This window comes from Crinia signifera, chromosome 3 (assembly GCF_055691185.1).
Source record: "Crinia signifera chromosome 3, ASM5569118v1, whole genome shotgun sequence".
NCBI classification, from domain to species: domain Eukaryota; kingdom Metazoa; phylum Chordata; class Amphibia; order Anura; family Myobatrachidae; genus Crinia; species Crinia signifera.
Genome location: NC_139219.1, coordinates 250,207,409 through 250,351,587, shown reverse-complemented (window position 1 = coordinate 250,351,587; position 144,179 = coordinate 250,207,409).

The window sequence follows — 144,179 nt, the reverse complement described above, 5'->3', positions numbered from 1 at the left end:
ATATATATATATATATATATATATATATATCAACATTGGTGACATATGGGTATTATCCAACACACATCCAAGGAAAGGACCAGCACTCCCAGCAATATTTCAACAATGCACTTTGTGCGCAGTTTAATTTCAGGTTCAAATGCATGAGGCTAATACTCATCAATCTTGGAGCACAGCGTGGCTGAAGACAGCAGTGGGCAAATAGAGTCACCACAAGAGCCCTGACGTGCCGTTTCGGGGGCATCCGTACCTTCCTTATAGGGCATCAATAGTCAACTGAACCAAATTAAACTTAAATAGCAGTGTATAATGGGGCTCACCTGTATCCGTGTGGTCCGCCATGTTGCCGTGTTCATGCGCCCCCACCATACCTCCGTCCGGTCACCTCCCGCATGTTGCCACAGCGTCCTTCGCTGATGACGTCAGACGCTGGAACTAACCTGCAAGGGAGAGTTGCGGAGGAGGACATGTGAGATGTAGAATCTAATAAGATGATATGGACAACATACCATCTTCAATAGATTTTTAAAGAACTATCACTTCCATAAACTATAAACTGGGAAGGGTTGTTAATAATTCTGCATCTTAAATGCTATGACCTGCTTGGTAAACAGGCAACAGGCTTTGCCCTGTGCTAATAGTTGCCCTGACTGGCAACCGATGAGCCACTATCCAAAAATAAAATACAAACTCTGCTAGCATTAGTGTATCTAGCTCAGGATTCTAACCCTATATAATTCATGATCTGTTTCCGATACGTACAAGCTCTTCCTTAACTTGTGATGATACATCGTCATCAAAATACGTTCTTTGAGAATCTGAAAGCCCTTTTCATTTTTCTTGTATGATTTGTGCTTCAGCTTGAAAGAGAAACATATTTCTTTTGACAAGATAGTAAATGAGAAAAAAAAAAAAACTTCCGAATTCAAGTGAAACTTTCACAACTCTTTATTACAATGTAAGAATGAAAGTTTGCATTTTGCTGGAGCAAATCACATTATATGGAACCTTTTAGTTTTCAAAAATGCATTTTTATAAAATGTTGGCCTACTCATGGATATATAATTCATCTTCAAATGGTTCCATTTCTTATTCCTAATGAAAATAAATGTGATTGCAGAGATCGTACATTTTCAGTGCTTTCATTGGAACAAATTCTATTTTCAGTAATCTTGCATGTTAAAGGGAATGGCATCAATGAAGCAAAAGAGATTAATTAAAGTTATGTCTTTGATGAATTACAATGCTGGAAAGGAAAGTGAAAATAAGAAACAGCAATGTTTATAATGCATAACAACACATCTAAAACCCTAGCCATTGGCCTAAATGCATTTGAGAAATGTCATTATTACATTTCAATTTCTTTGTCTAAGGTTGGATCATTTGCATTCATTTAGTTTTGTTTGTAAGATTACTTATTTCAATTTGGGAGATGTATGACTGATAAAAAAAAATATTTGAGATGTAATTGTTTATATGATGTGCATGATAATGAAATCAGTCAGGCCTTTGGGAGACGTGGGTGTATTGTTCTCCATTTCTCTGTAGAGCACAGTCAGTTGGTCCCCTTATCCTCCATTATTACATACATGCTGCTATTCTGACCTCCTCCTCTAGTATTGGACAGCTAGTTTGGCACAGTGGAGGTGCGTGGTGCAGCGTAAGGGGGTATAGAGGAGGTGTTGGTGGATGTGATGCCGAATAAGAGCAGAGCCGAGGTATGACAGCATGACCATTTCATTATGGCCTCACCCCTGCTACACAATGCTGAGTTATTGACATTGTGAGGCAGGGGGTCAGGCCACAATGAAAGTGTGTGTGTGGGGGGGATGTGAGGCTGTGGTGGGCTGTGCCACGAGACTTGTCCACTCTTCCGGGAGGCTGACGATTTTCAGGAGCCTCCCCGCCATCCTGAGAGAGTAGGCAAGTATAAAATATCACCAGTAGTAAAGAGAATTGTGGATTGGGATAAGGAACAACACAGATCATCCTTAGCACAACCCAACAATTCACTATTATTATTCACCGATACACTATATTAATATATTTCTTAACAATTTTCAGTTTTTACCCAATAGTCTGATAATTTTACTTATTACCTATTATGCTTCATCTAACTGCTAACTGTAAGGAAACATTAGAACAGCTTTCATTTCATGTGATTTGCTCAGAGGCACTCAGTGCTGACGCACACCATCCCCACCACTTGTCATTACATACAGCAAACACTGGATGATCAGGAGGATGGGCACTGGGTGCATCCTAAGGACACATTTCTATGTGCCTACCCTCACTTATCTACCATGATAGTTTTGGGCAGAAAAAAGATAGCATAGACATTTGACTTGACTCTTCTCTGTTAAAACACCCCTGGTAAGGATGACATAAATATTCTGATAGTTACATCTTTAACCTGATAACCAGACTGTATTTTAGGTTAATTTATCTGCTTTTTTGTGAGGCAGCAAAACTGAACAAACAGAACAATGTCTTCTCTTCTTTCCCTATCAATGATCTAACAATTGACAATGAGTTTGGCCACCTTAGCCCACAGGAACCAGCACAATTTAAAATGCTAAGTTCAACCCCAGCTCTATTCTCATTACTGTGCATTAAACATACAATATTCTTTATTTCCCCTGATGCTAGCAGATTTCTGTTAAAAGATGATTGGCCTAGGTTTGCTTAGTTGCTTTGTTGCAATGATAGCTGTTTCTTCAAAAGCATGTACTGATTTCCTATTGTTGTAATACATTTTTCCATACATTTTGCAATTAAATAAAGTTTTTCGCATCATCTTGGCCAATGTTAGAGCCATATATAGGTTTGGATTCGCAAGCCACACAGAGGCTCTGTGGACGAACTGTCACCTGACCCATTCCTCTGATTCTGGCTTGCAGGATGCAAGGAAAGGCATCCTGCAGCCAGTAGCATGGCAGTAGTGCCCATTAGGTGGCCTGTGGCGGTGACCCTGCCCCCCTGTTCATGTCATCATATGTAAAGTAGACAGGGCCCAGCACAGGGCACCGGGTCCTCATTACAGCATTGATCAAGGTTATGGGCTTGCCCACCATGTCCAGGTAATCTAATCAGTGGTCCCTAATGCCACACCTAAGCCAACCCAACCACCCAGATCTAGTGAGAGATAGCAAGTAAAGTGTAAGAACAGTGAGGACAGATACTACACACGTGAGCAATGATGTTGGCAACCCGGCGATTAGTTGGCTCCTGCCACCAGTGTGAAAGGGGTATCAACTGTGTCACATCTGGTTTGAAGCAATCTCCAAAACTCCAGGTGTGACCCCTCATTTTAATGTTAAATGTGGATTATACTTAACCCACAACACTGAGAAAAACATGTTCTGTTCAGATTTCACCTTCATTTTGCTTAAAATGCTCTGATTTTGACCAATACATCTACAGTATAACTATGTCTATTGAAATATCTGCAACATATGCATACAAATGGAGCCCCTCTCGTCTATCTTCCTTAGGCCATGGCTCAGCATGGCTCACCATGGCTATCCTATTGTTCTCAGCTGCAATATAATACATAGCACCATACAGTAGGGGATTAGATTATGCTCCATTTGCATAGTTGTTTTTGTGAAATCATGTAGGCAGTTGCTGGATATTTATTCCGTGCTGCTTTCCTAAATGACTCTTCCTATTTGTAGTACATTGTGTATCAAGAATGTGAAACTGCTGTTTGTCAGACTATGCTTGTACTGCATTGATTCCATGTAAGTCATAATGACTTAAAATCATGATGAAGGTCATAAATAGTTAGATGTACTGCTAACTAGCTTTTGTTGCAACTTGAGAAATAACTGCCTAGCTAAACATAAAACTAAATATTTTACCTGAATTGACATTTGTTTGATGTAAGGACTCAAAGAAAATGTAGAAAGAAACTCAGCACTACACTGTTTCATTATGTATAATTAAGTGTTCATGTGGAGAGACTTTTTTCAGCCGTTAATCATCAAACAGTGATTCAAATCGATCTTTTGTTCTCAAATGTGGTAAATATAGTGGCACATTTCACTGCTCGCATGTGCAGCTCTTTCTAGACAGTGCGCTCATTTGTAATTAATGCCTATTAAACAAATAGTGCATTTCAGTGCTACGTAAACAGCTCTATGTTATTAATACACAATGTATATATCATTCTTTGTGCAAGAAATTATGCAGCAATACGTATGTACTGCGGTACAGATGAGTGTTGCCACATCTGTATCTTACAGCAGTGTATCCTACACTTGGTCCTCATAGAACCCTAACAGTTCATGTATTTAAGGTATCCTCAGGAATAATTACTAAAACCTGATGATCTACTGTAGTGTATTAGTTTCTTAACTCACCTTTACTCCAGTTAGATGTTCTGGAAAACATGTACTGTTGGGCACCACAAGGACCAGCTTTGAAAAACACATTAATAAGTACACTCTATACAATTATTGGGTGTAATTGCCAATCATTCTGTTTTAGTACTCATGAGCATTTTAGTAAAACACACATAAAACGGCAAAAAAAGGTGCCAGAAATGATGTTTCAATTATCCGATTTGTCGACTTTGGCCAAAAGGTCCCATTATCATGGCACGTGTGCTTTTCAAAATCTGCCAATGATTTGTTCATGCCTCCCAAATGTTCCAGTTTTGTGGAAAAGAGCACTGGCCATGCCCCCCACAGTGGGAAAAACGGTGTATGGTCTCGGTTGGAGTTCTGCAATCATAGGCCATGCCCCCTGACCACGGTATTCACACCCCCTATTGTCAGACAGGCACACGCAAGTGCCCGTCCTCCACTACCACTAATGTTCAGAGGTATGGTTTGTACTGATTACTTTATCCTACTTGTGGGTGGATATGTGGAAATTTACTATGAACTGTTGCTTCTAAAGGGACTGCAGTTATTAAAGATTTTAAGGAGTTGGAGATTTGGTGGATCTGAATTGTGTGCACATCTTCATAAAGTATGCTCAGTTTACACTAGTTTTTTACAAATACAAATTGGGGATGAAGTAACATACAGTACTCTAAGCGGGATAATAAATTATATATGTGATATCTTGTTCATGGCAATCTTTTATATTGCAGATTTTTTACATAATAATTTTACTTTTAAGTATTAAAATGCATTTCTAGTAATAGGTACAACACTATATATTGGCCTATTACTGACTGGTTGCACTAACTACTGTACAGTATGTAGTAGTGCTTTGCATGCTCCTTTATAAATGTTAATGTATCCAATCCTTTATAGCAGTAGTTTTTGAAATGAACTAACTGGCTCAGAATAAAATTGCATAATAGTAAAGTATGTTGTATATGGCAATAAATTTCTTTCCTTCATGAAGTTCTTGTCAAGTGACTACAAATCTACTGAAAATCGCCATGAAAATCTAATTTACTTGATTACCTCATTATACATTTTATGGATTGTATTTTTCATCTCTGACAATAAAAAAAAAAAAAAAAAAAAGGAAATATAGAAACTGGGGAAAAGAAACAGATGTTACACAGAGCCTTTTTTTTTTTAAAGAAACACATACAACGAGTTGGAGGACACTTCTTGGTGATGCCCCTGAACTTCTTCAGATAAACAGTAAATGTCAGCCTGTCAGTAATTCTTCTAATAGTGTCTTCTATACATCTGTCATGTTGGCATGGTCATTTAGATTTACAGGATGTCTTATTGGGATGTGCAGTATGAGTATTCCTAAAAGCTGCTGTCCAAAGAACATCAGTACAGTATATAGCTATTACATAGTCCATATATAGTTTACCAGTATTTCTATTAATCTTTAGTGTTTTTGGATACAAGTAGTATATACTGAATGAAAATGCATTAATAAATTATTTTTTTAGATAGATAGGTATATACTGTGTGTGTGTGTATATATATATATATATATATATATATATATATATATATATATATATATATATATACACAAAAACAATACCACTGTGCAAAACCTCAGGATTGAATATAAATGTCTCCCACGTAGTGTGCAGCTATTCTCCAGGACTCAACCAGGGTCCAGCGTAGAATTGTATGCAAAGAAAGGAGAAGCGCACCATGAGCAAGATAAAACACAGTTCCTTTACTGACAATACTGTATATGCTCACATACATGTGGGTTAGGATATAACAGCTTGCCAAGCTTGCAATGTGATGTAGGAACGGACAAGTTCACAGGACACGGTCAAAGGAGGTACTCGGTCTCAGACAGCCTCTCACGCTGGAATAACGCCGGTCTCCATGTTCCGTCTCGATCTCCGTCTCCAGATAAGCACACAGGGTGACGTTACTGCGTCCACCATATAGGCCACGCCCAACATGTTTCGACAGAGATCTTCGTCAGGGACGGGAGGGTCAGGGACGGGAGGGTCAGGGAGGTCTTCGACGGCACTTCCATCCGCTTCCCCGGGTCCCCGCCGGCTTGCCGGCGGTAACCCGGGGTCTCCGCCGCCTGCCCGCACCCCCCCTAACCCTGTCCATCTCCCTGAGGCGGAGACGGACAGGGTTTCCGTCGCGCTGCGACGGAGACTGAGACGCACGTGCCCGTGAGACGCACGCGCGTCTCAGTATGTTCGTTGGCGAGGCTGCTGGCGGGTTGCCAGCGGGAACATTCTGGCGATCTGCCAGCAAGGATGGCCCGTACTCCATCTGTATGTGAGCATATATTGTCAGTAAAGGAACTGTGTTTTATCTTGCTCATGGTGCGCTTCTCCTTTCTTTGCATATATATATATATATATATATATATATATATATATATATATATATATATATATACACACTGGGTGGCCAAATTATTATGACCACCCCCTCAATACAATGTTGGCCACCTTTTGCCCTTAATTTTGCATGGATTCTTCTTAGCATGGACTTTATGAGATGTTGGTAGGTGGTATGAGGAATTTGAGTCCATAGTCGATGAACTGCACTTTCCAATTGCTTAAGATTTGTTTTTACTGGTTCAATCTCATCCCACAGATTCTCAAATGGATTGAGATCTGGTGATTGTGCAGGCCAAGTAAGCAAGGAAAAGTCTCTGCCATGCTCTTCGAACCATTTGCAGACAATGCCAACTTTATTACAGGGAGCATTGTCCTGCTGGAAGTATCCATCCCCGGCAGGGTACACCATTAACATAACAGGATGTACTTGATCTGCGATAACACTCAAATACACTTGGCCATTCAGACGTTGTTCCACATGAATCAAAGGACCCATACAATGCCAAAAAACATCCCCCCAAGCTTAATATTGCCTCCATCAGCTTGAAGTGTTGTGGCAATGCAGTTGGGGTCCATGCTTTTGTGCTGTTTTCTCCATTTTCGCACCATGCCATCTGCATGGTGCAATTGAAAATGCGATTCATTGGACCACATGACCCTTTTTCAGTCATCTACTGTCCAATCCTTGTGCTCCTTTGTGAACTGGAGACGTCTGCTCTTGTTCAAGGCAGACAGTAGAGGCTTTTGAACAGGTCATCAGCTTCCATAGCCTATAAGATGTAATGCACGGTGAACAGTTCATTCAGAGACCTTCGCAGTTGCTCCTTGTGAGGGTACGAGTTCCTTAATCACTCAGACACCGAGCAGATGAAACCAAAATATGGTTTATTTTTATCACAGCACACGAAAGTAGATGAAGACAGGAAAAAGAGTCAAATGTAGCATATAAACGTTATCGGGTAGCAGTCCAATGGCAGTCCTTGTAGCAGCAGTTCCAAAGCACAAAACTATCACTTAATCCACACAGCAGTGATAGCCGAAACCTGTGTAAATCCACACAACACAGACGCTCCACACCAGAGCTTGGTAGGATGCCCCCTTCCCGGGCAAACGATGTGTTCCACAAGATCCAGTGAAGGGTAGGACCCCTGAGACCGGATTGCGACTAACATACAGAGCTGGCAGGTGTACAAGTCATTTTAAAAACTTCCAATTTCCCACGCTTCTCCATACCATCAGTGGGCTTGCACTCAATCCCTATTGGTGGATTCAAGTCAGGTTTATCCCCCCTCCCAGGTACTGCTGCTGCCCATCTGCTTCTGCCCCCTGCTGGGGTCGGTTCCAGAAAGTCTGGAAGTAGCCAAGATATGCATAGCAGAGTCAACACAAGATATAAAACACAGTCTGATTACATTATGTGGTGGTCACCCCCTGTGGACAACCCTCCTGTTGATAGTAGGGGAATTTGATCACCCCCTGTGGTGATTGTCCTTCAGCTATCCCCCTCATGTAAACAGCAGGAACAATAATCGGCTGATTACATTATGGGCTGATCACCCCCTGTGGTGGCCGGTTCCACAAAGTCTGCTAGAGCCCAGAGGTTTGCAAAGAATTGTAAACCCCCCTGTGGAGATTGCCCCTCAGCTTCCACCCTCCTGTGATAGCAGGAACAAAAGTATGGTAATGGGACATAACCTTTTGGTGACTTATTTCCTGGGTATTTCCTGGCAGACCATATTAGGGCGAGAGCGATCTGATCTGGAACTACACACACATATAGGGAGTATATAGACATATATGGAGAACAAGAGGGTACCGACGGACTAAAATAGTACATTAATTACTACACCTAATAAAATATAGTAATTACAGATTTACAGTGAATCTGATAACCTCACATTCCTTCCCCTACTATTGTAGTCCCGGTACCCAGCTGTTCAGGAACCAATAACAACCTGGAATAGCGGGATGCAGAGCCGAGAATCTGGGGTTTGGATATACCACCTGAGTCCCACAGGGTGACATCATACCAAACCCATCTTGTAAAAGGCGGCTGGTTTGCAGAACCAGCAAGGGCATGATTACAGTCTAAGTCATACATTGGAACTAACAAGGGCTGTAGCAATTCCTCTTCTTCGGATTCTGGGTACCCCCCCTCTGCAACATTGTAACCTACTAATACTTTTGCCTCGGGCACAATGGGGCAGGGACCACTTTCCACCTCCCCCTCTTGCCCAAGGAACAGGGGCCAAACAGCAGGCCAATATAGGGGCTCTGGCCCTGGCACTTCCACCACCCCGTCATGTCCTTCCTCCCCCAAACCCAAACTAGGGGCATGGCACATTTCAGTCCAGCATTTGGTCTCAATGTCCAGGGCTGAGGAGGGACCCTCCATCACAAACAATTCCGCTGGTGGCTGCAGGACAGGCTGTGTCAGCTCTGTCCCCTTAAAAGCCAGATGCTCACCTGCAGCTACTTCTGCGCACACCTCCTTCTCCGCGATAGCCTCCTTCCCCAGCTGAGTATGCTGGGCAGCCCGAAACACGACGTCATCTGTGACTGGTGGGCTGGTGGCCTGGATGTTGTCGGATACTCCTCTAACCACGGCGATCTCTTCTTGGACGCAGTCCTCATAGATCCCCTGGCAGCAGGATAATAGCTCTGCATCTCCCACCTCAGCAAAAGGGAAGCAGTAGTGCAGCTCCTCCCTAGGATGGGGGAGAAGCAATTGCAAACGGTGCCTTTCATCACGCCCCCTGCGACACTGATCTTGCCATGCTGGGGTATCCAGGAGCCCCCGATCAATCGCCTCTTCCTCTGCCACCACGAAGCACTCCTCCAGACACTGCAATTGTTCCCACACACTCAACTGGGCACCGAAATGGAGGATCCAGGCTCGATAATCAGCAAATGCATTTGTAGGATCTCCCTGATCGTGAAGGATCTGCTGAAGGATTTCCCCGCGAGTGCAGGATTGGATGGGTATACCTCGCAGCTGACCTTCTGCTATCAGCTCCTCCATACTCATTTCTTCAAGGGCAGTTAGGGGCCCCCCTGACAACGACCCTTCTCTTGCGGTAACAATTAATTCTGTGGCAGACCCCTCGGTTGTCTGCCCAGATTGCAGTAGCCCCCTTCTAGACCTTTCCTCTGGTTCTATCTGGGGCATCAATTTATTCTGGACTTGTCCTTCAGCCTCAGAATATTGTCCTCTTTGTAGCATCTGGGTAACTGTAGCAATCACTTCCTCTGTAAATTCTACAAACTCTGGCTCTCCTAGCAGATTCCAAGAAGTGGCCTCACCTTTACAGTGCAGGAATGCATCCCCCAGGTAACACACTTTGTCCTGTATGCTGGATACTCTCCACCCGCTGACCATCTGCTGAGCGTCTTCCCAGTACTTCCAGATATACTGCATTTTCCTGACAATAAATAACAGATCCGGCTTCCCAGCCTGCCGATACACTGAAGAACCTCCATCCCTGAGCTCCTCTGCTACAGGGGTCTTGAGGCATCGATTTTCTTTCCTTGGAAACATTTTCCCTTTCACAGGACTGACACCTGCTCACTTGCTGAACATCACCTTATTGCATTTTCCGTTTCCTTACATATGGTCTGATCCTCTGTTCTCTGTGCTTTCTGTGCTCGATGGTTGGTGTCTGAATGATCCCACTGTCGCTGCCGCCAAATGTGAGGGTACGAGTTCCTCAATCACTCAGACACCGAGCAGATGAAACCAAAATATGGTTTATTTTTATCACAGCACACGAAAGTAGATGAAGACAGGAAAAAGAGTCAAATGTAGCATATAAACGTTATCGGGTAGCAGTCCAATGGCAGTCCTTGTAGCAGCAGTTCCAAAGCACAAAACTATCACTTAATCCACACAGCAGTGATAGCCGAAACCTGTGTAAATCCACACAACACAGACGCTCCACACCAGAGCTTGGTAGGATGCCCCCTTCCCGGGCAAACGATGTGTTCCACAAGATCCAGTGAAGGGTAGGACCCCTGAGACCGGATTGCGACTAACATACAGAGCTGGCAGGTGTACAAGTCATTTTAAAAACTTCCAATTTCCCACGCTTCTCCATACCATCAGTGGGCTTGCACTCAATCCCTATTGGTGGATTCAAGTCAGGTTTATCCCCCCTCCCAGGTACTGCTGCTGCCCATCTGCTTCTGCCCCCTGCTGGGGTCGGTTCCAGAAAGTCTGGAAGTAGCCAAGATATGCATAGCAGAGTCAACACAAGATATAAAACACAGTCTGATTACATTATGTGGTGGTCACCCCCTGTGGACAACCCTCCTGTTGATAGTAGGGGAATTTGATCACCCCCTGTGGTGATTGTCCTTCAGCTATCCCCCTCATGTAAACAGCAGGAACAATAATCGGCTGATTACATTATGGGCTGATCACCCCCTGTGGTGGCCGGTTCCACAAAGTCTGCTAGAGCCCAGAGGTTTGCAAAGAATTGTAAACCCCCCTGTGGAGATTGCCCCTCAGCTTCCACCCTCCTGTGATAGCAGGAACAAAAGTATGGTAATGGGACATAACCTTTTGGTGACTTATTTCCTGGGTATTTCCTGGCAGACCATATTAGGGCGAGAGCGATCTGATCTGGAACTACACACACATATAGGGAGTATATAGACATATATGGAGAACAAGAGGGTACCGACGGACTAAAATAGTACATTAATTACTACACCTAATAAAATATAGTAATTACAGATTTACAGTGAATCTGATAACCTCACACTCCTTGATTAAGATTCCTCAAAATTTGATGTACTGTTGCTCTTCAGTTGGACTGGACAACTCTGGCAAGTCTCCTTTCAGATCAAGCATTCAGTAGCCTGTGATGACCACAATCCTTATGTTGAGACTCGGTTTTCTGCTTGATAGTCCACTCTCTGTAAACATTAATAACTGCTGCTCTTGAACACTTCACAAGTGCAGCCATTATGCTGATACTGGTTCTGGCGGTTTGAGCTCCTACAATCAACTCGTGTTCAAACTCAGTTTAATCACATTTTTTGCCCATTTCTTTGCAAGCAACACAGTGCAATTGATGCTTCACTTGTCCCACATTCCCTTTTTATAGCTATCTCGCCCCCTCTAGCGGCAACAACCTGAAGTTATGGCTGATCTGCGTATAAGTGTCAAATGGTCATTATAATTTGGCCACTCAGTGTATATACAATATTGACAATTGTTGTTTTGTTTGGCTTGAGAAAGGGGCACATCCCCGAAATGTTGCCACATGATCTAATAAACCAGTTTTTTGTTTCACCATACCATCGTCTCTGAGTGCCGCCTATCTTGTGTTCGTGTATGTACGCAGTTATTGTGGGGAGGAAGGCACCAGGGCTCATGTATCTTTAAAAGCAAAGGGAGTGCCGGAGCCATTGGATACTATATATATAGCCAGTTTAACATTCCATTCCTGCTTGAATTATTTAAGAAATTCAATGGTGCTAAGGCTAGTTAGTCCAATACTGAAACATTTTCCCAAAACTATTATGTTTTTTATATGCATTAAAAAAAAGCTTTTCCAAGGTCAACCTTTGATAAGATGGTGAAACGCCTCAGTACCTGCCCACCCCGGCACTTTATACTGATCTGGACCAGCCTTAGGACACTTATAAATTGGGCTTACACCCTATTTGGTAAAGGACCTTATCCACCATCCAGACTGACCATTAATATGGTGAACAACCCCCCCTATCTGGACAGCATTCCAGCCTTCTATGTCCAGGCTCTGAACCTTTGGGATGAGATAGACACCGTGAATTCAACATAAGTGGACGGTAATTCAATAACCTTATACCAATTGACTGTGTTTTTGGTCCCCCTAGGCATCCTAGGAACGGACAATTTACACATCCCCATTTGTGAGGCCCCACTTACATCACCCCCTTTTAACAGAATTACATTTTAGTAAATGGTCACATATTGTTAATAAATTTAATTTTATGTGAAATCAGTCCAATCTTTATACTTTATTTTTTATTTTATGAATTTGTTCCAAACTGAGCGCTGCTACTCCCCAACTTTTTCTTGTCTTTTCATACCTTAGGTTTGACTAACCTAAAATTGCAGCAGCTAGTGAAGCATCTCACGTCGCAGAACCACCTTCCCTTTCCCTCCTATAGGGGAATTATACTCCCTTGTGAAGTCCTACATGAGTACCACACAACACGTGCCTCTTGTTTTATTGTTCAATGTTTTTTTAATGTCTTTATGTGGTTTATATTTCCACCTAAACGGTTTTAAGAAATACAATATTAAAAGGTATATATTATGTATCATTCTTTCTCTCTTTAAGTGTGCCAGCAAAAAAGACAATTCTTTTCTGTCTCTCTTTTTCCGAAGTCCTACATGTCCAGGTTCTTACTTATGTCTTAGTCCTACATTGACTTGCCCTCTAATAGCATAAGATAAGTGTTAAATTAAAAAAATTATTTCAGGTGGCTAAAGTCATTGTAATACTGTATGGTTCCATTGGGTTCAAGAAGAAATATGATAGGAATATTGCTTGCTGGTGAATTTCTCTATTATACCCCATTAGGTATTACAATGTAATGTTCAATATATTTGGTAAGCCCCTTAATAAGAGTATGTGAGCTTGTTTCCAGAGATGTCAATTTACTACTATACTATCAGCACCACATGATCTTCTAGTTTTGTTCAATACATCTGATTTAGGACAAACTTTCATTTACATTATGTATTATGGATTGTGTGAGTACAGATATAGCCACTCTCATCTAACCTCTGCCATGTCGCTTGTGTGACATGTGTGGCAAAAACCGTACCCGTGACTCATTGAAAATATATTAGCTGACATCCCAGTGCAGCGCAGAGCTGCGAGTTTCGGGGCCACATCCTGAACCAAAGCGGGGACTAACTGCATCATCGCAGCCATGATGACAGTGGCTAAATCTGTACGACAAATGTCAGTAGGCTGACCACAGAATAATAACTATGTCCTTGTAATATTGTTTAACAACCATTTCTCATATATTATCTCTGACTTGGTAATTAGATATGAATTATAAAAATAAATGAACGCAGCCAAATTATACATGAGAATAAAATCATATAAAAATACAACTATTTGTTTTATATATTTTAAACACTGTCACTTTATATTTCATGTATTGTAAATTCATATACAGTACATGGCAAAAGTGCATTTTATTTATACGATGTGTATCACTGAGTTTATGGTTGAATTAATGGATGAACGTTCGCAGTAAATACTGTAGAAGGGCAGACAAATATCTCCCTGATAAATGCATTATGTAGGTGTCTATGTAAGGGAATGTATTTTCTTATAATGTATTTTATGCAGTACTAATGGGTATCTGATATTCCTCCTCATTAGTATTTTATAATGTATATATATAATGTATTTTATAGTGTGGATCTGATACTATAATCATTTATGTTCATTAAGAGGTTTATTACATGTAAAAAAAGCCCCCCATATATAGCAACATAATAATACCCCTTTCACATAGCACCTAATTACCGGGTACAAGTTTCTTGCCGGTTTGGCCCGGTAATATTTAGTGCCATGTGAAAGGGGTTACCGATTACAGCTAACTGGTAGCAACACAGCAATCCGAACCAGGTAAAAAGAGTTCTTACCAGTTTGTTGCCGTGTTGCTGTGCAGTGTGAATGGGTTAAATAGGTCGAGTGACCTGTTTCCTATTCACACTAAGGAGGAGGCAGTGCCAGCTCTAAGTGCTGCCTCCTCCCCTGCCCCCGATGACATGCCGAAGCTCCGCCACGCCTCCACATGATGTCAGCGAACCGGCAATATTGCCGGTTCGCTGCTGTAATCTGAATAGACTGAACCGTTTAAAAGTCCCGGTGTGACCCTGCTTTTGCGGTCTGAAAGCAGTATACAGTAATAGGCATTGCAACAATTTTATTCCAGGGACACATGGAATAATTTAACCCCTTCCCGACATTTGACGTACATTTACGTCATGGTCGGGATGTACTTCCCGACACATGGCATAAATGTACGTCATGACTTTAAACTGTCACTGCGTCTAGAGACGCAGTGACAGAGGGACGATGTCTGCTGTCCCTGACAGCAGACATGTCCCTGCATGCCCTGCATGCCCCCCCGTCGGCGATCGCTGTGATTGGCTGTTCAGTGTGAACAGCCATTCACAGCGTTTTCTTGTGTTACCAGCGAATCAGACGCTCGGTAACACAGGTGTCAATCACCGCCGGGCATCAGGGGACATGAGGGGGTCATCGGTGACGACGACACCTCACCCCACCTGCCCCCAAGGCTGTGATTGGTCCGTGGGACCCACGGACCAATCACAGCCAAGGCGCGACATTTAAACTAACGGTGACTGTTTTTTTTTATATATATAACTGTCAGTGCTGCTGCTGCAGTGTCATAGAGTGATAGATAGTGATAGATAGTGAGAGATAGAGAGATAGAGAGATAGTGATAGAGAGTGCTATATTTTGTGTCTGCTACCCCCCCTTTTTGGGGCTGCAGGTTTTTTTTTTATATATATAACTGTCAGTGCTGCTGCTGCAGTGTCATAGAGTGATAGATAGTGAGAGATAGAGAGATAGATAGAGAGAGATAGATAGAGAGAGATAGTGACAGAGAGTGATAGAGAGTGCTATATTTTGTGTCTGCTACCCCCCCCTTTTGTGCTGATCAGTATATCTGTGCTGATCAGCAACTTTTTGGGGGTGCAGGGTTTTTTTTTTTATATATACCTGCCAGTTGCACTGTCAGTTGCACCAAAGGTTGTGCACCTGCTGCCCCTCACTGGTAATCAGTGTCGCATCACTGATCACCTTTTTTTTTTTTTTTGAGGGTGCTGTGGGGTCTTTTTTTAATTTTTTTTTATCAAATTTTTTTGATCAAATTCCTGTTGCCTTTGAGCGCTGTTCAGTGACGGGCGTTACTGACCAACATCTGTGCTCAATTTTTGGTGCAGGACCTTTTTTTTTTTTTTTTTTTTCCTGCACTACATACACACTACACACTACATACTACATTGAAATAAATTTTGTACCCCCCCTACACTATACACGTGTTGAAACATTTCACTACCAGAAACACAAAAATAAAAATGGCATCCCAAATGTCATCCCAAATGTCATCCCAAATGTCATCCCAAATGTCATCCCAGTCATCCAGAAGAATGTATTCAGCGGAGGAGGCATATGCCATGCTTGCCTCTGACTCTGACACAGCCAGTGAGGCAAGCGGGGAATTTGAAGGATTCATCTTAAGCTCCTCTTCCTCCTCTAGTGACGAGGGACCCCCTTAAAGACGCCCCCGTAGAGCAGCTGAGACCCCCCCCCAATAATTGATCTCGTATGGACCCCACCACCAGACAATTTTGAGCCCCAGGTTCCTGAGTTTTTGGCCATCCCAGGAATCCAATTTGATTCAACAGGTCTCAGAGAAATTGACTTTTTCTAATTATTTTTCTCTGATGATTTTATAAATTTAATGGTGGACCAAACTAATTTATATGCCCAGCAGTTTATTGCTCAAAACCCCACGTCATCATTTGCTAGGTGGACCCCTGTAGATGCAGTAGAGATGATGACGTTTTGGGGTCTGGTGTTTCATATGGGCATAGTAAAAAAGCCAGAAATTAGGCAATATTGGAGTACAGATGTTCTGTACAGCACCCCACTTTACCGTATGGCCATGACCCGGAATCGTTTTGAGTTAATCCTTAAATTTTTGCATTACAACGATAATGCACAGTGCCCACCCAGAGATGATCCCACCTTTGACCGGCTATTCAAAGTCAGGCCGGTCATTGATCACTTCAGTGCCAAATTTGAAGAGATGTACATCCCAGATAAATTCATTTGCATAGACGAGTCCCTTATACAGTTTAAAGGAAGGGTTAAATTCCGCCAGTACCTTCCCAGTAAGAGGGCAAGGTATGGCATAAAAATGTATAAGCTGTGTGAAAGCACCTCAGGGTACACCCACAGGTTTAGGGTATATGAAGGGAAGGATTCAAGAATTGAACAACCAGAATGCCCCCCCTCCCTCGTAGGTGTTAGTGGAAAAATTGTCTGGGATTTAGTGCACCCCTTCCTGGATAAAGGTTATCACCTCTATGTGGATAACTTTTACACCAGCATCCCCCTGTTTAAGGCCCTTGGTTCAAGAGGTACAGCAGCTTGCGGTACTGTGCGCAAGAACCAAAGAGGCCTCCCAAAAACGCACATTGCCCAAGTAATGAGAAGGGGTGAAAGCAGGGGAATATGCACCGAAAATATGTTGTTGGTCAAATATAAGGACAAGAGGGATGTCCTTATACTGACAACAATTCACGGAGACAGTACCACCTCCGTCCCTGTACGAGGTACCAGTACCCACACCTCAAAACCTAATTGTATCCTGGATTACAATAGGTACATGGGCGGAGTGGATCTTTCAGATCAGGTACTGAAGCCGTACAGTGCCCTGCGGAAAACAAAAATCTGGTACAAGAAGCTGGCCGTGTATATCATCCAGATGGCACTGTATAACGCTTACGTGCTATTCCGTTCTACCGGCCAGAGGGGGACATTTATGCACTTTCAAGAGGAAGTCATAAAGGGCCTAATATTTGGGAACCAGCAGGCAGAGGGCCCCAGTACTTCTAGTACTGGCCCCCGTATTGTACCAGGGCAGCATTTTCCTGATGAAATCCCCTCCACTGGAAAAAAGGGCAGGACACAAAAAAGGTGCAAAGTTTGCTATAAAAAGGGAATAAGAAAGCAAACTATTTTCCAGTGTGACACTTGCCCCGACAAACCCGGCCTATGTATAAAGGAGTGTTTTAAAATATACCACACATCTATGGATTATTAGGTTCATCATTTCACCGTGCTTCGGGGGTCTTGCTAATGCCACATAGCACCCACCATTCATTCCACCAGAATCTGAGCCGCAAAATCCAAAAATCACTCCTTCCCTTCTGAGTCCTGCCATGCACCCAACTGGTATTTTTTGGTCACATGTGAGGCATTGCCGTACTCGGGAGAAATTGGGGCACAGATTTTGGGGTGCTTTTTCTCCTTCATACCTTATGAAAATGACAAATTTTGAGCCAGAACTGCATTTTTGTGTAAAAAAATGTAATTTTTCATTTTCACTGCCCAGTTGTATCAAAATTGGTGAAACCCCTGGGGGTTTGAAATGTACACAATACCCCTAGATGAATTCCCTGAGGGGTGTAGTTTGCAAAATGGGGTCACTTGTGGGGGGGTTCCACTGTATTGGTGCTTCGGGGGTCTTGCTAATGCGACATAGCACCCACCAAAATTCCACCAGAATCTGAGCTGCAAAATCCAAATATCACTCCTTCCCTTCTGAGTCCTGCCATTTTTTGGTCACACATGAAGCATTGCCGTACTCGGGAGAAATTGGGGCACAGATTTTGGGGTGCTTTTTCTCCTTCATACCTTATGAAAATGAAAAATTTTGAGCCAGAACTGCATTTTTGTGTAAAAAAATGTAATTTTTCATTTTCACTGCCCAGTTGTATCAAAATTGGTGAAACCCCTGGGGGTTTGAAATGTACACTATACCCCTAGATGAATTCCCTGAGGGGTGTAGTTTGCAAAATGGGGTCACTTGTTGGGGGGTTCCACTGTATTGGTGCTTCGGGGGTCTTGCTAATGCGACATAGCACCCACCAAAATTCCACCAGAATCTGAGCTGCAAAATCCAAATATCACTCCTTTCCTTCTGAGTCCTGCCATTTTTTGGTCACACATGAAGCATTGCCGTACTCGGGAGAAATTGGGGCACAGATTTTGGGGTGCTTTTTTTCCTTCATTCCTTGTTAAAATGACAAATTTTGAGCCAGAACTGCATTTTTGTGTAAAAAAATGTAATTTTTCATTTTCACTGCCCAGTTGTATCAAAATTGGTGAAACCCCTGGGGGTTTGAAATGTTCACTATACCCCTAGATTATTTCCCTGAGGGGTGTAGTTTACAAAATGGGGTCACTTGTGGGGGGGTTCCACTGTATTGGTGCTTTGGGGGTCTTGCTAATGCGACATAGCACCCACCAACATTCCACCACCAAAAATCACTCCTTCCCTTCTGAGTCCTGCCATGCACCCAACTGGTATTTTTTGGTCACATATGAGGCATTGCCATACTCGGGAGAAATTGGGGCACAGATTTTGGGGTGCTTTTTCTCCTTCATACCTTATGAAAATGAAAAATTTGGAGCCAGAACTGCATTTTTGTGTAAAAAATGTAATTTTTCAGTTGCACAGCCCAGTTGTATCAAAATTGGTGAAACCCCTGGGGGTTTGAAATGTACACTATACCCCTAGATGAATTCCCTGAGGGGTGTAGTTTGCAAAATGGGGTCACTTGTGGGGGGGTTCCGCTGTATTGGTGCTTGGGGGGTCTTGCTAATGCGACATAGCACCCACCAACATTCCACCAGAATCTGAGCTGCAAAATCCAAAAATCACTCCTTCCCTTCTGAGTCCTGCCATGCACCCAACTGGTATTTTTTGGTCACATGTGAGGCATTGCCATACTCGGGAGAAATTGGGGCACAGATTTTGGGGTGCTTTGTATCCTTCATTCCTTGTGAAAATTAAAATTTTTGAGCCAGAACTGCATTTTTGTGTAAAAAATGTAATTTTTCAGTTGCACAGCCCAGTTGTATCAAAATTGGTGAAACCCCTGGGGGTTTGAAATGTACACTATACCCCTAGATGAATTCCCTGAGGGGTGTAGTTTGCAAAATGGGGTCACTTGTGGGGGGGTTCCACTGTATTGGTGCTTGGGGGGTCTTGCTAATGCGACATAGCACCCACCAACATTCCACCAGAATCTGAGCTGCAAAATCCAAAAATCACTCCTTCCCTTCTGAGTCCTGCCATGCACCCAACTGGTATTTTTTGGTCACATGTGAGGCATTGCCGTACTCGGGAGAAATTGGGGCACAGATTTTGGGGTGCTTTTTCTCCTTCATTCCTTGTTAAAATGACAAATTTTGAGCCAGAACTGCATTTTTGTGTAAAAAAATGTAATTTTTCATTTTCACTGCCCAGTTGTATCAAAATTGGTGAAACCCCTGGGGGTTTGAAATGTACACTATACCCCTAGATGAATTCCCTGAGGGGTGTAGTTTGCAAAATGGGGTCACTTGTGGGGGGGTTCCACTGTATTGGTGCTTTGGGGGTCTTGCTAATGCGACATAGCACCCACCAACATTCCACCACCAAAAATCACTCCTTCCCTTCTGAGTCCTGCCATGCACCCAACTGGTATTTTTTGGTCACATATGAGGCATTGCCATACTCGGGAGAAATTGGGGCACAGATTTTGGGGTGCTTTTTCTCCTTCATACCTTATGAAAATGAAAAATTTGGAGCCAGAACTGCATTTTTGTGCAAAAAATGTAATTTTTCAGTTGCACAGCCCAGTTGTATCAAAATTGGTGAAACCCCTGGGGGTTTGAAATGTACACTATACCCCTAGATGAATTCCCTGAGGGGTGTAGTTTGCAAAATGGGGTCACTTGTGGGGAGGTTCCACTGTATTGGTGCTTCGGGGGTCTTGCTAATGCGAAATAGCACCCACCAACATTCCACCAGAATCTGAGCTGCAAAATCCAAAAATCACTCCTTCCCTTCTGAGTCCTGCCATGCACCCAACTGGTATTTTTTGGTCACATGTGAGGCATTGCCATACTCGGGAGAAATTGGGGCACAGATTATGGGGTGCTTTGTCTCCTTCATTCCTTGTGAAAATGAAAAATGTTGAGCCAGAACTGCATTTTTGTGTAAAAAATGTAATTTTTCAGTTGCACAGCCCAGTTGTATCAAAATTGGTGAAACCCCTGGGGGTTTGAAATGTACACTATACCCCTAGATGAATTCCCTGAGGGGTGTAGTTTGCAAAATGGGGTCACTTGTGGGGGGGTTCCACTGTATTGGTGCTTGGGGGGTCTTGCTAATGCGACATAGCACCCACCAACATTCCACCAGAATCTGAGCTGCAAAATCCAAAAATCACTCCTTCCCTTCTGAGTCCTGCCATGCACCCAACTGGTATTTTTTGGTCACATGTGAGGCATTGCCGTACTCGGGAGAAATTTGGGCACAGATTTTGGGGTGCTTTTTCTCCTTCATTCCTTGTTAAAATGACAAATTTTGAGCCAGAACTGCATTTTTGTGTAAAAAAATGTAATTTTTCATTTTCACTGCCCAGTTGTATCAAAATTGGTGAAACCCCTGGGGGTTTGAAATGTACACTATACCCCTAGATGAATTCCCTGAGGGGTGTAGTTTGCAAAATGGGGTCACTTGTGGGGGGGTTCCACTGTATTGGTGCTTTGGGGGTCTTGCTAATGCGACATAGCACCCACCAACATTCCACCACCAAAAATCACTCCTTCCCTTCTGAGTCCTGCCATGCACCCAACTGGTATTTTTTGGTCACATATGAGGCATTGCCATACTCGGGAGAAATTGGGGCACAGATTTTGGGGTGCTTTTTCTCCTTCATACCTTATGAAAATGAAAAATTTGGAGCCAGAACTGCATTTTTGTGTAAAAAAATGTAATTTTTCATTTTCACTGCCCAGTTGTATCAAAATTGGTGAAACCCCTGGGGGTTTGAAATGTACACTATACCCCTAGATGAATTCCCTGAGGGGTGTAGTTTGCAAAATGGGGTCACTTGTGGGGGGGTTCCACTGTATTGGTGCTTTGGGGGTCTTGCTAATGCGACATAGCACCCACCAACATTCCACCAGAATCTGTGCTGCAAAATCCAAATATCACTCCTTCCCTTCTGAGTCCTGCCATGCACCCAACTGGTATTTTTTGGTCACATGTGAGGCATTGCCATACTCGGGAGAAATTGGGGCACAGATTTTGGGGTGCTTTGTCTCCTTCATTCCTTGTGAAAATGACAAATTTGGAGCCAGAACTGCATTTTTGTGTAAAAAAATTAATTTTTCATTTTCACTGCCCAGTTGTACCACAATTGGTGAAACCCCTGGGGGTTTGAAATGTACACTATACCCCTAGATGAATTCCCTGAGGGGTGTAGTTTGCAAAATGGGGTCACTTGTGGGGGAGTTCCTAACTTTTAGCATCTTATGGTGCCTAGAAAGCTACATGGTGCCTAAAAAATAATCTCATAAAAAGGAGGCTCCAAAATCAAGTTGGTGCTCCTTCTATTATGAAGCCTGTGGTTTGGTCAACGTGCACACTAGGGCCACATATAGGATATTTATGAAAACAAAAGAATTGGGGGAATCAATTTTAGTCACATTTCTCTAGTAAAATGTACTGTGTTCCTTAGAAAAATGTATTAAAATTGCAAATCTGCAAAAAAAAAGAAATTTTGAAATTTCACCTACACTTTGTTTTAATTCCTGTGAAACACCTAAAGGGTTAACAAACTTCCAAAATGCTGTTTTGAATACTGTGAGGGGTGCAGTTTTTGAAATGGCATCATTTATGGGGGTGTCTTACATACAAGTCCCTCAAAGTCACATCAGAACTGATCTGGTCCCTAAAAAAATCAGTGTTTGAAATTTTCTTGAAAATTTGAAAATTTGCTATTCATATTGTAAGCCTCCTAGTGTCCAAAAAAATTAAAAGGAAGTTGAAATAATGATGGAAACATAAAGTAGACATATGGTCTATGTTAGTTATTAACTATTTTGAGTGGTATGATTATTTGTCTCACAAGCAGAAAATTTAACATTTTGCAAATTGCTAAATTTTCCATTTTTTTCCGACATTTTGGTATTTTTCACAAAAAAACACAGACTGTATCGACGAAAATTTACCACTAACTTGAAGTACAATGTGTCACGAAAAAACAATCTCAAAATCACTGGGATAAGTAAAAGCAAAAAAAAAGTTATCCCCACTTAAGTGATACATGTCAGATTTGAAAAAAAAGGGCTCTGTCAGGAAGGCAAAAACATGCTGTGTCAGGAAGGGGCTAAATACAATTTCATTGCCAATTCAAACCAATGCATGCTACCATACTTTCCATTTGTGATAATCCTGGTTCTCCCAAGTTAAGTCGTTTACTGTTTCCAGATATTATATTACTCTTTCATGCAAACACACGCTGGAGGTGTTACATTTTTAATTTACAGTGAACTTTCTGAAAGCATGTCCATTTTCAAGCCAGACTCAGAGCAAATTGCTTGACAAGAACATCAATCAATAGCATAGATGTATATTTCAGAATGACAGAGCAATAGGCAGGTTCACCTCTAAACAGTGGTGGATTTCTGATATGAAAGGTGCTTGGTCACATCATAAATAATTGCCTATAAAACAGTCTTCTAGACATTTCAGTAAACTGGTGCCAAATGTCACCACTTCAGAAAACCCTGAATTTCCCCGCAGCGATAATTTTGTGCGAATAACCAGGAACAATGTGCTGTCATGTTGTTAACACTTCGGATTGAGATCTAAAGTTTTCATGACTTTTCTAACATATTAAATTGTTTCTAGAGTAGACTTATAGCAATAGGTGTTATTACTGTATCTGCTGTAAATGATATACATGAAGAAAAATTAAAATATTCCTTTTAAAAAGGTAAAATGCTACAGCATATAATTAAACAAAATCTGAACATATTACATTGCATTCTATCTGCAAAATCCATTAATACCAAAATTTCAGGTGACTTACAATATTAGCGTTTATAGCCACATACAAAGTCACCTTCAGTCAGACTCACTAGAATAATATTTTTGACACACACTATATGGTATAAAGTCTCAGATTAAGAATAAGGATATGCAGGGCTATCTCTACCATAGGTCAGCTTTAGGCCGCTGCCTAGGGGCTCCAGAATTTGAGGGCCCCCTTCTCTCTCAAATAATGTTATGGATGACTCTAAGAGTCAGGTTTGGAACTTCTAAGAAGTCATACAGTATCTACACTGTCACCGGAGGTTCTGGAAAGTTGGTATTGGTGTGGCTGTTGGTAGGAGCATTAAGCTGAATTTTTTTCTAGTGTGTCAAAAAAGTTTACACCAGCCCTGAGAATATGTGATATGAAGCATTTGCAGGTTAATTAAATCAGAATTCAGTATTTTGTCCTTTTACACAGATTAGTGTGGAAATCACACACTACAGTATATGATATGTCAACATTAACATTCAGTGTACCCTTGCATTGTACTATTGCACTATTGTAATATTTTAAGAAAACATGTCTGTTGACATGCTTGGCGCAGCTCGTATATAACAAAGTATGTGATGTGCCAAACAGTACCATTTGGTTTACTTTAAGAAAAGATTCATATGGACACATCTGCACTGTCAATTTTAAAATATCCATAGATATGCAGATTTCAGAAGTATATGCAGACAGTATTTATCCTGCATGAAAATTAAAAAAAAACCCTCTTGCATTGCAACATGGTTTGCCGTGATGCAGAGTTAAGGCTGCCATAAATCTACAGATCGATTGTCAGATTCGGCTGGTTGGAACAAAAACCTGGTACTGGACAGAGGCATAGGGAGGGTGGAGCCAGTGGAGCACAAGCTCCGGCCGCCGTAGGGGCCCAGGGCGCTGCCCCCCTCCGCAAATGGCTCCCCTAGCTCTCCCTAGCTCTCTCTCTCTCCCTAACCTTTCAGACACCTCCTCCCCCTTCAGGCTGCCGGTGGCTGTGCCCCCCCCCCCCAGGCTGCCGGCGGCTGTGCTCCCCCCCGCTCAGGCTGCTGGCGGCTGGTCCCCCCCCCTGCTGAAGCACCCAGCGGCTGTGTCCTCACAAGATCACACACAGTGTTCCCACAGGCGCCCCCCTGCACTTTTCTCATCAGCCTGCTGTGTCCCAGGTACCCGGAAGCTATGGCCAACCTGTAGCACAGCTAGTGCATGTGCATAGTGGTGCCCCACAGCCCCATGCATGGGCAGAATCAGGGGGGAGGCACCCGGGCACGTGCCCCCCCTGTAATTTCATAGCAAGTCACAGCTAATTTTGTAGCTGAGGACTGGGGATTTCCTATGAGCCTGGCCCCACTAGCCCCTTGGGAACCGGAGATATTACCTGGCAAACCTGGAACGTTTTCCCCACAGGATAACAAGGGACCCATTAATTCCGACCCCCACCCGGTTCCGACAGCTGCCAATTCCCCCCCTGGCATCACAGAAGCTTGTGGCTGATCTCATTCGAACCCAAATTGCTGGGCCTTCAATGGGTCAATTGGTTCCAGAGATACAGTATTGCAGGTTAACCATTTTTTTTTATTTCTGAAATGTAATTTCATGGCTGTTCATGTTCTCTGAGGGATTACTCTGGGACCAAAACCATTTGAAGCTCACTCAAAAGTTCTTCAATAGTCTCATGTAAATGGGTCAGTTGGTTCCAAAGATATAACTGGTTAAATGAGCCAGTTAAAGGGGTGGGAGGTGGTTTTCTCGGGTGTGGTATGTTTCTCCGACAGTCGGGATCCCGACAGTCATTATCCCGATGTCGGGATCCCGACTGCCCGGACTCAGACAGCGTGGCTAGTGCAACAAAGCCCCTTGCGGGCTCGCTGCGCTCGCCACGCTGCGCTCGCCACGCTGCACTCGCCATGCTGCGGGCAAGGTGGCTCGCTATGCGAGCCACCTATTCTATTCTCCCTCTATGGGGGTCGTGGACCCCCACGAGGAAAAATAGCTGATGGCCGTCGGGAACCCGGCCGTCAGTGTTTTAACAGTCGGGATCCCGACGTCGGGTTAATGACTGTCAGGATCCCGACTGTCGAGACCCCGTCCGGCACCCGGTTTTCTCTCCCCCTCATACTAGAAAATGCAGGGACTAGGCTGGTATAAAAGTGTCCCTGCATGATCCTGGGACCATATTCCCGGGTAAGTCCCTGCATTTTCTGGAGTAAAAGAGGTATTTTTCAAATAGCCGGGACCTGCAGTGTTCTGAATACAGCCGGGCAGCCTCTCGCTCTCTGCCAGGCTGTCAATGTCTGTCACTTAATCTGTGTGGCAATATGTTAATTTTGGCTCAATCCGTGTGGCATTATGTGAATTTTGGCTCAATCTGTGTGGAATTATGTGAATTTTGACACGATCCATGTGGCATCATGTGTAAGGGGCAAGTATAATGGGGTCTAGTATTTTGTTGCATAATGTGTAGAAGTTGTATATGTTTCCGGAGCATGCCTTCGGCGCGCGCACAACTACATCCTTCACTTTTGTCCCCAAGGTGGGCCTGTGTACTTTAAATACCAGGGCCTATTTTTAATCCCATTCCCACCCTCTCTTCTCTCCACTCTCTCACTGTTCTCTTAGCATGTACACTGGCACCACTATCAGTCCCCCCCCCTAACAAGCCCTCTCCTATCACGTGCCCCTGTATGTATGTATGTATGTATGTATGTATGTATGTATTTATGAGGGTGGCAGTGAATGTATGTTTGTACAGTATTTATGAGAGAGGCAATGTATGTATGTATGTATGTATGTATGTATGTATGAGGAAGGCAGTATATGTATGCTAGTGAGACCCCATTCCCACCTATCTGCAGGGATGGATTTAGGGATGAGGGCGCCCCTAGGCCCAACAATAATGTTCGCACCCCCCCCCCCCCAGCGCCTAATTGTATTATTTTTATTGTTTACTTATAAGCCCTCATTTGATGATAGCCATTATAATGGATTTATAAAAAAAGCCACTAACTGTGACATGTTCTTTTATTATGAATACATAGTTACTAAGTGGGTCAGGTTACAGGGGCAGTATCTGCATGTCCTATCCATTTACACTCTATTTAAGATGGAATATAGTACAGTACAGTGGATATTTTGCAGTTATTGGTACATTTTGGGCTGACAGTACTATCGCAGGCATCCAAGTGCCGCCCCAAACATGTGCCGACCCTAGGCACGTGCCTCACATGCCTAATGGGAAATTCGGCTCTGCCCATATGTCTGTCCATCTTTGTCTCCATATCGTGGTCTATTGGACCATCTATGCCTCCCCCCTGACTGATTCTCTCTCTCTCCATGATTTTCTGTGTCTCCCGACTCTCCCTCCCTGATGCTGTCTCTCTCATTCTGCCCATCTCTCTCTCCCTCCTCGACACTGTCTCCCACTCCTTCTTGACTCTGTCTCTCTTTTGCACTGTCTCTGTTCCTGACATCCTCTCTCTGCCTGATGCTCTGTCCTGCTCCTTTCTATTTCTCTCTCCCTCCCTTATGCACTCTCTCGCTCTCCTCACATCCCCCTCTCTCTCTTTTACACCCTCTCTCCTTGATGTCCTCTCTCTCCCATCGCTTTCTCACACCACCCCACCTTTCTATTACTCTCTCTATTACTATTTTTTCATGAAATCCTCTCTCTCTTTCTGACTCCCCAAGGGCATTGTAATGGGTGGGGGCTTTAAAGATTTTGTTATGGGGCTCTGAATGTTCTAGTTACACCCCTGGCTGAAATGATATCAGTGCAGTCTCTGGTAGCGTCTAACTATAATACAGGCAGATAGCAATATAGGACCGGACTGCGTGAGAGCTCATGCTGATCCTGCTGTCAGCACAGCACATGCTGTAGGTGTGTTCTTGCTGCTGCTAATAGGGTGGGGGGATAGTAACACTCCCCCCTCGACTTTAAAGGTTTTTTCACTCTTCCCATAATAATTTTGGGGGCATGGCCTAATGGTGGGAGGTGGCCACGCCTCCTGTGATTAGGCCATGTCCCCAATTTTACCAGGGCTCGGCTTACCTCTTGGCAGCACTGTTTCCAGGCTAGAATATGTGGGAGAAGTATACAGGAATCTGCAGTATTACAGAAGTACACAGGAAAGGCTCTTGCAGAGCAACAGCAAGCTCAGAGTATCTCAGGGTAACACAGGCTAGTCAGGAATAAATTAGGGTTTGTCAGGAAAGACGGAGTATAACCAGCACAGAGCTTAGGGCAGGCTGGGTAACATAGGGAGCAACGCCCAATGAGAACAACCAATAAGGACAAGCCTCCTGATCACCACAGATTTACAGCCAAATACACAGGCAAAGTGCTAATGGCCTGATGGACAGGTGAGACTGCACACACAGAAGTCAGGCTGCAGGAAAACAGACCTGCTCGTAACAGTTAAATTAAATTAGCTACATATTAACATACCCTCCAACATTTGATGGGCGAAAATCGGTACACATTAGAAAGGGGCGTGGCCACTAGAAAATGGGAGTGGCCAATGGTAAAATGGGCGTGTCAACAGTGACATGAATAATAATACAACTAAAATAATAGTTCACCCCTCATGGACCACCATTATAACAATAATTAACACAACACATATATAAAATGACCTGCGAGTGCTGCCAGTAAGGGAGAACATGTATGTAAGACACAGGGTACTTACATACACTGCCAGAGCCTGATCTAGAGCCGCTGCCTGCCTCCCGCCGGGCTGTTGCCGCTGCCTTCCTCAGCTGAGTGTCTCCTGGGGCTACTGCTGTTCCCTGACTCCCGGGCTGCTGATGGTGCCTCACTCCTGAACAGGTCTCTGTGATTGGCGGGTCATTTGAAAGGCGCAGCTGGGAGCTCAGCTGTGGCTGCCTGGGGAGGTGGGCTCTCCCGGGAGCCGCGGGATCTCGATACGAGCGCAGCCTCCACAGGACCAACGCCATGTGCGTGTGCCACTGCAGCCTGTCACCCACTCGCTCCAGCTGCCATCGCTGGTTCCTTCAGTCTTGGAACGGAGTCTTGGTCCGCAGCTGAGAGGCAGGGGACTGACGATTGGCCATAGGAGCTGTCACTCAGGAGCAGGGGCTAGGGTGCAGTTACTGCTAAATACCCGTGAGAGCAGTGGACTGAAGCGCTGCCTGCCGCCCCCCTGTGCTGTGATTGGATGCTCTGCAGCCAACACTTATGATTGGCTGCTTCTGTATACAGTACCTCCGATGCCTAAAAAAACGGTACATTCGGTACACTTTGATTTAGCCGGTACAGACCGTAAAAAAACGGTACTGTACCGGCTAAATCGGTACAGTTGGAGGGTATGTATTAAGCTTTAACAAACATGTTTTTTTAATAAATTTATAACATAAGATATCTTGAAGAAACTGTTTGGTATAACAACCCTGTAATATTTGGTATTTGTAACAAAAACCGAGTGCCTAGTAACAGAATTTGCTTACTATCATATTTACTCCAAATCTTCAAAGATGTAAAAGCAATGCCTATTCTCTCCTTCTGCTGGTACTGTATATTATGTTCTCTGAGGTGAAGTACCGCCAGTTACCACTTGATGAACCAAATTATTCCTTAGTTGCTTACCTGACCCTCTCTATGCGGGAGAAAATGCTCTGTTCCTCGACTTCCCTGGTAATGTATGATTGCCATCACCTGTGGGGAGCTAGGTAAAGGTGTTTCACCACAGGTGATGGCAATCATACATTGCCAGGGAAGTCCAGAAGCAGAGCATTTTCTCCCACATGGAGAGGGTCAGGTAGGCAAGTAAGAATTATTATTTGCTGAATATGGAAGACAGAGATTGGAGGCAGGAGCACTTAAGTACTGTGGTTGGGGTGGAGAGTTTGTGGGCTAAAAACTGTCACAGCTCAAAGTGAAAGTACATTGCAGAAGCTGTCATTGTCCTATAGATTATAAGCTTGCAGCAGGGCTCTCCTACCTCCAAGTCTGTCTGTTGTTACCCAGTTTGTTTTATCACTGTCTACTATTGTGAAGCGCAACAGAATCTGCTGAGCTATATAAGAAACTGTAAATAAATAATAACTAAACAATGGGCTTTTAACTAGTCAGTGATAAGTTGCTGTCACTTTCTATATAGTGAGGATTTGGGAATATTAGAAGCCATCTTGAAAGAAAAAAACTCTTGCTGCCTTACTTATTGGGTTTGTTATAAACATATCCTATTTCATTCTGTATGTGCATCTTTTTATTAGTTTTATACAGTATGCTGCAATCTCTGAAAAGGGTGCCTTCATGAAGAGTTGCCAATGCACTGGAAGTGGTATAATATAGTTCTGCAAGGACTATACTACTAAAATCTTGGAAAAATCTTCAGCTATTTTTTTTTCTTACAAATTCCCTTTTGAGGGGAAGTGAAAAAATTCAGCTGTAACATGCAAAATAGTAAATGATTAAATTAGCACATGCATTTTTCAGTTTGATGAGGTGTTGCCATTCAATATACAGTATGTCAACATGAGAATGTTGACATGGTTATAAATGTGACAATGTCTTGTTAGCATTATTATAAACCTATCCCTAATGCCAACCATCAGTTGTGCTGCGGAACGGGGGGGGGGGGGGGGGGGGTATAATTTTTCTTCAGGTCCGAGCCTATTGGAGGGGCCTGAGTCCGGGGTTCCGCTGCCCCCTTCCTTTTCAATTACAGACATCAGACAATTTGAGCATGGTGAGAGGCACTGCTGTGTGCTGGGCTGGGGAGATAGGCACCTGCAGAAAAATTCACTCAGTCCTCTTCTCTTCCCTGAATGCAGTGGGAGGTGGGGAGTTTGACTGGGGCGGTACACCTGTCAAACTGTAACGCAGGTGTCCTAAGGCGAGCTCGGGGAGGCCAGCAGCAGAGCCGACCCTAGTCAATTTTATGCACTAGGCAAAGTTTTGGCTGGTGCCCCCTAGCACAGTTGCTACAGATGTAGCCAGCCCTATCAATGACCCAATGCGCACACACATACCCCTGTTATATTTTTATTTGATGTTTGTGCCCCTCCTATATTTTTATTTGATGTTTGTGCTCCCTCTCATATTGTTGTTTGATGTTTGTGCTATCTCATATTTTTATTTTAGTGCCACTCATATTATTTTTTTGCTCACTCAGCCTCGGAGCAGGCAGCAATCACTTCCTGTCTGACTCCGAGTCTCAGAGCAGCAACAGGCAGCCTTGTGATTGCCTGCCTGTTGCTATGGCTATTGGAGGAGACCAGTCCTCGGTTGGAAGGGATGCAGAGATGCAGGGCGCTGCTGCGGCTGCATCCATCCATTCCATGTCCGACATACACTGCCTGGCCCAGCCACCCACATAACCCCGCCCCCTGCCGCACACATGTAACAAAAGAAAAAAAACGGAATTTGTCATGCCAGGCAACGGGTCCCTGTAACCACTTGAACACTAGACTGTCTGCACTGGCGGCAGTTACGCCTCTGCGTAGGACCAGGGCAGTGACAGATGAGTCCCTGCAGAACTGCCTCTGCCCCTGTTAAGCTGAGCCGGCCCTAGGCTAGACATGGATGCCCCTAGGCATGCCAAATGCCCTAGGCTTTTGCCTAGTCTGCCTATGCCTAGGGCCGGCTCTGCAGAAACCTCCCATGGAGCAGAAGGGCTTGCAGCCTCCGCCCACCAGATTCTTCTCCTACATTCCCCTGTGCAGCTACAGGTAACTTGTCCTTTTTGCACATTTTCTGAGGAAGGGGTATGGCAACACCTCCTCCTATTGTCCATGACCCATTCCATTAACTGGGCCCAACAAAGCTGTTTTTGCCGCTACTTACTATAACGCTAGAGTAAACTCTAACCACAAATCTGGTGCTAACCCTCACACTAATGCTAAGCCTAACAGAAATGACGGCATAATAAGAATGCCAACATTTTAAAGATGTTGACATTTTAAGCATCCTGACATCATCAATAACGACCTTCTGTTATCAGCAGTCTTAATGTTGATATTTTGATTAGACAAAGTTTTTGAAATTTGGCGAGTCCCGCAGTATGTTCTTTCTTGGCAGATCATGGTAGAAATGTAAGAAACCAATCATGGAGTCAATGCTGCCAAGTTATCTTAACAAGAGGTTGATCTTTTTAGGAATAAATACAAATATACTTCTGTTTGGGTTGTCAATGATAAAATATTCCTAAAGGCTCCATATGTTCTTCTTGACTAGATACCAATTGCTGCAGATATTTTACTGGCATTCTGAATAGATACAGCTGACAAAGTGCATCATTCAGAATGACAGTTTACTACATATACATATATTGTGATAAAGTGTCCTAGAGTTATGTTTCTATAGTAGGCAATATATATTTATTTGTTTAGAGTTTACAAAAAGACACAACGAAGTTCTGCACATAGGTAAAATTATTGTGAATATTCCAAAAATAATGTAAAAATAAAACTCCCCTTTGTTCAAAGAATGGGAAGGAAAACAGAAAAACAAAAAATATAGGTATTAACTCATTGAGTGGTGGGTTATGCTGGGGCAGGACAAACCTACCAGGGCAGGTTTGTCCTGCCTCAGCAAAACCCACCACAGAACGTAGCAACCCCCCCCCCACACCGCTCCGGATTTTGTACACCCAGCTGCAAGACACCAGTTGTGCAGTGACCACAGGCAGCAGGCTCGATGATGTTTGCGGCGGCTCAGGAGGACTCGGGTGCCTGAACTCCTGTGCGCTCCTGAGCCCCCCCCCGAGCCACCGCGTGCAACCCAGAGCCTGCCGCCTTCATCACTGCTGTGAATGGCTGCTGGGGACACGGCAGGGGTGCTCCGACTTACAATATGAGGTGATGGGGGGGCAACAGGAGGGGGGAGCAATGGGGGGGCCCTAGAGGTGGTGCGCCAGTGATGTGCAGCTGGATGCACCACTGGTGCACACCTACTGTATAGTGGTATGCCCAGAAATTTTCTGGAACAGCCCGAGGCAGCAGCGCAGCTGAGCCCAGAAAATTTCCGGGCATACCACCCAAGAGGTTACATTTTCTTTTTATTGACATTTCGCAAAATGATTCCACAAATCATTTTGGTCTATAATAGGCTTTTCCCAAAACTTATGCATAACAACATTAATTAACACAACCTTCTGTGAATAAGTGTCATTACTATGTACTGTTCAGTGGCATCATACTGTATGTAAATAAACCAAACTGATGCCTTGGGATAAAACATAACATTAACGTGTAGCACAATACAATAACATCTTACATACTGTACAGTACTGGCATCAAGTCAGGTTGTCTGGAGTCCTGAACCTGGATTGAAGTCTGGTGCTGTGACATGTATAAAGCATACTGTTGCATTCTACCCATGCATGATAATAAAGTGGGTAAAACAACAAAGACAAGATAACATTAAAGTTTACATATTGGGGGAAATTTACTGAGAAGGGAGTTCTCTTTCACATTGGATGTTGCAATGGGCAATCATTCAGATACAGTAGTATCTATTATCTTCTAGAAGGTGATAAATAAAGAAGTAGATTCTGATTGGTTGCCCATAGCAACATCCCATATAGGGTGGCCAATCCCGGGATCGGGATTGGCGGGATCCCGGGATTTGGACGCCAAATCGCCGGGATTTCAATCCCGGGATTGGAATTTCCAATCCCGGGTTTTCGGGATTAAACTGCGCATGCGCAGTTTAATGCCGGGCAGCGTCTGAGCACTCAGACGCTGCCCGGCTTCTCCCATTCCTCGCAGTGCACAGCGTGACGAGGTCACGCTGCAAGGTCACGCTGTGCAGGGCACAGCCGCACATCTGCCTCGGCCACCGAATCGCCCGCCCACCCAGCTCTCCCGGCCACCCGCCCACCCAGCGCTCTCGGCCACCCGCCCAGCGCTCCCTGCCACCAAGCCCTCCCACCCAGCACTCCCTGCCACCCCACCTTATGAGACTTCCTACCCGCCCATTCAGCAACCCAGATCCCGGCTGCACCAGGGACCAGGCTACCGGCCGCCTGCTCAGCAACCTGGCTCCACAAATGTAAGCAAATATGCGGGCGGCCAGGGTGTTTTTTATTATTAGGGAAGCCAATCCCGGGATCCCGGGAATCCCGGGATTGAGCATTTTTCAATCCCGAATCCCGGGATTGAAAAAATGCCCCGGGATTGGCATCCCTAATCCCATATGAAAAAGAACTTCCATCTTGGTAAATTACCCCTATAATGGCCAATATAAGGACTCTTGAAAGCCAGATCACACCTTAAGAGCATATAATAATATAATACCTAATTCCAATTAATAAGGATGTGCAGGTCCAGATTAACCCGTATCTCAAAACGGGATCTTATTGGCTATCCGGCTCCCGCATGGGCCCTTATTCTGATTGAGTCGTATGGCTGCGTGTTCAGTCGGACAGCCAATTTATTGTGTTTGCGCATGTGCAGAGGCGTTTCTCGCATGTCCAAACACGGCATGAATTATGTGCAAAAAATGATCAGTCTGAACCGTCCGAGCAGGGGGTCGAGAGGGGCATGAAGGGCTGTTTGGGCTCATTACCATATGCGTACACCCCGTATTTAATGGGCGTTCCCTTGAAAATGCTGGGCGTACGTATGGTAATCCGGCATGTGTGGGGGCGGACAGCTGACATAGATGGATGTCAGCTGCCCGCCCATATACCTGCTTTCACACAGAAAAATGTCCGAGTGGTCTGGAGCACTCGGGGCTGCCTGACCGCTCGGTCCATCATTCGATGGTCGGTGTTCAACGGAGAATTGGGGAGGTTCCCATGAAACATCCACTCACGGTCCATTCGTTCAGCGTCTTACCGCATTCGGATGGTGTGAGTGATCCGTACAGTAGGCGGGGCTAAGAACACTCGATGGCCGTCCGAAATACTCATCCGTCCGAGTCAACTTGGAGCCAAAACATCTGACAGCTGATAGCCAATAAGATCCTGTTTTGAGATCCAGGTAAATCCAGATCTGCACATCCCTACCAGTTAACAGGAAAGATGTTATGTAGTATAAAATACATATTCTAAAAGATGATGATGAATAATTGTTATGCATAATAGAACATAAAATAAATGTCAATCATGTCGGACATATGGTCAATAATAGCCTAGCACGGCTAGTGTAAGGGCAAAGGAGCAAGATATAGAGAGACTTTGTATAGCATGGTGCCCTGACGTACTGAACTTGGCAAGTTATTCAGTACAAAATGCACAGAATTCACCTACAATATGAGAAACTTGGTAAGACCATGCAAAATGAGTATGTGTAATCAATGCATTTTAGAATCCTTATTCAGGCCATTAGGAGCCTGACTGTTCTGTTTGACTTCCATTTAAAGTAATGTGGGTACTTGTGTAGTATCACGGCTCCCATCGCATGCCATCGCATGCCATATGTAGTGGCATGCGATGCGATTTTACTGTGTTTTTATGCATTTTTGATAAAAATCGCATGTGATCGCATCGCATGAGATCGCATCGCATGCGATCGCATGAGATCGCATGCGATCTGATGCGATGCGATGTCATTTTTCACTGAAATTATGGACATGAGTTGAAATCATGTAAAATGCACCCCAAATGTCATTTTTTCACAGTGTACCACCCCCACTATCAACGCCAACCCGAAGCGTGGCGAGCGGACGCGGATACCTTCACAGGTATCCATGTCCCCTCGCGGGCTTCACAGGTATCCGTATCCCCTTGCGGGGCTTGCTGCGCTCGCCACGCTTCGGGCTCGGTGGCTCGCTGCGCTCGCCACACTTTCTATTCTCAACTCCACGCCAACGTGGATAGTGGGGGTATGAAAAGGTCGTAGGACGCGTACCGCCTCCCCTCGCGGGCTCGCTGCGCTCGCCACGCTTCGAGTTGCCATTGATAGTGGGGGTGGTACAGTGTGAAAAATGACATTTGGGGTGCATTTTACATAATTTCAACTCATGTCCATAATTTCAGTGAAAAATGACATTGCGATTTTTCCCTGTACGATGCCCATCGTGGGAGCCGTGATACTACACAAGTACCGTAATGTGTTATCTCTACACAAGATCTAAAATTTAAGATGTGTATTAGGATACTTCAATTCCATAAAGTGTTTAGCCATTGGCAACCTTGCAAGATCTGTGGATGCATCACAGGCATGTTTTCCTTTTTCATAGATGATTTAGTTGGGTTTTCTTTTATCAGCCTTGAAGCCTTACGTATATGTACTAATTTACGGAATCGGGACATCTGTCAGAATGAACTTAGGTCTACAGTCATTAGGTCGACCCCACTAGGTCGACTGGCAGGAAGGTCGACCTGACTTAAGGTCGACATGGGCCAAGGTTGACATGACTTAAGGTCGAATTTGCATAAAGGTCGACATGAGGAAGGTCGACTGGTCATAAGGTCGACATGAGTTTTTCACTGTTTTTTGATCCGAATGTCAACACAGTCGACATGGACACAGTTGGCAATGGGAATCGGACCCTCGCATCGCTCGCTTTAGCGTCGACCTTTATGCAAATTCGACCTTAAGTCATGTCGACCTTGGCCCATGTCGACCTTAAGTCAGGTCAACCTTCCTGCCAGTCGACCTAGTGGGGTCGACCTAATGACTGTAGACCTAAGTTCATTCTAATAGATGACCGCTTCCCCTAATTTACACAGTTTGAAAGAATGTCAATAGAAATGCACAGTTCACACAGCCAGAGCAGTGAATACTTCAAGTTTACTTGTGAATTAGATGATTTTTATATCAGCAGAAGTATTTAATATTTACTCAGCAAAAGTACTGCAGAAGTAAACAAAAAAACAAACAATTCTGGAGGTTTTGTTCAGAGTTATTCTAGTTTTAGAAAGTTTTTTCATGGTAATGGAAACATTATCCCATTGTACTAATGTCTTCACCTATGATAGTACTTTTTTCTTGGAGGCAATGCCCGCTAACCTATGCAGTTGTCGGAAAGAACATTCTTCTACATTTCTGCCTGTAAGTTTTGATTTAATATTAACAACAATTTATTCACATACAGATGGAGTGCCTCTCGCTATTGCTCCACCAGCGGCAGAATCTGGCTGCTGGCGATCGCCGGCAGAGAGGCGCCCCATCTGACTGAGATGCGCGTGCATCTCACACGCACGCGCGTCTCAGTTTCCCGTTGGCGGGGGGACGGGAACCCTGTCCATCTCCGCTTCAGGGAGACGGACAGGGTTAGGGGGGGGCGCATGGCTGCAAAGACCCGGGGCAACCCTCGGCGAAGCGGCGGGTACCCGGGGGGAGCCCCAGTTTTGTAAGGCGAAATGCGCGTGTGTCCCCTTACGGCAGCTGGCGGGGGATGGCGGCTCGCGAATCTTCCACCATCCCCTGCAAGAGCGAGTGGCACTCCATCTGTACGAATGAATACGACAGCATATGGCTGCATATTTTCAGTGCTGTTTCAGCCTTATGCAAAGTCATGTTCCAGAGGGGAAGTTACAAAGCAGTACAATGGCGTAAACATTCGTATTAGCGGCCATATATACGGCCGCTAATATGAATATGGCTAGGCAGTCTGCACGGATCAGTCAGATCCTTGCAGGTTGCAATGTGTAAAAAAAGAAAGATTTTTTTTAAACGGCGTGTGCCCCCCCCCCCCCCCCCACAGCCATAACCAGTACCAAGCTGAAAGAGCCGGGGCTGGTAATAAAAAAAAAACAGGAAATCCGGCAAATAGGGGTTCCCCGATTTTTTTTTTAAACCAGCCCCAGGCTCCAGGTCACCGGGCTGATGAACTTGTGTAAAAAAAAAGACTAAACTGTTGTTTAATACTGTGGAACTATGAGTCCCAGCAAGCATGCAGGGCATTAAAGGGGCATTAAAGGGCCCGCTGGCACTTGTAGTTCCACAGTATTAAAAATAGTGAAATAAACACACACAGACACATGAAAAATAAAACTTTAATACATCCAAAGCCCACACATACTGATACTTACCTATCTAGGTCCCTGGGTCCGGGGCCGGTGCTCCTGGGTCCGGGCCTCCATGGTCCCGGTCCGGGGTCCGGTGCTCTACTGTCCGGGGTCCGGAGCTCCATTGTCCAGGGCTCCAGGGTCCTGGGCTCCAGTTTCCGGGGCTCCAGGGTCCGGGGCATTGGTTCCTTGGTCTGAGGCTTCAGAGTCCAGGGTCCGGGGCCTTGGTTCCAGGGTCTGGGGCTAGACCGGGGTCCGGGGCTCCAGGTCTGCACAGTCCGGGGTCCAGGATCCGAAGAATTCCATAGGGGTACCTGTGGAAGGAAATCCAACTCACCAAGCTCATCCGTCGAAGATCTGTCCTCTTCTGTCCGACATAGTCCTAGTCTTCAGAAAATAACAAATGCCGGCTATTCCGGCCAGTACCCGAGACCGACTGAGGAGAGACGCTGAGATGTTTCATCTTACGCGCCTCTCCTCTGAATGATTCTATTTAATCAGGAGCCAAGAAAGTCAGCTCCCGATTGGCCGCTAGGTCAATGCCACCAGACCATCCAGTCTCTCGGCGGCTGGGCAGCAGCATCCTGCCCGTCTCTGCTTCAGGGAGATGGGCAGGGTTTGGGGGGGTCAGGGCAGTGAGGGGGACCATCAGGGATGGCAGGGGAGGCAGCAGACGTCAGCGGGGAGCTCTGTTGCAATGGGGCGCACAAGCGTTTTGTGCGCGTGCCCCCCTTGCAAAGATGAAAGCGCCTACGTTTGTACTTTCTGAAGTTTCAGGTCCAAAAGTAATCTTTTTAAGATGACTACACTTTGGCCCTTATTCAGATTGGATCGCAGTACAAATTTGGGTACTTATGTATTATCTGGGCTCCCATGTTAAATGCACCCCATTTTTTTATACCCCTACGATCCAACTACGCATGGAGTTGATTTTATATAGTGTGGCGAGCGCAGCGAGCCACCGTGCCCGAAGCGTGGCGAGCACAGCGAGCCCCGCAAGGGGACGCAGTCTCATAAGAAAAACGGGAGCCCAGACATTACATAAGTACCCAAATTTGTTTTGAAAATGTGCAAAAACATGTGCACTGCAGGTAGGGCAGATGTAACATGTGTAGAGAGAGTTAGATTTGTGTGAGTTATTTTGTTTCTGTGCAGGGTACATACTGGCTGCATTATTTTTACAGTGCAATTTAGATTTCAGTTTCAACACACCCCACACAAATTTAACTCTACACCTGTCTCACCTGCAGTGCACATGGTTTTGACCATTTTCTAAACAAAGTTGTACTGTGATCAGATCTGTGTGAATTTTAGTGATTTTTATGTTTTTTTTCCAAAAAAAAATAAAAATACAGATCCAAAACACGAAATATAAAAATGGCGGTGTTTTTGAACATATCCAGATCCAAAACACTGCCGGACATACAGATCCAAAACACTTTTCAGGAAACACGAAAAGTGGCAAGGGCACTTATGTAGTATCTGGGCTGCCGATTTTTTGATTGTATGCCATACAATCAGATGCGATGCGATATCGCATCGCATCGCATACGACCTTATCGCATGCGATGCGATGTGATGCCCCGATTTTTACATAGGATTCAATGTTAAAATGGACTGAGTCCATTTTAACATGGAATTCAATGGGAAACAGGGGTCCTTTTCATACCCCTACTATCCAAGTGGGCATGGAGTTGGATATAAACCTGTGGCGAGCGCAGCGAGCCACCGAGCCGGAAGTGTGGCGAGCGAACGGTATTCTGTGTCCCCTAGCGGGGCTCGCTACGCTCGCCACGCTTCGGGCTTGGTGGCTCGCTACGCTCGCCACAGGTTTTATATCCAACTCCATGCCCACTTGGATAGTAGGGGTATGAAAAGGACCACTTTTCCCATTGAATTCCATGTTAAAATGGACTCAGTCCATTTTAACATTGAATCCTATGGAAAAATCGGGTCCATCACATCGCATCGCATGCGATATGGTCGGATGCGATGCGATGGACCCGATTTCAAAATCGGCAGCCCAGTTAGTACATAAGCACCGTGGCAAGTGCACATCCCTAATTAACAATATTAAAAATTATAATTACACATATTAACAAAATACATTAAAAAATCTGTGTACGGAGTTGGACGTGTCTGTCAAACGTATACATGTTATATATGTATAATATGGTGACATGCTGAGGCTGCTATAATGTTTATACAGCAATGTTACGATCCTAAGTATGGTATTTCCTTAGATACGCCAATCTTCGAATCCCTGCCACGTGACACCATTACTAGAGACCTAAGTGCATGCGTTAATTTCAACACCGTCAATGCCACCAGCCAAAAATACATACCGTATAGGGTATGTTCCAAGGCAATTTATGGCTTTGACTGCACACAAAATATTAATATATTGGTAACACTTCTTAAGAGAGCTAGGATGGATACACAACAGAAACCAGACAATTAAGATTATTTACTTCAAAGCTTATGTTACAGAAAGAAAATTACAATATATATTGGTAAAAAAAATCCAAAGTCACACAAGTAAAGACAGTTTCAAGAAAAATAAAAATAGTGAGCTAAAACCCACCAATCCTAACACATGCAGAATGGAAGATGGGTGAAGTGGAGTCTATTCCGGTTCTTGAACATTATGGACCGAGCTCTGACACACTCCATGATAATGAACAGCTTTTCTTGGTAGAGCAGTGTAATTATACCTGCCAATATACACTCATCCATCCCTCTGCTGGACACTGTGCTTACCATTTACAACTTCCCTCCCTCTTAGGTACTGTGAAATTTAGGGAATAGGGAGAGGAGGTGGAAGTGGCTCACTGACTTTCCATGATTCCATTATTTCTGAAGCTGGGCAATCCGGTCTTATCTATCGTACTACGGACACTGCAGCTATCTGAGGGACCTGGTTGTCTTTGCTGACCTTTTTAGAAAGACCTCATGCGGTCAGTAAACAATACCTGTTGGGAGATACACAAGCCAGGCCTGATGCCTACTGTATCTCTGATGATTGTCTCATCCTGTATTCTAGGATAATTAATTGTATTTCCTTTGTTTGAGAAGATATTCCCAATACATGGATGCCAACGATCACATACTTAATATAGTTGTTTATGGATACAGACAGGAAAGAGATACACTATGCTTTCCCAAGGCCTTCTCTTGTTGTCTTATCAAAGAGCTTGGCTAACTTGTCACATAGCAGAGTTTCTCACAAGATTTCTACATGAAGTTATTTATCAATACAATATTACAATATTATTTGCTGTTATACCCATTTTGGCATCAGAATGGCATCCAATCATGACAAGTGGCATAACCAGGGGTTTTCGAGCCTCATCCAGTCAACTGCCAAGAAGTGACCCAAAAATGCCATCTCCTGCTCAGATATAGATGCTGGGTGATGCACTGTAACCCTACATGTAACAAAGCCATGCCCTCCAGTGATACTACACCGCATACAGCAAGGCCACACTCTTTTTTCTGGTATGCATCTTTAGGTTGCATTTTAATTTATGCTGCTGCATCAGGTGTCAGAAAGTTTACTGGCGCCACTGTCTATAATGTATATGATGATTAAAGATAAGGGAATCATGCCCACACACCAAAATCATTTGCTAACTACTAATACTTTTAAGTGATGATATTCCACAAACATTTTTTAGTACATTTCTGTGTTGTATTGTTTTCTATTGATTACTTGCGAGTTTATGTGATTGGTTATTGTTAATTCATTACTAAATTGCAAAAAATGTAAAACAGAAAAAACTGCCATATGTTTGTGCCGCTGCTCTGGAGCTTAGTGTAGCCCCAGCCAGCCTATGTTGGTGAACAATATTTTGCACTGTGAGGTGGTCAAACTTTTGTGAAAACGAATGAAAATTACAGATTCATAACCAAAACTCTTAAGGACGGATTTGTTAAAACCAAAACACAAAGTTAATACTAATCCAAAACTAAAACAGAGGGACATCATACATCTCTAATTCGCTCCCACAGCTTATTCTGTAGGTCAGTTTCTGTTTCCACATAGTGTCATGCAATTGTTTCAGAATATAATCTTCAAAACTGAGAAAGACATTACAGTTCCCTGCTTCTGCAGCAAAATCCATTTTCCTTATTTGATGGATACATAACAAGTTTCTGTCAGAGTGCAATGAGCAAATGGACCACCTTTCATCTTGTATAACGTTATGATAAACCATCTTCTGTTATTCAATGAATGCTACTGTATTTCTCCTAAGTACCCTTAAAAAATATGTATTGAAGCGTTTGAGGTTGCTGAATTAAATTTGCTTTATGTTTAAATGGCTCTTTCTATAACAGAATCTGATATACGGTATCTTTATTATCTGCAAAGAAACCTCTAAGTGTTAAGCCCAATCTGTGTATAGTATTTCCCTTTGTGTATTGAAATGATTTTGCTGTACGTTGGAGAACAACAAATAACTCTTTATGAAGTTCGAGATATCAGCTATTTAATAATATAGAACTAATATAGTTTAATCGATTAAATTAGAAACGGGGGACCCTGGTCTGCACACCCTAATTATAAACAGACTGCAAGTCTCAGGGCAGTATTCAATGAGGCTGATTCGCCATGTTCTACGCCGAATGTGTGCTATTTTCATGCTCTAAGGTGAATCTTTTTACTGAAAAAGTGAATCACCCTATTCAACGTGCAATATTAGCCGACGGCGAACAGTGAATGACGGACAATTCACTGTCTAATAGTCACCGCAATTCACTGTGGTTTTTCAATGTGATTCGCTGTGAGTGTAGTAATAGTATTACGTTTATTTATAAGGCGCCGCAAAGTGTCCGCAGCACCGTACATAGCAAACAAAAAACAAATTACAAGGTAAAGTACAGGGTGTGTTGAAAAATACAGTATGAATAGGGGTATAGCTGGTAGAACTAAAATCAGCATCAGTTCAGAAGTAGGTGTCAAAATTGTTGAGGAGACTGAAGATGAAGTAGAGGAAGGGAAGAACAGGACAGGAGCACAGGTGAGGTAAAGAGGTAGGGTGAGTACGTGAGGAAGGAGGACCCTACTCATAAGAGTTAACATACTAAAAATAGGTGGGTGGACCAACGAAAAACAATAGGATAAGTAGGAACGGAGGGGAACGGAGGCAGGATAGGAGGATCAAAAGAGGTTAGGAGGAGGGATAGGCTAGTCGAAAAAAGTGGGTTTTGAGGGAGCGCTTGAAGGAGGTAAGGGAATCAGAAAGCCTGATGGGTGGCGGGAGGTTGTTCCAGTGCAGGGGGGCAGCGCGAGAGAAGTCTTGGACACGGGAGTGGGAGGAGGTGATTAGGTGAGAGCTCAGTCGGCGGTCAGCGATGGAGCGAAGAGGACGGGAGGGAGTGTATTCAATGATTCAAGGACAGGAGGGAGTGTATTCAATGATCAGATGGCAAATTGCTTTCTAAGTGATGTTCGCTGTGTGTCACCATGTAGCTATCGCCATCTTTTTATGGTAAACTGGAATGTGAACTTTTAAAATAAAGTTGTTGTTTTTTAAATTTGGTGTAAAAAAATCAGGAATTTTATTATGTGAAGGGGCATGCTATTTTTAATCATGTGCTTACAGCACATGAATATATATGTAATTTAAACCTTTTTTTACACATAACAGAAAGCAGGGGGCCGGGAGCCGCTCATTAGATATTCATATATTCATTGCTCCCGATCATTACATATGCATGATCGGGAGCAGCGCAAGTGACTCCCTACCCGCGTCGCCTGCTAGCTCTCCCGGGGCGCAGCTTCTGCTGCCTATGTCCCCGGGAGCCCTGCTTCTGTCCCATAGTGTCTGGTGCAGGCAGGGAGGCTTCCATCTCCCTGCGTGCCGCCGTCCCCTGGCAGCATCCGCCGTAGGGGTTAAGAATCACTGTCAGGGGCAGCGAGCCCCTGCAGCGTTGAATACGGTGACAGCGAGGGCTGGCAGCGAAGGCTCCAGCCCTCTGGAACACGGCGTCTGTGCAGCAAATCCTAAACAGGATTCACTGCACATGCCAAGTATTGTCATTGAATACTGCCCTCAGAATAATAGTGCCTCTCATTAGGATTGTTATTAGGGTGTGCAGTACAAGGACTCCCTCCTCCATAAACTGTATATTGCGCACACTGTGCACTTGAAGAGCTCAGCTTTTATTGGCACCCCTTCCACCTACCATGGGTGTTTTTGTTTAGATTACCTCTCTAGCATTCACTGACTGGATATTGGGAAAGACCCTATGACATACAGTACTTACCTACATTTACTTTCTCCTCCCCTGGAGCAGCCTGTGGAGGAGATGCACACTTGATTTGATATGATTAGTCCTAATAAATGTATAACATTTGTCAGAATTAGGGATGAGTTATGTGGTTTAGGGCCCCAGGAGTTGCTGTGGCCTGGCTGCTTTTGGACACCATGTTGTAACACTTAATTCAGCATTTTTTAGTACCTTATTTTTTTTTACTAATATAACATTATTTAGCATTCTAATTTATACGTCTCACCTATGTACCATTCCTAAACCCCTTATTGGCCTTCATACTTTGAAAGAAAATATTTTTCCACATGACTCCAGTTTCACCAACAAATGGCAAGTGCGCATATGACTTCCTATATGCAGGAGCGGCAACTGAATTTGATCTGAATAAATGATATGCCCATGGCGCACTCACTTAGGGGTGTATTTAATGCTGCAGCGAGCGGCCAGCGAGGGGGATAAACAGCGAGGATTGCAGAAAACCAGCGATCCTCACTGTTTAATCCCTGCGCCGGCCACTCTCTCTATTCAACGCTCCGGGGAAATCCTCGCCGTCTGAGGACGGCGAGAATTCCCCAAAACAGCGAGACCCGCGGATCATGTATTTAGCCGCGAGTCTCGCTGGTTCAGGAGCCGCATACGCTGATTTCCCCTCGCTCAAAAAATGGAGCGAGGGGGAATTTGGCTTATGAGGGGTGTTGCGTTGAATACTGTCAGGGTGAGTGGTGACAGCGAGCAGGAAGCTCTGATCGCTGTCACCACTCGCCCACAGCATTGAATACCTGCCTAAATGTTTCTTTCGACAAATTGTGTTAAGATATGGTTTCTTTTTTCTTTGTCCGTATCACCCAAACCTCTGATGGAATAGAATTTTGTATTGAAATTTTAATAATTTTGTACAGTACATTCTGGATACCGAACTCCCTTGTACGTGGAATTCAATGGTGTAGACCTGCACATAAGCGAATAGGCACAGGTGCAAGTCTTCACTGCCGGTGCCCTCTGAGTTTTGCATAGTCACCTAGGTGCTCTTATAGGTTGGGAGGGGGGGGGGGTGCAGGAGGCAGAGAGGGGGCATTCACATGCAAACACCCTGCATTTCCTGGGTGTACCCACAAGAACTCTGTGTGCGCCCAGGAAAACGCTGGGAAATGCGCACGGGGACGGCCACCTGCCTCATCGGATGTCAGCTGCACACTCTGTTCTCGGAGCAGGGCGCAGCTAATCTAAGTCACCAGAGAGTGACTTAGGTTAGCAAAATCTATACAAATCATTTGATGGTCGGCAACCATCAAATTATTTCGGGCCCGCATGCAAGCATGCAAAAATGGATGTTTATGCAAAACATACATTTGCAGTGCTGCGGGGAAATACAGCGAGCAGTGGGCAGTGGGCAGCGTTACATGTCTTGCAAAGCAGTGGTTGTTCGCCAACCAGAATCAGTTGTTAATGATCTGCTCACCATTTCTGAAATGTTTTCCTTCTAATTCACCGAAAAGCCAAATGTTGACTCTTTAGAAATCTTCTTTACACGCATATATTTTCTATCTTTAATTTTAGTATGTGTATCTGGAATTTTTAAAACCTCTTTATTCAGCCTGCTAAGCAGGTCATTGGTAGGGTCCTAGTTCAATTGCCTTAATTCTCTCAGAAACTGTATTATTTCCTTTTTTATTTCTTTGAGGTCTTTTCTAACTTGCTCAATAGCCAGTTACAGGAAATAATGTGAATACTTGTTAAGTTGTTGCACATCTAAGCATAGGCGAATCTAGAAATATGATAATGGGTGGTCCCAGGTTTAACCAATACGAAAACCGCGAAAAAAAAATGGGGGTGTGGCCTCACAAAAGGGGCATGGCATCAGGGCCAGTGCGAAGTTTCTCATTATCCTAGGCAAAACTTCAGCCTATTACTCCCTTCTTCCTGTTTCACGCAGTAATGCCCCTTATTTATGTTACATGACTGTAGCACCCCATACACATGTTAAATCACACAGTATTGCTTCTTACTGTTGTTACATTACAACACCCCTTGTTCATATTACATCACAGGAGTGCACCATTTTCACATTACGTCATAATACATTATGCCATGCTGTAGTACCTTTTATACACATTATGTGCCACTTAAACACATTATGCAAACAAAGTAATTCCAACAAAAAAACAACCCACAAAACCATAGCTGGATGAACTAAGTTTCTTAAATATTTATGGGATGAGGTGTCCCAAGGAGAATCTCATAGTAAATGGGCTGCACTGTAGTGTAAAAGTAGCTAGGAAAGTCTGTGTACTGTATGTCTCAAAGTTCTGTATGCGTGTCACTAAAGTTGGCCTATGGATAGTACTCACACTTATGCAGTTCTCCTCATCTTGTGCTAGCATGACAGCACCGCCTCAGCTTCCCTGTAGGGATTGGTGCTCCCTCAACGCAACTCTTCTCATTGCAGAGGTGAGAGGGAGCAACAAAGCTGTCCCTGCTATTTCGGGGACTTTTTGCCATGCGGTTGTTTCTTCAGCAGAAGGGGCACAGTAAACACATTTCCCCTCTGCGGTCGCTGCTGGCTACATCCGTACCACAGCCCCAGGCAAGCAGGGTCGGCTTCTCCTCAGAGAAAGCACTGACAGCAGGGCATAATGCGGTGCGCTGTCAGATTCAGAGGAAAGGTCCGTGCCGTAGCTATTTTGAAATGCCAAGCTGCCTCGTGAGCCAATAAGAGCTTGTGGTCTGGTAGCAGTGGTGATGATTGCTGATTCGCAAGGCAAAATCACGATTTCTCTAAGGACAACCCGACCCTTCCTCCACTCCTCCAGCAGCCGGCAATAAGATAGGCGATATATCTAATGGGTGGTCCGGTGCACCCCCGGACCACCCCTTAGATTCACCTATGCATCTAAGTGAAAAATGAATTGTTGGGCCTTGCAAGAGTTGACCGATTCCTAAGGCAAAAGCATCTTGCTTTTTACAACAAAAGATGGTGGGTACTTATGTATTATCTGTTAAATGCACCCCATTTTTTCATACCCCTACTATCCAACTACGCATGGAGTTGATTTTATATAGTGTGGCGAGCGCAGCGAGCCACCGTGCCCGAAGCGTGGCGAGCGGACGTGGTCTCATAAGAAAAACGGGAGCCCAGATATTACATAAGTACCAGATGGTGTATTGTTAGGTCAATTTGTGTAGAAGAAGATGTGCTGTACTTTTCATTTTATCAGTCCCAGTTTGTAATGCTAATCAGGCATATCTGTTAGAAAAAGTGGAGGATTAAATGTCAGAAAGGAGAATTATATCTGCATATTTGCTTGCAAAATTAAAATATAGTATGGAGCAATGGTCGAAGTGGAAATTTTGAAGTGGGGGTATGGAAAGACAGTAACGTTCCACTGCACGCGCCTAAGGTGCGTGCACTCCAGAAAATGGTCGTGGCCACATTAAAAAGGGGGTGTGTCCATTACACATAAGTGGAGAGCACAAAAGGTGGGAACCAGCGAGGAAAAAAATCTCTTACATACATACTCGCACTGCTGTTCTTATACATATATGCATACACAGCCACTCTCATCCATCCATACATCCATACATACGTACGTACATACGTACATACATACATACTCTGTCGCACTCATACACATATACATAGCCTTTCTTATGTACATACATAGCCCCTCTTTTATATACTGCCTCCTTAATACTATACATGCATAGTTGCATACATACATTTATACACTGCCTGTAATATACATCCACCTGCCACATAATATAAACATCTTACCCACTCCGCACTAGGGCACATGGAGACCACCTTCCCCAGGTAGGGACTCCAAGCAGCCACTACTACTAGGACAATAAGGACACTGCCGGCTTCATGCTGCTACCAGAGGATATCAGCTGCTCATTGTGTTGCGTACCAGGTTGGAGATGCTACATCTACAGAGGGGACACTGCTCCACAATGCTGCCGCTGTCTCTGTAATCCCGCTGGCCGGCTTGGCAGTCTTGCCGCTGGCCAGATTGAAGCTGCTACTAGTGGATAGCAGCAGCTTATTGTGCTGCTTCCCGGGCTGGTGCTGCAGCTGCTGCTTCTAACAGTGGGACACCGCTGTACCTTGCTGTCGCTGTCTTTATAGTGCCAATGCTCGGCTCAGCAGCCCTGTTGCTGACAGGAGTTGCGCGGCTGCTGTCTCTCATTTTCTGCCTGCTGCCCCTGCCCGCACAATCACTGCCGGCTGTGCTCTGTAGCAGCCGGGTGGGGACCCCTGCAGGAGAACTGCTGTCCAAAAAAAGAAAAAAAAAGTGCTTGAAGTGAAGTGCGAAGTGTGGTATGGAGGATAAATGAACACTAACCTAAACAGAATAAAAAAAGTAATGCAAATATATGATGAAAAAAAAATAGTTCAGATATCTCTTGACATGTTTTCTTCAGTGCATTTCTGATGTTTTTGCTGATGTTTCCCCATAGCCGTGCTCTTTTGCAAACATTTACCAGTGATCCATCAATGGTTCTACAATAAAATGGTTTCTGAGGGATGGTTATATGCCAGCGCAAGGTTTGTAAGAATGGTAACAAACGTTATAATTTTAATGCTGTACTTCCAACTGCCATTCCTAGCATATAGCGCCTTATTCTGGTTGACTCGAAAAGGCAAATTCTCTCTTTAATGGACAAAACCATGTGCACTGCAGGTGGGGCAGATGCAACATGTGCAGAGAGAGTTAGAGTTGGTTGTTATTTTGTTTCTGTGCAGGGTAAATACTGGCTGCTTTATTGTTACACTCTGAGGCGGATTGGCCCAGTAACGAGTGAAGAGCCCATCATCTAATCCCCGGCCCATCCGGCGAGAGTGAGAGATGTGGCATACGGGAGACCGGATCTACCCCGGCAATGGTCGGGGGCCCAAGTCCTTCTGATCGAAGCCCTCTGCCCATATATCCCAATGGGCCTCAGAAAATAAGAGGCCTAGCAGATTCCACAGTGCAGTTGAGAACACACAGAAACCTTTATTTTGCAGCACAGACGCTGCAGCCCGGGGGGGGGGGTGGTTTGCTGATGATACAGCAAACCCCACCCCCCCACCCCGGGCTGCAGCGTCTGTGCTGCAAAATGACCTCTTCACTCATTACCGGGGGAATTCTGTTAGTTTATTTTCCTCCGCTTAGTAATATGCTTAAATTCAGCGAGTCACCATGTCTGATCTCAGGTCTCAGTTGGTGGAGTGGCACAGGGCGAGAGGAAGAGGTAGGAGACCCCGAGGTGCTCTCTATCCCCCTGTCACCTTGCTGCATCCACCTCCGTAACTTCGACCAATGCGCACGGCACCGCCTCTGACGGCGTTAGCCCTGCAGTGACCGGAGGAGCGGCCTGATGCAACCCAAGAAGGGTGGAGGAGGCGGGGTCATACCTTTGGGGGACAAAGGCTGCCAGGCCCCCTGCCCCTGGTAGAGAAGGGAAATGGCAACCGACTGCAATGGACCCAGCCACACCACGTGTATGCCGGAGCAAGCACGGATGATCGATAGGGGAGCAAACCCGAAGCCGCAAGGTGCGTTCGAAGTGTAGATGATCAATGTATCCTGCTATTCACACTAATTCTCACAGTTAACTACCCCGCGGCCACCTCCCCCCTCCATGTCCTTCATCCCCCAGGTAGCAGGGAGGGGCAAAGAGGCTCCCGGCCATCAGGAGCATCTGAGGAGCTCAGGGGCCAGACTTACTTCAGGGCAGGTGTCCCGGGTCCGGCTCCGTCCCTTCAGTCCAGTTCCTGTCTCTTCCATGCCGCCTCGTCTTTTCTGCATTCTTTCTGAGCCCGGAACGTTCTGGGCTTCCTGCTCAGGTTCTCATACATGGCAGACCCCGCGGTTGTGCTGCAAGCCGTTATTGGTCCTTTCGCAGGTTCACCTTGTTGCTACATTTACTTCCTCTAGAGCAGGCATTCCCAACATTAGTCCTCAAAGCACACCAACAGTGCAGGTTTTAGTGATATCCAGGCTTCAGCACAGATGTTTAATCAGAATCCCTCAGATACTAATTAAGTCACCTGTGCTCAAGCCTGGATATCTACAAAACCAGCACTGTTGGTGTTCCTTGAGGACCGTGGTTGGGAATGCCTGCTCTAGAGAGTCAACTTTGATCTTCTTCTCTTCGCTCCATCAGGGCCATGTCTGACCCCGGCAGTGTCGATCCGAGAACCTCACTAAACCATCCAAACTGTAGTAGCGACCGGTGGTGTGTACAAAGGGCAGGGACTTAACAATGCAAGCTTATGACCCACACTTACTGGGAATTCCTTGTTCATGGGGAATAATTGCAGGGCCGGCGCCACCACTAGGCAGCCTTAGGCATTTGCCTAGGGCGCCGGCCACTGGAGGGCGGAAGTTGGAGCAGCTGTCCCCCCCTCCACCGCTGTCACCGCCGCATCGCCCATCGCCGCCCCCCGTGGAGTGACACGCCAGGCTGGGGTGAGTCCGCAAAAGAGCATTCCCAACCCCCCCTCCCCCGGCACCCCCCCTCCTCCCCCTCCGTGTAGCGGCCGCCTGACACCCCCCCTCTCCCGGCTACTGTGCCGGGTTTGACGCACGCCCGGCACCCGTTCCCCCCCCCTCCGTGTAGCAGCCGCCCGACACCTCTCCTCCCCCGGCTACTGTGTAACACAGTAGCCGGACCACCGCACACTCTCACCCCCCTCCTCCACCTCCTCCGTGGACCGGGTGAGCACCGGGGCGCCCACCCCCACCCCCGCCTGGGGCGCTCCGGTGCCTTGCACCGGCCCTGAATAATTGCAATCCCTGATCCATGCGTGCAGCTCTGGACATCTAAGAGCATCACAGACTTGTTATTGCTTGATCTCGTGTGGCTGAATGCCACTTGTCCCTCTAAGAAGCTGGACGCCGACGGCCGGGGGCCGCATAGCTAGTTAGCATGCAGGAGTCTCGTTCGTTATCGGTTATCATTTCATTTGTTTAATTTGTTTGATGTGTTTTTGTACAGTACATTGAGTTTCCCCTAGCAGGGATCACCAAAAGGACCATCCTGCCATATAACACACACATCACCATTACAACATAATGATATCTAAGTTTGTAAATTCTTCCTTAATATATTTATAGTATTCAGTGACAGGGGACCAGATGCACTAAACTTAAAAAGTGATAAAATAGAGAGTGATAAACAATTAACCATTTAGATCCTGCCTGACATTTTTCAAACAAGTCTGTGACATGGCAGGTATGAACTTATTGGGTGTCTGTTTATCACTCTCCATTTTGTCACTTTTGAAGCTTAATGCATCTGGCCCAATGACTTGAGTGCAGTGTGGATGCTGGCCTGTGTTAGTATATATGGGGGAGGGATCTTTAAATGCACACCCTAATAATATACATGTATCATGAGGTGCTATCATGCTGAGTCCTGTAGTTCTACAAAGAAAGACATGCGGTGCCAGATGCACACTCATATTAAACAATAAATTGAGGTTCTTGGAATATTTGTTGGCCAAGAAATACTAGCCCACCAACAGTATCAAGGTAACCTCGGAAATTTTCTGGTGGGTCCCTAATATTAAGTTTGAACCCGGGGCACAGCACCCCCAAAAAAGCCAGTGAACGCCAGTCACCTCAGTGCAGCACACAAGTCAATTACTAAGGTATTAGTGAGTTAATAAGAAAGAAGCATTAGCTAGGTATTAATTAGTGTTACATAAGTGAAAATAATAGAAAGTATAATTAGTGGAAAAAAAAATAGTGCGAAATAAATGTTATTGTGTATCTCCCCAAGGCAACACAGCCACGCCAACACAAGGGGAGCCGCTCCCCAAATCCATCCCTAAAACTAGCACAATGTACACATTTTTCAGGATTTCCCTTAATTGTGTCTTTAGTTCCAAGGTGCAGTCTGTGGATACCTGATAATTATTGCTCAATGGGGGCGATTCTCTATCACAGAAATGCGGTAAAAATACATTTTTGTATGCTGTACTGTGCCTCCGCAGTGGCAACGCTGCGGAAGGAATCGCCAGCAAAAGCTTACCACAGCACTGTTTGAGGGATCCGTCACGGATCCCTCCCAGCATACCCTGCGACCGGCGCGTCACTCTACGCATGCGCAGATGGACTCCCAGGTCACAGACCCGGAAGTCCAGTGCCGGCACCGCATCGCAAGGGACAGCTCTTATCGCAAGAGGTGTCCCTTGCGTTATTAACAGCATATGCCGTCATTAATAATGCGATGCCCGGCGAAGGGGGGCTGCGGATGTTACAACATCCCGCCCAATATGAGATAGCAGAGCCTAATATTATGGAGTGTGCATCAGGCACCGCTTGTCTTTCTTTGTAGAACTGTGTTAGTATATACTGTATACTGTACAGTGTGTTGTCCACCTTATCATTTCATTTTTGTTTTTAAAAGTCTTGTAAAAATGGTAAAACGTTCTATAAATAATGTAGTCTATTTGTCCTCTATGACACCAGCAGATGGGGGAGGATGTGATTGATAAAAGTTATTTCTTTCCCTACTGTATCTGTGAAAATACAATATTACTGTTACTGAAACCCTTAAGCTGATGGATCTAAAAGGGTTATACTGTAGTACTATACTATATATTTACATATTCACTGAAAAATAGCTTTACATTTAGCTAAATTGTATTGATTTCACATTTGGATTTTGCAGTTACATTACAATTTGTTTTATCAGAAGATGGCAGCAAAACCTCATAAAAACACAGCTCAGGTACGGTGCCTACTGATTCTTACCCAAATTATAAGAAAAATATACTTCGTCTTCATTTTCTCTGCTTGTCTTTGTATGTGCTGTCAAAAACAAGTCTCATTTGAATCGTCCAAATAAAGCTGAAAACAGATATGTTTTCAGCATGATTGAAGAGCAGTAATGATGATGTTCATAAACCACTGAGTTCTGCATATCTATTTAGAAATGGAAAAGATTGATTAGATTTGCATTCTACAGTCATCAGATTAATATCTGAATATATAAATATATCCTACTGTGTGTTACAAAAGTATGAACTTGAAACCACTAAATGCTGGTTATGGTTTTGTTAATATCATACAGCAGAATGAATGGCATCCGGATGGTTGACAGACAGGGGGGAATTCACTAAGATGCAGTAGGAGTTCTATTTCTATTTAAATAAGAAGTAGACTCTGATTGGTTGCCCATAGCAACATCCCATGTGAAATGGAACTCCTATCTTAGTAAATTTTCTCCACATTGTCTAGGTTGACAGCCAATAGGTCGACACCAAATTGTCGACATACATGGTCCACATGAACAAAATGTTGACACAAGAAACATATCAACGTGGCAATAGTTGAAACATGAATAGTAATGTGTGCAGTGCACAGCAGTAGCAGAACTAAGCACTCAGCATGAAGCATGGCGCGCGGACATCGGTACACTAATTGGGGATCCACATGCTCAGGTGTCAACACCAAAAAACTTGAAAAACTCATGTCAATTTTCCGTGAGCTATATCGCACCCGAATAAATATGGCACACCATATACAATTCACTGGCAGCCATATACTGTATTAACTTTATATTAATATTGATACCTTGGTACATATTGCCTGGGGCTACATGCATATTGCCAGAGACTTCTTGCTCAATGCCAGGTGTTACATGCTCATTGCCAGGGGGTTATATGCTGAATGCCAGGAGTTTCATGCTCATTACCATGGGGAATTACATGCTCAGTGCCACTAGGGATTACATGCTCTTTGCCAGTGGGGATTACATGCTCATTACCTAGGGGAAGTTGCATGCTGGTTGCCCGTGGAAGTTTACATCTCATTGCCCTGGGGGAGTTACATGCTCGTTGCCAGGGGGAGTTCACATGCTCATTGCATACAGAGGTAATGCTTGTTGCCCAGGGTGCACAGATTCAGTACTTCAGTGTACCGCCGGGCCACCATCTGTGCTTTGTCACAGCGGTCCACCTCTACTATATGTGTGGTCCCACACGCAGAACAGGTGGTGGCTGCTCTGCGGCACAGCACAGCCTGTAGAAGGCCAAGCAGATGGCTGTGGCAGCGGAACCACACAAATAGTGCAAGTGGATGGCTGCGGTGGGGTACAGATGGTGTACATCACCACTGACGAAGTCAGCAGCCATGCTCTGCCTCTGGGGCCCCTTACCGCTAATGGGACAGCTTCCATCACCAGGTCTGTTGCCGCTATGCTGCTGGCAAGCCAGGACCAGCAGATCTACCTGTCAGTGGTCCCGGTGCTCAAATTGATACAATGAAAAAATGTCCCTTGCAAAATGGCCTCTGCCTCACAGCAGAGAGTTATTAAGGATGCCTTAAGAGGAGACCACCACCTCCCCTACCATCCTCAATAAATGTCTGCTGTGAGGAAGCAGCCATTTTGTGAGGGGCATTTATAATAGCAACAAAGGAGCTCCAGGACCGTAGACAGGAAGAAATGCTGCTCCCGGCAGTTCAGCCGTGGAGCATTAACAGACCTGGCGATGGCACCAATCCAGTTAGCAAAGCAGCAATAACCCAAGCAAACCCCCGGTACCCAAACTTACCTTCAAGCCACAGCGGTTTTCTGCTGAGCTATTGTTATGCCACTGTATTATAATCATTAGTGACATCCCTTTGTAGCACTTTGTATAGATTTTTACCCTATTCTAAAGAGATATACAAGTAATACAGTGCATTAGCCAATCACTCAACAGTCATTATAAACTTACTTGTTTTTTAAAAGTTTTACAGAAGCATGGGCTCAGGTAATTTGTATTTACTACCTTTCCCTTGCCCCAACTCTCAGCACCACTGGTGGCTCGTTGAGATCAGGAGGAGCATATGCTCCTCCTGATCTCAACAAGCCACCAGTGGTGCTGAAAGTTGGGGGACAGACAATGTCATCATGATTTCCTTTACTTCATTGGATGCAAAGCTCTGGTGGGAAAATACGGGTGCTAATGGAAACATAGCTACTCCTGTGCATGTCATAACATCTAATGCTACTGTATATAAATGCACAGAGCTGAATTATGGGATTTATGGGCCTGAGGCCCTCTGAGATGCAGAGGGCCAGTAACATACAGTATAGTCATTTAGACCCTGTAGACTATAAGCCCCAATGTCTCCCTAAATATGTAAAAGTACAAAAATGTGCATCATTCTGTGTAAATAGAATATGAGTTATAGCCGACTGTGAAGCCAGCTTGTGGCTGTTTGTAATTATGATGTCAAACTGATGGTATTTTTTATGTGCAAGCCTGGAGCTGTAACTTCATCTGTTCCATTGGTAATCTGGCTCTGTAGTTACACCATATGTTATTTCCACTTGGTATGCACATCTTTGGATTCATGTGCTGCTCTTCCTAACCTCTTCCCCCCTGTCCATTGGTGACCTTATCACCTACTAAACTATCCCCCTGCTTCCCCAACATCACTTTTTAGGCAAGATCATCTTCTCTATTTTTTGTGTGTTTCATTTTCTTTACCTATCAATACACCTACATTTTCATTTTGTCCACAACACCCACAAATCCTCTTTGTCCTTCACCACATACTGTACTGTTTATCGTGTCCTGCAACTTCTCCGGATACCCCTCTCTTGTCATTTATCTCTTCTATACACCTTAACTTCCTCCTCTGTTGATGTTGCTGTAATCTTAACGGCTGCTGACAGGGGCAACATTCAGAAACATGGGGATGGTAGCCACGCTTTTGATTTGGCAAAGGTCTGCCCTATAGTATCAGCACATTTTCCTATTGGCACTATGCCTAATGGCAGTGAGTTTCATAAGCTTTTGTCAGGGTAGGCTTCCAAATGGTACTGGACAGGGATTATGGCAATACTTCTACCAACACATTAACTTTTTAATTAAATAACTTATTTTAAATTGCTATATTACTTGAATAAATGGAAAAAAGAGTGAACCCGGATCACACTAGGTGATTCGGGGTCAGGTGCGCCTGACCTGAGTTGGATTCCTGAGCTGCTGCCCTGGGACAGGGTAGTTAGTCCTGTGCAAAATGAATAAACAAAAAGACAAAAAAGGGGGGGTGGGCAGCGCTAATTGGATTGCTAATAGTGTGCAATACTTGGCAAAAAATAATAATATAAAATGGGAGATTGATTAGATCTATCACAGTTTTAATACATTTTCTAAAAACTTCAAGCCAAAGAATACAGGCTAAAAACAAGTGACAATAATAGACTTAAGCGATTAAAATCATCATCTCACCGAACCGAACCACATGGGGGTTAAACCCAGGAAGTCCCAAACATCCAGATGGATGGACACTGGTGGTGCCCACTTGGTGGTGGGGAAAGTCCAGAGTGTCCAATGATGGTGATGGTACAGTCCCCAAACTGCAATATGGAGGGAGGGCACAAAGATGTAGATACCAGGAGTGGCCCAAGATGGCACGAATCACCAACTCCTATCGCCAGATGTTGTGGGCGGGATTGTGTCCTCAACCTCTACTATTGTTGCAGAGATATTTGTAATCCAATGGGTGGGGTAAAAAGGGGGGCAAATAAAGCTGGTGGTGGTCCTTCCGGGTGATAAGTTGGATCTGTTTCCTCAGGGTGGTTCACCTGTAAATGTGGTGAGGTAGGTGAGGCAGAAATCCTGACCGGTTTCGCTGCTCCAGGCCGCTTTATCAAAGGATTACTTGAATAAAGTACTTTTTTTGTATAAGATTTTTTAATATTTTAACTAAGTTTTAATTCCTTTTCTTATATTCTGTTCCAGTCTAGTATTACTGAAAGTAAAAAGCTGGCTAACCAGTTCAAAGATTGTGGGCCATTATTATTACCTTGAAGTGTTGATAAGTGCTGGTTTTTGTTAATCAAAACAAGTGGCGCTGAGATTCTTTATATATCAACACAATGGGGCTATTCATGAAAAATAATCCCCTATATCTTTTTACTGGATCTCATGATTTTATCATAAATAATATTAATTCCATTCCGTGGCCCACTGGATAAATCTAGTTAAGACAAGTATCAAAATGACCTTGCTTTAAAATAAAATTATAATAATAATAATTTAATGTTTTTCTAAAATATAAATATATTTTAAGATAGTTTAAAATATCAGACTTGCAATTATATACTTCATACAGTAGTACAAGCTTCCCATGTGGATGGCATCCACTCAGAGATGCCTTCAAGAGAGGAGGAGGCACGTGTGCAGGCTCTGATTTGGCCCCCTCCTCTCTGACGGTGCGGTAGACCCTATTGCACATGCATGAGTCACAAACAATGTCCTCGGTGGCCATTTTACCAGTGATTTTTTACTTAGGTTGTGTGGGTGACCTTGACCCAGGGGCCATGTGCACCCATTATAAACACATCGGTGACTCCAGCTACTTTTGCTTCTCCAGAGAAACTAAAGCAGATAACTCTGGGTACAATCTGCAAGGAAGTTTGCCTTCAGTTTAAAACACTGTAGTGTTGTTGAGCTACAAAACATAGCATGTCCTGCCAATGGGTAAGCTAGAAGTTATATCTCCAATATAGCTTGGGCGTTACATTGGTATATAAATAGCCCCATAATAAGTTTTGCTTAATAGATGGACCGTTACTTATAGTCTATTGTCAGCAATATGTACATACCTCCAGGGTTTCATCTGAGAACCTTGCATTAATTTGTAGTTACCTTAAAATGTGTCATTTCTGTATGCAGTTATGTAATCTTTGAGATGGCCACTTCCCTAGTGATTGCTGGACATTCACAATCAGCTCTGGCTTATAATTATTATTTGGGGCCCCCTAACATTACCAGTGGGTCCTTCAGGTCCCATTATAACACATTCTCCAGACACTATGGCTCAATTCTACACATCGACATTGTTTACAGTTAATGCAGCAGTCCAATTATAAAATAAGCTGTGCCAGGCTATGGGAAGACATGAACGATTAAACATATATCCTGGATTTTATTTTAATTAAAATACTAATATTGATTGATAGTTTTATGACCATGTCAACCACAGTCGCATGGTACAGGTATATGATGTATTGAGCAGAGAAGCTTTGGAATGTCCCTCTCATTTCTGTGTTTGCTGTTACCTCCTCCCTCTCCTTCTCCCATTGAAAGATACTGGATGAGCCTTTGGCTGGTAAATGTATGTTTCCCCTACATCAATGAATTGAATAGGTGATAATAAATGCAGGATGATATCTAAGAACATTGACTGTCAGATGAATACCTAAAAGATACTTAACATGCTATTTAGAGAATACAACATGTCAATGTGTTATAGCTTCTTTAAGTGAAGTATTATAACCACATGAGACAGCAGAGGGATCTTATCTAAGAGAGTTCAGCATGTCACAGCACTCCAAGTACTTATATTGGAAATAATGACAATTGTGACTCTCACTGGTAATCAGAGCTTTGTACATATGGGAGGATTGGATAAACATACAGTGCCAAAGACAATCTATAATAAAAATGTGATCTCAGTACTTGCTGCTCTGACACTGCATTCTAGTAAGATGTACAAAGTACTGTAGGTTTTTATCTACAAAGATAACTGTATCCAATTTATAAAATAACACTGAATTTTACTTTAAAACAAGTAGAAAGCACTGACAGCCAGACTATATTATAAGTAGAGATGTGCAGACTCCAATTCCAGAGATCCGAGCCCCCACGAACGTCATCATTCCGAGCCCGGTTCCGAGCAGCGCTCTGAGATACCCGCCTGACTCGGGTCCGTCCGCGTGGTCAGAACGTCATCTCCTGGCGCCGGATTTCGCGAGGCTTTAAATAGCGGCTGCTGCACCCGCCATCTTCACTCCAGTCTAGTAGTGGGTTGGGAGAGGGTGTGTTGGTGCTGCTGCTGGGGCTTAAACTTGAGCTTGACCTTGAACGCAATATTTTTTATTCGCTGGGGCTGTCTCTCAGTGCTGCTGTGTAGTCTAACTGTGTACTTGTAGTACTACTGTCTCCTCTGTGCGGTCTACCTCTGGTGTGCTGTGCTGTAATTATTTTATTCGCTGGGGCTGTCTCCCTCAGTGCTGCTGTGTACTCTGTTCTCCTCTCTGCTTAGGGTGGGCTCTCCCTAGCAAGGAGGACAGTATAACTGTGCACCTGTAGTACTACTGTCTCCTCTGTGCTGGGGCCTACCTCTGGTGCTGTGCTGTAATATATATTATATGAATAATTAATTATATTATCATAGGCGTGCGCAGCCCATTTTATTAGGGGGTGCACCATTGGAAGGGCATGTCTATCACCGCCTACTGGGCATGTCTATCACCGCCTACTGGGCATGTCTATCACCACCTACTGGGCATCAATACAAACTAAACAGTTTGGACAGGCGCACATCAAAAATTTACATCATAATGCCCATTACACATTATGCCACACTCCGTAATGCCCATTACACATTATGCCACACTCCGTAATGCCCATTACACATTAGGTCACAATCCATAATGCCTATGAAACTTTATGCTACACTCCGTAATGCCTATTACAAATTATACTAAACACCGTAATGTCCATTACATAGTATGCAAAATTATAATGTAATGCCCATTACATCATATGCCACACACATGTCTTAATGCCTATTACATATTATCCCACATACTGTAAGTGCCGGACGGGGACAGTGGACGGGCAGAGAGGGGGGGAGCGGAGGGGGGGGGGGTGTTGCGGCGGCTTCCTAATATCTGTGGTGGGTTTTGCTGGGGCAGGACAAACCTGCCTTAGTAGGTTTGTCCTGCCCCAGCAAAACCCACCACTCAAGGGGTTAATTGCTAATTTTTCTCCTATGAATAAAAACCTAACCTAGCTTGCTTCCTCCTATGAGGAACACTGTGACTGCAGGCAGCCAGGTCACGACTCACGCTGGCCCCTGCTCAGCGTGGATATCATTCACTTCACTGCCTCCCTCTGCCAGGGCGCGTGCTGCTCCAGTGCTGGGCTTGCTCTCTGACTCAGGCTGGCAGCAGCGAGGACGGGAGCGCGGGCAGGACTCGAGGACGGGTGTGCGCTGTGATGTCATCACGTCACGCTAGCGTGTGATGTTTATAGGCGGGGCTAACTTGAATGGAGCCCACGGTCCAGCCTGTGCTTCCAACTTAGTCACCCCCGCCGTGTTATGTGTGTACTGCGGGCTTGAGATCGGCAGCGGCAGGCAGCAGGCAAGTAAGGCTGTCCTGACCACTGCCGGGTAACGGTGCTGCTGCGCATTTTGCATGCAATCGCGTGGGGGGTGCCGGCGGGCATTAGGAGGTGCCTGTGCACCCCCGGCACCCCCCGTGCGCACGCCTATGTATATTATATATAGTCCACTGGTGCTGCCTGCACTGAATCTGCCAGTATTATTTAGTTACTAAATCCACTTTTGCCACTGGCAGTGCTACTGCCTACCTAGTGTACCTACCTAGTACATACTAGGCTGCTATATCTAATTAAATTAAAAAATAATACTTGTGCTGTATGGGACTGTAAAAAATAGTTCCATGCTGCTGGTGCACTGACGTGTGCCACTGAGTGCCACTGCCAAGCAGTACCTAATAATAAAATTAATGGTACTCTTTACCTAGCACGGCGCCCACGATTTTGATCGTGGGCATCACAGGTAAAAAAATCGCGGGCATCGCGGCCATTGAATGCACTAAAAATCGGGTGTGACGCGACTGACGCGATGCCCGCAATTTGCCATAGGGAACAATGTTAAATATCTCAATTGACCCGATTTTACTGTTCAATGCCTCAATTGACACAATTTTTCCATAGGAAACAATGTTAAATGGCCCACAGAGGCCAAATAGCCACCCTGAAGTGTGAAATGCCCCCCACAATTGTTAATGCCACCCCACGATCAACGTCAACCCGAAGCGTGGCGAGCGCAGCGAGCCCGCGAGGGGCGGCGGTACGCGTCCTACGACCTTTTCATACCCCCACTATCCACGTCGGAGTGGAGTTGAGAATAGAATAGTGTGGTGAGCGCAGCGAGCCACCAAGCCCGAAGCGTGGCAAGCGCAGCGAGCCCCGCGAGGGGACGCGGATACCTTCACAGGTAAACGCGTCCCTTCGCGGCCTTTACAGGTATCCGCGTCCCCTCGCGGGGCTCGCTGCGCTCGCCACACTATTCTATTCTCAACTCCACGCCGACGTGGATAGTGGGGGTATGAAAAGGTCGTAGGACGCGTACCGCCGCCGCTCGCCACGCTTCGGGTTCACGTTGATCGTGGGGTGGCGTTAACAATTGTGGGGGCCATTTTACACTTCAGGGTGGCTATTTGGCCTCTGTGGGCCATTTAACATTGTTTCCTATGGAAAAATCGTGTCAATTGAGGCATTGAACAGTAAAATCGGGTCAATTGAGAAATTTAACATTGTTCCCAATGGGAAATCGCGGGCATCGCGTCGGTCGCGTCGCACCCGATTTTTTAGTGCATTCAATGCCCGCGATGACCGCGATGGGCGCCGTGCTAGGTAAAGAGTACCAAATTAATTATTATAAATTCTGCTGGTGCACTGCATAAAGCTACTGGTGGTGTGTAATATAACTACCTTTTGTGGTGACCACTGGTAGTGCTACTGCCTGCCTGCCTACCTACCTAGTAGTTTATTTTCTCTACCTACTATGCTGCTATGTTATTAATACTTAATTAATTTAATTATATATAGTGCACTGGTGCTGCCTGCACTGAATACTGTGAATAGAGGTTGCCAGTATTATTTACTCAGTCCACTGTTGCCACTGGCAGTGTTACTGCCTAAGTGTACTTACCTAGTAGTACAACTACATACTAGGCTGCTACTGTATATCTAATTTAATTAAAAAATAATACTTGTGCTGTGTGGGACTGTAAAAAAAAATTCCATGCTGCTGGTGCACTGACGTGTGCCACTGAGTGCCACTGCCAAGCAGTACCTAATAATAAAATTAATTATTATAAATTCTGCTGGTGCACATACTAGTATTGCTGACGTATCTACCTGTCTTGTGCCTAGTACTGTCTTATCTACCTATCTGGTGCCTAGTACTGCCATATCTACCGCTGCAGTGCCAGTCTTACATGAGCCACGTGTTTGTGCCGCACACTTGTGTGGCTTAGCATAGTTATCCAGCTACCTCGGTGCAACCTTTTGCCCTAAAAACAATATTGTGAGGTGTTCAGAATAGACTGGAAATGAGTGGAAATTAATGTTATTGAGGTTGATATAGCGAAGGAGCAAAAAAAAAACCAAATTCTGTGATTTTAGCAGTTTTTATGCTTTTTTAACAAAAAAATCAGAACCCAAAACCAAAAAAATCCAAACACAAAACACTTAGGAGGTGTTTTGCCAAAACCCATTAGAACCCAAAACCTCAAGGTAATCAGAACCCAAAACCCAAAACCCGAAAAGTGGCCGGTGCACATCTCTAATTATAAGAATGATTTTGTTATCTCTTAAATAAAAATTGACTGTTTTATACTTAGTATAATGCAGCATGTTCCCCAAACCGCACCATCCCTCCCTCCCTCCCTGCCAGCTGATGTTGGGACATCATCATGGTGGCCGCCAATATCATAGCTTTGTAGCAGTAAATGATGAATGCGGTCACAAACATCCATGGTTTTAAAATAGTTACAGTATGGTAACTTTAATCCATAGTAATTAAAATAGCAACAGTGTATCTGCAGTCAGTTGCAAAGAGTTTGCTAGTTACAATTGTTTTCAGTTGTTAATATAGCCTAATGCAGCAAATTGACGAGGATGGAGTTGGTGGTGTGGATTGTAAGCGTTTGGATACAACAGGAAAAAAAATGTAGGTGACACTGGACTGCTTATGCTTAGCCAAAGTTACTGAACTTGACAATGACTGACAGATTGAGCTGCTGTTGTTAGAGCTGCTCCCATCACGATGATCGCCAGTCGCCAGCCTGCGCCATGCGCCAGAATGAGGCAATCACGCACAAGACGCTTGCGCACCCCATTCTCAGCAATGGGATGCGCGAGTGAGTGAAACATCCGCCGGCCCTCCCTTCGCCAGCTAGCGAGATCTGGCGAGCGCTTGGTAATAACGAGGCTCCATCTGTATGATTAAGGCACTGCAAGTGACGTATAAGGGAGGCTGTTTCTAGGTGGTTAGCATAATTTCCCCTACTTATTATACTTTAAAAAAAAACTACATGTGGGGAGACAGTTGTTGTCTAGATTGGATAGAAATAATTCAGGACCAAAGAGGTGGCTTTTTTGGTTGTTTGCCCAGGCATGACTATACGATTTTTCATCCCACGGCCAACAACTGTCACCACCGGTGTCTAATTCAAACAAACCACATCAGCATCAGAAGCCTCATCGTCAACTTCCTCCTCAGCACCAGTTACACCAATATCCTCCTCATCCTGGTGTACTTCTTCAGTGACATCCTCAATCTCAATGTCACCAACTGGATTGGCGGTACTGCTCCCAGCACTTTCAGACAGCGTGCAAATGGTGGAAGGAAGCAAAAAATTATATAAAGATGTATCTGGGGCACTGGGAGATTTGCTGCTTTGTCAAGCAGCTGTTACTAAAAAAGGGGGTATCACTCCCCAATAGCAAAAAAGGAAGAAAAGCATGTAAGTAACTCCACTAATCACAAGGTGTCAATCATAGCAATGTGTATTTAACAATATAAAATTTAACACATACATAAGAATTATAAAAGACAACATAAAAATTATTGCAGTTTGAAATAATGTTCAATTAGCTTATAGTCACCCAAATGTAAATATGTCCAACTGGAACCTGTTGATGTTGATTCCTATGTTGTCCTGAGGGTATGTTAACCCTATAATTACAGTCCTCAGATAGTACTGGCAAAACTGTCCACTTAGATGTAACTGTGTGGAAAGAAATAGCGACATTTTCCTCCTTTTTTACTTTTTGCTGGTGTTGCAAAAAGTGGTGGGGGCTTAAGTCCTTGTGTGTAGAATTTGGACACTGGGGGGCTAGTATGCCCTCCTTGTTAGTTCGTGCTGAACAGTGTGAGAGCGCTTGAGGGTAACCATTTGCATATACACCATGAAGGTCTCTCAGGCCTAATGTCAGTATACAAAGAGGGATCCAGGACTGGGTCAAACGGTTAATCCAATATAGATGAAGGTTCCAGAGCCAGGTGACAGCACCCAAATGGTGGAAGGAGTCTCCTCTTCCCATACAGTTTTGGGAAGGTCAGACCAAGACATTGCAACCATGGACACACCTGTGTTACCAGTTTTAGTTTTTATTTTTTTTTGGAGAGGGAGGAGGGCTTTCATCTTCAGGAGAAGCTGAGCCACCAGTCATGAACATAGGCCAATGCCTTAGCCTCTCCCTGCCACTTCATTTTGTGAATGGCATATTGATAATTTTAAGTTTCTTGTTAACTGACTTTGCTTATTTTTTTTCACTAGCGTTTTTTCATACCCTCTATGACATTGGATATTGGTCTTAGCTGACTACGTTGATGACCTTCTTCATCAATTTCATGACTAGTGGCAGCAGCTGAGGAAGGCTCTGAGATAGCCAAAACGCGTTGGGGGTACAGGAGTTCGCTTATATGACCGTGTGAGATCCCGGATGTTTGATGTGTTTGCTGACCGATATTTGGATGGTTCTACCTGGGTTTTAACATCCACCACCCAGAAATATGATCACAAATGACGTATAATATAAGGCCCCATACTTTACTAAGAATTGTTTCTATGTTATTGCTATGGTCTTGTTGTTTTAAATAAAGTATTTACATTTTTAAACTATGAGATTTGCACCCTCCCCTTTGTTTTGGAGGTATTCAAGGAATAAGAAAGGAGATCCTGTCTGTTTCTTGTATTAGAAAGAATGTGATAAAGCAAGGCAATGGAGAGGCCCTTGTCCTGGTACGCAGTTATACAAATTTGGGCTGTTTCCATGTATAAAATAATATACATAGATAATATGAGTGTTGTTTAATCTAATATAATTTGGAAAAAATAAAACACTGAATATACATGAATAAGGAGATATTCTGCAGAACACCCATTAAAAGAATACCACTTTTGACTGATTCAGGATTGATCCAGGCCTGGGAGAGGTCCATCTTTGGACACATGAGGCAGTATAAAGACTAAGGACACTATTGTGATTTTACCAATTCCCAATTAGGCACGCTGGTTTCAAAACTTTTATTCTGCTGCTGTATAAGTCTAGCGGTGGTGTCCTGTGCTGTGCTGCAGTATAAGTCCAGCAGTTGTGCCATATAAGTCCAGTGGTGCTGTATAAGTCCAGTGGTTCCTTATAAGTCCAGTTGGATATATACAGGACTTTTATGGCAGCACAGGACACCACTACTGGACTTATACAGCAGCACAGGGCAGCACCCCTGTACTTATACGGCAGCACCACAGGACTTATATGGCAGCACAGCACAGAACATCACCACTGGACTTAAACAGCAGAAACGCTGGACATATACAGCACCACTGCTGGATTTATGTAGCAGCACTGCACAGGACACCACCACTGGACTTATAGGGCAGCACAGCAAATTACACCACCACTGGACTTATACAGCAGCACAGCTGGACTTATACGGCAGCACCGCTGGACTTACTGGATATGGCAGCACAGGACACCACCGCAAGACATCACCGCAAGACATATACAGCAGCACCTCTAGAGTTATACGGCAGCACGATAGAAAAAAACAGAAAAAGAAAACAGCACTCCAATGATAGAAATGAGGGAATCAATTATAATTAATAAAATGTTATTTTAATAAGTGTTAGGAGTCATCAGTTATGACTCCTTTCTGCCTTGCCTGTCATGGGTTAATTTCTGCTTGTTTTGGGAATTGACTCTTTGGTGGCCTCCGGTGATCAGCCTTTGCTATTCCAGCCTAGTCATTTGTGCACAAGTGTTTTCATCAGCCTGCTGGCTTGGATGCTGCACAGCTGCCCTAATCACCTGAGGCCTTTATAAGGCATCCTCACCTGCTTAGCCCTGCCAGTTATAGTCTCACAGTCTGAGCTCATAGTCCTGTGCTGTGTGCATGCCTTGTCCCAGTTCACCTGTTTGTGGAAGCGTTTGGTCTCTTGTTCCTACTGTGCCTGATCTCCAGAATCCTTCCTGGTTCCTGGATATCCTGCCTGTCAGTCCTGTCTGGTCCTGTGCCTTCAGGTTCTCTTAGTATTCTCCAGTCTGCCTGCAGCTAAGTAAGGGGTTACCCTGCTGTATCCTCTGTGGAGTTTATTATATTTCTTTATTTGTCATCCCTGTGCATTGTTGCGCCCACACTGTGTGTTATCCCATCCTAATCAACAGTGTGTCCTATTTCATTTGTGAGTCATCTCTTGAGTATTGTTACTCCCCTGGGGCTTCTGGGATTTCCACGTCTCTGGCGGGGTTTAGTTAGCTTGTCCCCTTGCTATCTTCCGGCCTTGACGGATGCATTGTCCAAACATAAGACCTGCCTGTAACGGATTCTGGGTGGACCTAATTCACCCTTACAGCCGGGACAGGTACAGGTAAAGTCTAGCTCTGCACACGTCCGTCAATCCCAGTCTGAGGCAACGGAATCAGGGGTTGGCGGGGATACTCCCAGAGCCCTAAAAATAAGACATATTATAGTTGCCAATATAAAATAAACCAATACAATTTTGTGAATAAACAACAGCAGCAAAAGTTTCCAGATCACGTGAGTAAGTGAAATTACCCAAATTTGGGTTGGTATATAACCTGCACTGTCCACAATAGCAGCAGTCCTGGTTTTAGTGGAGTCCACATGGCATTATTATCCTGGAAGCTGTCCGAGGGAGTGGCTAATGGTGACTAAAGCCCACCTGCAACCTCACAGCAAGATGTATCTATTAATACCAGGTAGATTGAGCCAAAGACATCCAGTATTGGGGGACATTTGACAAAGCTGGTGTTTGGTCCAGTAAAACACGTTGGTGCTCTTCCAGATCCTTGACCATTATTGTTGGACTTACCTGATGATTCATCTGACCACTTGGTCCCCCAAAACTGGATGTCTTTGGCTTAATCTATATAAATAGATATATATAGATATATATATATATATATATCTATATATATATATATACATACATACATGAAGCAGGTAATCGGCACTCCGGATTAGTCCAATGATATATATATATATATATATATATATATATATATATATATGCAGGACTTCTACGGCAACACTGCTGGACTTATATGGCAGCACAGCAAAGGACATCAACGCTGGACTAATACAGCAGCATCACTGGACTTATGAGACTCCACCACTCGACTTATACGGCACACAGCACAGGACATACAGGTTGGATACATACAGGACTTATACGGCAACACTGCTAGACTTTATGGCAGCACAGCACAAGACACTACCGCTAGACTTATCAGCCCAGGACACCACCACTGGATTTATACAGCAGCACAGGGCAGCACTGCTGGACTTATATGGCAGCACAGCACATGACACCACCAATGGTCTTACACAGCAGCACAGGGAAGCATAGCAACGAATACCACTGCAGATCTCATACATGCCTGATGTCTAACACTTATGTGATGGTTATGTTTATGGTAATTATTTTGAGCAATAGAGTAGGACCTACAGAAAATTGGAGCCCTGTGCTGGAGACTGCAAGCTTAAATGCACTGATCAATATATGAACTATATACAGTGACCATCGAATGTCCATACAGTGACCATCGAATGATTTCCTCCCCACATGCAAGCTGTAAATGTTTATTCAAAACAGCCATTTGCATGTCTTCCGCGGATCGCGGGGTGCGAGGGGGGAGGCAGGTCGCAGTGCGGGAGGCATTTAGTGGACTTTATTCGGCGGGCAGCATTTGGCGGACTTTAGAACCTTGTCCTGGTTTACTCACAATGTGAATTTCTCAGCCTTGCGAGTCAAGCAGAATAAGGCTCTAAATCTTCATTGTTTATTATTGTTAGTTACTCTAGTGAGTGCAGAGCCACTGTGATGTATATTTAAACAATGTAGTCACAAACCATATATATATATATATATATATATATATATATATATATATATATATATATATACACACAGTGGTCGAAGTGGAAATTTTGAAGTGGGGGTATGGAAAAGTAAAGAGTGAATATAGTGCGCACCTTCGGACACCCCCCTGTCCATCAACGTCCCCTGCCAGACTGCCCCGTTGTACAGGGGTAATAAAAAAGCACAATATGCGCTGCTGAGTGATCAGAGAGCATCCTTTTTTATCTTCAGATTAAAGTGGCGGTATGGCATACCCCCGTATACCGCCCCACTTCGACCACTGTATACACACAAACAAACAAACAAACACACACACACACACACAGTGTGTATTTGTATATTTAATTATTGTTAAAGTGTTTTAATGTTATTCCAAGATATTTTGGTATTTTTTGAATTGTATATTTAATATTCTAAGTTCACATTTAAAATAAACAAAGAAACTGAATGGCGTATTACACAAATGTGTCATGTCTAATGTTACACTGCACACATAACATCAGTTTTGCTTTATAGAAAATGTTGATGGATATAGAAGAGTGACAATTGTACAACGGTGGAACACTGCTGTGCCAAGCTTTGTATTATGTTAGCACACATCATTGTTTGCTTCACAGTTGTAAGGCTAACTAAATGTTATTATGACCTTTTTTTATTTTATTTCATCACAGGTATGGATCACTATATACACAATAGATAAAATATTGTAAGTCTGCTATTGTGGTTTAATATCATACAAAAGGAAATTCTAAATTCTCATTGCTGACTATAGAAATGTTTGTTTTGGTGCTCAATACATCACCCAACCTACACCATCATTTTCTGACAATAAATGACTGTTCAATTCTAGATTCATAATAATAGAATAATAGAATAACTTTGCAGTACACAATTAAAGGTAACCTATGTATAAACACCTGTAATTATTAACACGGACCCATTGCAGCCCAGTGTACGTCATTAATAATGTTCGGCTATTGGATCCAGGTTAGACTATATAAAATTTGCGTCAGAGAAGATCCAATATAAGGGAACATTTACTAAGATGGGAGTTCTAGGTCAGTGCTTTGGTTGTCTAATCTCCTGTTGGAGGGCTCTGTTCTCTGTGGTTGTTTGCTTCATTGCTCCAGGTTTCCAGCTCCATTTACTCTCTTGCGGTGCTGCCTGACTCCTGTTGATGTCCCAGCATCATTCTTCCAGGTTCCCCTGTGATGTGCTGTCATCATTCAGCATTCTAATCTTCAACATCGATTGTCCAACTCGCCATTGATTCTTCATTTTCAATATCCATGCTTTATCTTCAACAATGATTTTTCCACTCACCATCGATTATCATCATCGACTCTGCACTCTCCTGTCATTACTCTCTCTGCATTAAAAATCATCTGTTGCTACATCCCTGGGTCATTGTCAGCTGTTGTTCATCTTCCACGATTCCACCATCCCTGCTATACCACCAGTAACCTCATCTGCACTTGGTCGTGGCCACTAGGGAAGTGGGTGTGGCCATGTCCCCTTTCCGAATGTGTACTGGGCATATTTTCCCCTACTTTTTCATGCAGGGAAACAATGCATAAGCCTATACGGCCGGCCGCTAAGTTAACACCGCGTGACCATGTTGCTGTGCAGCTCTATAAACCTATAAACCTCTCCAACACTGCTAAAGGATTTCACACATTAATAGTAATGCCTATGTTCCCTTTCATTTGACTTTATTGAACAGATTGTGAGGGCAATTATATCCAATCTACTTACTGGACATTTAGGCTATCACTGTCATACATGTCTGCTGATGACTGTATACTTAAAGCACTGCTATAATTACTGCAAGCATATGCTTTTCCATCTTGTCTCAGAGTCAGAGGTGAAGCTACCTTTGGTGCAGCATATACATTGCACCAGGACCATGAGGACTAAAGGGTCCACTACTGCCCAGACCAAAAATGCGTTATCACCTATGTTACCACCCTGCTGTCACATCATCACTACTCCCTGGTCATCCCTGCTCTTCAAGTTAATCTCACCCCAATGCTACAGCAACCTTTATAAATCTCATACACCTCTCACGCAAACTCTCAAACCTTTGGAATGAAAGATCTGTCTGCAACAAATTGGTCGATATCCAACTTTTCATCTCCAACTCCATAAATCTAGCTAGTAGTACAGAAACTTGAATTTCCTTGTCTGCCACCACTTCTGCCACTTGTCTCTCTGCTTGGGGCCTCACATTCACACACACAAAACCTGGCACGGGAGTCAACATAGTGGTGGTGTTGGGGTCCTTCTATCCTCCGATTATGCTTCCAACTTATACCACCAGAGCCGGCCCTTACATTCTCTACATTCAAGGTCCATGATACAGTATTTGCCTTTTTAACTAGTGAATACTGTAGCTGTCATTTACCATCTACCTAACATGCCAAACAAATTCTTGCTTCCTTGCTCACTCACTCACTCACTCCTTTATTCAGAGGGTGTCTACTGTACGTTGTCTTAGGTGATTTCACCATCCCTCTGTCTCTAAACTTCTTAACTGTATATCATTACTCTGTATATCCCAGTGGACCTCCACAGCCTCCCATGAAAATGGGCAATCACTTGATCTGGACTTCACTCACCTTTTTGATATTTCTGACTTCTCCAACTCACCATTCCTCTCTCTGACCAACATTCTCTCTTTTAAGTTATCCCTTTTGCTTCACCATCTCTACCTTCCAAGGCTACCATCACTATGCATAACATTGAGGCCATGGACACTGCTTTATTTGCCTCCTTGCTTGACCTGCTCCTTTCTCCTATTGCTTATTTCTCCTGTCCTAACCCAGATACTGTATATCCTTATACAATGCCTCACTAAAATATGTAATGACCATGTTGCCAAATCCAAGGGCCACTACTCTGTGCTAATGTTCCTTAATCTCTCTGCTGCTTTTGATACTATGGACCACCCTCTCCTTCTGCAAATCCTTAACTGCATTGGTCTCAGTGACACTGCCCTCTCCTGACTATCCTCCTAATTTTATGGCAACTCCTTTTATCTCTTAGCTCCATCTACCCTGCACTTTTCCAGGTGTCCCCAAGGTTTTGTTCTTGAACCTCTCATTTTCTTTTTCTATACATACCTTTTTAGATGAACTCGTGGCTTTTTCAATTAATAATATAATCTCTATGCTTTCATCCCCTGATCTCTTTCCATTCTCTCCTCACTCATACCAACTGTCTCTTTGGCATCTCTTCTGGGATGTCCCACCATAACATGTCTATGAACAAGATGATCATCTTACTACCCTCCCGCATAACCTCAATTCACACCATTTCAATATCTGTTGTTGGCAAATCTGCATTGTTTCCACCATTGCAATGATATTCAAGATCAAAACAGTATCATGGGTCTTTCAAAACTCTGGACCAAACCAATCTCATTACAGACACTACACATTATCATTGAGACATACTTTAAATGTTTTGATGGTGGATGTTCACCAGAGTGTGGATGGAGTCTGATCTGGCAGTCTAGAGGTTAAGGGTGGCACAGCTGGTGAGAGACATGGATTCTGGCTCCATGCCATGCACAGCTCTCTGAAGACAGGACTTTAATCCACCATCAAAACCAGCTTTAAATTATGACTCAATAATAATGTTTATTGTCTGTAATGAAAATAGTCTGGTCCAGAGTTTGAAAGACCCATGATACTGGTTTGATCTTAAATATAATTGCAATGGTGGAAACAACAAAGATTTACCAATAATATATACAGGGAAGTAATACAGTATCTGTATGGAGTAGCGCTGGTGAGGGGTACTGACACTTTCAGTTTACAATATCCTCTTGTTGGTCAGGCAGCACGGCCAACCAGAAGATGTTGCATGCAACCTGTGGGAGTGAGCAATAGCAGGTACATCCTGAATGATCTTTATATTTGTGTGGAAATTACATAATGTGCTGAGATCATTCTAGAGTGTACCCAACCTAAAAGTATTCTCGGTCGGGTAGAGTTGGCACCGTAAGCATTTTGCAGCCAATGCACAATCATGTCACAAATCAAAAATATAATAGATAAAGCCTAGAACTTTTTTGGGCTTATGCAATTTAATTAAATTTATGTCTGTAATTGAATATATTATTTCAAATATTTAACCAGTATAAATAGAATCTTTAAAATTTTCAAAACCTCAATATATATCAAGAGAAATAAAAAGCCCATTCACAAAGTGCTTCCTGACTAGTAAAACACAGGTAGAATAATATACGTAAGAGTGATGTGGCAAGTGGCATAAAATGTATTTATTATTCCTATTGTACTGTAAGTGGTTAGCAGAATAGTTCTGAAGTTCTTTAGCGTACAGGAACCCAAGTAATGTTATCAAAGAAAGCTTCAGGCTCCCATGTGTCCAGGATTTATCAGGATCATCCACGGTTTTACAGTGGGAAATTTGTATCTTATTTCTCAGTGTACTGCCATATCTCTTTTTCAAAGAACAGGGTCATTTCAAGCATTTGGAACTTATACAAATTAAAAGGTGCTACAGTAGCTAGAGCATACAAATATGGTACGGTTTATGTCTACTTATTCCTGAATATAGTATAGCTCCCAATCTCTAGGTCAACAGTCAATAACTTGACCCCAAAAGATTGACATGCACAAGACTGACACAAACAAAATGTCAACACAGAAAAGGTTGATCCGGAACAAGGTCGGTATGTTTTTGGTATGTCGGAAACTGGGAAAATCATTTGATAGTGAGTGAATTGCTTATGGATGTGCGACAAGATAGCGGATTGTGACTTTTTCCAAATTCACTTGCAGATTTACAGTGGGCGGGTTTTCTCTCTGGGCGGCGGCTATCTACAAATTGACAGATGGCCAATCAGGTCTGAATTACGCCCCATGTTCTCAAAATAATGCTATAAAGGCCTTTGTAGACAGGGGGCCAAATTCTCTAAGTTTCAAAAGTGATAAAATGGAGAGTGAAAAACAGCCAGCCAATCAGCTCCTGTCTGACATTTTTCAAACACAATCTATGCCATTGAAGGTAAGAGCTGATTGGCTGGCTGTTTATCACTCTCCATTTTATCATTTTTGAAGCTTAGATAATCTGGCCCAAGGAAACAACAACATTTTCAGGGATAACATTAAAGTAAAAAGAAAGTACTACAGTATAATAATTAGCACTTCATCAACAGCAAAATCCTGAAAGATCTCATCCTTTCTGTGTTCAAGGTTCTGAGAAAAAAATATCTCTGTTTGATTCACCGTTTTTTGATGGTAAATGGGCTTCAGTAACTTTGTTGGCTGCACTTCCACCGGCTTCCATGAAGCTGCTGGCAGAAGGAAGGAGATGACCTGTTCTCTTATACTTACAGCAAATACTTACATACTGAAAGGGAAAATAAAATATAAGAGTGAAGAAATGAACTAACAGCGGCTGAAGGATTCATCAGATTAGCTACTTACTGTGTCATAGCATCAAACTATAATCAGTGATAAGCAAAAGGTAATTCTGGTGCCACTGACCTTCGTTATCTCAATCTGTAGCGATGTTCAGTCAGCTGCATTTTATGTATCCTGTGCTGGAGAAGATAATTACGTTCTGTGTGTAAATACCTTGATGCTGGAGTAGTGCAATTACTTCTGGTGCCTAAAGTGAAATGTAAACTGAAATACAGTTCAAACAGAACCAGAATTTTTGCCTAATCAAATTTACATTTAAAAATGAACTCATGTAGTCTAAAATGAAGCTTTGCTTGACTTAAAAATGCAGAAATAGTTTTTCATCTGTGTTTGTAAGGAAGCCGTTAATTCAATGTATTTGTTTTTTTCAGGTGTTATCTCCAAAACTGTTCACCTGCTACATATTGAGCAGAATTGCTTAAGACAGATAGCAGAACAGCATGTTTCGCTGTGTGAGGTACAAGCATAGAAATGAACCCAATCTGGGGTAATGTCACTTTTTTTTAAAATCTATACAGTATTCTTAATTGGTGCAAGCATCGCTAAGCTTTATTATAATTGCTAATTAAATGTCCTTGTTAAGGTGGGTACACACTTTTCGATTACGATATGCACAATAAAAATATTGTTTATGATATCATTGTGCGTATCATTCAGTGTGTACCTGTCAGAACTCGGGTATCAAGTGTTCCCAGCTGTGTCAGCAGTGGATCAGTGGAGGATACAAGAAACTTGAAACTGGGGGGTTTAATGTATTGGTGATGCATGAACTGAGGCACATGGGGATACAGAGGGCACAGCTAGGGAGTGTGTTGGCAGAGGCTCTTAACAGAGGTGTGGAGTCTAACCCTACCTACGGTCTTCTTCTGGGAACTACGTAAGGGATATGGGTTTTGCTGCGACTGTTGGGCAGGTTGCGGCCCTCTGTCAGAGTCACTCAGCACCTAGCTGTACTCTAGGGAAAGCTGTGATAATCTGGAACTGGTAGGCAAGTACTGTATCTATGGCTTTGGAGAATGTAATGAGGACCTGGTACTGGTAGATAAGTATCTATTATGGTTGCAGAAATAATTGATGCTCTCTAACTTTGGTCTGGAAACCGATGGTACAGGTAACGGTCTCGGAACCGATGGCATAGGGATCAGTCTGATAACTGATGGTTCATGGATTGGTCCAGGAACCAGTGGTTCATGTATCCTGTGATGTAGCCTGGAAGCTGATGATAACTCAGGAAACTGGAGGTGGTAATAGCAGAGTATCAGGCAGATGTCAAGTGAACCAGCTAATTCTATAGTCAGGTAACCTGGAGCCTACAAAACAGCCACTGGAATCTCTCTCAGGACAAGACAACTGTTCAAGGCACTGGACTGTTCTGCAATCTCTCCTTCTATCCTCCTCAGTGCAACTGATTGGAGGGCTGTCATATGACTGCAGATTGGTCCTAGATTGGACAGCAGGCTTCACTCTGGGCTGATTGCATCTGAGTCACATGACAAGTACTGAGCACTAGTGATTGGATCTCAAGGATAAGCAGACATTGGTGTCATGGTGGCACCCATGCAGCCTCATGCTGATGTGAGGCGCTAGATGTCACGCAGGACCACAGCGATGAAGTGACACTGCAATATCATGCCAGCCTACAGCACCACCAGCAGTGCTGGACCTGCCACAAAGGATAGACTAATGCACAGGTAAGATGAACGTGTGAGTGCCATGATTCCTGTAAGTACCTGGATAAGAGCGTGGTTGCAGGACAGAAAACAGAGAGTTGTAGTAAACGGAGTACAGTCAAAGGAGGGAAAGGTTACAAGTGGAGTACCCCAGGGATCTGTACTTGGACCGGTGCTTTTTAATATCTTTATTGGTGATATTGCAAATGGAATTGAGGGTAAAATGTGCCTTTTTGCAGATGACACAAAGCTATGCAACAGGGTAGACACACCAGGAGGGGTAAAACAAATGATTGAGGATCTAGGCAGATTAGAGAAATGGTCAAGAGAATGGCAACTACAGTTTAATGCCAAAAAATGCAAAATCATGCACTTGGGTCTCAGAAATCCAAAGACTCAATATAGTATAAATGGCACTATAATGGAAACTACAGAGGAAGAGAGGGATCTAGGTGTCACTATTTCAGGGAACTTAAAAGCAGGTAGGCAATGTAACAAAGCAATGAAGAAGGCAAGTCAGATGCTTGGTTGCATAGGGAGAGGTATCAGCAGTAGAAAGAAAGAAGTAATAATGCCACTGTATAGGTCATTGGTACGACCTCACCTAGAGTATTGTGTTCAGTTCTGGAGGCCATATCTCCAGAAGGATATAAATACATTAGAGACTGTACAAAGAAGAGCAACTAAAATGGTGCATGGCCTACATTACAAAACGTACCAAGAAAGACTAAAAGATCTTAATATGTATACTTTAGAGCAGAGAAGGGAAAGGGGGGACATGATAGAAACTTTCAAATATATCAAGGGCTTTAACAAGGTACAGGTGGGAGACATTCTTCACAGGAAGAGGAGCAACTGAACACGAGGATGTCACGGACCCACCGGTCGCCTGCTCCGATACGTCAATCTGAGCAGCGCCGGCCGTGACTGGGGTTCACTCAGGACACTCGGGTCCTTTCCTTGAGGTACACTGCCACCAGCCAAAACCTGATTTTAGCGCCTGAAACTGCGCAAGGGGCGGCTTGGCTCGCCCCTGACCACACAATACAAGACAACAATGGTAACGTTTTTCAGCCGTTCTCTTCCGAGGCTAATGAGTCTTAGGAACACAGAACCAGAACTGGGAATATGTATGATTTATTCCTAGAAATACTACAGAGCTTTAGAAAATAGTTACAAGATTTTACAATGATTTTAAAAGTACACACAAGTTTTAAATGCAAATTTCAAAAATAAAATAAAAGGAAAAAAAGACAGAACCGTATCCTACAATCCTGAAGTGGGGGGGTCCTCCACAAGAAATCTCTCGTCGCCTACAGCCTGCTTGCTCGACCCCCAGGTAGTGACACTGACTATAGGGAGAAGGGTCTTGTTATACCTTGCAGACTCCCTCATCCCTCCCACCCTTGGGATTTTTAACCATTCCCTTGCTGAGCCTAGTGAAGGTCCCTAGATATAGGATCTCTCCCATAAAGAATTTGTCCCTGCTTTGAAGTAGATTTTCTACATTCCTCAAGTGATAAGAGGTGATTTAGTGCAGGGCCAGAGCACCTTTTGGCCTGTTGGCTGGACACTATTGCTCTCCCCCCCAATCTGGTTTATGAGGGGTCTCAGATCTTATCTTACATCCTAACTCCAGAGGAGTCCACAGATGGCTACACTCCCTGGGTCACCAATAGTCCACACACATAATACATGACATGTTCTGATCTCCCACATAATAATCACAGGCGGCATGATTTTACCCAACATACCAGACATACATTGATTGAACAGATAATCATAACAGGAGGCATACGTTAATTTGATCGATCACCTGATCTGATCGTTACACCTCCCCCTTTTAAAATGGCGCACAGAGGCGGTGACCCACGTCACCGTCTCATCAGTGCGCTATTAACTACATCACCTGGACAGGTAGCAGTGGTCTCTGTGCTGAGACAGACTGCCACTGATTCTGCGGGATCTGTACTAACACGTCACTATACTTGACGTCTGTCATGGCACCACCTGACGCCATAGCCGTGGCTAGGGTGGGCAATGGGCATAGTCCCTGTCCCTCTCGCAGGAGATGGCAAACTAAAAGCACACAGGTGTCCTCGAACCCATAGTCTGTGAGCACACTGATATAGTGGGAGCTGTGTCCATCCCGGCTGGCAATGACACAGCCCACCACAGCTGTGCGTCGGACTCCTGGACACGGATTCTCCCCTGCAGCTGGCAGTTTGGCCTTACTCACTGAGATCAGTACCAGACCATTCCGCCACACCCCAAACGGCCATCCCCCTGGGACTCGTAACTCGGCACGTTTAACTATACCACAGGTGTGGGGCATTCTCCCAGCACCATATACAGACTTAAAAATGTCTTCCCAGCACCTCTCCTGAGCTGACTGACCCCCCCTCCCCTTCACTGGGGGGAAGGTCCACTCACTCAACACCTCACACCTCATCCTTTTGTGAGGAGATTCTCCCTCTTTGTCTGTGTGTGTGAATTGCGAAGGGGGGCACGTTTCTGCAAGGGGGAATACCAGCAGGTCATTGTCCCCTGTCTTGGGAACATCCCAGCTCAGCTTTTCTGAGGTTAATGGAGCTGAGTTTACCTGTGCTTCGCGGGCCCTCCCACCCTTCTGGTTACACACAGCAGCTTCCCTACTAGCCACTGGCTCTATTCCTGAAACAACCCTCTCACTGTACCCAGGGGTATCTTTCCCACTTCCCAGGTATGGGGCAGCCTGTGCAGGGTTGATTCTCAGTTCTGCGTGGAAAGCCAAGCTTTCCATGGCAGTCCAGGACACCTTCCTGAGCCTGACCTTCCCTCCCAGACCCGCAGGTTCTGTGCCTGGGGTGGTGCCACTGAGGTTCTCAGGAGAGGCATCCGTTATCCAGTGATGCTGGAAAAATGCACTCTCTGGAGAGTTCTCAGTGTCTGGAGGGAACCCCTGCTGTGTTCCTGTATATGTGTTTGTGTGTCTACAGTAAGGAGGGGGGTTTGGGGGGAAAGCTGCAGTAAGGGACACTCTCTCCCTATCTGACAGGTCTGCAGTGCACACAGGACCCACCAGGACACTTATTATACCTGGTACCACATTTCCCACATTAGAGCAAGACATCACATTATCAACAGTAACATCAATATCATAACCTGGGGAGGCATCTTGCACTACCTGAAAATTAGCCTGTGCATCTTCCACAACACATGGGACCCATCCTGCTGGCTTACAATTGCACCATGGCAAACCCGCTATATCTGGGTCCCATTGTCTCTGAGCAGGAATGGGGTTATCTGAGCATGTTGTCACCAGTAACTTATTGGCAGGTACATGCTCTGCCTGCAACCAACTCAGATCTGTCCCATTTCTGCAGTTAGCGTCCCCGGGCACCATGTCACAACCAGACATCACTGGAGGAACAGGGTTAACGTCTAGCACAGCAACCTTAATGACATCACCAGCAGCACTCCTACCACTGGTGAGTGAGGGTGTCTCATTCCCAACTAGATTAGGGCATTCATTTAACCCCACAAACTGGCAAGGATTACCCACTATACCTGTCTCTAACTCACCCTCCACCTCCACCGAAGGTACGGTACTATCACAGATCATCCCAGGGGCTTCACACAAAATAACAACATTGCAATGTTCAGCATGGTTACATACTACCTGAGATGCATCATATGGTTCAGAAGGGTTAGCGACAGTGGGGACAACAAAATGAAGTGGAGTGATTAAAAGTCCCACATCAGTAGTCCCACACCCATTTGTGTGCATACAGTCAGAAAGTCCCATTCCTCTTTCCGACATAGTCTCTCCCCTGCATACTTTCACTATGCAGTCAGCCCGTTCCGGCAACAAATCTGGAGCAACGGGTGGGAACATGCTGCTCACATCTTCCAGCAGTTTAAACTGGGGCTTGTGATGTGAGGTCTCCTGAGCAGGCTCCATGACGACTGTAGTAGGCAGAGTTACCTTGTCCTGGTGGGGCATTCCTGGTGAGAGCAAGCTGCTGACATCCTCAGCTTCTGCTTCTCCCAACCGTTTAAACTGGAACTTTGCTTCCAGAGCTGGTAACAGCAGCTGTTCTAGGCGACGCCACTCCACACCTATCCGGCGGCACTGATCTCCCCAAAATGGGGTATCCAGCTTTCTCCAAGCATCGACCTCCTGCTGCGCAAATTTGTAACATTGTCCCAGTTCTCTCAGAAGCACCCAAGGAGACGCGGATGGACCCCAGAAACGAAATGCTGCACGATACTGGCTGAAGGCATTGCACTCATCATAACTGGCCTGGGTGAGCTGCGTGATCATCTCCCCACGAGTATGGTTGTGGCAGGAGATACCTTGCAGCTGGCATTCTTCCGTTAGTTCCTCTGTGCTCAGTAGGGTAAACATATCATCATCCTCCACTGGGTCAATATACCCACTGGGCTCTTCTGGTGCTGTAGGGGATTGGTACTCTGCAGTCTCCCTGACTGCCACACATCCTACAGTCTCCCTGGTGCTAGCAGAGATGTCACCTCTCTGAGCATCGGTTGTAGTGTCCAGGGCCAGCTCATTATTCACAACCAAGCTGACACTCACTTGGCTTCCTCTGTCTGCTTCCAAGACAGGGAACTGTGCATGACGCGGTCCGGTGAAATTCGCGTCAGCGGTCATTTGGGACCTCTGTCCCTTGTTAGGCTCCCCATGATTGATAACAGAGTCCACATCATGATCCAACACATTATTTACTTCCACAGACAGTAAAAGTTCAGTACGAAGCCCATCTCCTGCTAACTCAGTAGCCACGGCAGATAAAGTCTCACGTAAAGGTTCGCCATCATGATGCCCTGTATCATCCTCCACTGGTTCACCAACAGCGATCAGCCCCCTGAGCCTCACCAGTTCCAACTGGTACTCACGCTGGGCCTGACGCTCTGCAGCCTCCCGTACGGCTTTGCGCTCCGCAGCCTCTCTGTCCACAGTGGCTTTGCGCTCCGCAGCCTCTCTGTCGACAATGCCTTGGCAGAACTGCACCAGCTGCAAAGCGAATACGGGGTTCACATTCTTCAATTGCCTGCTAGCAGCTAGAAGGTCGCTCTGCAGTGTAGACTTGCTGGGTCCAGCAGAAGTGTCTGACCCTGGCACGGTATCGTTTGTACTGTCCAGTGCTGACTGAGCCCCTGGGGTAGGATTGTCCATGGACTGGTTTCCTCCAGCAGCTAGAGTCCGATCGGCATCCACTAGTGCCTGAATCATACGTTTTCTACTCTGGCCAGACCAAGGGATATTCCTCTGCACACACACGACCGCCAGGTCATCTCTCCTCATCTGCTGGTAATCAGCCATCCTGAGTCTCACACTTGTCAAATAAAATGATAGGAAAGAAAACAAGAGAAGGGAGGGAACAGAAATTGCACTCACTGTGTGACTTTTAAAACTATAGTAAAGCTCTGAGTTCTGATTCTGGTGATGTGGGTATTTCTCACAAAATTCTACCCACACTCACTTAAGTTCTTAAAGAGAAAAATGAATTCTCCACCCCACCGCTTGCCACCAAATGTCACGGACCCACCGGTCGCCTGCTCCGATACGTCAATCTGAGCAGCGCCGGCCGTGACTGGGGTTCACTCAGGACACTCGGGTCCTTTCCTTGAGGTACACTGCCACCAGCCAAAACCTGATTTTAGCGCCTGAAACTGCGCAAGGGGCGGCTTGGCTCGCCCCTGACCACACAATACAAGACAACAATGGTAACGTTTTTCAGCCGTTCTCTTCCGAGGCTAATGAGTCTTAGGAACACAGAACCAGAACTGGGAATATGTATGATTTATTCCTAGAAATACTACAGAGCTTTAGAAAATAGTTACAAGATTTTACAATGATTTTAAAAGTACACACAAGTTTTAAATGCAAATTTCAAAAATAAAATAAAAGGAAAAAAAGACAGAACCGTATCCTACAATCCTGAAGTGGGGGGGTCCTCCACAAGAAATCTCTCGTCGCCTACAGCCTGCTTGCTCGACCCCCAGGTAGTGACACTGACTATAGGGAGAAGGGTCTTGTTATACCTTGCAGACTCCCTCATCCCTCCCACCCTTGGGATTTTTAACCATTCCCTTGCTGAGCCTAGTGAAGGTCCCTAGATATAGGATCTCTCCCATAAAGAATTTGTCCCTGCTTTGAAGTAGATTTTCTACATTCCTCAAGTGATAAGAGGTGATTTAGTGCAGGGCCAGAGCACCTTTTGGCCTGTTGGCTGGACACTATTGCTCTCCCCCCCAATCTGGTTTATGAGGGGTCTCAGATCTTATCTTACATCCTAACTCCAGAGGAGTCCACAGATGGCTACACTCCCTGGGTCACCAATAGTCCACACACATAATACATGACATGTTCTGATCTCCCACATAATAATCACAGGCGGCATGATTTTACCCAACATACCAGACATACATTGATTGAACAGATAATCATAACAGGAGGCATACGTTAATTTGATCGATCACCTGATCTGATCGTTACAGAGGACATGCACTGAAACTAGAGGGAGGAAGATTCAGGGGAAATGTGAGGAAGAATTTTTTCACAGAAAGAGTAGTAGATAAGTGGAATAGCCTCCCAACAGAGGTGGTAGACTCAAATACAGTAGTACAATTTAAACATGCTTGGGATAAGCATATTGATATCCTTACATAAAAATAAGGATCAAATATGGCTTGAGGTAACATGTTTAAAAAAAGGGGCAGACTAGATGGGCCAAGTGGTTCTTATCTGCCGTCAAATTCTATGTTTCTATGTTACCTACTATGCCGGTAATGATGCGCACTCTCATGGGATCGGTAACGATAACCACTATTATCTGAACATGCAGTCAAATCTGACAGTATTGTCAGTGACTGCACCTTTGGTGGGGGTCCAGGTAACATCACTGCATTATATTGTTAATGATATTGTTCCGTGTTTACCCAGCAGGTCACTCGTTTTGCAATGCCGTATATCGTATACTGTCTAGGACATTAGTTTTAATTATAGTTTAGTATTATTATTTTATGTTTAAAAAACACCTTCCTGTTGAACTATTGAGGGTGTAGTTGTAACCCATAAAGATTGGAATATTCACTCAGCTGCAGTACAATATGTGACTTATAGAGTGACATATTGGGGGAAAATTACTAAGGTGTGTATTCCACTTCACATGTGATGTTGCTATGGGAAATCAATCAGAATCTACTTTTTATTCATTTAGCCCCCTCTAGTCTAGAAGATAGTAGACAGGATGTGATTGGTTGCCCATAGCAACATCACATGTGAAGTAGAATAAACACCTTAGTAAATTTCCCCCATTGCATTTATAGATGAAACAGCAATATTTCTCACATCATATTTAAGTTATTAACCCCTTCATGACAGAGCCAGTTTGTGCCTTCATGACAGAGCCCTTTTTTTCAAATCTGACATGTCTCACTTAAGTGGGGATAACTTTTTTTTGCTTTTACTTATCCCAGTGATTTTGAGATTGTTTTCTCGTGACACATTGTACTTCAAGTTAGTGGTAAATTTTGGTCGATACAGTCTGTGTTTTTTTGTGAAAAATACCAAAATATCGTGAAAAAATGGAAAATTTAGCAATATGCAAAATGTCACATTTTCTGCTTGTGAGACAAATAATCATACCACTCAAAATAGTTAATAACTAACAAAGACCATATGTCTACTTTATGTTGCAATCATTATTTCAACCTCCTTTTCATTTTTTTGGACACTAGGAGGCTTCAAATATGACTAGCAAATTCTCAAATTTTCAAGAAAATTTCAAACACTGATTTTTTTAGGGACCAGTTCAGTTCTGATGTGACTTTGAGGGACTTGTATGTGAGACACCCCCATAAATGATGCCATTTCAAAAACTGCACCCCTCACAGTATTCAAAACAGCATTTTGGAAGTTTGTTAACCCTTTAGGTGTTTCACAGGAATTAAAACAAAGTGTAGGTGAAATTTCAAAATTTCTTTTTTTTTGCAGAGTTTCAATTTTAATACATTTTTCTAACGAATACAGTAGATTTTACTAGAGAAATGTGACTAAAAATTGATTCCCCCAATTCTTTTGTTTTCAAAAATATCCTATATGTGGCCCTAGTGTGCACGTTGACCAAACCACAGGCTTCATAATAGAAGGAGCACCTACTTGATTTTGGAGCCTCCTTTTTATGAGATTATTTTTTAGGCACCATGTAGGTTTCTAGGCACCATAAGTGCTAAAAGTTAGGAACCTCCCCCACAAGTCACCCCATTTTGCAATCTACACCCCTCAGGGAATTCATCTAGGGGTAAAGTGTACATTTCAAACCCCCAGGGGTTTCACCAATTTTGGTACAACTGGGATGTGAAAATGGAAAATTACATTTTTTTACACAAACATGCAGTTCTGGCTCAAAATGTTTCATTTTCACAAGGAATGAAGGAGACAAAGCACCCCAAAGTCTGTGCCCCAATTTCTCCCGAGTACGGCAATGCCTCACATGTGACCAAAAAATACCAGTTGGGCGCATGGCAGGACTCAGAAGGGAAGGAGTGATTTTGGGATTTTGCAGCACAGATTTTGGTAGAATGAATGGTGGGTGCCATGTTGCATTAGCAAGACTCCCAAAGCACCAATACAGTGGAACCCCCCCACAAGTCACCCCATTTTGCAAAGTACACCCCTCAGGGAATTCATCTAGGGGTATAGTGTACATTTCAAACCCCCAGGGGTTTCACCAATTTTGATACAACTGGGCAGTGAAAATGAAAAATTACATTTTTTTACACAAAAATGCAGTTCTGGCTCAAAATTTTTCATTTTCACAAGGAATGAAGGAGACAAAGCACCCCAAAATCTGTGCCCCAATTTCTCCCGAGTACGGCAATGCCTCACATGTGACCAAAAAATACCAGTTGGGCGCATGGCAGGACTCAGAAGGGAAGGAGTGATTTTTGGATTTTGCAGCACAGATTTTGGTGGAATGAATGGTGGGTGCTATGTTGCACCAATACAGTGGAAGCCCCCCACAAGTCACCCCATTTTGCAAAGTACACCCCTCAGGGAATTCATCTAGGGGTATAGTGTACATTTCAAACCCCCAGGGGTTTCACCAATTTTGATACAACTGGGCAGTGAAAATGAAAAATTAAATTTTTTTACACAAAAATGCAGTTCTGGCTCAAAATTTTTCATTTTCACAAGGAATGATGGAGACAAAGCACCCCAAAATCTGTGCCCCAATTTCTCCCGAGTACGGCAATGCCTCACATGTGACCAAAAAATACCAGTTGGGCGCATGGCAGGACTCAGAAGGGAAGGAGTGATTTTTGGATTTGGCAGCACAGATTTTGGTGGAATGAATGGTGGGTGCCATGTTGCATTAGCAAGACTCCCAAAGCACCAATACAGTGGAACCCCCCCACAAGTCACCCCATTTTGCAAAGTACACCCCTCAGGGAATTCATCTAGGGGTATAGTGTACATTTCAAACCCCCAGGGGTTTCACCAATTTTGATACAACTGGGCAGTGAAAATGAAAAATTACATTTTTTTACACAAAAATGCAGTTCTGGCTCAAAATTTTTCATTTTCACAAGGAATGAAGGAGACAAAGCACCCCAAAATCTGTGCCCCAATTTCTCCCGAGTACGGCAATGCCTCACATGTGACCAAAAAATACCAGTTGGGCGCATGGCAGGACTCAGAAGGGAAGGAGTGATTTTTGGATTTGGCAGCACAGATTTTGGTGGAATGAATGGTGGGTGCCATGTTGCATTAGCAAGACTCCCAAAGCACCAATACAGTGGAACCCCCCACAAGTCACCCCATTTTGCAAAGTACACCCCTCAGGGAATTCATCTAGGGGTATAGTGTACATTTCAAACCCCCAGGGGTTTCACCAATTTTGATACAACTGGGCAGTGAAAATGAAAAATTACATTTTTTTACACAAAAATGCAGTTCTGGCTCAAAATTTTTCATTTTCACAAGGAATGAAGGAGACAAAGCACCCCAAAATCTGTGCCCCAATTTCTCCCGAGTACGGCAATGCCTCACATGTGACCAAAAAATACCAGTTGGGCGCATGGCAGGACTCAGAAGGGAAGGAGTGATTTTTGGATTTGGCAGCACAGATTTTGGTGGAATGAATGGTGGGTGCCATGTTGCATTAGCAAGACTCCCAAAGCACCAATACAGTGGAACCCCCCCACAAGTCACCCCATTTTGCAAAGTACACCCCTCAGGGAATTCATCTAGGGGTATAGTGTACATTTCAAACCCCCAGGGGTTTCACCAATTTTGATACAACTGGGCAGTGAAAATGAAAAATTACATTTTTTTACACAAAAATGCAGTTCTGGCTCAAAATTTTTCATTTTCACAAGGAATGAAGGAGACAAAGCACCCCAAAATCTGTGCCCCCATTTCTCCAGAGTACGGCAATGCCTCACATGTGACCAAAAAATACCAGTTGGGTGCATGGCAGGACTCAGAAGGGAAGGAGTGATTTTTGGATTTTGGAGCACAGATTTTGGTGGAATGAATGGTGGGTGCCATGTTGCATTACCAATACAGTGGAACCCCCCCACAAGTGACCCCATTTTGCAAACTACACTCCTCAGGGAATTCATCTAGGGGTATAGTGTACATTTCAAACCCCCAGGGGTTTCACCAATTTTGGTACAACTGGGCTGTGAAAATGAAAAATTACATTTTTTTTACACAAAAATGTACTTCTGGCTCAAAATTTTTCATTTTCACAAGGAATGAAGGAGACAAAGCACCCCAAAATCTGTGCCCCCATTTCTCCAGAGTACGGCAATGCCTCACATGTGACCAAAAAATACCAGTTGGGTGCATGGCAGGACTCAGAAGGGAAGGAGTGATTTTTGGATTTTGGAGCACAGATTTTGGTGGAATGAATGGTGGGTGCTATGTTGCATTACCAATACAGTGGAACCCCCCACAAGTGACCCCATTTTGCAAACTACACCCCTCAGGGAATTCATCTAGGGGTATAGTGTACATTTCAAACCCCCAGGGGTTTCACCAATTTTGGTACAACTGGGCTGTGAAAATGAAAAATTACATTTTTTTACACAAAAATGTACTTCTGGCTCAAAATTTTTCATTTTCACAAGGAATGAAGGAGACAAAGCACCCCAAAATCTGTGCCCCCATTTCTCCAGAGTACGGCAATGCCTCACATGTGACCAAAAAATACCAGTTGGGTGCATGGCAGGACTCAGAAGGGAAGGAGTGATTTTTGGATTTTGCAGCTCAGATTCTGGTGGAATGAATGGTGGGTGCTATGTGGCATTAGCAAGACCCCCGAAGCACGGTGAAATGATGAACCTAATAATCCATAGATGTGTGGTATATTTTGAAACACTCCTTTATACATAGGCCGGGTTTGTCGGGGCAAGTTTCACAGTGGAAAATAGTTTCCTTTCTTATTCCCTTTTTATAGCAAACTTTGCACCTTTTTTGTGTCCTGCCCTTTCTTGCAGTGGAGGGGATTTCGTTGGGAAAATGCTGCCCTGGTACAATACGGGGGCCAGTACTAGAAGTACTGGGGCCCTCTGCCTGCTGGTTCCCAAATATTAGGCCCTTTATGACTTCCTCTTGAAAGTGCATAAATGTCCCCCTCTGGCCGGTAGAACGGAATAGCACGTAAGCATTATACAGTGCCATCTGGATGATATACACGGCCAGCTTCTTGTACCAGATATTTGTTTTCCGCAGGGCACTGTACGGCTTCAGTACCTGATCTGAAAGATCCACTCCGCCCATGTACTTATTGTAATCTAGGATACAATTTGGTTTTGAGGTGTGGGTACTGGTACCTCGTACAGGGATGGAGGTGGTACTGTCTCCATGAATTGTTGTCAGTATAAGGACATCCCTCTTGTCCTTATATTTGACCAACAACATATTTTCGGTGCATATTCCCCTGCTTTCACCCCTTCTCATTACATGGGCAATGTGCGTTTTTGGGAGGCCTCTTTGGTTCTTATGCACAGTACCGCAAGCTGCTGTACCTCTTGAACCAAGGGCCTTAAACAGGGGGATGCTGGTGTAAAAGTTATCCACATAGAGGTGATAACCCTTATCCAGGAAGGGGTGCATTAAATCCCAGACAATTTTTCCACTAACACCTACGAGGGAGGGGGGGCATTCTGGCGGTTCAATTCTTGAATCCTTCCCTTCATATACCCTAAACTTGTGGGTGTACCCTGTGGTGCTTTCACACAGCTTATACATTTTTATGCCATACCTTGCCCTCTTACTGGGAAGGTACTGGCGGAATTTAACCCTTCCTTTAAAATGTATAAGGGACTCGTCGATGCTAATACATTTATCAGGGATGTATAGCTCTGGAAATTTGGCACTGAAGTGATCAATGACCGGCCTGACTTTGAATAGCCTGTCAAAGGTGGGATCATCTCTGGGTGGGCACTGTGCATTATCGGTGTAATGTATAAATTTATGGATTGCCTCAAAACGAGTCCGAGTCATAGCCATACGGTAAAATGGGGTGCTGTACAGAACATCTGTACTCCAATATTGCCTAATTTGTGGCTTTTTTACTATGCCCATATGAAACACCAGACCCCAAAACGTCATCATCTCTACTGCATCTACAGGGGTCCACCTAGCAAATGATGACGTGGGGTTTTGAGCAATAAACTGCTGGGCATATAAATTAGTTTGGTCCACCATTAAATTTATAAAATCATCAGAGAAAAATAATTTGAAAAAGTCAATTTCTCTGAGACCTGTGGAATCAAATTGGATTCCTGGCATGGCCAAAAACTCAGGAACCTGGGGCTCAAAATTGTCTGGTGGTGGGGTCCATACGAGATCAATTATTGGGGGGGGGGTCTCAGCTGCTCTACGGGGGCGTCTTTGAGGGGGTCCCTCATCACCAGAGGAGGAAGAGGAGCTTAAGACGAATCCTTCAAATTCCCCGCTTGCCTCACTGGCTGTGTCAGAGTCAGAAGCAAGCATGGCATATGCCTCCTCCACTGAATACATTCTTCTGGATGACTGGGATGACATTTGGGATGACATTTGGGATGACATTTTTATTTTTGTGTTACTGGTAGTGAAATGTTTCAACATGTGTATAGTGTAGGGGGGGGTACAAACTTTATTTCAACCCGGGGGGTATGTAGTGTGTAGTGTGTATGTAGTGCAGAAAAAAAAAATACTTTATACAAAAAAAAAAAAATTGAAGGGGTTAAAAAAACAGAAAAAAAGGTCCTGCGCCAAAAATTGAGCACAGATGTTGGTCAGTAACGTCCGTCACTGAACAGCGCTCAAAGGCAACAGGAATTTGATCAAAAAAAAAAAAAAATAGATCAACCCTGTGCCGAAAAAGCTGATCAGTGATGTACGTCACTGATCAGCGCACAGTGGCCACAGGACACCCACAAAATCACAATGTGTGTAAAAAAAAAATTAAAAAAAGACCACACAGCACCCACAAAAAAAAAAAGGTGATCAGTGATGCGACACTGATTACCAGTGAGGGGCAGCAGGTGCACAACCTTTGGTGCAACTGGCAGCAACTGACAGGTATATATAAAAAAAAAAAACCTCTGCACCCCCAAAAAGTTGCTGATCACCTCAGATATAGTGATCAGCACAAAAGGCGGGGGTAGCAGACACAAAATATACACTCTCTATCACTCTCTGTCACTATCTCTCTCTATCTCTCACTATCTATCACTATCTATCACTATCTATCACTATCTATCACTATCTATCACTCTAGGACACTGCAGCAGCAGCACTGACAGTTATATGTATAAAAAAAAAACTGCACCCCCAAAAAGGGGGGGTAGCAGACACAAAATATACACTCTCTATCACTCTCTGTCACTATCTCTCTCTATCTCTCTATCTCTCACTATCTATCACTATCTATCACTCTATGACACTGCAGCAGCAGCACTGACAGTTATATATATAAAAAAAAAACTGCACCCCCAAAAAGGGGGGGTAGCAGACACAAATCTCTCTATCTCTCACTATCTATCACTATCTATCACTATCTATCACTATCTATCACTCTATGACACTGCAGCAGCAGCACTGACAGTTATTTATATATAAAAAAAACCTGCACCCCCAAAAAGGGGGGGTAGCAGACACAAAATATAGCTCTCTCTCTCTCTATCTCTCTATCTCTCTATCACACTGCAGCAGCAGCAGGAAGTCTCAGGAAGTCAGATCCAGGAAGCGTCCAGCACGCTACAAGCAGTGATCAAGTGATCAGGTAAGGTATTTGCAAGGATCAGGTAAGTATTAGCAAGGATCAGGTCAGTATCACGGCAGATAGGCACGGTGACCGCTCTGCACGCTATTCCAGACCGGAATGGCGTCTGCAGCGCAGTCACCGTTAGTTTAAATGTCGCGCCTTGGCTGTGATTGGTCCGTGGGTCCCACGGACCAATCACAGCCTTGGGGGCAGGTGGGGTGAGGGTGGGGTGAGGTGTCATCGTCACCGATGACCCCCTCATGCCCCCTCACACCCGGCGGTGATTGACACCTGTGTTACCGAGCGTCTGATTCGCTGGTAACACAGGAAAACGCTGTGAATGGCTGTTCACACTGAACAGCCAATCACAGCGATCGCCGACGGGGGGGCGGCATCGCAGCCCCCCCTGGGCATGCAGGGACATGTCTGCTGTCAGGGACAGCAGACATCGTCCCTCTGTCACTGCGTCTCTAGACGCAGTGACAGTTTAAAGTCATGACGTATATATACGTCATGTGTCGGGAAGTACTTCCCGGCCATGACGTATATATACGTCAAATGTCGTGAAGGGGTTAAGTAGAAGAAGAATATGCGGCACTCAGGAGTCTTTTGTAATTAGGAAGAATTTTATTCCAACATGTTTCGGGAGCATATACTCCCGTCGTCAGGGATGATCCCTGACGACGGGAGTATATGCTCCCGAAACATGTTGGAATAAAATTCTTCCTAATTACAAAAGACTCCTGAGTGCCGCATATTCTTCTTCTACTACATGGACACTGGTTCAATGAAGGCACCTGAGCACTTGATCTAAGCTGATCTTTACTGGGAGTGCCGGATACTGTGACTTTATATATATATATATATATATATATATATATATATATATATATATATATATATATATATAGTGTAGACACAAGAGAAACATTACAGAGGCACAGCTGTAAGCATTAGTAGACTCAAAAGTTACAAAGACAGGTTAAGTTGCAAAAATAACTAAAATACACTCTGGGGCCACAGTGACTGCGCTGTGCAAGCTCTTCACTATGTAATGAAGCACTCTCACTCTAGTGAAGTGCCCGTAAATTTTACTGGGCACAATGCTGGCCATGACACGGCATGCACTGCGGCCTCCTGCAGCCTTCCGCCGTATGTGAGGCCTCACTAAACTACAACCCAATCTGAATTGGGTACTATAAATACAGGGAATGGATGGCAAGAAAGCATGTTGGTTGGTAACAGATTGAAAGAAGATATAAGGCCAAATATAATAGGGTGTGAGAATCAGAAAGTGAGCAATATTGGGAGAGTGTTCCCAATTTTTTTTTTTAAAGCGGCAATCAATTACATTGGTCAACCTGGTTTTCTCAGGGTAAATGATTGTCACTTTAAAAAAATGGGAAAACTCTCCCAAAATCTCTCACTTTGGGGGTTATTCTAGTCCATTCTTTCTGACAAAATCCTTCTTAGATGGACAAAACCATGTGCACTGCGGGTGGGGCAGATGTAACTTGTGCAGAGAGAGTTAGATTTGGGTGGGGTTTTTCTTCAAAGTGAGATCTATATTGAAGTGTAAAATCATGCAGTCAGTATTTTCCCTGCACAGAAACAAAATAACTCACCCAAATCTAATTCTCTCTGCACATGTTACATCTGCCCCCCTGCAGTGCACATGGTTTTGTCCATCTAAGAAGGATTTTGTCAGAAAGAATGAGCTAGAATAAACCCCTTTGTGATTCTCACACCCTATTACATTTGGCCCATAGTGCTTTTGCTGTTGGTGACTTCAGTAAAGGAACCACCCTTTTATAGATGACATTGCAGGGTGGTGATGCCAATATCTCCTAAGGAAAAAACACTGAACCAATGTGAAGTAAGATTGTAGAATTGTTGAAGTTGTCCCCTAATGCCTGTGACTGGGGCCTATGTGTTCATATTTTGGTTATGTAAAGGAAATATATTAGGATTGTTCCCACTCTATATATATACTGTTATTTTATTATACCACTTTATTTTATTATATACCTAATAAAAGTTCATTTTTAATTCTATACAGTAAAGTTTTCCCAAAAATAGATTTATTTCTTAAGATTTTTATGTAACTGTGTACTTCATTATACCTAGGAGAGCACCACAAACCAAACTACAGTAAGAAAAGAGATACACACTTTGGACAAATGACCTGGCTTGCTTTGACCAATGGTGTGGTTTACTGATGAGAGTAGGTGCAGCTGTACTTCCAGGGCTCCAATGGTTATGATATGAAATGGAACGTGACCAGTGTCTGTACATATAAGCAGTAGTTGTGCTGGGTTGCTGAAACAGCAGTGAAAGTAGGATAATCATAGGATTATTACCCTTTCTGCAGCTAAGGGTGAAGAAGTCCATTTTGCACTATGTTACTCTACGCAGTAACAAGACTGTGCCATACATGTGCAGTACTACCTAAGTTTGGTAAGAAAGTTAAGCTTCTCTGGAGGAACTAACAGGAAGAATGTGTAATAGTGCAGTCTTTCAGTGCATTCTATCAGAGCGGGGCTATGTATATCCTCATTCCATCTTGTCTCTAGCAGCCAATGAGAGCTGTAAGGGAGAAAAAGGGCTTCCCTCAGATCTAGTGTTCCTCTACTACTGTACAGTAGATAGACATTGAAGCCAATTGTATTAGACATAATATATAATACAGAACATATCATCATATGATTATTTTCATTTTTATTAGCATGTCTTTCTGTTAAAAAAAAATGTCCTTTAACTTTATAGATAGTTTAGAGCTTTATTTCTACAGAAATAACAGTGTGCCACTTTCTTTACTTCAAATGGATGGTAACACTGAGCTTGTTATGCGGGGATATGCCACTGACATCTCGAACAGCGGGAAAAGGATGCCGAGCCATATATAAGCATTGTGATCAAAACAGAAGCCCAAGATAATCAGCCCGTATGCGGTTAGCCAAAGTGCTAGTTCAAAGGGGTATGTGATCTTTACTTTAGCAAAAAAAATGAATCTAAATTTGATATCTGTGTGCTTATCAGACTAAAAAATCATTAAATTTAAGAAAAACAAAGTCTCCATTGACTATGTTTTTGGATTGCCGCATACTACTCCCAGCGTGGCTTTATCAAATTAGTTTATAATGATTAAATCTAACACAGCTATAATAAATTAGTTTTTGCAAAACACTTATAATCCTTTTTTGATTTTTATATATAATTCCAGTTCATCAGATCATTAGTGTTATTGCTTTTTTATGCTAGGTTAATTTTGTACTGCTGAGACAGCTAAAAGGCTACAGACATAATACAATACACAAGGAACCATGAGTTACAATGTTTACATCTCCTGCATGGCACTGCTTGAGATGTATATCATAAATTACATTTTGGAGCATGTAAATCAAGTCATAAAAATGTTTTCAAAGCAAATAAAATAGTTGACAAGAGTCTTATGCCAGCGTGATCCACTGTAAAGGACATCCACCTAACTAAAGTTTGACATCCACAAGTAACAAATCCATCATCTATAATAAATTATATTAATATTATTACATTACAAATTACTTGTGTTATGGAACTAAACATATGCAACACTTCATACTTTTCAATCTATTCACACACACAAACATTTATATATATATATATATATATATATATATATATATATATATATATATATATAGCTATATACTGTAGCATATATATATATATATATCACAATCGAAAAGGGGTTGTGACCTTATCCTGCGCTGTTTGGGAAGCAGCACTTCTCTATGGCCTCGCTGTTAATAGAGGTCCAATGGATTGATAGAGAGAAAGATATAGAGGTGCACTAAATAGTGTTTCACCAAGAAAAGTTTCTTTACAAAAATAAAAAGTAGGATATATTTATTCCATTAATAAAACATAAAATACATTGTAAAATACATATATTCTGAATGGTGGTTGTAAGCTTTCTAATTGATGATTTCACATAGGAGTTCTGGTACCCGCTTTGACCATAGTTTTATATTGGTCTGTAATAACCCTACGCGTTTCGTCCCTTGGGACTTCTTCAGGGGCAACAATAAATCTGGATGGTGAAACAATACTGTATGTAAGTTATATAATATAACTAGTATTAAGGTGGCATAACAATGTATGCATGTGTGGTCATTAATATCCATTAATATCCACATACATTATAGTGTTCATATATATATATATATATATATATATATATATATATATATATATATATATATATATATAATTCCTCCATATATATTACGATTGCATATATATGATACTCCATGTATAATACAATTAAATATATAAGACCAATAAAGTGCAACCTACCGGTGGATGTGAATGGTGTCCACAGTCAGAATGCAGAGATACTCCCTGTCTGATCTGCTGGGGTTTAAATGCTTCCAAAATTATGACCTCACTTCCTGTATCCATGGAACGAATTAAGTACTATTATTATTAAGTATTATATATATATATATATATATATATATATATATATATATATATATATATATATATATATATATATATATATATATATATATAGACAGGGGGGGTACTGTTGCTGCGCTCACACTCTTTATGAGGTTTTTTCACAAAGGCTATGCTGTCACCTCAGATCAGTTCCTTTATAGGATTTATCCAGGTGTAAATATGTCCGTTATATGGATGGCTGCTTATTTCTCCTGTTGAGACGTTTGTTGTGGCGTCTTGGGTAAATTCACTGGGAAAAAGGGGTGAGAAAATAGCGCTCTATAGTGTAGTAGTTTTCATAGCCATTCTGCATTTAAATAATATTGTGCGTACCGTATGAAAATAAATTTTGTGCTCATCAAACAATTCTTTGTTTGTGTGGGTTCTTTTACCAGGATACTACCCGGATTGTGCCGTTTTCAAAGAATCCTTTTTGTCCACAGGTTCTTTCAAAATCCCGTGCAATTTAGGACCGTGTGTCCCACAGTGGAAAAGAAAGAGAACTCCAATTATAATAAAAAAGGAGTTTTTTAATAAAGTGCTTCAAAGTAAAGTGAACAAAATTGCTTACATAAGTAAAAAAGTTGCTGGAGTAGTGAACGGTTATCCCTCAACGCGTTTCATCACTTATGCCATATGCAAATGGCTGGACTTCATCAGGAGAGTGGTTACAATGTTACCTACAATGCCTATTTATAGGGTGGTCACTTAAGGATGCACGCCGTATAAGGCGCTTCCGGTATGTGTAATTAGCGTAATTAGCGTATTTGTGCGCATGCGCGAGACTCCCACAGTCTCGCGTGCGCTTCTGACTATCAGAGACGTTCTATACCACGTCTCTGTGTGTTCAGCGTGGTTAGCGTAATTTCAGCGTTTCCATGCGCATGCGCGAGACTCTCAGGGTCTCGCGTGCGCTGCTTGTAGTTAGGGACGCTCGCTATCGCGTCTCCGGATAGCTACAGCTGTATCGTCGTGCAGTCACTTCTCAGACCTGCGCGAGACTTCTGTAGTCTCGCGCCTGTTGCTGCGGACGCTTCCTTGTTGCTAAGTAAACGCTGGAATGTGATAGCGTCCACATAGATATTACTGCGGACGCTTTCAATCACTAAGTGAGTATGTTCACATAATTATGGAAACGTAGCCATGGGAACATCCTGTCTCTGGTTGTTTCTTTATGCTTTCCGATTGACTACATGGTGATTAACAGTATTTGTTCCCCTTGAGTTGGTATTAGTTGTTTGTAAAAGTGCCACGCTATAAATAATCATTTACAGAGGATTTGGCCATCAAAGTACAATGCTAAATATAAATACACATATATATATATATATAAAATAAAGATATACATATACACATGGAACATTCATAAAAGCATGAATAAAAATGCATAAAAAATACATAAAAAATACAAATAAGTACACATATATACAAAAATCACAATATTATACACATAAGGTGCAGGTCGTATCCAACAGTTTCAGAATAGTTTTAAAATGCATAGATTACAAATTTAGTATTAAAATCAGCTTTTCTGTTTTTAATTTAAAAGGATGTATTGAAAGAAGTAAGACAATAGGTTTTATCAAGATATTACATGGGGTTATTAGTCATGTTCAGAGAAATGCTGCTATCTCAAATGACTCGTTTAACCCATGTGGTGCCATGGTGTTAAGAGTAAAGATCCAGAACATCTCTCTCTGTGACAATAATTTCTCATGATCACCCCCTCTTGGTCCCAAACACACATGCTCAATAGCTTTAAAATGTAGGTCTCCAGGATTAGAACTGTGAACTTTTAAAAAATGTTTAGGAACAGAGTGATTTTCTAATTTATTTTTAATAGCTCTGACATGCTCCTGTACTCTAATCTTCAAGTTTCTTTTGGTTTTCCCAATATATTTTAGTTTGCAGGAGCACTCTAGTTGATATATCACCCATGTGGTCATACAATTCATGAGATCTTTGATCTTATATGTATTTGTGTTGTTATAATTATTGAACTCATGATTAACAGGGCTTACATATTTGCATATCACACAAGAATTACATTTAAAAAAACCTTTTGTATTGCCTAGCCAATTTTTGGGGACCACAGCAGGTTGTAGTAAACTTGGTGCTATGTGATCCTTCAGATTTTTCGCTTTCCTGAAGGCTATCAAAGGTTTATCGGGCAGTACTGTACTTAAAATTGGGTCTGTTTTTAGTATTTCCCAATGTTTATACATCACATTCCTTATTAGATGTTCTTTCTCATTAAACTGAGTGACAAAAATACATTGATCCTTATTATTTTGTTCTTTATTTTTATACTTCAAAAGATCCTCACGATTGACACTTTCTATTTTGGTTTTAGCTTCGTTCAACAGTTTTTCTGGATATCCTCTTTGAACGAATCTATCCTTGTATATGTTTAACTGTTCATCTAGATCTATTCTTGAACTGCAATTACGTTTTATCCTGGAGAACTGAGAATATGGTATGTTCGTTTTCCATTTCTTAGCGTGTCCACTTTTAAAGTGCACGTAGCTATTGGTATCTACATTTTTAATGTAATTGCTAGTTACCACATTTTTATCTGAACTTTTCAATATTAAATCTAGGTATTCAATTTTTTCATCCTCGATCTTGGATGTAAAAGAAAGGTTGTACTCATTTATTGCTAGATAATCCATAAATTTTAAAAACAGATCTTTGCTGCCATTCCATATTATGATTATATCATCAATATATCTGTAAAATGCTATAATATTTTGTTTAAAATCATGATTCCCATATATATGTTTCCGCTCCCAGCTTCCCATGTGCAAGTTGGCGAATTAAAAACAGAAAAGCTGATTTTAATACTAAATTTGTAATCTATGCATTTTAAAACTATTCTGAAACTGTTGGATACGACCTGCACCTTATGTGTATAATATTGTGATTTTTGTATATATGTGTACTTATTTGTATTTTTTATGTATTTTTTATGCATTTTTATTCATGCTTTTATGAATGTTCCATGTGTATATGTATATCTTTATTTTATATATATATATGTGTATTTATATTTAGCATTGTACTTTGATGGCCAAATCCTCTGTAAATGATTATTTATAGCGTGGCACTTTTACAAACAACTAATACCAACTCAAGGGGAACAAATACTGTTAATCACCATGTAGTCAATCGGAAAGCATAAAGAAACAACCAGAGACAGGATGTTCCCATGGCTACGTTTCCATAATTATGTGAACATACTCACTTAGTGATTGAAAGCGTCCGCAGTAATATCTATGCGGACGCTATCACATTCCAGCGTTTACTTAGCAACAAGGAAGCGTCCGCAGCAACAGGCGCGAGACTACAGAAGTCTCGCGCAGGTCTGAGAAGTGACTGCACGACGATACAGCTGTAGCTATCCGGAGACGCGATAGCGAGCGTCCCTAACTACAAGCAGCGCACGCGAGACCCTGAGAGTCTCGCGCATGCGCATGGAAACGCTGAAATTACGCTAACCACGCTGAACACACAGAGACGTGGTATAGAACGTCTCTGATAGTCAGAAGCGCACGCGAGACTGTGGGAGTCTCGCGCATGCGCACAAATACGCTAATTACGCTAATTACACATACCGGAAGCGCCTTATACGGCGTGCATCCTTAAGTGACCACCCTATAAATAGGCATTGTAGGTAACATTGTAACCACTCTCCTGATGAAGTCCAGCCATTTGCATATGGCATAAGTGATGAAACGCGTTGAGGGATAACCGTTCACTACTCCAGCAACTTTTTTACTTATGTAAGCAATTTTGTTCACTTTACTTTGAAGCACTTTATTAAAAAACTCCTTTTTTATTATAATTGGAGTTCTCTTTCTTTTCCACTGTGGGACACACGGTCCTAAATTGCACGGGATTTTGAAAGAACCTGTGGACAAAGAGGATTCTTTGAAAACGGCACAATCCGGGTAGTATCCTGGTAAAAGAACCCACACAGACAAAGAATTGTTTGATGAGCACAAAATTTATTTTCATACGGTACGCACAATATTATTTAAATGCAGAATGGCTATGAAAACTACTACACTATAGAGCGCTATTTTCTCACCCCTTTTTCCCAATATATATATATATATATATATATATATATATATATATATATATATATATATATATATATATATATAGACCTTGGTGTGGAGGCACTCCAAATAAATGACACACTGCACAGTGTAGACAGTAACGTTTCGAGGTTTATTACCTCTTCATCAGATTTTGCGGTCCCGGTGCAGGAATTGGGATCCCTGGATGGCACCCTTGAAAAATTAAAACAGTATTGGCGGTAGTGCTGCTCCCACTGGGGATTATATATATATATATATATATATATATATATATATATATATATATATATATACACATATACATACATACACTTTATTAATATTAAGTATATATATATATATATATATACATATATATATATATATATATATATATATATATATATCTACTGTATATACTGTAGCTATAGACAGATAGCTAGCTAGATAGATGTGTGTATGTGCTTGTGTTTATATTAATGCATGAAAAAAAATGGTAGGGCGACGTTTCAAGACCAGTAAGGTCTATTCATCAGGTCCATAACAGATAAGGTACACAGACAACAATCAAGGTTCTTACCTAGTGAAGAGACATATATAGTGTCACTAACCAGCATGCAGATACAGGCGGCGTGGGACACCCTGTACTTCCGGGTTTTGCCGTCAAGATGCGGCACACCCCCAAAGAGGTGTGGTAACCTCTTTGTCATCTGCCGGCGCCCGATCTGAGTGAATGAAACAAAGTAAACTAACACAGTGTACAATCATAAAAACATTGCAAAACGAAGTGATAAAGTGAATAACTACGTGCTAGATGTAAAGCTAACATAAACATGGCAACAAACAAAAGTTATAGATGCTGCAAGATATGTGATACAGTACATGGAGTGCTAAAAGTGAAAGGAGTATGTGTAATGCGCGTGGGAAATATGCTGTGATAAGCAAAAGATAAATGGTGTATTATCTAAAAATTATTACATATATGTAAAATTGTGTAAAATATATGTGTAAAACACATGTTTAAAAATCAAATATTGCTGGTACACAATTCATGGGGTTTACTTGCATAATATTATGAGTATACATATGGGTATGCATCTAAATCTCAGGGTATTTCTCTGAGATTAAATTGTTTTTTGTGAGTGTCTGTGTTAATATATAAATATGAATAAGGTGTTACTCTGAGTCACTGTATGTGCAAGAGTACACCTATCCCCATGTCCTCTGCAAATATCTCACATCTCTTGGGCACATATAATTGTGCCAGGTACTCATTTTAATTAATGACAATATTTATACTGTATGAAAAAAGAGCTCTTGTTATAAGTGATTAACATGTCACTGTCATCTACATTTGTCAGTGTAACCCTTGTACCATATTTATGAATGCATGGATATTATAGGTCAATCAGAAATCAGTCAAGTTATAGGAAAATGTCCCATGTGAACTTTTCATTCAATCCATTCGGTGATAGCGTGTTCAAGGTGTGAATCTACTTAGATTCGCACCTCGACAATGACTTCTGCCTCAGTGGATTGAAGACGTGATCTATAATTTTGCACTGCAGACTCGACAATGTGTGTCCTTGTGTTTTAAAATGCCACGGACTGTTCAATGCCTTTTGATTCTTTATTCTCCAATGCAGCTCGAATTGCTGACCTATGCAAGGCCATTCTCTCAAGTCCTGGATCATTTGGCCGAAATACATGGGCATATTATCACATAGATTATGTACATAGTAGTACATGTCAAGGTCTGTTTTATGTGATGCCGATATCCAGTATGTGGATTTTTTATGTATGTCCTGGGTTACATGAAGCTACATGTGGTACAAGCTGGGCACTTGCTGCTTCCACGGTTTCTTGATGTTAAGCAAATATCTGTCGTGAGATTTAAATGAGTTTTGACGAGTATGTCACGTATACTTCGTCCCCTTCGGTAAGCTGGCATGATTTGATTGTGTTTGAAGCAAGGAAGATCAGGATCCGTTAAATCAACTGGCCAAAGTTGCCTTGTGGCCAGAGGTAGTCCTTTACATCTAGGAATAAAAGTTGTTACAAAGGGGAATTTATGTTGTACAGTTCTTTGAGGGACACCCTTCAACAATTCAGATCGAGGAAGCAGCAAGACTACAGAAAATCATCGTCTAGTCTGGAGGCAATCATCGTCTAGTCTGGAGTGACGATTATTTCCTATTTCAATTTATATATATATATATATATATATATATATATATAAATATATATATATATATATATATATATACATACAGATGCACAAGCGGGTGGCACTCCAGAAATAGATACAACAGTCAAGGGTAGTCACCACTACCCTTGACTGTTGTATTTATTTCTGGAGTGCCACCCACTTGTGCATCTGTGTATTGGAGCGAGCCTACACCCCTCTCCTGGGAGGGCACCCGGTCTTTCCAGAGTATGCTATATGGAGTGCCGGCCACCTTCTGGACCCACTATATATATATATATATATCAAACAGTGAGAATTGTACCCTGATTCACTCAGATTCTGTGCAGAATACACCTGTATCTTAATCAAGCATAGGTATGTATACCACCTCATACCCCACTGCATGTTAAAACATGTGAGACCGCAGATGATACTTATCCTATAATTTTTCCTCTTCAATTAGAGACAATATATCCTACTAGGAATATTATCGGGCTTTAAGATAAATCAGTTGTCTGATTTAAACCAAGAAATGGTGATGTCTACAGACTTTTAACCTTTTAAGATACGAATGTATGTGATCAGCTAATATAACTCCCTATGGGGGGAATAGTTCAATTTGTCATCTTTAACTACTCTAATACCGTATTTATGTGTAGGCAAGACCATGGATGAATATTGAGAGGCTCACACACGGACTCAACATCTGTATGCAATTAGCCTGAGTCACTATGTAAGTAATTACTTATTTTGTTATGGTTTAATAGGCAATAAACAACTTGTTGATGAAAATATTGCAATAAGAATAAAATGATCTGGTCCCCACTAAAATAAGGCATCCAGATAGCTGAGTCTATTTTCCATCAGTCTAAAAAAAAATAAAAAATAAAAAAAAATAATTGTATTATTCTACTAGGTATCCCAGAGTTTGTGACATTTAATTATCAAATTGAACCTTCCTATTGCGTCCATCTATGAAATCTGTTGAAAGTAACCTCTGTGAAAGCTGTAGCAAGTAATTTTTTTACACAATCTGGTATGAAATCCGATATATACAAACCATCCTGGACCATGATGTTTTTTGTTCTCTATTCCTTATCACCTGTTCCCTTGTCTATTCCTTTAAATCCTCTCTTTAAATAATATTTCATGAGGATAGCCAAATTAATCATTGCGTATGTATTTTAAAGTAAAGTTCTTTGAATGAAATGTATATGATTTTTTACTTGAACCTGTACAAACTGTCAAAACCAGTATTTTAAAAATATGTTTTTTATATATGTTTGTAGCAAACCCCTGATGAAGTCCCGTGTGGGGACGAAACGCGTTGGGAATATTTGTTTGCCATCTTGAAATATCTGAACTTTTTAATGGTCTGAACCAACCACCAATACCGAGTGGAAAAAAAGAGACTAGAGACTTTTCATAAACGTTTGAAAATTCATAGACTTTACTTTATTTACTTTAAGAAAGTTTAAGGATTACTTGAAGGCTTGTTTGACCTAATCCGTAAGGTCACCTTAAAGGGCGCCGTCTTATAATTGTTTCATATATATATATATATATATATATATATATATATATATATATATATATATATATATATATATATATATATATATATATATATATATATATATATATATATACTTAACTGGATCATTTATGAGCCGAACAAACAACTCCAATAAGGTAGGCGGCACTCCAACGGTAAAAGATTAAATCAGGTGGAATTTATTTCAATATGCCATAATAAATTCCACCAATAAATTTCTTGTTAAACACAAAGAAATTCTGATGTAGTATCAAAGATACAAAGTACCTCGAACCTCTTTGAAACCTGGCGGCTGCTACAGGTATAAAGGCTGCACAAATTGAAGCTCCATGACTCAAGGTGGCTTTATGGTGGTTGATCTTGCTGGGGCACTGAGGAAAATAGAGAGAAGTCCCCTAAGGCTGCTACCCTGCGTAGTGCCCCATATGGTCTCAGTCAGGTTATACCTTGGCTTTCCCTATTTGCCTGTATTCACTTGTGTAATGCGGAGGAGAGCGTTGCTGATATGTGTCACTAAAATGAGTTTCCTTATTGCAAATATGACTGCTATCATTATGTAGACATTTTATAAATCATTTTATTTGACATAACACATTCCACAAGTAGACTAAGGCATTGCTATAAAACGTTTATTATTTACATCAGAAAAATGTACGTGTTGTTTAGAAAATGCCTTTTTGTCTGAAATAATATTCTGCAAGATGAGTAGCAAACTCTTGACAGGAAGTGTGGCAGCATATTAGGTATTTTAGAGATTCCCTTGCTGGTTGTAGTGTCTTAAATGATGAATTGATATGCCATAATCCATATACCCAGGTGTTTGTCAAATGCTAGTGATGATCATGTGACTTGTGTTAGAGCCAGTATCTGTACCATAAATGAGTATATCATATATGAATTTAACACAGTGGGAAGAATATCTAATTATAACAAGTAACTGAAAATGACATTACAGGAAAGTCCCTCGGCTTCCGCTACATAGCAACATGCAATCTTTCCATAATAGCGATAGCAGTAATGTAAGTCTGGCATCATTTAAGCCGCCATCTCCCATGGCAATGAGAAAATCATGGAAATAAACTTTTTATAACTGTTACTGTGCAAAAGGAAACTGTTAATATGCCAAATACCAAGTGCATAGTACATACCTCCCAACTTTATAATAGTATGCAGCAGGACCCTTGCCGCTGTGGGAGCATGGCCAGCAGCTCTGTGAGCTGCTGGATATGCCCCCAACTCCTCTGGCTGCAGGAACATGCGCACTGTGTGATGGGTGACAGGGGGACTCCCAACTGCCCCCCCCCCCCTTGCAGTGGGACAGTTGGCCATGGGCAAAAATCGGGACAGTTGGGAGGTATGCAATATTTAAAATTGTTGCATTCAAAGGTTCAAACAATTAATACAGCTAGTAAATTGAATCCGCAAAATATAGGTTAAAATAAAAGTGGTGATAATAAAGGGTGGTAATTCTGGTACACTCGGAAAGGCACAATCACTCTCTAATGGACAAAACCATGTGCACTACAGGTGGGGCTGATGTAACATGTGCATTGAGAGTTAGATTTGGGTGGGGGATTACTTCAAACTGATATCTATATTGCAGTGTAAAAATAAAGCAGCCAGTATTTACCCTGCACAGAAACAATAAAACACCGAAATCTAAAGTTGTGTACACATGTTGCAATATATTGTTGAGCAATATATTGCTCAATGTCCAGTTTTCATCAGCGACCAGAGATGGTCGCTGATGAACAGGAGACACTGCCAGGGGAGCTGCAGAGGGAAACAGCTGATCGCAGGAGCAAGCTCCTGCAACCAGCGACCATTAGGGGGCTGAACACGGGAGCGTGCACCCAGCAATTTATCGCTGCAGCACAAATAAAATCACTGGCAATATGGTCGCTCAGAGACCATATTGCCAGCGATATTGCACCATGTGTACACAGCTTTACTCTCTCTGCACGTTACATCAGCCTCACTTGCAGTGCATATTGTTTTGTCCATTAGAGAGGGATTGTGCCTTTCCAAATGAATCAGAATAACCCCCTAAATATCAGCTTTGTGTATTTTTTGTGTACGCCTCCTTAATTTATTAGACAAGATACAGTGTGTAATGTCTGAGTAATTGTGTGATACAATGTTCCACTATTATGCCAGACTCCAGGAAGAATAATGCCAGTTGTAGGTACTGCTATCATGCATTTATGATACAACGATTAGGCCATGCTACTTCACCAAGATGATAAACGTCTTTAGCAAGTTAGTTAGTGACCCCTCTACAATTCCTTGCTTCACTTGGATGCCAATTGCAATGCATAAATTAGTGTTACAAGGAAAAACTAATAAATTAATGTTAAAGATTGAAACCATTTATTTGATGCAGATCACTGAGAATATCACCCTCTATTTATGTGTCTGCTAATAATATCACCGAGTGGTAGATGGATGATGCCATTCACTTGGCAGTATATACATTACATTCTTGTTATGTGAATATTTTCATATAATTTTTCATTATATCTCAGTAAGTGGGAGATACTGGATATACAGAGATAACTATCATATATATCTGCTGACATTTAATAGCGTGCAAAATATAGTGAGGTACTGCAATAGGAAATATTGGAAGTTTCACTCAATATCAACTACTGTATCAGGTGTACTCATTGGTATTATTAGTCAACACTAAAGCACAAATTGGAGATATGGAGATTGTGATAGTAGTGTGTCTGGGAGCTGCCTGGAACACACAGGCATATTCAGTATCCAGGCCTCTCCAGGTGAGGCTGCAGTGGCTGCATGATGTCATGTGCAACCGCTTCGACCCAAAATATGGGCAGCCAGCACCAGGCTTCGCATCTAGGCTGTGCAACCAAGGTGCTTCCAGTCATGTGTGATTTAGTGATGTGCCTGAAAATATTTGTGGCCACATCATGGAGAGAGACCCAGTATGTTGAACGTCCTCTCCCTGACCTGGGTACTCACCCACCCCTCCCCCTTGCAGACTACAACTAGAGGTTGCACAAAAAATGAGAGAAACAGCACTCTAAAACATTACATGACATTACATGACATTACAGAGGTTGCAGCTTGGCAAAACTTCGCCAAACTGCAACCAGCTCTGAATCAGGCCCATCATCTGCTCTAATTAGTAAGGTAGGAGTGAATATAAATGTATACTTCTAATGAATAATGACCACTCATAGTATGCTGTCTTGTAGGCACAAGGACAGGTTGGGATGGGGCTTCATCTGCTAAAATCAGGATGAAGTTGTTTAAAACTCTCCTGCTGTCGCAGATCACTCATGTGGTTGTAGAAGATAATAGCTGTCCAGTAGCCTCTGCTGGGTTCGATTATGAGTTGGTATGACTTCATCAGTGTGCAGTGCTGTTTTTATACACCTCTGTGCCTTTTAATAGAATAGTAATGGTGTCTACACACAGAGGGATTTTTACCTATTTTCTAAGCAATATGACTAAATTTGACTATATCGCTTAGAAATAATGCACAAATCACTGAGTGTGTGTGTGTGTGTGTAGGACCCCCAGCGATGGCGATGCACCCCACCCCCCAATATCTCTGTACGCCCACTTTTTCTATGTTGGTCTCTTTTTCCCCTATCATATATGCCTCTCCCCTTTCCCAAAACTCTCCCTCTCTCTTTAACTGTGTTCACCCCTCTATCTTACATCCTCTCACCCCAGCACTTTTCCTCTCTCTCTGCACCATGTCATTATCCTGTTATTTTCTATCTTCCCTGCTGTTTTCTGATTTAGGCCAATTATCAGTGCCATCAGATATATTGGTTCATGATTGCACAATATCAATGTAATCAACATATCAATATTGGACATTACACAAGCATTCCGCATGATCTCCTTTTCCTATCACAGGTCACTTGTAAGGTTAGCTGTGTTCTTATGATTAAAGAGTAGACAATACTGTATGTTGTTACGGCTGTAAGATTTAGTTCCCCTGTTCCAACTTCCAGCTGCTGACCCTGAGCTGGATCCAATAAAAGATGGGAGGGGAGAATAGTTATGTAACCTAGGAAAGTGGGTGCGGGCATATTCAGTTAGGGCCCCTGCAACATAGAAGCCAGTCCGGACCTTCCTGCTGCACAAGGCTTAAAGTTGTCATGCAGAGGTGAGGGTACTCATTTCTTAATGCTACCTAATTACCCCCCCCCCCCCCTCCCCTACAACCATTAGGCAGAGACAGGGTCAGCTTTTTGGTTTTTGGCATCCCCCTGCAAACTAGAATGTATTTCTGTGAGAATCACTGTGCATGGCAGAGCAGTGGGAGGTTAAAATGTTATGTCTCACCATTAGAGGTGGATCTCAGGTCCACCCCGTTTCTCCTCACTTTAACATCTGCTGCTGCAGCATTCCCTATTTGCGCCAGTTGCATTGAGCTATCAGCAAGGAACTACTGCATATGTGTACATGGAGTCTAGTGTGCTTGTGCGAAACACACTCTACCAAATTATATAATAGGTAATATTAATATTCTGTTTTCTATTCTATACCTCAGTTTGTCTAATTGATCACTCTAATTAGCAATCTATTAAACTCACTCACTTCACCAGTCAATCATCAAATTCCCTTATGTTTAATAATTTGGTCATTATTTAAGATCACAGAGTAGGTATATACAGTATTTCAGATCTTGCTATGAATCCTTATACTGAACACGTACAACATTAAGACTAGGCATTTCCTGGTGATGGATTTTTCTAAAATCTCACACAAACAACTGGCTTGTCAGCATTCTTAGCACAGGTCAAAGTGCAGCATTTATATAAAAGTTTGATTTATATTACTTTTCCATTTGTGACATAAACATGACCTTCCTTTCATTTGTGTACAGTATATTTGATGATATATTAGACTTTTGAATCTCCCTGCCATACAAATTTCAGACACAAAGGAAACATAAAACAGCTCTAAAATATAAATTATATAAATATATATATATATATATATATATATATATATATATATATATTATACACATCTAAACCATTTTTGATATTATATTGAATATACTTATTTACTTTTACCCCTTTGTATGTCTTTCCTGTTATAGTCCTGTTAACTATATTGTAAGATATGTAAAATAATAATAATATGTTTGCTTGTATACAATTAGGTGATTTATCTGGCTGTGATATATCAGTGTTTTTAACATGAGCTATAGTATCAGAAGTTGGATTGATGGCTGTGTATACCATCAACAGCTAGTCATTTTTTTTTATACCTATTTAATGCTTGTCCACATTTTTAAATTGCTTCATTCATTTTAAAATAAAAAAAAACAACCTAATTTTAAAAAGTGGGTCCCTACGAATGAGGTCGCGACTGATGGTTTTTTTGATCTAAGCTAGTGATTCAAGGAGTCTGAAAAATCTATTGAATAGTCTGTTATTTTAGACTCCTCCCATCAGTTTGTGCCTTCACAATGCTGCCATGCATGTGCTATCTGCTTACACATGTGATGTGATGACCTTCTGGCTTTAAGTTTTTAAAGGATAAAGGGGTAGTTATTATTCAGCAAAAAAGTGTGTATAGAGAATAGTTAAGACTAAGGTGCATATGTACTGTATTAATATTTGTGGAACTGATGCAATTATTAAGACTATTTTCACTTTTAATGACAATATGCCCAGTATGTATGTATAGATGTAGCTATGTTCATTGTTCCGGCACCAATCGCCACCTGCAACTCCCGTGGCAATTGGAAGGATCCTGGCACCATGCATGGTGGGGTAGTTGCAAATTTGACATGACAAATGGGCATGAGCAGCCGAGATTCGGCAAAGATGAGTACGGCAGATTGGGAGCTAAACTTGGCCCTGAAAAAAATGACTAGAAGTGGCCTTAAATGAGCAGCACCAAATCAAATGTAGGAGGAACCAACACCAAAATAGGTGGGATTAATATATTGTTACTCCTATATGGAAGCTTTTAGTTTCAATATACTTAGCAGTCTAGTGGCCCCCAGACCTGCAAGCTGCAAATCTCCACATTTCAAATAATACCCCACTGTGACTGAGAACCCAAACCCTATATCAAGCAAACAACTCATTAACATAATCTGATAATCAGTGCCACTCATCTGGCCTATCAGGAATGTAAAAATATATGTATCATAGACTACCTTAAGGTAGGTGTTTAAATCATTTAAAAGGAATCACTTGCAAAGGACATATGAAAAAAGATATACATTAATAATGCTTCACAATAATACTCACAATGTACTGTAATCTGTCACACTAGGATTTATGTGTCTAGCCTAATAGCAGAACACAGCAGACCAGCATATGACAATCACAGCATTCCTTTTTAGTGTGTGGGGTTTTACATTAGAAATGGTGCAGGGGTTGAGACTACAAACAATACAAATAACTCTATATTTATAAACCACTGTAAAATAAAGTGTTGAATAAGCTCTTGCACAAACTCCTAATTCAGTCTTTGCTTGGTGACCCCATGACACCCACACTAAGTTTACTACGAATTGCTATTGATTTCCAAAAACATTATCTGAAGCATCTTGGTTGAAAATTAAGAATGGAGGCCACTTGCTGTCCACAGAGAAAGTGTTCATTACAGATGGTAAAGAGCGATTTGTTATTACTTTTTCTCTGTGTTGGTCTTTTGGAAATTAGTTTTTTTGACAGAGATTTTTTTTTATATACCATAGTCGAGTTAATACTTTTTATGCAAATAATTTGGATCACAAATATAATTATGTTGACATACAGTAAATAAACATCTTCTGATTCCCACAATCAAGAAGGTGTATGTTAATGATCTATTGCGGCCATCAATTCAAGCCTGTTCAACGCATGGATGGTGAAAAACAGGGTTTGTATCTTCTCTCGTTATAAATCCTTGTTATTCTATTTGATTCACTGTACATTGGTCTGGCTTAGTCTGAGCCAATTATTCACCTGTGACCTTGTGCTAGGCTTCATTCCACCTTTGTCAATCTGCTCTTTCTTCCCTTACAGTACATTGGTCATCTCTTGTTTACGCCTCACCTGGTATAATCCAAAATTCCCATTAGATTATGTGTCCAGTGCATATTGCTGCAACATAATGGGTCCACAGCTGAGATGTGGACCCATTATAGCAGGGGCTCATCTCTGGATTAGTACTTCAATACAACCAGATAAATATGAGTGTATGTAAACTGTGTCAATAACCTTAATTATTTTTGCTATTGCACCGACCACAGATGTGACAATAACATGATCAGTCGTAGTTTAGGGATCCAAATGAGTTCAACCTTAAAAAGTGAATATGGTCCAGCACTCATTTGGTCCACAAAATGATATTATATATTTACAGTATATGTTATAAGGAACCTTTTGAATTATAGCAATTGACCTTTAACACTAGCTTATCTCTATATTACCCCTAGAAATAAGTAACACGGACACAACATCCTAAAAATAAAGACACTGACAACAACTGCATAAATTAAATGGTCATGGATTACCTGGTATGACCCTATTTGTAAAAGGATGGCTAGGAAAGTGCCTGGAGACCAGCTCCAGTCAATGGTGTTAATAATGGCGGCAACTAAAACACCCCAATTTATAACATTGACGATGAACGCCCCATCTATCTAAAGGTAAAGACTGCACTGTGAAGATCTCACCGCCCCTTCTATGGCATGGTGGGTTTCCAGGACCCACAGAGGACGTAGCATAATCTGTAGGGTTACCACCTAGTCCCTTTAATTCCGGACACATGTTAATTACACAGGTTCTGTGGCAGTTTAAAATCAGGTGAAGTGGAGTCTTGAAGTCAGCCAGCCACAGAACCTGTGTAATTAATATGTGTCCGGAATTAAAGGGACTAGGTGGTAACCCTAATAATCTGACCCCCCCCCCCCCTAATATATTTCTTTTTTTTTTAAATGCAATAATTTTTATTGTCAATTTTGTGAATTGAGATACAAGACAACAAAAAACAACCATAACAAGAAAGTAAAATAAAAAAATATGATATATCAAACAGATGCTCAGACGCATTCAATTACAGATCATAATAATCTTGGAATGACATCGCAAGTCAATTGTGGATGAAGACTATTAACATGTATAAATTCAGATTACTGAGTAAAGGGTATTGAAAGGGTGTAGCTAAAAGAGTAGTAGATCACAACAAATTATTAGTTACAAAGGTGCATAAGAGAATAGGGCAGTGCTAGTAGTGGTCGGCGATGGGCCTCAGGGGGTGACCGGGCCACGGAGGCCTAGGCCTCACAGATGGCGTATTGTGAGTCCAGCCACCTAGACCAAACAGTTTGAAACTTATGTCCGGCTTTCCTGGCTAGATATGTAAATTTCTCGTGGGAAATGGTTTCATTAACTAGCCTAAGCCAAGTTTGTGTAGTAGGGAAATTCTTACCGAGCCAGGTTCTGGCAATGCACACCTTGGCCAGGGTACATAGATTTATCACGTAGCGCCTGGTCGGATAGTCCAAGGACTCCTCTTCCAGAGTGCCCAGTATACATACTGCTGGTGTGAGGACATCTCTCGGGATGCCTGTGATGCGGATAGCCTCGATAATTCCTGACCAGAAAGCCGCTACATGGGGACATGACCAGATCAGATGCCAAAAGGAGCCATCCAGTGCACCACACTTAGGGCACACCGGAGCCGGGATGCTACCAAGATGGCACAGTTTGTCCGGGGTATAGTATATCCTGTGCAAGATAAAAAACTGGATCTGTTGGAACCTAACCGTTAAAGTAGAGATACGGGGACTAGAGAGTGCCAATTCCCAGGTCTCATCATCTAGGGGACCCAAATCAGTTTCCCAGGTAGCTCGGAGCCGTGGTATGGTGTCTGAGTGTATGTGCAGCTGAAGTCTTGCATAAAAGTGAGAAACTAAGTGAGCATTGGTGGTCTTCATAACCATGGCCTTTACAGGGGAATCTAATAGGGTCAGGGGGGAGCTCTGAAACTGAGCAGAGAGGGCGTGGCGTAGTTGAAGATACCTAAAAAAGTAAGAGTTTGGTACAGAGAATTCAGAGTGAAGGGTTTGGAAGGTCTTAAGTACATTGTCCACGTATAGATCACCTAATGTAGAGATACCCCATTTGGCACAGACGGTGTGGACTTGTAGATGTGCTATTTCGCGGAGACGTAGGGGATTGTATAATGAAGTTTGGGGGTCCCATCCCTGCCCACCCAGGAGGAGATGGACCTGCTTCCAGACTGTGGCCCTTATTCTGCTTCCTGCGGTACGGCCCGCGTGCGGCCGTACCGCCGATGTTTTTACTCTGCACATGCGCAGAGGTCAATCTGCGCATGTGCAGCCCCCTTCGCCGCAGACGTATTTCGTCCGCCGCAAAGGGGGCGTATAGGGGCGTGAGAGGCTTCATGCCCTCATTTCCCTATGTGTACGCCCCGCGTTTCATGGGCGTTCCCATGCAAACGCGGGGCGTATGCATGGTAATGAGGGCATGACGCAACTCATGGGGGCGGAAAGCTGACGTCGCCGGATGTCAGCTTTCAGCCCCCATACAAGCTACCACACGGACGATTGTCCGTGTGGTCTCAGCTTGCGGGAGCTGCCGGGGCGTGCGGACCTGCCTTCGATGGTCGACGACCATCGAATGCAGGGGGCAGCTCCCACCATGGTGGAGGCGTACGCCTCCACCATTTTTATGCGGATCGCCAGCCGTCCGTGTACGGACGGCCGTGGCGATCCGTAGGGTGGGCGGGGATTGGTTTGTGCGGCCGGAGCCCCGTGTGCGGCTCTGGCCGCACCAACCAGAATAAGGGCCTAAGATTGCCTGTCTAATTAAAGGGACCGTAGTGAAGCTGGTGTTGGTACTAAGTAGAAGCTGTAGAGGAGAGAGAGGGGGGTGAATCTGCGAGAGAAGTTGGGAGTGGAGGGCAGAGGGATCACAGTCATTCAGCCACTGCCAAATAAACAACAGTTGGGAAGCAAAGTAATACATCCTGAATGCTGGGAGTCCCAAACCACCCCGTTCCCTAGGCCGCGTCAGGACAGTAAGTTTTATACGCGGACGTTTATGAGCCCAGACTAGCGAGGACAGTAGGCCGTTAATTGCATGGAAGAATTTCTGAGGAATATATACAGGGGATTGTTGGAGTACATATAGTAGTTTTGGCTGGTAAACCATTTTAATTAAATTTACCCTGCCTGTTAGGGTAAGAGGTAATTTAGTCCATGAGCTAACCTTAGAGCGGAGTAACGTAATCAGTGGGTCTAGATTCAATGGTATAAATAAACGGTGATCGTTAGAGATGAAGATACCTAGGTATTTGAAGGAGTCAGACCACTGCAAGGGTAATGAAACCTCCGGAATGGACGGACACTTCCCAGTCAGTGGCATTATGCAGGATTTATCCCAGTTGATCAACAGTCCAGAATATTTCCCAAACTGGTTAATAAGTTCGAGGAGCGTAGGCATAGATTCTGCATAATTCTGTAGGAACAGCAGGACGTCATCTGCATACAAAGCAATTTTATCCTCTCTATTTCCTACAGACAGGCCACGTATAACAGGGGATTGTCTGATTAGACAAGCTAGGGGCTCTATTGCAATCGCGAATAATGTAGGGGAGAGGGGACATCCCTGTCTAGTACCTCCAGACAGGGGAAAAGAGGAGGAAACAAAACCATTGACAGAGATCCGTGCCACAGGCCCCGAGTACATAAGCTTAACATATATTATAAAGATTGGACCAATACCCATGGATCTCATCACCTCCCAGAGGAGATCCCACTCCACGGAATCAAATGCCTTGGCAGCATCAAGAGAGACTATGACCGAGGAGTGGGAATCCCCACGAGGAGATTGAAGGTGGGTGTAGAGCCGTCGTAGGTTGATAGAAGTGGATTTATGAGGCATGAACCCAGTCTGGTCCGGGTGTATAATATGTTCAATGACTCGGTTCAATCTTATGGCAAGGATCTTAGCAAGGATCTTAATATCCGTGGGGAGGAGGGAGATAGGGCGGTAGGATTCAGGTAAAGTGGGATCCTTACCCGGTTTAGGTATAAGGACAATCAGGGCCTCCGACATAGAGGGTGGAAGAGCATCTTCCTCTAACAGCTGGCGGAAAAGGGTAAGTAGCCGCGGAGCAAAGAAATCTAAATGTTTTTTATAGAAATCCACTGGGATTCCATCGGTACCCGGAGCTTTTTTAGAAGGGAAGGATTTTACAGCAGTTACTACCTCTTCGAGGGTAAGAGGGGAGTCTAAGAGTCTAGAGGCCTCAACAGAAATAGAAGGGAGAGGGATACTACCCACATAAGATTTTAGTTCATCAGAACCACAAACCAGCCTGGTCTCATATAGCCTACTGTAGAAGGCAACAAAGGCACCTGCTATGTCAGGAGTATGTATAGCTCTGGATCCGTCAGGGTGTCGTATTTCCACCACGGTGCTATTCGCACGATCCCCTTTAGCTAAGTGGGCCAAGAAGCTACCTGGCCTGTCCGCAGTAGCGTAGGCCGAGTGGGACGAGAATAGAAGTTTATATTTGGCCTTATCCTCCAGATACGATATCCATTCCCTTTGGTTCTGTAACCACACTAATTTTAAGGCATCTGAGCGGTCTGCTAGATATGCGAGTTCCGCGGTAGTGCAAGCTAATTCTAAGTCCCCCTCCTGTTGTCTATACGAGGCCTTCAAATTAGAAATAGTACGAATGAGGGTGCCCCTAGCAAATGCCTTGAAAGTATCCCACAGAGTCATAGGGGAGACACCGGAAGAATTGTACAGAAAGAACTCTTCCCATGCAGCCTCAAGCTCCGTCACAGGACCCATGCATTCAAGCCAGAAGGGATTAAGCTTCCAGATCCTCTGTCCAGCCTGGCAGCTGAAATCAAGGGATAATGTAATGGGAGAGTGGTCAGATACACCTCTACTTTCGTATTTAACATGACTAGTGCGTGGCAAGAGATCTCTTGTGAGAAGGGCAAGGTCGATCCTTGAAAAGGAGGAATGGGAGAGGGAGAAGCAGGAGTATTGCTTCAAATTTGGGTGCTTTTTACGCCAGGCATCAACCAAACCCATCTCAAGGAGTAACTTTGCGAATGACGTGGAGTGTATGTGAGATGAGGGGACAGAGGTGGTTAGCCTATCAAGTTGTGGATTAAGGACATTATTAAAGTCACCGAGACATATTATTGGGGTAGAGGGGTATAAAGCCATAAAACTAGCTAATTTTTTGAGAAGGTCATGGGAATAGGGCGGGGGAATATACATTGCTGCTAGAATAACTGGAACGGAGTTAAGTGTACATTTTAGGAACACATAGCGCCCAGTCGGGTCTGTTTGCACCTTTTCCATGGAAAATGGCACAGTCCGACGTATCACAATGGACACCCCTCTGGAGGCGGAGGTATATGTGGAGTGGTAAGCCCATCCCACCCAAGGTTTTTTGAGTGCTAAGACTTTTGTACCCGTTAAGTGTGTTTCACTCAGACAGACTATGTCAGGAGAGTATTTCTTAATTTGGCCAAGCACGAGGGAGCGCTTAAGCTTGTCGTTCAATCCGCGAACGTTCCAACTAAGAAAACTAAGTCTAGCCATAATCCGTGGGGAGTAGGGAATTTGTGAACACAAGGCCCAGCACCGACCATCTCACCCAAACACAATGCCAGGGAGGGATTAGCGATGAAACAAATACATCAAGAGCATCATATATCATAAAAGAAAACAAAAAAGCTTCAAAACCCGTAACCACCCAAACCCACCCCGCATACCCCACCCAACCCGAGGTACGCCTAATTCCCGAACGAAGGCTAAACATCCCAGAATTGGGAAAGAAGATCAGCCAGTATAGGACTAGCTGCTAGTTACTATCTATAGAAAGAGGCAAAAAAAAAAAAAAACACAAAAACCCCATATGGGGGCCAGAAATGTAATGACAACTCAGCATTTGGAGCCCCTCCAAGGTGGTTTAGATTATATCGAACTCCACCCGGGGGGAGGGAACCAGCCCAATGTAAAGCCCCTGCATATTAGTATATATAATCAGCAAATAACAAATATATGTATTTAGGGGCAACGCGGAGGTGTTGCATGAAGCCCGACAAAAGATCGTAAGGATCAATACCATCTATCCCACAGATCACATGCTGGATGACATACAGTAAGCATAATCCACATTAGCTAGAAACAGCATAACATTTGGTGAGTCAATAAGAGTATGAGAAACATGGCGAAGAGGATAGAGGTATACTCAACCTCAGAGGGCCGATGGGGATCAGTCATTGTCCAAAGCATGCCTAGCAGGTCTATGGCGGTCCAGCCAGGCAGCCGCCTCCTTGGGGGTCTGAAAAAACTTTGTCACACCATCCGCCACAACTCTCAGTTTTGAAGGGAATAACATAGCATATGGGATTTGTAGCTCCCGCAGGCGCCGCTTGATTGGGAGAAACTGGGCCCTGTCTTTCTGGACTCCCATTGCGAAATCAGGAAATACAGAGATGTTGGAGCCTTTCCATGTAAGTGGGCCCTTTGTGCGTGCCAGGCGTAGCACTGCATCTCTATCTTGGTAGTGGAGAAACCGTGCTATGAGGGTGCGAGGTGGGACGCCAGGAGGTAGTGGGCGCATGGGGACACGGTGGGCACGCTCCACAGCAAAGTGAGAGGAGAACTCCTCTAAGCCAAATGACTCCACAAGCCATTTTTCGAGAAACCTTTAAGGAGAGGAGGAGGCCAACAAGGCGGACATTATTGCGTCGCAGGCGCCCCTCCATGTCTGTGAGTTTCTTTTGGACATCATCCATCTGCGATTCCAGAGTAGTCGTGCGGCGTTCAATAGGAGTAAGATTGCCCTCAATTGTGGAGACGAGGGTCTCAACTTCTCCAACCCTCTAGCGCACTCGCTGTAGGTCTTGACGGAATGTGGAAAGGTCAAATTGAACTTGAGCAATCTTGTCGGTGAGTCTGGTTTCACTGGCTAATAGAGCATATAGCACCTTTTGCATAGGGTCCAATGGCGGGTCAACTGCATCAGAAGTCGCGGAGGGCGGGGGAGAGGGGTCAGGGTCCGGTGCATTCGACTCGGCCGAGCGAGGGGTAGGAGGGTTCCTGGTATATTTCTCCAGTTTGGCAGCGGCATTGGATTTCCCCATGTTCATTCGATTAGTAAAAAGGAGCGTGAGGGAAGTGGGGGCCCAGGTAGCTCAGCCTGGTGCAGGTGAACGTAGGGTGTAAGCTGCAGCACCAGTAGTCAGATAAGTCTGATTTATAAGGTTATAGAAGGTCCTCTCCACCCCAGCATGGAGTGATGGCAAAGAGATAAGCCAGCAAACCTGGATATGCAGCTCAGGGCAGAATGGACACAGCCCTGTATGATGGGGTATAAGCCTTAACAGTCCTGCTAAGTTGCTGGTGGGGAGGTGAAGCCCACCCCTCACCTTGTACAGTGATTGTGGGCTGAGAGAGAGTGTCTCTTGTGAGGTCTGTGCAGTGGGAGGCTGGCAGCTCAGAGTGGGAAGATGGCGGCTTCAGCAGCAGTGAAGGAGGGGGTGTCCCCCGTCCCGCGCACCAGGGTCACAACAGGGGAGGAGAGAGCAGGCTCAAGGTACCTGGTGTGCGGCAGTACAGAGTGCCCGTCCAGCACCGTCACGGGCAGCAGAGGCACGCGCCGGCAGCGTCTCCGTCTCCCCCGTCTCAGGCAGACAGAACAGCGTGTTGCGCTGTGAGGTCCCGGGGTCACCGCACGCGGTGGGGGATAGCGGCGCCCGGAGAGAATGAAGGCAGCCGGCACCGGAGGAGGCAGCCCAGCAGCTCCAGTGGGTGAACCCCAAACAGAAAGGGTAGGTCCCAACCCCCGGGGGGAGAGCAGGAGGGAGAGATACAGGATTTCTTGGAGGAGCACAACGACTAGCGTGTTACTCCATTGCCGCCGTGGCCACGCCCCCTAATATATTTCTGACAAAACTATCGCCCCTTAGCTGCCTAATTGGATCGACCAAACAACAAATACAGTACCTAAGGCTTTTGGGTAATCTACCTAGTAACAAAACTTTATTAACCAATCACAAAATTCACAGGCTCTTAAATGTACTCATGCCTATGCAGCACTCATTTAATCTTATATAATATATACTTATATAATATATATTAAAAAATTAAAATACTTTTAAGCAGAAATGGTTGAGTTTCCTTTTGAGTTAGGTAGACAAAGGCAATTTAGAAAACAATACGTTTTAACACATTTTTAGCTGAAGTAAACAAAGGCATACTGTACAGTATTTTGTGTTTGAAGCAGGAAAGCTTATTAATGATGATATGATAAAACAAGGACAAGACATATCACATCATCACTGATTAATGATCATTGCCCCAAGAAACACTTTAAAAACCACAGCAACCAAATCACATAATCACATTTAATTAAATACCAGAACCTACTTAGAAATTAAACTGCATGCACATGGTAATTTATTAACTCAAGGACAATGTGTATGATAGAAAAAATGACTAAATGATAATTCTGAAGGTACCATTTTAAATTCTAATAAATCATAATATTTTTTTTTTTTATAAAGTCATTTGACACTGTTTACTAAATGTTCTACATTTTAATCAATGCATTGAAAACAGGACTAATTGTCAGTAGAGATGTGCACCAAATCCTGTTTTTATGTATGATTTCAGATCTGTACAAACATTGGCCATTTTTCTGGTTCACTCACAAAGGCAAATTCCATCTCAAATGGACAAAACCGTGTGCACTGCAGGTGGGGCAGATGTAACATGTGCAGAGGGAATTATATTTGGGTGGGGTTTACCTATATTGCAGTGTCAAAATAAAGCAGTCAGAAAAACAAAATAACACCCAAATCTAACATGTTACATCTGCCCCACCTGCAGTGCACATGGTTTTGTCCATTTGAGAAGGAATTTGCCTTTGCGAGTGAACCAGAATAAGGGCTATTGTGTTTTGGTTCTGCCAAAACCTTCCTCACTGGTTTTGGATTTCGATCTGTATTTTTCAGGGATACTGTCATAAGTTCGACAAGCATAAGGTCAACAAGCATTAGGTGGACATGACTGAAGGTTGACAAGGGGTTAGGTCTACAGGGTCATAAAGTCAACACAGCATTAGGTTGACATGGGCAAGGTCGACAGTCAAAATGTCGACATGGGGTTTTTCACTGTTTTTGTTGCTGACAGCCGGTATTTCATGCCCTAACATCCACTAGGGCGTTGTGGGAGAATAAAATAGTGTGCCTGAAGCATGGCGAGGGGCTGCGGTGCTACGTTTTGGTGTCCATGTCAACTGTTTTGGTGTTCATGTCGACTGTGTCGATATCCCCCAAAAAAAAAAAAACATGTCGACCTTTTGACTGTCGATCCTGCCCATGTCAACCTCATGTTGTGTCGACCTTATGCCCTGTCGAACTTAATGCATGTCGACCTTCAGTCATGTTGACCTTCATGCATGTCGATCTAGTGTGTCAACCTAGTTGCTGTCTATCCAATGAGCCATACCTTTTTTCAAAATTGCTAAAAACTGCAAAAATCACATTTCCTTTTCCATCTGTTCATGATCTGTTCATTTCCATGCTGCATGGTTTCTACTTTACCCCGACATCACTCATCGTGCTCAGAATTGCCCCCGTCAAATCCTGTTGTGCACAACTTTGCTGGATACACATACAGTATAATGTAATGTATACCAAGTGTCTTGCAAACCTGTGTTAACTATCTGTTTATTACTCATCTATCTTATTACCACCAAGAAGCACAGGCAATTAGCAGTTATCAGGAACAAACACAGTAAATATAAGTCTGACAGAATTATATGACTTTGGAGGTGCATACTTTTATTTGGTATGTGTATCCTATTGTGTTATCCAGCATATCATAGGAGCTTTAAAGTCCTTGGTCTAGTTAAAATATTGCCATAGATGCTTATAGTTTTTGGCAGATGAATTGTTTTTAATCCCTCAGTTCCTGTGCTTGCTGAAGAGAAGGAACAGCCCTAGAAGGGTAAGCCCTGTGTTGGTCAACCTAGATGATTATTATGGGGAAAGCAATGACCATGAATCTCAGTTACAGGATACCCAATACTCATCATTACCTTCATTAAAAGTCCTGGACTTGGAGCAGCAAAGGAAAGTCTCCAGGTGTTATATCACCCAGAACAGAAATAGTCTAAAAGACAAATGGAAATTCTGCACGTTATTCCTAAAATGAGTGCCAAAGAATGTTGTGGTCCCTCCAAAAAATAGCCCATATGCACAAAGCTATGCAATATTGGGTTGGTCCTTAACCAGGAATTTGTTCTTCCACAAACCTTACTAATAATAAACACACAGGCACACTGAGAAACTTCTACAAGCCTAAGCATGCTCTGGCAGCTAATGGCAGCCATGGATATTGAACACGTGTGGTTACACTAGCAAGGCTGAGCAGTTTATGTTTGCCAAACTTTACTGAATTATTATATATGGTGCACATTTTCCCAATGTGTACTCTTATTAAAGATCTATAGTGCTATTCAGCATGGGACTAGTTTTTGCTGAGGAGGCATACTTTTCTTGTGGGCCTGATGCCCATACGATAGCTTCCCTTGGTTGGCCATGCTAAGACTGGTTCACTGTACGAAAACTAGAGCCATATTGAGGGCATAATGGGCCAGGAGCAAAAATGTTCAAGGGTCTATTATAAGAAGTGGAGGAGGTGAAGCTAACCCAAACACTATATGCCCCAATGTCTCCCTAAATATATAAGAGAACAAACATTGCATAATTGTGTCAATAGAAATTAAATTTTAATCATTCATGGCCAACCATGTGGTCAGCTGGTGTCCAGTGATCATTATGCAGTCATGATGGGCCTATTTTTATGCGGAGACCATTGCTAATCTGGTCCTTTTGACAAGGATTGCCCAACTGCCAGGGGCGGATTTAGGGATGAGGGCGCCCCTAGGCACAACAATAATGTTTACTAAGTAGGACAGTTTATAGGGGCAGTATCTGCATGTCCTATCCATTTACACTCTATTTAAGATGGAATATAGTACAGTACAGTGGATATTTTGCAGTTATTGGTACTTTTGGGCTGACAGTACTATCACAGGCATCCAAGTGCCGCCCCCAAACATGTGCCGCCCCTAGGCATGTGCCTCACGTGCCTAACGGGAAATTCGGCTCTGCCAACTGCAGGTCTCCCATTTTGTAGTGTCTCCACATGAGGTTAGTATAGTCCAGTGCTAAAGGCAATAGAGCATGGTTATCCCTGATAAACAGCCCTGGGAGACCATGTTTTGTGGCCATAACACATAGGTCTAGAAACATACTGTATCCTGGATCCCATGGGTTATTGGCTGAAAGCAGGAAGACTACCGCATGACAAACATGGGCTACAACAGGATAGCTTGATAATACATTGAGGCTACAATTGCAATAGTAGCCTGCTTTTGCCTTGTGGTGAGGTACTCCCCATCATGTTTCAACTGTTTCCATAAATGTTCTTTGGGAATCAGGTCAGGGCTTATAGAAGGTCACTTTAAAATAGTGCGATGTGACTACTGTGACAGAGTTTTCAGGCAGTGGGCAGTATTGTTCTCTCCACAAAGCCTTTACAGTATTGTTATTTCATTGTATTCTGCACAGTGTGTAATGTGAAATTATGTTACACTGTATTGTGCTTTATTGTGTTTTGTAAACAAGGACTAGTGGGCAGTGGCATCAATGGGAGCTATGGATGATGCAATAGAGGGGGAACCACAGTATCAACTTCTGCTCTGTACCGGGAGCCAGGTGCTGCACTGTAACATTCCATGCATAAGCTGGTTACTGTCTCTGTGTATAGCTGTGTAGGATCCAGCACAGCAGCCAAAGGTTCACTTCAGGGGCAGCCCCCAGGACCCCGCAATGACAAAAAACAATGGGTTTGGTCCACTCTGACCCACAGGGCCATGCCTCTGACTTGCAAGGCCATGACCCCTTTTCCTGGTACACAACTCAGCTGCACGGACTACACATGCCATGGCCGTGGGTGTCAAACCAGGTATGGAAGCTGCTGCTATGGGTTAATTCAATTTAATGCAAGTATGCTTGTGTGAGCTTTTTTTCCATGGCAAATTTGTTCTGCAAATCCAAATACGTGCATTGCTTTTTCAGAAGAAATTTTCATGATCCTTGTGCTGGTACTGTGCATGTGCTGGGCCTGGTGCCTGTCAGTTGCATTGTACAGGTGCCAGTACCCTAGATGGTGACAGGGACAGGTGTATTTACAGTACACCTTGATAAAGTCCCCAGATGGGGAAGAAACGCGTCGCGGAGCCCACACTCATTTGATCAGTGGACGGACGGAATACTTTCCGAATGAAGGGACAGACCATCTTGCAGAGGAGTTAAGGATTACCGGCATCCCTGCTCCTTTATGGACACATGCTCATACTGAACTGTGCCTTGCAGTTCTCTGCACTCGGTAATTACCTGCTCCCCACACTGGCGTTTGTTAAAGATTTTTAACACTGTTTCTTAATGGTTTTTTTTTTTAATGTTATGAAGATCACATTTTATAATTGATCTAATCACTATCTACTGTATGTCATGAATTATGTGCATTAAAGGAGTGTAACATACTACACCATGAAAGATATATTTAATATTTTCATCTCATGACGACCTGCTGGATGATTTAAGTACAACATGTGGATCTCCAAAGCGCCGGATAGGTCATATACTCCAGATTGTTTCATTTCTTGTGGTATTTTTGGTGAAGGGTTAAAGAGTCCATAGGTGGAGGGTTAAATAGTCCTTCGGTGGAGTTGGACCAAACTTGGCTGCTTTCTGCGCACTATTTTTTGCATCTATTACCTTTTTACATTGTTTGAACCATTTGCACTGGTCACTTAGCTATTAATATAGGGGATACCAACAACCTCAAGACACACTAAGGGGTACGTATACTAAGATGGGAGTTCTGTTGAAGATGGGATATTGCCCATAGCAACCAATCATATACTAAGTCTTATTTATTTAGCACCTTTTTTGAAGATAATACTGTAGATAGAATCTAATTGGTTGCTATGATCAACCTTCCATCTTCAATAGAACTCCTATCTTATCTAATTTCACCCCTAAAGCTGGCCATACATCTACAGGTCAATTGTCAGATTGGGCTGGTTGGAACAAAAACCTGGTAGTACCAGAATGGCAGTTGGGCAGTTTTCCAGCATTTCAAAGCAAATGGTCAACTGTAATTTGCTCTCATCCATTACCATGATTTTGTTCCAACCAGCCCAATCTGACAATCGATCTGTAGATGTATGGCTGGCTTCAGAGGCGTAACTAGAACTTGTTGGGCCCCATAGCAAAAATCTTGGAAGCCCCCCCCCCCCCCCCCCATACACACTCTATCTCCCTCCATGACACTCTCCCGCTTTCTGTCAAGGAGAAAGAGAGAGTGTCAGGAAAGGATAAAGAGTGTCAGAGAGAGAGAAGGAAAGAGAGAGCATATTGAAGAGTGTTACAGAGGGAGGGAGAGAGAGGGTGTGGGGGGGAGAGAATCAGGGGGACAGTGCCAGAGAGATAAAGAGACAGAGTGTTAGGAAAACAGACAGGGGGGGACTGTTGCTTGCAGGGGGGGACTGAGGGCAAAACATGTGCCCATTTCACTTTACCCTGGAGGGTCCCACTTACAGCCAAACACCAGCAAGGGACTTTTAAATCCAGCTAACATGCGCTGGCTCCCCCACTGCCATACTAGGAAATGCAGTGAGAGTTGGTGACCCGTCAAGCTTGCCTTTCTGAGGGTGTGCGCCTGTCCCCAGTGCTTGTCTGTCCCCACTTCTTGCCTATCGGCCTCTACCTGTTTGGCGGTAAATACAGGCATCTGTCCCAGCACACCATTTTCTTCATCATCTGCCGGGTCCACACCTCAGTGCTCGGCAGTCGAATGGAGGAAGAGACTGCAGGGATGACTGCCACCATGGACTGCAGGGATGACTGCCACCATAGAAAGGAGAGACAGCTGCAGCGCCCTCTATAGTGTGGCTGTGGCACTCTAAGCTGACTAGTGCCGAGTCTGACCTTGACTGTCTGTATCCGTCTTCCCTACCAGCCACTAACGGCGCGCTGCGACACATTAAAAATACATTTAAGAAATGATCATTTAAGAGGGTGCAGGAGACTGATCCCCTGCACCCTCTATAGTTATGCCACTGGCTGGCTTTACTCTCCAGATTGTAATAGCCATTTTACCACCTCAACCATGGATATTACTAAAACCTGGACTGTTAGTGTGTCTTGAACACCAAGGTTGGAAAACACTATAATAATAGGTTATAAATGCAGGGGTGGGTTTGGTGGTTCTGCCCTGAAGTTTTTAGAGCAGCTCTTATAAGATTGGCTAACGGAAGTTTGGTAAAGAGCGCTAACAATAATAAAAAATGGTTATGCGCATTAGAATTAGAATTAGTATGAGATATTGGAGTGGTATCTGTAAAGAAAACAAGTTAGTAGTTGGCAATGTTTACACCCTTTTGGGGAAGATATTGGTTATGAGTTGGTGGTTTACCGGTATCTCTGTCCCTGCGATAACCCTAATTGAGCTCTGATGGGTAGCACTAACGTTCCGTGGATGCAGGATGGAAGCAGGGTCCAGTATAGGTTCGGCCGCTTGTTGTTGTTGCAGCCGTGACACTGAGCATCCGTGTCCGCCGGAAGCCGTAAGTTTCTGGAAGTTAGCCGCAGCCATGGGGCGATGTAAAGAGCAAGTGTCGGGGCAGCGTGCCAGTATCCTCCTTCTGGGACCAACATGTTTCAGGCATCCTGTGCAATTTTTCAAGCGCTCGCCACACTTCCGGCTGGTTTGGATAGTGGGGGTGTTTCAGAAACACATTCACACCAGTCATGTCAGGCAGGTTAAAATGGTCAATGGTTCCCACACAATGTAATAAACGCTGACTAACTACGCTAACTACGTAAGCTCTGGCTGGCCGCGAACGGGTGGGAACACGACGCTGATACTGACAGGGACACCTGACTGACTACCCTAACTAGGTAAGCTCTGGCTAGCCGCAAACGGGCGGGAACACTATGCTGAAACTGACAGGTACGCTACGCTGACTACATAACTGCCGCCGTGAAACTACACAAATACGAATGGTTATCTACATAATTAATACTTATTAGCTTGCATACTGATTAAGATATCAAACTGGTATAGTGGCTATCTTGTTTAATGATCATAAATGCTGAAGCAAAGGAGCACATACTGCTGTTAGTTGTATGGTATCACATTTTGCAATAGGGTTCTCTGAAATGGCTGTGGTTGAATGGATATTCCCTTAATAAGTTATATAACTGGTCTTTTAGTTCTGCCATATACTCCATTCGGTGACAGCATTATTCCTTTGTGTATCTCTTATACTATTTAATTGGTGCTTTTTTGAAAAAAATAGACATGTCAAAGAAGCTAGTTTAAAGCATTAGTTCATGACACTGCAATAACTTTTTCATGTGCAGAAAAAATACAATGCCTAATATATTTAGTTATACACTATGGTTTAAAAGCGAAATGTCAACCAGTCCACCATGTATGACTTTTATATTGTAATTTAAATTGTAACACAAAACCAGTTTTTATGTTTCAAAGTGCTTTACATTTAACAAAAACGATTTTAAAAGTTCTGTAGTCAAATATATATTTATATATATATATATATATATATATATATATATATATATATACAGTATATATACAGTATATATACAGTCGTGGATCTATAGGTTGGAAGGCACCCTGCTGATTATCAGAGTGCTGTCCACAAATACTGACATATATATATATATATATATATATATATATATATATATATATAAACAACAGCTTGGAGGTGCGGCACTCCCCGCAAATTAACAGGACATGAAGCGGTTTAAAGGCAACGTTTCAATGTCTTTATTGCGACATTTTCATCAGGCTAACATCATACATAACAGGAACATACCTTTATTCACCTCTGTGCAGTTAGGACAGCATGACTCCCCGCCTCCCACACAGTGGGCGCTTAGGGATGACATCATCCTGCTGGTGTATCGTGTTACCATCACCATGGGAACACTAGACAACAAAACAAATACAAACAGAACAATGATATGCAGGCTCATGCTGGGTACTTGCACTAATCGCTATTATAAACCATGTCACATGTGCATCGTTTCACATAATAAGCAAATAAGACAGACAATTACTCTGACCTTATGTAAGTAATAAAGTGCATGAGCGATAGCAAAATTGGACCAGCAGCAGTATTGGATAATGTAGCGCAAAGTATATTAACATTGCGCGCATGGGACAAATATACCTTAAAGTACAAAGAAAACTTTTTTATAATGCTAAAAGAATCATTATTATAGCTTCCTGGCAAGACAGCTGATACCCAGGTGCTCATTTAACCCCTTAGGGGCAAGGGTGTCAAGGCGGTGGATCCACCTGGTTTCACATTTCAATAATAGCAAACCACGGTTTCCACCTCTCAAGTTCAGGGGAACGTGATCTATCATTCGGTACCTTAGGGAAGGCAACGAATGTTTGAACGCCACAAAATGTTTAGGGACCGGTTGGTCGCATTTACCTCCTGCGAGAGCTTGTCTAATAGTGGATCTATGGGTTGTTATACGCTCTTTAAAAGTTCTTTCCGTTTTGCCTATGTATGAGAGGCCGCAGGGGCAAATTAATTGATATACCACGAACCGTGACTCACAGCTCAGGGTATGGCGAATCGTAAATTTAGTGCCCTGTTGTGGGTGATAAAACACGTTGCCGGGTATCATGCATGTACAAACTGTACATGTACAGCGGATACATCCCCTAGGAGCTGGTTTAGGGGGTTGGTTAAATTTTGTGATGTCGGTTTTTACCAACATGTCACGGAGATTAGGGGCACGTTGGTAACATGCCAACAATCGGGTATTAGGAATGTTGATGTCTTTATCGCTCTGTACAATGGGCCAAAGTTTTTTTGAAGTTTTATTCACAATGTGGCTGGCAGAGGAATATGTGGTCACCCACGGAATGATCCGAGGTGCTTCTTTAAGGGGTTTAGGGGCAAGTAATTGTTCCCTAGTAATTTTAGAAGCCCTTTGGCGCGCTGCCAAAAGGTCTTGCCATTTATATCCCCTCACAAAAAATCGTTGTAACAAGGCATCAATCTGTGACTCAGCTTCGACCGGGTCAGATACTATCCGCTTGATACGGATGATCTGGGAGTATGGCAATCCTCTGATGAGACTAGAGGGATGTGCACTGTTGCCATGTAACAAATTGTTACGGTCAGTCTCTTTTTGAAAAAGCCCTGTTTCAATATGACCGTTATTTAATTTCAAAACAACATCAAGAAAATTAATGCTATGTTGGTCACATGTGATGGTTAATTTGACAGGACTGTCACTAGAATTATGCAAATTGACATGCTGTGTGAAGTCATCAATAGGGCCGGACCATACAATCAGCAAATCATCAATGAAGCGCCGATATAGCAAAATTCTGGCATTCAATTGCGGAACATTAAAAAATAACTCCTGTTCGATTAAAAACATATAAATGTTAGCATATGCTGGAGCAGCATTGGAACCCATCGAACAGCCGTTCGTTTGAAGCCAGAATTTGCCATCGTGCACAAAGTAATTTTTAGTCAGAATAAACTGCAACAAAGAAATCAGAAAATCAATCGGGGGGCCAATATAATCACTCTGGGCAGCCAAAAACTTCTCAACAGCCAATAAGCCTGCTTGATGTGGTATGACAGTATACAAGCTTTTTACATCAAGCGTTATTAACCATATTTCACCCTCCAGGACAGGTAAGTCACGTACTGTTTGTAACAATGTGGAAGTGTCCAGAAGATAACGGGGGTGACGGATGATATACGGTTGTAGAATTGCATCAATAAATACTGATGCAAGTTGGGATAAGGAGTGGCGGGCTGCAATGATTGGACGGCCAGGAGGGTCAACCAGGGATTTGTGGATTTTTGGAATGCTGTAAATAACAGGAACCATGGGGAACTTGGGGATCAGGGCATCACAAAGGGATTGATCAATTTGTTTGGCCAGTACCGCAGATAATAACAAGCTTTGTAATTGCTTCTGGTACACAGAAGTGGGATCTCTCGGCAACAGTTGGTACGTTAGCTGGTCTGACAGTTGTAAATCCAGTTCGGCCTTGTATTTGACAAAGTCCATCACGACAAGGGCACCCCCTTTGTCTGCTGGTCGGAAAATTAAATCTTGGTTATCAGCCAACTTTCTCAGGGTTAGGCGTTCAGCTCCTGAAAGGTTGGAGTGCTGAATAGGCTTAGTTGAGAGTTCTTTATCAACTTGAGAGCCAAGAAGACGCATAAAAGTCTTTATAGAAGGGTTTGATGATAGGGGGTCGAAGTTAGAGCGGGGCAAGAGTTGACGTAGTTGAGGAGGAATCGTGTCGACAGCCGTGTCGGCACTGGTAGGAATCTTTGAGAAGTATTCCTTGAGTTTCAATTGGCGGTGCAGGACCTGTTGTTCGGATTGCCAGGTAAGAGGGTCCATTCGAACCGAAGGAACAAAGGACAAGCCTTTAGTAAGTAATCGATGTTCATTGCTGGATAATGTATAGGATGAAAGATTAACAACTAGGCTTTTGTCGGTATGGGTGGCTTCTTTCCAGCTGCCCTGCCTCTGCCACTGCCTCCCTCGTCGGGTATAGCGACGCCGCCTTCCATGTGCCTCAGGCGGGTGGTTACGGCTAAAGGGCCAGTCGGTTGCCTTCTCCCTCTGCCACCTCTACCGCGGCCGCGGCGTTGTTCAGGTTCGGCATCACTATTTGAAGAGAAGTTGTCTGAGGATTTGTCAGTGGTAACATACCCTCTGTATCGGTTTTGTCGGAAGAAAGGACGTCGCTCTTTGCGGTTGGTGGTGGTCCACTGGTAGACGGTGTTGCCGTCGTAATCCGCGTCGACTTTTTCCCTTTTCTCCTTTTTGAAGCGAGTCAGTTCACGTCTGTATGCTGTAAGTTGAACTGATAATTTCTCATACCATTTTGTATCAGTGTCCTGATCAAGGGTTGGTTTATGGATAGACTCGAACTGTTCAATTTTAGCTTTCAAGAGATTAGCTTCTTTGGTAGTAAACTCGATAATAAGAAGCATCAAATCAAATGAACACTTGTTAAGCGTTGCAACCCATTTTCTGCAAAACACTGGGTCCTTCCTCCCAAGTGTTGGCGAATTTTTTACCCGTAGACCCCTCGGGATCCTATTGGCGCGGTAATAATCGCTTAGAGTAATGCCATGAAACAGGAGATCAATTTCTCCTTTTTTATGTTTTAGCAGATCACGGTATAAAATATCAGCAGATGGCGGTTCGAAAAGATCAATCGATTCTGGAGCACAAAGTATGGTAGCAGCTTCCCTATCAGAAAAGCTATGCTTATCAACCTCCGGATATACCGGGTGTACATATCCACTTGTTGCTGAATCAACTTGCTCATCCATGCTGTGAATTGCGTGTGCGTACAGACACACAGATAATGAGGAAACACTTGACCTTTTTCTTGCTGCAAGTATCCTCACAGAGCTGCATACATTAAACACAAAGTGTACTAGGCAGTCTATCTAGCACAGATGGAGAATAATTCCATATAATTGTTGTGGGTGCCTTGTCAAGAGATACAATGAACCACCACTGAAATCTCATATGTAGAAAGAGCAGCAGACCGGCACACTCACTGGCTCAGACGCTAGGATTCTGCTTTGCTGGGTGCCCCCAGCTTCTTTGGTAGTAAACTCGATAATAAGAAGCATCAAATCAAATGAACACTTGTTAAGCGTTGCAACCCATTTTCTGCAAAACACTGGGTCCTTCCTCCCAAGTGTTGGCGAATTTTTTACCCGTAGACCCCTCGGGATCCTATTGGCGCGGTAATAATCGCTTAGAGTAACGCCATGAAACAGGAGATCAATTTCTGGTTTTTTTTGTTTTAGCAGATCACGGTATAAAATATCAGCAGATGGCGGTTCAAAAAGATCAATCGATTCTGGAGCACAAAGTATGGTAGCAGCTTCCCTATCAGAAAAGCTATGCTTATCACCCTCCGGATATACCGGGTGTACATATCCACTTGTTGCTGAATCAACTTGCTCATCCATGCTGTGAATTGCGTGTGCGTACAGACACACAGATAATGAGGAAACACTTGACCTTTTTCTTGCTGCAAGTATCCTCACAGAGCTGCATACATTAAACACAAAGTGTACTAGGCAGTCTATCTAGCACAGATGGAGAATAATTCCATATAATTGTTGTGGGTGCCTTGTCAAGAGATACAATGAACCACCACTGAAATCTCATATGTAGAAAGAGCAGCAGACCGGCACACTCACTGGCTCAGACGCTAGGATTCTGCTTTGCTGGGTGCCCCCACTGGAATCATGGAATAAACAACAGCTTGGAGGTGCGGCACTCCCACACAGTGGGCGCTTAGGGATGACATCATCCTGCTGGTGTTCTGTTTGTATTTGTTTTGTTGTCTAGTGTTCCCATGGTGATGGTAACACGATACACCAGCAGGATGATGTCATCCCTAAGCGCCCACTGTGTGGGAGGCGGGGAGTCATGCTGTCCTAACTGCACAGAGGTGAATAAAGGTATGTTCCTGTTATGTATGATGTTAGCCTGATGAAAATGTCGCAATAAAGACATTGAAACGTTGCCTTTAAACCGCTTCATGTCCTGTTAATTTGCGGGGAGTGCCGCACCTCCAAGCTGTTGTTTATTCCATGATTCCAGTGGGGGCACCCAGCAAAGCAGAATCCTAGCGTCTGAGCCAGTGAGTGTGCCGGTCTGCTGCTCTTTATATATATATATATATATATATATATATATATATATATATATATATATATATATATATATATATATATATATATATATATATACATACATATATATATACAATCCAAAATACAGGCGTCACTCCAGGGCTTGTGCAAATTCAGTGAAGATTTATTATGTTTCCAACGGTCTACGCCGTTTCGGGCCTCCGCCCTTCGTCAGGACCAGAAAACACAGCAAAATGGTGCAACAATTGTTGCTGATGTATATCTGATGTTAAAATGTTTCTAATTCTGCTGTTCTGTAAAAGACGGTACCCAGAGGACTCAGGAATTTCATGGGAAGGCACTGTGACCTAAAAACCCCATGAATGCACTGAACCGAGGGATGTTTTAAAGTATGCATTCCCCTCCTGAATATATATATATATATATATATATATATATATATATATACACAAGGGGATGATGATGAATATATTTTGCATATTGAATGCTTGTTAAATTGTATTGTGCCAATGGTCACCATGACAACCGGTAGATAGGAGCCCTAAAGGGAGAATTACCCCCGGGGAGAGCCGGAAGTTGCGCAACGAAAAGTCCCGTGCGTGTCATAGGACTTCCGGAAATAGAGTTTGCATTCCACCAGTACCGGAAGTGGGGAGCCGCGATAGCGGGATCCCCACCACACTTGTAAAACTAATAGGAAACTTGTTTAAGGAACCACACTCCCGGGGAGAGCCGGAAGTGGCGCCCCGCTACCGGAAGTAACGTGCAGGTCGCGGGACACCCGGAAGGGGCGTGTCTTGCGTTCCACCGGACCGGAACCGGAAGTGGGGAGCCGCGATGGCGGGTTGTTTTGGCGTCTTGAAGGAAGTGAATGAATGCTTCTATGAAATTTTAAAAGGAAAAAACTTTTTAATAAAAGATTGGTGTATACTCCAAAGTTGTATGCATTGTTATATGCGGTGTAAGATCACACTTCAACCAGGTGGTGGAACATAATTCAGCGCTCTCTATATCTCGGTCTCTACATTTCTTTTTTTGTCTCCCGCTAACAGGGGTGACTTATAGAGTAGCTGCTCTCTTGTGGTGCACTTGGGGTCATCACCCACTTCTACATATATATAGGGCATAACCTATTTCTACTTGTGATAAAACCTGCGTGACTGATTGAAAAAGGAATGAAAAATAAAAAACCATTATTTGGATTTTTTTACATATTTTTTTGGACTTATTAGGCGAGTGCCTGACATTCCACAACCTGTTAGGTGTGGATACCCCCTGGACTATTAGCGGATGTGCATACATTACGTGTATCCTTTGTCTGGCACCCCGTGTTATCAAAATTAAGTGTGAGTGCGGTCTACACACAGAACTAATATATATATATATATATATATATATATAGAGTCCAGAATATCGGCACTCACCCCTTGATGCTTTCAATTGCCCCGGGTGCCCTCCTGGGTAGACTGGTAATGTAGATAACAGAGGTATAGCGGCACTCACGGGAGTAAACGACAAAACTCAGCATATTCCATTTTCGGATAATTTCTCCATCCTCTCTCCATATTAATGTATTCAGAGAATTGAGCTGAGTCACTAACTGTATTAGCATGTCTAAATGAAGTCCATTCTGATGTTTTTATTTTTGTGTCAAAATGTCCAATTTGTTTAAAAAGTATGTTTAATTTATGTATTTATGTGTTGTTAATTCATAGCAAAACCCATTATGAAGTCCCACGAGGGGACGAAATGAGTTGGGTGCTCACATTTGCTATTTAAAGTACCTGAAATCAACAGAGTACATCTTGTAATATTCTGGAACAACTGCTACCACTGTGTGGAACAAGAGACTTTTTAATAAATATTTGAAAATTCATGGACTTTATTTTATGTGCTTTAGGAAATTATCATAAGGCTATGTTGGTCTAATAACAAAGATCAACACAAGGGGTGCCATCTTACGACTGTATCCCATATATATGGCGTGGCAAATCTTGGGAGGGGGGGCGCAGTGGTGCCGTGAATCGCGGGGGCCCACGAATCGCGGGAGGGGGGATCGTGGGGAACCGCAAATCGCGGGAGGGGGTCTGCGGGGGGATGCCGTGAATCGCAGGAGGGGGCTTGGGGCCGCAAATCACACAATTCACAAATCACTGGAGGGGAGGCACGTGGGTGCCGTGAATCACGGGAGGGGGGGTCGCGGTGGGTGCCGCAAATCGCCAGAGGGGGAGTTGCAGGGGCCCCGCGAATCGCGGGAGGTTGCGGGGGCCCACAAATTGTGGGAGGGGAATTATTCCGTATTTGAGAATATTTCAATGATGTGTCTTGAGGTATCTTGCATTTATGCTGTACAACCACATCAAACACATGAAATACACACACATCCAATTTATTTATGCATAAAACAAGTTTTGAAAACATGAAACAGTTTGTGTCCTGTCTCAGGTACTGAATTTGAATGCCAAGCAATCATTTTCTTGTACATATTTAGTGCCAGTTATATATCATATCCTCAGTAGTGGATTTTTACACTTTCCGGAATGTTTGGTTTTCCGGACTAATTTGGATAATGGTGTTTGTTGAAACTTTGATGTGAAGTCTACAATGTTGTAAGGTTATGTACAGCCAATCTTTGATCAAAGATTCCGAACTTCCTAATATTACTGTCAAATCTATATGCTGATGATGAGTCAATATTGCATACATCTATGCATATGTGTTAATAAATATGTCTTTCTTTAATTAAAGATGCCCTTGCATGTCTATCTATAGATAAAAAAAACCTCATACGTTTAGATATACTATTGTTGTGTTTTGTAATGCTTAATGACTGGGCTTGATCAGTTTGAAATTGGTTATAATATGACATTACTGTAAATCATTACGTAATAGTTGATATCTTATGGTAATAATTGTTTTACCTAAATATTGAATTTAACTTTTTTTCCAACAGTTAGAAAAGTTTTTTAAGCACTACTCAGGTCACCAAACTCTAAATTGTTCATAAGGATTTAATTTTTCCGAGGCACAATGAAATGAACCAATATTACATAACAAATGTCAATTTTGCCTAATTTATTCTGGACTGCTATTTTATGCCAGATTCCTTTTGAATTTATTGCAGTATGCTGCAGGGAATGTAATCAATCATTTCATTTAAACACTGTTCTACTGGAAGTGCTCATACTAAATCTGTCTCACTAATAGTGCACATACTAAACCTGTCCTACTGGAAGTGTTCAATCATAACATAGTAACTCCACCCTAGTTCACTCTACAGTACAGTATGTCATTCGAGGTTCATGTAGCAGGCTCTAACTGGAGATTTAAACATACTGTACAGTACAAAGCATTCCCAACCTCGGTCCTCAAGGCCCACTAATGTTGTGTACACACCGGGGCGATGGGGCTGAAATCGCTGGGAATATGGTCGCTGAGCGAGCATATTGCCAGTGATTGGAGTGTGCACCAGCGATAAATCGCCGGGTGCACGCTCCCGTTTTCAGCCCCTGAATGGTCGCTGGTCGGAGGAGCATGCTCCTCCGACCAGCGACATCCCCTGCCTCTTCAACCAGCAGTGTTCTTTCATCTGCGACCATCTCTGGTCGCAGATGAAAACGGGACACGGGGCAATGATTGCTGAGCAATATATTGCCAGCGATCATATTGCCCCGTGTGTACGCACCTTAACAGTGCAGGTTTTAGTGATATCAAGGCTTGAGCACAGGTGACATAATTAGTATCTGAGTGATTCTGATTAAACCATCTGTGCTGAAGCCTGGATATAAATAAAACGTGCACTGTTGGTGTGCATTGAGGACCATGGTTTGCAATGCCTTATATAAGAGGTACAGTATTTATCTGAAACTTGTAAGAATATCCTATACAGTATATGGGTTCTGAAAGGGAGAAATATCAGTGTCAACAAATTAATCAAACCTGTTTTATTACTTCTAAATAGACTAGATGCTTGAGGCTATACACGCAAAGGGAACTGATATTGTTGTGGACTTATTTAGACAAGTGGCATGAGGCTGAATTGCATGATCTTATCATCAAAACTTTAAAATCCAATGCACAGGATTCAGCGTGGCACGAAAAATACTAATTAACTAGGTGATTCATCGCGCCCTACGGGCGCTCTTCACACCGTCGTAAGGGGCTCTGGCCAATTAACATGTGAACGACTTTAGTGTGTGAAATGTGTTTTTTATTAAATGGAGGATGACCTGTATTGGTATTTTAGTTATAAATTAAATGATGAAGCTAAAAAGGGCGTTTGATTGTGAAGGGGGTGTAGGTTGTTTTGTTGGTATGAAGAGTGATTAGTTGTTGGGGGGGGGGTACTGCGTGATGGAGATGGACAGGTGCATTGTTTGGGCACGTGGATATCGGGGTGTTGCGGGTGGTGAAGTCGTAGGTAGGGGTGTGGTGGGTGTGTGAGGGTTGGGTGCAAGGGTGCTATGCGCGTGGAAAGGTGCGGGGGTGGGCCAGTTGTAGGTGCGGGGGTGGGCCGTGTGGGTTGGTTAGGTGTGGTTGTGCACCGAGAGGGGTGCGTGGGTAGTGCGTGTGGGGGATGGGCGGGTGTGCTGTTGCCGCAGCTGGCTGCATGGATACTGCGGGTAGAGGAAGGTCGGGTGGGTGGATGAGGGAGTGGCAGGTGCGGGGTTGCCGCAGGTAGGGGAGGGTGTGAGGGGTGCTGTGGGAGGGGCGGGTACAGTTGTTTTGTGGGTGGTGGAGTTGCAGGTGTGGGGGTGATGCATGTGGGTGCTGTAATTGGGTGGGGGGTGGTTGTGGGTGGTGCAGGTGTCAAAGGGGCGGGTTAGGTGTTTTTGCGTGGGTTAGGGAAGGGGTCTGGGTGTGCTGTGGGTGTGTGAAGTGCCGGTATACCGGTGGTGGGGGAGGGCCGGGTGTGGGTGTAATGTGGGTGTGTGAGGTGTGCTGGAGTCCCCCATGTGAATGCTGACGTTTCCCTACCTTGCGGAGGCTTGGTAACGCGGCTCTGCAGCTGTGTAATGTTAGGCAGCTAGGCATGCTCAATCCCTGGATTCTTGGGATTGGCATCCCTAGTTCGCAGGCGTGTGACCCATACCCACCCCCACACCGGCCGACCCGCACATTTACTTACATTGGCAGGTGGGTGGCCGGGAGTGGAGTGGGTTCACCTCCTCATCAGCAGCCGGAGAAGAAGCAGGCGGGCGGGTAGGCACAGGAGAAGAGGTGGGGGGCAGGCGTCCAGGAGAAGGGGCGGGCAGGAGAAGGGGTGACAGCAGAGTGGGCGGCGTGGCCTGTGCAGCGTGACCTTCCCGCTGCGCAGTCCGCATGCCAGGGTGGTGAACAGCCGTGCAGCATCTGAGCGAGTGCTCAGACGCTGCCCAGCATTAGACTGCGCAGTCTATTCCCGTGATTGGATACTCCAATCCCGGACTTTTTCGTGGCAAATCCCGGGATCCCGCCGATCCGGATCCCGAGATTGACCACTTTAGTGTGGGTGCTTGTGTTCCCGGCCGTGTGCAGTAGCGGGTCGTGCGGGAGGGAGCATCAATGATGTCACCATTCTCTGATGCTCCCTCGGTGAGTGAGGGTCCACTGAGAGTAGGGATGGCCATCGACCAGCGCTGATGCAAAAACATTGATGGTTGATGGTCGATGTTGAATAGATTTGCCATCGATGGGGAGAACCAGATGGTTTCCCACCATCGATGTCAAGGTTAAAGGAATAGTTTTGTTATCCTTTTTCCTGGGACACAGCCAGGACGCCCGTGAAGCCCTGCCCTCAATTTCTGATTGGCCCACAGGTCATCAGTCAGAGAAAATGGATGTCCATCGATATTAAAAACATCGATGGTCAACCATCACATATGTGTGGACCATCGATGGTCAGTTGCACTTTGCCATCGCTGGTAAACATCGATGGCAAAGGCAACGATGGCCATCCCTAACCCTGGAGGAAGGAGTGACAGGCCCTTGGGAAATTGTGGGGGTGTGGCCTAATCACGGGAGGCGTGGCCACCTCCCGTGATTAGGCCACGCCCCCAAGTTAGCATAATGAGTGGAAAAACCCTGCTGAAGCAGCACGCACGTACAGCATGTGCTGTGCTGCTCAGTGCTGACAGGAGGCTCAGCATGAGCTCTCATGCTGCGAGTGAGACGCTGAGCCTGCTGTGAGCACTCAGCACAGCACATGTGTGCTACTGCTGCTGGCCGGGAGGGAGGTCAGACCACGAACCAGGGTGAGTGGCAGCAGGGGCGGGCTCCCCTCTGTGTGCAGGAGCGGGCAGTGACAGTGAGGGATGCCGCTCCCCCGTGAGGTTCCCCTTCTTGTGCGGCAGTGGGGAGTGTGGCTTTAGCGGAGTGGCAGCAGGGGCGGGCTCCCCTCACTGTGCGGCAGCAGGATTGCTCCATTGGTGAGTGGGTGGCAGCAGGGGTGGCTAGGTTGCGTGTTCCTGCGCAAGTTCCGGGTCGCAGGTGACCGGCCATGGGGATATGTGGAGTGGACACACTCTGGAGGCAATTGGGGGAGTGGGAGAGAGACACGCTGCAGTGGGGAAAGGGGGGGGAGAGACACACTGGAGGCAGGGGAGGAGAGGGAGAGAGACACGCTGCAGCGGGGAAAGGGGGGGGAGAGACACGCTGCAGGCTGGTTCTGTCACTCTGTGAGTGTGAGTGGGCGGGGTCAGAGGCACTGATAGGCTATTAGCCTATGACTCCGCCCAGCGTTCTGGACACACTCCTGATGAGTGACAGATGTAGCCAAATATATAAGTGATTTCTGCAAACGATAAACTTGCAAAGAATATAGAATGAACAATGGAAGCAATAGACATACTGAGTTTATATTTACTATAAAACCACTGTGAAGTTTGGATAATTATGATTTACATTCATCTACTATTCTAGTCACAATGAATAATATCTGATGTTAATCAGTATATGATCGTAAATATCAGCACAAAGGGCAGTATTCAATGCTCTTGATTCACCGTTTTTTTTTTTTGGGGGGTGAAAAGGGCCGTTTTGTGGCGAATCTGCAAATTTTTTCACCGAAAATGATATTCACCGTATTCAGTAATCACTGTTCGCTGAAAGTGAACAGCGAATGTTGGCCAATTCTCCATTTTGTAGCCGCCGCTATTCGCTGTTGTATTTCTATGGGGATTTTTGTTTTTTATTAATTTTTTGGGTATCTACAAGTCAGTTTTTTTATCATTTGATGGATCTTGCTTATTTCTTTACATGCACCACATTAATATATATATATATATATATATATATATATATATATATATATATATATATATATATATATATATATATAGTAGATTTTTTTTTTATTTACTCTAGACACACAGCACACAGCTGCTGTCACAGCCAGCCTCCGCTTCCAGCCTCCAACACAGTTTACTATCAATAATTCAGATCAAGCAGTTTTACCCGTGCTGCTGCTTCAGTGCGGGGATAGTAGATATCAGCGCTGGGGCTGCCGGAGCTGGAGGTCTGCTGCTGAACTTGTCGCCTATGCACTGGGCGCCCCCCTTCCCTGGCAGTGCCTCACGTGCTGCAGGGAGGCTGCCATCCTGCTGCCTTCCTTCATCCTCCCTGCTGTGTTCGACGTATGCTGGATTAGAAAATTTTTGCCGTCAAGGGCACCGTGCCCCTGATGAGTTGAATAGGTTGAGTGGGAAGGCTGGCGGTGGACAGGGAGGATGGCGGAAGCACGGCAAATCCAAAACAGGGTACGCTGCTGTGCGCTCACCGGAGCATTGAACACTACCCAAAGTATTAAAAAATGTTTTAAAAAAATCCATATAAATCCCTATAGAGAAAAATGTTTTAAATGAAAAAGAAAGTAGAGCAGTATCCCATTTACAAAATGTGATGAGTCTTTTGAGTTGGATCTAATGGTTACAATACAGTAGAGAGTTGGCTTTAACAAGTAGTAGTTTATATAGCAGAGTGAAGGATTTTACATTCACCCTTGTTTGGTACTTGTTAGGTAAGAGTATAAATATTAAGGCACATAGGGCCAGATGTATCAAGCTTCAAAAGTGATAACATGGAGAGTGATAAACGGCCAGCCAATTAGCTCCTACCTGCCATGTCACAGGCTGGGTTTGAAAAATAACAGGTAGCAGCTAATTGGGTGGTTGTTTATCACTCTCCATTTTATCACTTTTGAAGCTTAGTGCATCTGGCCCTCACTGTTTTACTTAGATAGTCGAACAGTATATTGTTCTAGAAGCAGCAACTAAATAGTCTGTAGAAAGAGAATATTAAGAGAGTAATAAAAAGAGGAAGCTTACAGAGTATGGTTTGATTTTTCCATGTGGTGTACGCCCTGCTGCTCCAGCATGGTAACAACTGACAGTCCCCCAGGTCTCAAATTGATGTCTTGTGTATCAGTGCTGTGCAAGAATATCTTTGTAGTGCTTACAAAAGCACCTTGTTATCAGCAACTTGAAAACAGCACATGAAAACAGGGTCCCGGTGTGGAAATATAGATTCAAATCTTTAAACTTCAATCATACCATACTATCTTCATCGTACTCCATTTTGTGTCAATGGAACTGAAGCACTACTGATGCCTAATGTTAGACACTCAGTTTGTCTGACAGTAATGTGTTCTGTCATCATTTTATTTCATAAATATGTCTTATTGTTTAAAACATGGTGCTCAAGTCTAATAATTAGCATTTTACTATATTTCATTTTTTTTTTTACATATGGTAAAATACCATGTTCTGGATCCTTCCTGTGAGTTCAAGATTGTGGACATTATTTTACCATTGACATGTCACTTCATTTAAGTCACAAATTTCTGAAGTAAATATGACATATTCTCAGTGGTGCAAGTAGGAAAAAGGTCTTAGTGGTACTGTGCCGCGAAAAATGGGCGTGGTCAGGGGGTGTGACCAGGGGTGTGGTCATATGACACTAGGGGGAGTGGCTGGAATATTGCACGTCGAATGCACACGGCCAAAGTTTACACAGTAATGCCTGTTACGCGTCACACACCCAATACATATGACCCATGCCATAATGCCCACACGCACCCACCTCCCACAGACAACATCTCCGCCACCACCCATAGCACCCCACGCAATACATCCTTTCACCGGTAAAAGGGGCGCAGCCCCTTACAACCTAGTATAGAACATTATTAATGAATATCAGAAGGGGTGGATCCAGCTGTTGATCCATTCAGGTCCACATACACATATATACACAAAATAAACATACTGTAAACAAAAAGACAAAGGCAAGGGAGACACAGGAGAGAGATAAGTGGAGAGACAGAGAGAGAGAGAGAGATAAGTGGAGAGAGAGGTGGAGAGAGAGAGGTGGAGAGAGAGATAAGGAGAGAGAGAGAGAGATAAGGAGAGAGATAAGGAGAGAGAGAGAGATAAGGAGAGAGAGATAAGGAGAGAGATAAGGAGAGAGAGATAAGGAGAGAGAGATAAGGAGAGAGAGATAAGGAGAGAGAGAGATACCTCATCAGCAGCAGCAGCAGAGGTGCCTGGGAGCTTGGACAGGTCTGGTGTTATCTCTCCAGGTAGCAAGGAACACTGGGGGCGGCGGCGGAGTCCTGGGGACGGCTGTCATGGTATCCCCTACATCCGACAAGACTGCTGGGGCCGTGGAAGGAGCGGCGGTCCAGGTGCAGGGTTATGGGGAGGAGAGGAAGGGAGGAGGTGCTATCTGCCAATGCAGCTGTCAGGTCAGGTGGTCCGCGTAGCTCCCGTCCGCGGCCCGCACACCTGACCCACGCCGCCGCTGTGCTGTTTACAGACTTTAAACAACGGCGGCAGCATGCAATGCGTGAGAAAAGTCAGCGCAGCCAATCAGCCGCTTAGCCTCAGTTACAAGGTGCCTTGTAACAGAGGCTAAGCGGCTAATTGGCTGCGCTTATTTTTCATATAACAGAGGCTGGGAGGGGAGGGAGAGAAGCGCAATGCGCTCCCCTCCGCTCCGAAAGCAATTAGCTGTGGCGGGGCGGCGAAAACCACGCCCCCCGCCACTAACATATGCGCGCATGCGCATTAAACACTTTGGGGCAGATTTGTTATGGCGGTACGGGGTACCGGCAGTATTTCTTTTAACGGTACGCCGTACCACCCCGTACCGCCATACTTGCAGCTCTGCATATTCTCCCATCCAGTACCATATTTTTATTCCATCCAAGCAACTAGTTGGATGGTTGGAGGAAAGTTGGAGGAAAATTCAAGAATCCTTTAACCTGTAAATGATTGTGTTTTGGAAATTGAGAGAGTTTGACTTCCCTATCATGGGGATACAGTCAATTAACGAAGATAGTGATCCCAGGGCCCTAACTAGGTTTGTGCTAGCAGTGCTTTGCCCATAGCACATCTGGAGTGTGAGCGCACCACTGGCACAGATTTAAGGACTGATTTAGACATGATTGTACAGGAGTGAATGCCTTTGGTGAGTTTTTAATTTGCTGGGGGATTCACAAAATGAGTGACAGACAGAGGGCGGTCACTGGAGCCTGCACAGTGTTTCATGCGCATCCCCAGAAAAACTGTGGACACACTCATGGAATTGATGGGTGGACCCCAGCAAATGACCAGATGACCATCTGGGAAGAGGCAGCAGTGGGTAGGCTGGAGAGTTCAAAATTCCCATTGGGCTGCCACTGATTGGGTGAGAGAACAGCCTGTCACAGCTCTCAGCCAACCAGTGGTTTCTCATTGATTTCAATGGGACTTTTGAAATCTCCAGCCTGTCTGCTGCTGCCTTTAACCTACCGCTCTTCCGGCACCAGCCTCTCTCTACTGCTGCATCCATGCAGCAGCAGGATAGAACCACCCTTCCTCCCTTGCACTGCTGACACAGCCCCCCCTGCTTTGAGGATAGCCTGCACTGCTGCCACTGCCACCACCCCTGTACTGTCAACATCAACACCACCTGTCACAGTAAGTGTACTAGATACTGGGGGTGTACCTGCGCACTGAGTGATTATTGGTCGGACTAGCTTCAAAACACTTAATATAGTCTGACTCAAACTATACTAATATTGATAGTCATAGGAAAAAGTGGGGGTTTGTGCTGAGCTCTGTCCTGGTGTATGTGTGATTAAAGCATATTATGTGTGACACAGTGGTACAATGTTGCAATGCTTTTACTGAGAAATAACGTAAAACTAAATAAAAAAATAAATAAAATAAAATACAAGCAAGGTTGTTACACAATGATTGTAGTCTGCAACAGTGATCTAGATGGTGTTGATACGTGTAGACAACTGACTCCCCAAAAAAACTTGCGCACTGGGCTTGCTGCCCATCTTGCCAAGGTTAATGGGGGTATGCAGGGTGATCTCCTTGCTCAAAGTAAATGTCCCAGAAACTTGGTATATGGTATAAGAAATACAGGAAGTCTCTCTCTGAGTGCGGCGTCCCGCTGCTCAGACAAATATGAAGATTTTGGGTACCCCTTTAAACTTGCCGTGGTGTGGGTGCGGGTTTTCGGAAGCGTTACTGATGGTGCAGATTAAGGTTTGCCAGTGTGCGTCAGCCTGTCACCGTGTTATCGTCACACGCGTGTGGTGCCCACAGCGTGTGACGGTCCCGATGTGTACGGCGTTTGCACTGGAGCAGGGGACGGAATCACCTCGCCTTAACCATGAAGAAGGCTCGGAGGACGCAGCACAGCAGGACCGGCTGTGAGAGGAAGGGTAAGTAGGAGGCAGGTACTGCACGATAGGCAGGAGGGCTCCCAGTCAGGTGGCGGGACACCGCGCACACACCTACACCATCGTTTAAGGCGAGGTGACCCCATCCCCTGCTCCAGTGCAAACGCCTTACACATCGGGACCGTTACACGCTGTGGGCACCACACGCGTGCGACGATAACACGGTGACAGGCTGACCGCACACTGGCAAACCTTAATCTGACTACACCATTGGTGCACACTGTCCCTATTTTGGACAATGGGCCCCAATTCCCTTTCTGGTACAGGTCAGCAAAATGTCTATTTACGGCACTGAGTGATCCACTGTAAAGTCAATATTTATTGCACTTCTATAAATTAAAGTATAGCAACCTAATGTTACTTGAGGGAAGACTCTTTCATGCATTGCACAATAAAAAAAAATGGCAATTCATATCCACATTCTGAGGGAGCATGGAAATGTTTCTGGATGCATAAGTTTCTCTTTCTTTATACTGCTGAACTCACCAGTGACAAAGCAGCAGGAGCAGGTCATGCCTTCCGATTCCTGAGTAGGTTGAGGCAAAGCAGTCCTGATTGTAAAAGAGGAATATAGAACTAAAATAACTACTGTAGTAAAACAAGAAGAGAGGGTAAAATGTTAATAGAACCATAAACAGATCAGTGAGATCTGTGCATGTTTCTGTCCAAACATGTTCTGGCTCTTTGAGCTGGTGTTGGTTTCCCAAATAAGGGGGAAAATTTACTCCCAGCAAGCCTTCCCCATATGCAGAGAAATAAAGAACCACAAATTCCAGCATGCAGGGCATTAGAGGGCCTGCTGGGAGTTGTAGTCCGACAGCATATTTCTTAGATGGACAAAACCATGTGCACTGCAGGTGAGTCAGGTGTTACTTGTGCAGAGATAATTAGATTTGGGTGGGGTTTTACACCTGCCTCACCTGCAGTGCACATGGTTTTGTCCATCTAAGAAATATTTTGTCTGAAAGAGTGAACTAGAATAAGGGCCTCAGTTCCTGCTGGAGCCTGCACAAACATAGCCCTGGGGGTAGGCTTGCTGGGACTTGTAGTTTGACACGCAACCTAATGTTATTTTTTTTCCAGCCCAGAACCCACCGTCCAGGAGTGCCAGGGACAGCTCTGGGCTTCAGCCTTGGATGGGTGAAACATGGGTGCGGACCCCTTCATTGGGGGGTCCCTTCTCCCCCAGGGATCCCATCCAGGGCTGATCAGCAAGGAGGTGATGTTTTAGCCAGGGCAGCTTATATAAAAAGTCTCCCCTGTCTGTGGCATCAACCGACTGGCTATTGTATCCTGGTGATGGTTCCAAAACACAAAAGATCAATATTACTTTTGTCCCCCATATTTTTTTGAACCAGGACTGGTCCAAGAGTCTGTGTATGATCTCTTCTATATGGAAGAACCCCACTATTTCCCCCCTGTATTTGGGAGCCCAGGACTGGCTCAAAGAGCCCGGGGTTGGTTATGCTCATAGGGAAGCACTCCATGCCTTTTTTTGTAATTATAACAAAAAATATGCACACTCCGGGAACTAAAAAAATTGCATATCCCTGTTACTAAAAATTGCACCTTTACTAAAAATCACACACAATACACAATAATTGCCAGGAATTGCAAGTGATTTTTGGCTTGGTCCTATTACATGTTCGATTTTTAGCCAAAATTGCACATGTGACTTGTGCGATTTTTTAGCAATCTAAAAACATCACACCCTATTACATTCTGCCCTATGGGGGTCATCCTAATTGACTTGGTAAGCTGTGAAGTTCGCAGCTTATCGAGTCCCTTTGCTGCCGCCCCACGAATCCATGCATCAGCCACCCGCCCATGACAGGCATCGGCCCACCCGTGCGATCATGGGAACGCTCAACATTTTCATGGGGACGCCCATGAAACACTGGGCTTTCCCATGGCCCAGTGCTGCCACTGTCCCCATCCCTCCCTCCCTGTGTGTACAGCCATTCACTGTCGAGGTTTTCACATATGCATGCGCTAACCCCGACCATCGGGGCAAGGGCTGAATTTGGTTCACAACATGTGAACCAGAATCAGCCACCATATTTTCATTTAGAAACTCTGGACCTTCAAAAACATAAAACATAATTATATTTAACTCTGTCTGTTAGTTTTCCTGAGGGATTTTCACAGGTAGCCATCACATAGGCCAGAACAAAAATGAACTGCAAACATCTGGCATTAGCAGCAGTTTATAAGGTCATAAGAGTGAAAACCAAGATCTGGAGGCTAATTGAATCTGGGCTTTGTTCGTATGATGTATGATTTTTTAAGAACTGTACAGTACTTCTTTTCCACAGCCTTTCTAGGATATATGTCAAGCTTAATTTTCAACTTGTGATTTTTCTGTAAAATGAATGTAAGGAGAACTGCAGAAAACATTTTTGATTGGCACACAGAATAAAGACAAAAATTAGTACTGCACAAGAAAAGAAAACAAAAGCATTTGACGGTATGTACTACAGCACAACACCTCTTACAATATGGTTATTATATTTTTATAAATGCTTTTTTTCTGAGTTTTTTGTGTTTAGCTACAGTACAAGAAGGTAACAAATAATTTTCTTGGTAAAGTGTGAAATAGTACGATTCCAGCACAGCGGGAGAATGAATGAGCTGTGCTGTCATTTTAACAGTGACATCCTTTAAGGAAAATGCTTATAAATTTCTTACTAAGAATCAAATAAGACTCTGCTGCATGACTGAGAAGTGACAATGATGAGGACTAGAGCGGATTCTTGTTCAGATTTGTTTGTCTATTTGTCTTACTACGGCAGTTAAAATCTTACGTTGGCTTTTCAGTGACTTTAGAATAAATCCAGGGGTTATGGTTTGAACAGAACCTTGAATCATGTGATTCACTATTGCTTTAGCTGCTAAATCACATTCTGATTAGTGCGTAGCTTTATTTTTTAATGAGCACAGTAAGAGAATTCATTGTGTTCCGGTCTACTGCTTGCATTCTAATGGTTGAATGGTCTTCACCAGTGACCCCCACAAGGAGTTAATGAGTTCTACTGTGAGACATTCACAGGTTGTATTCTGTGTGCTGGCCCCCAGTAAAAAGCATATGAGATGCACAAATAAGATCAGGAAAGGATTAGACAGGACTGGTCTTGTATTGAAATCCTTTATTAGGTTTAAGTCTATGGGCCTGATTCAGATCAAAATACATTCAAAGGTGAAGCGAAGCAGGGGGCATACACTACGGGCGCAGTCGCAGTGTATGCCCCCCTGCTTCCCTTCCCCTTTGAATGTATTTT